This window comes from Liolophura sinensis, chromosome 9 (genome assembly GCF_032854445.1).
Source record: "Liolophura sinensis isolate JHLJ2023 chromosome 9, CUHK_Ljap_v2, whole genome shotgun sequence".
NCBI classification, from domain to species: domain Eukaryota; kingdom Metazoa; phylum Mollusca; class Polyplacophora; order Chitonida; family Chitonidae; genus Liolophura; species Liolophura sinensis.
In genome coordinates, this window is record NC_088303.1 from 17,189,494 (window position 1) to 17,333,672 (window position 144,179).

A 144,179-nucleotide genomic window follows, 5' to 3' on the forward strand; every position below is an offset into this window, starting at 1 on the left:
AGTCTTCAACAGCACAGTATACGGGCATATCTTTAGTATTTGCATGTGTTTGTTTATTCATTTGACTGGTGCTAGAACGCTGCATTCAAGAAATTTTCACGTCAATTTTCAGTGTCATTTTAAGGGAGAAGGAAATCGCATTCAGCCACCGTCGTTTAGCGGGTTAGCTTATACCTGATAAACCTCCAGACTTAAAGCTACAGTCGCAAAAGCGACAGCTCGATTGGAGAATGCATGTGGCCTCATTATTGGGGCCGATCAACTGCCACGAGTATAACGCTTTGAACGAATTAGCCAGCGAAGGTCCCAAGGGCCTAATAAACAGATGTTTCAAGGTTTAAGTTATTTTCTTGTTGACGCTCCACGCCATACTTAAGACCCGTTCATTTATGCGATTGCAGTGAGTATTATGGATGGGTAAAACCGGAAAGCTCACGGGTTAAACCAGATCTCTGGGAAATTATTGACAAACATTCCCAGGTGTGACATACACAGATATCATACGCACACTTTATTGGCGGAAGACAAGTGGTCATTAACAAACTCACTGCCACACGAGCTTCGTTCGCCGATTTTTGTCAGCAAGGTTACAGCGAGAGCGGGCGTGTCCAAAGCCGGGGTTGAACCCACGCCTTTCAGTATGTTCCAGTGTTTGTTCCGTGACAGTCCGCCATCTTCTTTTGCCTACACAATCATACATCTCTAGCACTGGAGTTTGATGCGTGTGATCAACTCATTTCAACGTCATTAAAACGAGGCGCGCATTTGCTCTATGTTAGAAATCTTCTCACGATTCCAAACTTAAGAAGAAAACACTAAAATGTAATATACATGACATGAAAGACTATGGAACATAGGTCGATTTATTTTTTAGAATTTTTTCCAACCGAGTAGAATTGTTTTAACATTCGAATTTGCTGTGATCTGTAGTTACCAAGAGCATATCAACGATGTCCCATCCATAGTTTTTGCTTGAAACAGTTCGCTTCAAGGTCCATTCGGCGATTGCATTCATAGATTCATATGCATTTTAAAAGGTAAACTTTAGCATTTAACTCTGTGTTAAGTGGCATAAACCTGATGGGATGTCACTGGTCCTAATATGGTCAGAAAAGGCTGTTTTATTAGTCCCTGGAAAAGGCTACCGTAAAATCCAACTGAAGTTTCAAATACAGATTATTAGGCTCAAAAAATCCAAATAAATAGATGTATTTATGTGGATAGTGTTTAATGGTCTTTTATCTGAAATATATTCCACGCTAGTGTTTTATTTGCCTTGAAGAAGAAGTAAGGATGATTTTGGAGTTAGAAAGGTAGACGCAAACAGCACTGCATTGTCAAAGATGACTACAGGTTTATGCACGAAGGATCCCTAATGTGGGCATAACAGAGTTGTCCACCTACCTCGTGTCGGACCTTTTCAGTGCAAGTCAGTCCTTGTAGAGGACTCATGGGGTTTGTCAAGAAAATCATGAAGCGCCAATCTGCATTATTCAGTACAGCGAAAACATTAAGTAAATAAAACAAACCAAGAAATGAAAGGCATCTTTTTGCTTGTTTGGTTTGTGAACTTATGGCGAACCTTCTCCGCCTAAGGTTTACTCTAGCTTTCTGACGTCAAAGGTATTTTCCCGATAATAGTCTAAACAGTAGTCAATGACAAATGAAAGTTGTGAACTTCGTCGCCCAACAGCTCGGTCTAAGAGTGGCTTATATATACTGATACGCGGGGAAGGCTAGCCACCTTATGACCTACGGTTAAGCGCACATTAAAAGATCGCAGCCGAGATCCTTTGCTATGGACTTAGGCGATGAAGGCCCAAGTGAGAAATACAGTTTCCTCGGAAACTGGACACACTGTAAGAATATTTTTTCCACTGCTTGAGCTGTTCATACAGCAGGCCTACAATAATATTTACTAGGAACTCCTGGAACCCTGTTTAAATAGCCTAGCTGCAGATGCACGGCTGGGTATTCCTGGTTCAGGTCGTAACCTACAGGAGTTGTGCTGGTGATTTATGATCCCCATTAAATGTTTACAAAATTACAATAGGATTGTTGTACAACTTGATTCATGTTCAATTCTGAAACAAATGGAAATAAATTTAAGTACCATCTTGGCATTCCACTGCAACTGGATTTTACGCTTCAGTTTTGTAGTGGTGGCTTCTAAGATGAAAGCAGTGGTGACCAAGTTATCGCGGACGTCAGAGAAAGCATCTCGGTTTTAATATTATATCATAAGATTTTTAATCAGTTTTAAGCATTATCCGTCTTCTCATTCCCATAAACTTTCGGATTTTTGCAATGACTTGGATATTTGTTATTAAGAAGCTGCTGACTTAACGTTAGAATGAACAACCAAAATGTATTTGGGGAGATGAATGCGGTTTGGGCCTTGACGGTATGCTTCTGTATGACATAATTTGCGATACCATCGTTAAAAATTACACGGTTTGTAAATCGCCTGATTTTATGTCTGTGTCGGTCCATAAATTATACAGGGCCGAAGTGTTGGCCCTTCGGTAACACGTAACTAAACCGCTGTAAACAATCTCAAACTGATGTCTTATGCAGTAGTTTTGTGTTATCATGTCACTTCATAGAATGGAAGGGTAAAGGCTACGCCACAGCTTAGGCCGCGCAATTTGATAGCAACGTGTTTGATTGGATAAAATTCTCAAAATGGCTCCCTCGACTCACACCAGCCATTTGAGCGGTATTGTCGTTTTGTTTTACGTGTTATTCGGTGAAATCTCATTAAAATAGTAAAGTATGATACTTATTAGAAAGCTTGAGTATCCTGCTTTCCACTGAAATATGTTTATTCCAGGTGCTGTCTTGGCCTTTACACCTATGTAAACATAACAAAACACATACAATCTTTTCTGCATGCTCTACATCAATCATTTATTTGCTCAATGAATGAAAAATAAATACAGTTAAATAAGTTTATGTCATAATTGTAAAATTTTAATGAAGCATATACAGCTCTTCTGTCCAATTTCTAACAAGATTATTTCACTAAGATTGCATATTGCATATCTTAGCCATCATTTCCAGAATATTACCCCTGAAGGCGGCATTTCTTTCAATTCACAAAGCATTGAAGGAGGGTTGTTAAACCCACACCAGTATAAATAAAGTTATATCTTTTGATGTCTATTCTCTGTGATTGAGTAGAACTGTACAAGTATTAAATGGACAATGAATCACTTTGATATTATTATTTATAATAATAGTGGACAATATTTCAAATTAAGACAGGAGAAAAAACATGTATTTATCAGTAACAGATTACCCATTGCTTTAACTTTAAACAAATTTTTCAATAGCACATTCAGCTGAGGGTAAGGGCATTAATCTGACAAAGTGCCAAAGAATCGAACAGAAATCACTGATGTGGATTTTTTTAGTGTGTTTTGCTAGGGGTAGTAACAGGATTTTCCCAAGGCGTGTGTCTGATTTCAATGACACAATATTTCAACTTGCCAAAGAAACCACAAGAAAATACAGAATGAACCATGCAATGTATATGTAGTCCAAAAGTTTCCTGTTAGGCTTTTGAAAATTTGCATAGTATGCTGCATGTAATGCAATACTAACAGATCAGAGATAGTTTCTTTGACAATGATTTAATTATATGCCACCAAAATATACGTCGTAAACAGCAAAGTGTCAGCAATAGCCTCACCACCTTTATATGAATTTGTTTTGACCCAGTATAATAATATTAGACAATAGTGTCATCAGTGTATGATTTTAGTGGATGCTGTTGCTTGTCTAGTGACACAGATCTACCAAACTCTTGTCCAAATGTAGAAGTCTCAAAGCCACAAAGGCTCTGTTGTCAGGATGTTGTGAACTAGGGCACTGCATACTGGAGAACTGCAGTTCAGTTTTAAATATCAACATCAGATATATTTACCATATATCATGGTTCATTCACTGCCTTGACTACACATTCCCGCACAGATGAGATAAACTTTTGGAAGTTTATTAATATTTAACTGCGTTTGCCCTAGTAAATCTGTCAAAAAGTTTAACTGTGATGAGGGGTCGTCTTGACCGTGACAGAGAACAGTTACTGTCATGAGAATCAAGAAACCACAAGCTTCCCACATCAAAGACATGCGAAGATGGTAAACTTAGAAACAGTCGCTCATGTCTAGCAGAAAGCACAGCTAGTTCATGTGAGTTTGAGGTATGGAAAGTAAATGATGATAAAGGGATCTTCAGGTGAACAGAACACAAGCACATGCATACAGGCCAAAAGTTAACAATTATAGTGGTCAGCACAAAAAACTCATTACCAAGCTAACAACAGAATAAGCATAGAAAACAATTTCCCTATCCCTTGTTTTTACACTTAAATGTAAACATTTCTAACATAAATAACAATCATGAAATTTTCCAGCTGACAACAGTGTCTCCTTTTTTTCATACAATATAAAATAAGATCAATTCATTCAAGCCTACTGGTAACAAAGCATAAAATTTTCTAATTCATAAAGCTTGAAGCACCACTGCCCCAAATATAGTGACTAAATATGGAAAGAAAAAGTTGAATCTCTTTATATGTAAAACAATTCAAATGATGATGACATTTGATTCATTCATGCCGAGTTGGTCGTGAAGAGCAACTACTTCACAATATAGGTCTGAGAATTCCGTACTTCTCCTCCTGTACATTTCCCTTTCTGTTCAATGACTTTAAATAATGTTTAAACAAAAAAACAAAAGAAAAAAAAATGCACTCGTTGCTCAACACATCCTTAAGGCATTAAGTCCATAATATTTCCATGCGGAGTTGTCTGCTCTTGGTACTCCCTTTGTACAAAAATAAAGCTCTGTCACGGAATAGTTCAGTAAAATGTTTTATGAACAACTGTGAGGGTCTGGTATAACTGTCCAATAAAGTCATACGCCACAACTGACAGTTGCATTTTTACATCAATTCAAAACATCGTGTTTGGAAACAATCAACACTGACTGCCAGGCACTTTTATCTGGTTTTGATTTGGGAAGTCGTAGGAATGTCAACAGCATTCTGTCATCTTGTCCTGTCAGGCATCCGGGACAAGGCACCAGTTTCCTTGTACAGACACGGCCCAAGTCAGTCATCACTTCACCGGTGCGTACGTCCCTTGTCTATTGGAGGCCACCCAGGCAGTGAAGACATCCCTGCAGAACAAAGAAAATAAATCAAATTTATTAGTCAAGACAATATCTATATATTTAATTACAATTTTATTTTATATCATAGTGGTCAATTTTATGGGTGAAGGAAACCGGAGTACCTAGAGTATTCCACATCTGCCAGTTATTGATGAACTCTCCCATACATTGGACACTGGAAGACGAGTGGTTTCAGCTGATGCTAAACTGCACAAATGCCCAACCGTGAAATCTTTATGTCACCAAGACTCCATAAATGTAGTTAACCATTTGATGCCACAAGGCCCCACGAACATTGAGAACAGGGGAATCTAGAAATTCTCTGTCTAAGGCCAGGAATGAACCAGCAACTCTTGTATCCTAGCAACTGAGCTGAGTATCTTCATTACTAGCCCATGACACACACCTCAGTAAATACAATATCACTCTTACTGAAATTGTCATCTATATATTATGTACTAACAAGGTTTTAACACTAAAAATTGAAACAAAAAAAGTCTAATTCAGAACACCTTCTACATGTGTTATGCTCTCATAAGCAAAACTGTTTAATCCTTCACAACAAACTGTGCAATTAATGAACATATCTTCTACCAAGGCCCATAACTCACCTGCAATGGCTGACCACACAGTCATTACTGCAGTATTCGTTGTCCCATCCCGGGTTTTCTATCACATGATTGGTACAGCCATCCCGCACACATCTCCCTGGGCTTGTGATCCGTCCATCTAGTCGGACTCCAGGGTGCTGAAGGTCAAAAGGTCACAGAGATTAGTCAATGGACTGAATTAAAGATGATTCAAGTGGCACAAAATTCAAGTAGTATTCCGCTGAATAGTTCTCCCTCCATTTGTAGTTTAACAGATAAAAAATGTGATTGTTGTTCTTGTAGGCCCCTTGTCCTGTTCTATGGATGTATGTGACAAAAAAATTAAAGGGAAAATCCCTGTACAGGATCTTGTTTTAGGCCATGGATACATGGGCATTTGCAATCTTGATCTTTTGAATGATCTACCTTAATTTATTTTTCTTATTTGATTGGTTTTCTATGTAGTGTTCCGTTTACATTAACAGCTGGAGGAAACCACCACCCTCTGCCACGCATGTGACAAACCTCTTGTCACCTACATGCACAACGAGAGGAAAATCTAGGCAAACTCAGCCAAACATGGCTGTTACTTTGATCCAAGCCCTTACCTGGTTCATATAACCCTGTGACATCATCATGGGCTCTGACGTAGGTACCATCGGCTCTAGTGTTGGGGGAGGTCTCGGCGCTATCGTTTGCAGCATTGGACTGGAGTTACCATGGTAACCCATCATGTCCTGCTGCATTTGTTGTGGAGGGGGCATAACCATGGGTGACATCATCCCTTGAGCCATGGAGTTATTCCCCCCTGGCATGGTGGTCATGGGATTAGGCAGGATCTGTTTGTTGCCCATCTGTGATGGATGAAGATTGTCAGTTGGTGTGGGATCCACATGCTCCACTGCTTGCTGAAATCACACACAAAGCAAAAAGATGGATTAAATCATCATTATCATTAAGAGTTCAAAAACAATTAGAACCTTTTTAATCTGTATTCTAACTGCCCAGTTCCTTGTTTTTAATTCAGTCCAGTTAATGTCCTCAATGAAAACTATTAACTAACACTGTGATGCTAGAAATATACTTCAGTTCAACAGACAGTATTAAACATTGTACCACAGTGTCTTGCAAGAGGTTCAAATACAGTGCATGTCCCATACAAAAAGATTGTAAAAGAATAAGACTCACCTTGGAAACTAAACTTGCTCTGTAAGCAGCCAGCTGTTTAAGATAATCCTTCTTTGCATTTTCTGTCTTTTTCTTGTATACCTGCAAACATATATTGAAACCACATTTTATAGAAAATGAAAAATACAAATTTACAGGGTGACTTAAACTGTAGTTGTGTAGCAGCTGATTAATCACCACAGCAACAGTAAAAACCAGCGTGAATTCCCACTTCTGTCCAGCCAGAATGTTGGGTACGACAGTAAAAACCAGCGTGAATTCCCACTTCTGTCCAGCCAGAATGTTGGGTACGACAGTAAAAACCAGCATGAATTCCCACTTCTGTCAGGCCAGAATGTTGGGTACGACAGTAAAAACCAGCGTGAATTCCCACTTCTGTCAGGCCAGAATGTTGGGTACGACAGTAAAAACCAGTCTGGATTCCCACTTCTGTCAAGCCAGAATGGTGGGTACAACAGTAAAAACCAGCATGAATTCCCACTTCTGTCAAGCCAGAATGGTGGGTATGACAGTAAAAACCAGCGTGAATTCCCACTTCTGTCAAGCCAGAATGGTGGGTACAACAGTAAAAACCAGCGTGAATTCCCACTTCTGTCAAGCCAGAATGTTGGGTACGACAGTAACAACCAGCATGAATTCCCACTTCTGTCAAGCCAGAATGGTGGGTATGACAGTAAAAACCAGCGTGAATTCCCACTTCTGTCAAGCCAGAATGGTGGGTACAACAGTAAAAACCAGCGTGAATTCCCACTTCTGTCAAGCCAGAATGTTGGGTACGACAGTAACAACCAGCATGAATTCCCACTTCTGTCAAGCCAGAATGGTGGGTATGACAGTAAAAACCAGCATGAATTCCCACTTCTGTCAAGCCAGAATGGTGGGTATGACAGTAAAACCCAGCGTGAATTCCCACTTCTGTCAAGCCAGAATGGTGGGTATGACAGTAAAAACCAGCGTGAATTCCCACTTCTGTCAAGCCAGAATGGTGGGTATGACAGTAAAAACCAGCGTGAATTCCCACTTCTGTCAAGCCAGAATGGTGGGTATGACAGTAAAAACCAGCGTGAATTCCCACTTCTGTCAAGCCAGAATGGTGGGTATGACAGTAAAAACCAGCGTGAATTCCCACTTCTGTCAAGCCAGAATGGTGGGTATGACAGTAAAAACCAGCGTGAATTCCCACTTCTGTCAGGCCAGAATGGTGGGTACGACAGTAAAAACCAGCGTGAATTCCCACTTCTGTCAGGCCAGAATGGTGGGTACAACAGTAAAAACCAGTCTGGATTCCCACTTCTGTCAAGCCAGAATGGTGGGTACAACAGTAAAAACCAGCGTGAATTCCCACTTCTGTCCAGCCAGAATGGTGGGTACAACAGTAAAAACCAGCGTGAATTCCCACTTCTGTCCAGCCAGAATGGTGGGTACAACAGTAAAAAACCAGCGTGAATTCCCACTTCTGTCCAGCCAGAATGGTGGGTACGACAGGAAAAACCAGTCTGGATTCCCACTTCTGTCAGGCCAGAATGGTGGGTACGACAGTAAAAACCAGTCTGGATTCCCACTTCTGTCCAGCCAGAATGGTGGGTACGACAGTAAAAACCAGCGTGAATTCCCACTTCTGTCCGGCCAGAATGGCGGGTACAACAGTAAAAACCAGCGTGAATTCCCACTTCTGTCAAGCCAGAATGGTGGGTACGACAGTAAAAACCAGTGTGAATTCCCACTTCTGTCAAGCCAGAATGGTGGGTACGACAGTAAAAACCAGTCTGGATTCCCACTTCTGTCAAGCCAGAATGTTGGGTACGACAGGAAAAACCAGCGTGAATTCCCACTTCTGTCCGGCCAGAATGGTGGGTACGACAGTAACAACCAGCGTGAATTCCCACTTCTGTCCAGCCAGAATGGTGGGTACGACGGTAAAAACCAGCGTGAATTCCCACTTCTGTCAAGCCAGAATGGTGGGTACGACGGTAAAAACCAGCGTGAATTCCCACTTCTGTCAAGCCAGAATGGTGGGTACGACAGTAAAAACCAGTCTGGATTCCCACTTCTGTCAAGCCAGAATGTTGGGTACGACAGGAAAAACCAGCGTGAATTCCCACTTCTGTCCGGCCAGAATGGTGGGTACGACAATAAAAACCAGCGTGAATTCCCACTTCTGTCAAGCCAGAATGGTGGGTACGACAGTAAAAACCAGCGTGAATTCCCACTTCTGTCAAGCCAGAATGGTGGGTACGACAGTAAAAACCAGCGTGAATTCCCACTTCTGTCCGGCCAGAATGGTGGGTACAACAGTAAAAACCAGTCTGGATTCCCACTTCTGTCAAGCCAGAATGTTGGGTATGACAGGAAAAACCAGCGTGAATTCCCACTTCTGTCCGGCCAGAATGGTGGGTACGACAGTAAAAACCAGCGTGAATTCCCACTTCTGTCCAGCCAGAATGGTGGGTACGACAGTAAAAACCAGCGTGAATTCCCACTTCTGTCAAGCCAGAATGGTGGGTACGACAGTAAAAACCAGCGTGAATTCCCACTTCTGTCAAGCCAGAATGGTGGGTACGACAGTAAAACCCAGCGTGAATTCCCACTTCTGTCCAGCCAGAATGGTGGGTACAACAGTAAAAACCAGTCTGGATTCCCACTTCTGTCAAGCCAGAATGGTGGGTACGACAGTAAAAACCAGCGTGAATTCCCACTTCTGTCAAGCCAGAATGGTGGGTACGACAGTAAAAACCAGCGTGAATTCCCAGTTCTGTCAGGCCAGAATGGCGGGTACGACAGGAAAAACCAGCGTGAATTCCCACTTCTGTCAGGCCAGAATGGCGGGTACGACAGGAAAAACCAGCGTGAATTCCCAGTTCTGTCAGGCCAGAATAGTGGGTACGACAGGAAAAACCAGTGTGAATTCCCACTTCTGTCAAGCCAGAATGGTGGGTACGACAGGAAAAACCAGTGTGAATTCCCAGTTCTGTCAGGCCAGAATGGCGGGTACGACAGGAAAAACCAGCGTGAATTCCCACTTCTGTCAGGCCAGAATAGCGGGTACGACAGGAAAAACCAGTGTGAATTCCCACTTCTGTCAAGCCAGAATAGCGGGTACGACAGGAAAAACCAGCGTGAATTCCCACTTCTGTCAGGCCAGAATAGCGGGTACGACAGGAAAAACCAGTGTGAATTCCCACTTCTGTCAAGCCAGAATAGTGGGTACGACAGGAAAAACCAGTGTGAATTCCCAGTTCTGTCAGGCCAGAATGGCGGGTACGACAGGAAAAACCAGCGTGAATTCCCACTTCTGTCAGGCCAGAATAGCGGGTACGACAGGAAAAACCAGCGTGAATTCCCAGTTCTGTCAGGCCAGAATAGCGGGTACGACAGGAAAAACCAGCGTGAATTCCCAGTTCTGTCAGGCCAGAATAGCGGGTACGACAGGAAAAACCAGCATGAATTCCCAGTTCAGTCAGGCCAGAATGGCGGGTACGACAGGAAAAACCAGCGTGAATTCCCAGTTCTGTCAGGCCAGAATAGCGGGTACGACAGGAAAAACCAGCGTGAATTCCCAGTTCTGTCAGGCCAGAATAGCGGGTACGACAGGAAAAACCAGCATGAATTCCCAGTTCAGTCAGGCCAGAATGGCGGGTACGACAGGAAAAACCAGCGTGAATTCCCAGTTCTGTCAGGCCAGAATAGCGGGTACGACAGGAAAAACCAGCATGAATTCCCACTTCTGTCAAGCCAGAATGGCGGGTACGACAGTAAAAACCAGCGTGAATTCTCAATTCTTTCAGGTCAGAATGACGGGTCTCTTGGTCCCATTTATATCATGTGTTATTCGGCCAGCTTGATAGGCACAAGATAACAAAAGTAATGAAGTATAAATGATCGATCATTGATCAGTTATTTTCAATATGAAGCTGTGAGAGCAAGGAAATTCCAAAATTCACCATCTATAATCAGGTTTGAACACGCACCTTGTGTGTCCTGGTAACTGATAGGCAAGCAGCTTGCATACCTACATGCATCTGTTGAAAGACTAGACGTTAGCCTAGAGGATCATCTGCACCTACATTCCTAATTCAACAATGCAAACAAGCCTTGGCGTGACACAATAGGACCTTATTGCAAAATAACACTGAGTAAACAAACAAATAATTTCAAACTGTTTTAATGCTATGGAATCTATGACTTATAACTTCATAGTCTGCAACTTGTATCCCCACATCCCTTCCAGATAATGTACCAAAATTTGTCCACGGATGGTATATGTCGTTTTCTTTTGATTCTAATGCCACTAATGTACACTTTAGAAAACCATATAAAAAGTTCTGTGATTGCCATCAATTTACCTACTCGTAGCTTTGCATAGATTCTAACAAAAAATCTTGACACTGGTGCTATAGACTAGAAATACCAGCATTATATAGAACAAAGGGTTGTGACAGTCAGACACAAGCATATTAATTTCCAGAAATTAACTGCTCGACAATTTTTTTCCTGGACTCTCAGGAATCAGAGCAAAGTCATCTGCCTAATAACAAGCCATGAACTTGTCTTTATAGCTTTCACCAGTTCTGTGTTTCATCTTGTTAGTACAGTGCACTGACAATTGTATTCTCTATAATAGTCATATCAAGAATATCACCTACATGTAATAATACCATGGTGGACTGCACACATACAATACCTAATCAAAAGTGTCCAGTCCTACCTTGTGATCAAATCTCCCAGCGATCACAATAATAGTATGTAGTTTGCATGGGTGTGCCTAGATCAAAAGTAGCCATAGTCATTTTACACAAGTGGATCATTAAAAAACCAGGCTAATTTGTACATCTCTCCCCAGCTGCTGGTCAGCGAAACTGTAATGTTGCAAAATCTGGTAATTAGTAATTAGCCGGGAGATGTAATTAGATTGCTTGCCTGGCAAACCCAGTAGAATAATCAAAAGCTCTTCTCCGTGCAGAGGCCTGAGTAATCCGCATCCAGGTAGACTTATACAGCTGATTGGAGAGTAACAAAGTGCTCAGCACAGCAGAAAGATATCCCATTACCAACCCCCTCCCTGCGGCAAGGATGATTCAACGATAACAAAGGAGGCTCGGTTTTATTTTTACCGACAGCGTCCTGTAAACCTCTAATCGATACGGTGGAAACAGTGTGGAGCGTATTAAAACATGGCCAACAAAGGGCAATTTGAGCAGAGAGGCAATCCTTAAATGGCAGTGACAATCAAAGTCATATCTCTGATTTAATAATTAACAACAGCTTCACCTCAGCTGGAGCTATCAATGATTCATCTCATTATCTTCTAAAACAGGCAGATAACCATTTCATATCTCTGATTTCTGTGGCTGATTAGCCCAGATCACGTCGCCATACCATTAGCACCTGTTTATCTTGTTAATATTTAACAAAAGACCAGGATTTAAATCTAAACTCCACTCACATTTTTATGATCTGGATCCAGCCCATCCCACATGGAAGCCACAATTTTTGAAACTTCGCCAAAACTTGCATTGGGGTTCTGTCCCTTGATGGCTGCTTGTGTGTCACGGAAAAACAAAGCATAGGCTGACACAGGCCTGAAATTAAGAAAAAAATCCATCACATACCAGAATTTTCCCATCAGATTACATTATGCCAAAACACACCTCTTCATGCAATTTGCTAGTCACATTTATAAAGAAATCTCAATTTAACACATTAGCAAAATCCAACAAAACTTTGTGTATACATTTACAAGTACACATGCAAGTTTGTAAGACTCCTTTTTGCCACACTAAAGAATTACTCACTGAACACACATTTAATTCTCTATTTAATATATGCATGTTCTTTCTGAGGTCATAACAGCTGAAAATGACCAACATGTCCCAAAAACTATCATATCATCATGTATCATTTTCTCTTTTCCCCTTATCACTTTATACACACTGTAATCCAAATCCTAAAAGCCCCAGTTTGAACTCCATATTAAAATACGATTTTGAAGACAACAAAACTGAATCTAAGCACACACCTGAATATCCTGATAAGGCCTCCAACTCCCCGCTCCCCTCCCCCCCCCCCCCATAACACATAGCCCTCCTCCTATCTCAAAATCCCCCACCCTTTCCAATTTAGAACACAGGCAGGTGCAAACCCTGTTCTGCTCCTGGGGCAGATAGAGAGAGCAGGTGCACTGGACTGAGCACAATAAGCAAGGCCTGGGAGATAGGAGTTAAGCACTCAATGTTAACCACTGAGAATAGCTGTATGTGGCTCTCACTGAGCTGTTACATCATGTCAGATGAATAACAGTCGTTAGGGCAGGAACTTTTTACTCTATATTATGAATAGTGGAAATGTCATTACAAATGATAGCACATATGAGACAAAAAAATTTATAGATGTAACCTGTATATTTTTCAAACTGAAATTAACTTCTTCTGACTCACTTTTGTGGCTCATTTGGGTCTTTCTTTTTCTTCTTTTTAGGAACTTTCTGTTTTTTCGTGGTGGTTTCTGCTGGCTTAATAGGAGTTGGAGCGGCTGTTCTTTTCAAGCCTCCAGCCAACTGAAAACACAAAGAGATCAGAACAATGTCAACGCAATTGATACCATAGCCTAGCTGTTATCTGGAATTTCTATAGCACATCAACATGACGATTTTTAAAAATTTCATCTGACATTTGATACAAGATTTGTTTTTTTTAACAGTTATGCATTTAATAGATTAGAGAAGAATACAGTGGCCCCATGCATTATAAACAGATCAACCTTATGTAATGTAATATCCCCTCAAGACTGAACAGGAGAAATCTGCACATGAAATGTTACAAAGCTCAGGTAACTGTGGTAGATTCAGGTAACTATACAAATGAGCAGATAAGGCAGATAAATATATAAGTGTATCAAATCTCCATTCAGATGCAAAACTCAATCAAACACAAATTATCAGAGTTAACAGGAAGTAAGTTAAACCTGTATGTTCTTTTGTTGTTCCTTCAGCCATCCATGAATTCCACAAATCATGATATGAAAATAAATTCAAGGCTAACCTGTTCTGTTCATGAGTTTATCTTTTCATAATCATTTCAAGTCAATGATCTGCATTTTAATTGTATGCATGCTTTGAATATCCCTGATATACCCCCAAAAAAACAACAAAAAAACAGTGATCTTTGCAATTTACCTCTCACTGAAATTTTTTAAAGGAAGTTTTGATGAATTTAACATGAGTCATAAGCCTACAAGTATCAATGAATAAAATGAATTTTCAAAAACTCTTTTTCAAAATCTTTTAAAGGATTCTAATATTTTTGAGACTATTAAAATTAACACGCACAGAATCAATGAAAACATAGAACAATTATTTTATTACATAGGATATCACACAAAAGGATGCATCATGGACTTTACACCAAAATTTTATTTCAGATTTTTCTATTTCAGGATGTAATCTTTAACGTATACTGTCATGCATAAAGTGTATTTTAGCATTTAACTACTTTATGAAATGCTGATAAAAGCTCAGCTGAGGTTTAAGTGCTGGCAGTCTTAAGAGTTAAAATACATTGAGTTAAAATGATCGCATAAACAAGAAAAATTCCATTCATTCTGAAGGACAAATGAAGGTCACTAATGATTTGCTTCAGATTTTGCTAATCCCCTTGTCTCTGCCCAAGCCTCTGGAGTCTACATCCCAATAGGTCATACTATAGCCTCCCTTATTTTCACAATCATAAAAAAATAATGCACACAAATGGTGACCAGTTGCAAAAACCCAAAGAAATATTGACAATTGCAGGGCAGAAAGCTTTCAAAGTATGCCTTAAGCGTGGAATGCTTATTTGTTCAGGGTTCAAACCAAATAACTGACCTCAAAGTCAAACAGCCCCTCTACTGATCCTACACAAGAAAGAAGCCTGGGCCTAATTTTAGCACTTTTACATCCTTGTGCTTCTTGTCTGGAAAGTATTGAATGCTAATAAGAGAGATTGTTGGACAACCTATTAGTATGTTACATCTTGTCCCAGGTAATAGTTGAAACTGTGTGTACCACAGTTTCAAATATTACCTGGGACAAGATGTTTAACATGTTTTGTCACACTGAGTCACATAACCTTTGTTCAATTTGTCACATTTTGCCGCTGCAACATGAACAAAACTATTTATGCCTGAGGTGGGTTTCAAAGGCACTTTGTATGAACTTTATTTAGTAATCTACTTAAAACTTGTCACAACAGAAATAGGAAATATGAATAATCTGTAGACTCCCTACATATAAATGCAAGAGAGGGGTATATTATAAAACCATATACATGTACAAATTCAAATGAAAGGTAAAAAGTTTGTTTTCATACAGATTTGCTTGATGGCATTCTTTTCAATGTGAAAATAGTGATACAACTGCATGGATTTCTCCTGTAACAGCATAGTACCTGTGTATGACCAGAGTGTTTTAGGAGAACCTATACTTAGAAAAATGTGATGTACAAAAGAACAAAAGACTGCACAGCTTCAGACCTACTTGTTGAACATGGGAATAATTATGAAGATTTACGGGTTTTCCATTCAGAGGCTGTACACAAAAAGTCAACAAAGAGTTCAGAGACTCATGGGTAGGTCAGCTATTTGATTAATGTAAGAGCTAGACAAATCAAGCAAGTGGAGAAAGTTATAGGTGATTTAAGGACAAAACCCATGAACTGCTTAACTATGCAATGAAATAGAAGAGGCCAAACACAAGCACAAAAGTGTTAATGGCCGCAAATAGCTTAAATTTACATATAAAGTGAAAAAGTCAAGCTAACATGTTTGTATGACTGTGCTGGAAGTTAACAACTCGGTTCATGTTTAAACAGGAAAATAAACAGCGAATGATTTGCTTCAAACACAAGAAGTGTGGCAGAACGGAAATCAACCATTCTGTACATATATATATATTCATACATAATTAAGAAATCAGCAAGATTCCTTATTCCTTATTTTTTTAGGCATGCCGGAAAATGGTCAGACTTTGATATCAATATGACACTTTGTGAATAAACCTTTAAGATTATTCCAGTTGAGGAATTATTTAAACATTCCAATAAAATACACGTACACTTTTTGTAGTAAATATACAAACAAAGTTTGACGATTATATTTCAGGAGCATTATGTACATTGGCCATGAACCAAGAAAATGTAGAGATCACTTTAATGCCAAAAATCTTCACATTTTCCATGTACATTTTTCTGTCAGACCAACAGGTGCCAGTATGTGCCAACTACAACACTAAAGCAGCTCATCTGTGCTAGTGGGGACAGGGTCCATTCTCTTGTCCAGGTATGTGAAAATGAGAGTAGTATAAGGAGGTCTTACCTGTGCTAGTGGTAGACTATCGTCACTGTCTTCACTGCTCTGACTGGGGCTGGATGTGTGGGTGGAGTGGGAACCCGCTGGGGAGCCCTGTTTGACAACTGACTGAAACCCTAACTGTGAACTGATCTGTGATTGGCTGATGGTCATCAATGGCTGCTGTCCCATCATGCCCATTGTCGACAGTGTCGTTGGTGCTCCTCCTAGTGAATAACTATTAGACGTTGCCATGGAAACTGACGAAAGCATGGTACTGTTGCTGGCGGTCGACATGACACTATTGGACAGACTGATATCCGGTACCTCAAAGTTCGGAGGAGGGAATTTTGGAACCATGATGGCGTCTGTCATGTGACGTGCAGGCGGAATGTTCTGAGTGGTCGGGGAGCAGTTTTGCCGTGCCATGTTAGGGGGGTGGGACAATGGTTGGGTAAGGTTCATAGTGTCCAAGTCCATCAAGTTCCCACCCGTACGGGATAAAGCCTGACCCGAGGGAAAGGTGTTCTCCTGCATTGATTGGGCAACATTCTCAGACACCTGTTGTATGCCCATTCCCATGGGAGCTAGGTCAAAGTCCTCATCTCCAAAACTGGGGGTGTGGAATGTCTGCAAAGAGAAGTATCGAGGTAAAGTTACAATGGGAAGAAAGTCTGTTATATGATGCAAAAATCAACATAACTACATTCCAACATGAGCTTATTCCACCATAATATCAGGCAGCAGTCAACTTCAAGGGAGGCAAAAACCAAAAATCAGTAAATGACATTTGTAGGAGCAAATAAACATAATATAATACTTCCTTTTTTGTTGAAACTTTCACTTTCCAGCAGGATATCATTCTGCCTTTTACCACAGCCTCATTCAACATAATAACATCCTTCTAAGATCAACTGATCTCTCACAATCAGACAAACTTGGCCACTGATGATGTTTTGGGCCATTTAATAACTGTAGTTTACAAACTTGTAGTTTGACACAGCATCATGAATTTTTTAATACTGTATTGCAGAAAAACTACTCCATAACATGGTGATGCAAACCCTTGATTATTCCTTTATTTATTTCATTGTTGCTAAACCTCATGTTCAAGAATTTCTAATTTATATGATGTCGGTCAGTTTTATCGGTCAGTTTAATCCTTTAATGGATATCTTATGCTTACTTTAACAGCAGAAATAACGGCAGACACATGAGATGTTTTGCTGGCATAGCTTGTGTACGTAGGTTTATCAGTTTTGTTTCCTTCAAATGGATTGCATGCAGCACATAGTGTATTAAAAAGCAATTTTCAAGGCTACCATAAGGTGATTAAAATACTAGCTGTTGTAAATGTAAAGAACTTTGTTAAATATAAACTGAACATTAGCATTCCTTGACCCTGCAACCAGATTTCAGATCCTGCGTGCGTCGGTCTGTAAAATGAGCAGTAACCTGTGCTGATGAATCACCTATACCTCAAGGGAATCAACCGTCAAGGTTAACAACTGGCCATCACAACCAGATGCTCGCAATGATAATCATACACAGAACACATACAATACAGACATACATCAAGTGGGCAAATATAGATCACAACCTTGTTCATTACAATATCAGATTTCTTTCTCGAATATATGAGTCAGTTAAATAGGTGATATTTTATGTAAATGTGTTTCTTTTATGGGGGGGGTAGGGTTTATGACTGATTGCCTGCATGACATTGAGTTGAAATGACAATTCTGTTGCAATATTTAGCTGTATCTAACCTTGATGAAACATCTTCATATAGATCAAACTCTTGTATGATATAAATTCCATCTGCAAATAACACTTTTAAACAGCAAAAGTATAACTCCAGCCATGTTATACCACCTTGCAGGTAAATGAAAGGTGAACGAAAGACGTTTTGGAAAGGTTTCAGACTGGGATGCTAATCCACTGATACTGACTGATATCTGTTATAGGTAATCATCGTTACAGGTAATCATCATGGCGTAGCTAACAGTGACAATCAATTCAAGCTCAGCATGATAACAGATCTAATTCGAGTACCTGTGCCTGACAATGGCCTGACAACCAAGCTTTGTGGGGTTTACTTTCCACAAGGATCTCATCAACAATGATACATTACACAATGACATGTCAAACCATCCGGGGTGTAATCAAGCTTGTCCGCCTGTTGTCATGTCATACTTGTACATGCAGATGCCATACTGGAGATACTGGTGAGCTGTGTATTAGCAGGGTGTATTTCATTCACATATATCAACTGATCTTTCTGTGAATTGTGCCTAATTATTTCATCAATGTTGTTTGAACAACAAACTAATGCACTCCTGAATAAATGGAACATTCCAATAAACACCAAACATTATGCAATGTAAAAAATTTCATCCACCAGACTGCGATGAATACTGAACTAATGAAACAGCAAATAATTAAACTATGTGAATGAATCGTGACCAAGTGGCTAAGGTTGGCTAAGGTGCTTGTTTTTTAACCACCAAGACCTGCCAGGACCTGCTAGGACCCAACTTGACTCATCTGGCTGCTTGTGCTGTCCATTTGTCTTCTACCATTATGGTGTGCATATCTGTTTGTCACATTTGGCAAAGTGGCCACCAGTAACTTGCTCATGGTCAGTGGTTTATCCCAGGTACTAGGTCCTTTATCAGTAACTAAAACTGATATAAATTAAACATTCTCGAGCATGATAAATAAATACATGTACATGTATAATACTTGACAGAAAAATAGTGATTTTGTCAAATATTCTGTCACTTTTATACATTGTCTATTAACACTACACATTTTCCCCCTTCTCTTCCTCCTTTGAGTAAAACAAAATTTGTAACAAGAACTATGTATGATAAGTTACTGACTAACTGACTCTTTTACACTTTGTTACTGACTTATTTCTTGTTCATGTTCACGCATGTACTGTAATTACAATGGCTGCTAGCTTTTGTTTGGTCCCTAGTGCTCCAGTCCAAATGTACCAACGCACACATTAAGATCATCATCAGTGGTATGAGTGAAATGGGGGGGGGGGGGGGGGGGGGGAGGAGGATGACAGGCACTGAAGGCGGCCATTTAGGCATGACTTTGTGGTCTTGTTGTCAAGATAACCATTTACTACACAAGTCTAACATGGAGACCAATAATACACAAAGGTTGCCTACTGATCCATTCACATTACTGCCTAAGCTGAATACGTTTTTACTTCATACATCAGTCAACTTTCAGCAACGCTAATAGCCTGAGGCATTTCTGCGCAATCACAATCCTGGGCCTGAATTTCCCTTCCATCAACCTATAATCACATTTACCGCACAACATAACATAAATTCACCCTACTAACTATCACACTCTCTAATCATTTTCATAGCATCTATAATTTACGTGTATTTATCACGAATATGCGCAGAAGCCTAGAGAATATGCACAGAAGCCTAGAATTTTTAGCCAGAAAGATTTAAAGCCCAAATGAACATTAGGTTTGTATTCAAACTCATTCCACTAAAATAATAACAACACAGTAAATAATAACCTTCACCTAGTACTAGGCCAACAGTACTTGTTTCACATCACCAACCTCATGAACAACTGGGAATGTGGCCCTTTTTACACTTTTTGTTTTCCTTTCTTTAAACTTCTGTTAGAAATTTCGCCTTTGAAAATGCCTTTACTCTCAACTATATACATTTACCTGCCACCGCTAAAAGATAAAAAGTATCTTAAAAAATTGGGTGAGCAGATAAAGTTGGGACAGGCAGCGACGGGAAACAAGCAACCATCTTTTCAGAAATCTTAGGATTAATATTAACAAAACTTTAACTTACTACAGTTTCTCTTGTCCATGTAATCATGCATGTAAAAGTTTCAAGGGTGACCTTTTAAGAGTATTTTGTTTACCAGATGTATTCACCTGAGTGGCACCTGTACAGTGTACCTACATAATTAACCTTGTTCAAACAGACAGGTGGGCTGTTCACCTGTGGTGCCGTCAGATCAATACATGCCTACCACAGCCTTAGACAGCAGCCTTTAACAAGCTCTGAGCAGCTGGTGAACATATGTAAGATGTCTTCATACAATTCCTACATTGCTTTATTTCACCACAAAAAACCTCCACATTTTCAAGATTCTTTACACCTTTTCTTGAGGGAGTCACTGAAATATTTACATAATCAAAACATGTTCCATGCAAAAAAAAAACACCTGTCATTTTTTATATAAAGGAAATAGTTATAACATGCATGACAGCAGGAATGTACTGATGAGGTGGTAAAAAAATTTTTTTTTTTGCTTAAAAACAAGTGGGCTTCATTAAAACCAAAATGTCAGATTAATACCTTTCCTGTGGTGAAAATGCAATTAAATCTAACGCTTGGTAAACATACATAGCCGAAAGGGCCAATATCATGTTTGTAGATATACTTGTCATCAGTGGCTCTAATTCTTATATCATCCCCGTGTTGGGTAACCTGTTTAAAACACTGTGGCTATAAAATTTATACTAAGTTTCTGTGTAAGGACTTTGACATGAGTTCATCAGGAATGGTCTACTACTGATTAAAAGTGCTTACATCTATCTTTAATAACTGAGGACTGATTCAACAGTAACAGTCAATGGAAATATGGCTAAATTTAGGCTAACATAACGATACAGTTCAATTAATGTTGACAAAAAAAGTGTTTACTGATTTATTTATTTATTTATTACGATGGTTTTTGATGCCATACTGAAGTATTATTCACTAATGCAAAGGAAATCAGTTTAACGAGTAAAATTTAATGGGTTTGATTACAATACACAGTACTCAGTTAATTGAAACTCTGTTAAAACAATTAAGAATAATCCTATTCATCATCATAAAATGTTTATAAACATGACACATGCTCTGTTCGTTAATATATGTCCATTAATATGACCATGGAGCTTTTCCAATTTCCTCTAACAGACAATGTGCATTATAGATTAATTACAATACATGCATTAATTCATGACACTTGATTAGATCTACCGAACAGGTGGAAGTCCAGATGCCATACATCTACTTTCCATTAATCTTGCAAATGCCTGTCTGCCACAAAATCAACTGTTACAGAGAACACATGGCACAAAACCATGTAAGTGTAGTTTGCATATTAACAGCACTAAGAGCATGTATAACCACGTGTTCAGTAATGCACATACATCACAACAGTGTTAATGCAGCGTACATATAATCAGGTTTTAAATTCGTGAGATGTTACAATACATTCAGAATGCTTAGATTGATTTACAATGCTGCTGATGTGTGGGCATTTAAAATCTGCAAGTTCCTTCCTCAATTAGCTTTCATTACTCCCCATATTGCGCAGATCGACTGAAATGATGCATGTACTGCATAAGTTTTGCATGTTTTTACACTGCAATTAACATTCGCAAATTGAACCAGAGATCACAGATTAAGATTATAAGATATGCGTGTAGGATAAACAGTATCAATATTTTAGCATGAATACACCCTGAGTTATTCGAATGCCTATATTCCCATACAGTATCTGTATGCACATTGCACATGGACATGTATAATTCAAAGTCATCTGATCTACCAGCTGCTTCTGAAGCGAGGAACTCAGAAACAAATGTCGCCATGATCCCTCTACCATAACATACAGCGAAATCTAAAAATGATTCATAATGATAAAAAAAGAACACATATTGCTTGCCTGTTTTTGCTTAAATGTTGTGTTAACATTATTTCAGGGATAGCGTGATGGGTGTCTCTTTTTGACTTGCAGCTTCCCTTGTGGATATATTTACATGTACAGCCCTGCCCCAATGAAACACCAGGCCAAAATCATCAAATACTACAAGCTAAAGAAGTGTACCAGTTAGCTGACAGCAGACCAATTTACATGGCCACTCCTTACACTGGACATCAACTAAGCTAGCACATGTAGAAAGATCATCAACTCTGAATTCGTCCGCATGTGGTGCGTATGTCCTCAACGCCAAACTAATCACTGATCTGTGTGTGATGAGGCAGATGTTCTACACCATTAACGGTCATCGCAATGGAGATGATACAAGCCATGTGGTGAACATTCATGAACAACAGGCACACTAGGTTAAATATGTAAATAACGATAACGACGGCAAACTTTATATACAGAGCATTATATATATGCACACTAAAATCAACATTATTTAAGCATTATTTGAAATGTGTTCACATCATAATGTCAACATGTGTTCACAAAGCAATGTCAACATGGCGTTTGAATGCAACATGCCAAAATTCTTTACCCCCCCCCCCCCCATAAGATAGAAATGAGTGATAAATTTTAAATAAATGAGACCTAGCTGTATCTGCCTGTCAGAGGTGCTCAACGCATGTAAAGTTAATTGACAGAAACAGAAAATTCACCTCTGGTCTTGATTACATTGATAGGATAAAGCAATTCTGCTATCACACTTGAGTGTGAATAGGCCCCAGCCTTAATTTATTAACAGTTTGATCTACATCCCAGATATAACTCTTCATCACAAACAGATAAAGTGTTTCACTCGAAACACAGAGATCAATCAAGATTTCCTGGTAGATATGATACAAGTCACACCTGAGTTTGATATCTGTTGATCAGTGCATGGCCACCTGAAAGTCAGGCTATTCCAGGTAACGCCAAGCAAACACAGCTAAGTCAGAGTAAAAACCACAAAAAAAACATACAGCCGACCAGGGTAAAACAAGTACATGATAAGAAAAGTAATTAACCGTTTTAATTATCTCCTTTACCAGATCTGAAATGAGCCTTGAAGGATAATGCTATTTTTTAGTTTTTTCTTCAACAAGATTATGAAACCTCATCTGCACTGCATAATACCATGGGACTAACACTGACTAGCTTTTCAATACTTACATCATGTGAAAGTGAACAATGCCTATACATATATACAGATCAATATGTTATTGACAGTTTTATAAGGATTACCTGACAGACAAATTAAATGTTGAGGTAAACAAAGATTCCATGTAAATAAATCTGTTACAGTATTTTCGCTTAGTAAAATGTACACAACCCAAACTTGACATTTTTCAGGTTCATACATGTACAATACATATACATGTATATGTGAAAAAGAGCAACCTACATGTAATCTGTCATGTTAACTTCCAGAAGTACACATAAATGTTATAAAACTGTAAATGAAATATTTAGTACGAGAACAACCGTCATAAAAAGGTATTTCACAATATATATTGTTACAGGAGACAAAGTTATAATATGCTCCTCTCATGTACCTAAGGGTTATTTTAAGCTTACAGATAGCAAAGCCTGGACAAAACAGCAATACCTCCATCAATATGATGCGGAGTAATTTAGAATATGCATGGCCCAAGTACTACAACTCTCAAAGAGATTGAAGCTGGTATAACATCGAGACACATTAATCTATTAGCTCCGTGTAGATGGCATGTCACTGGATTTAGGAGAACAGACAGAGTATTTATGTGAACTGTTATCGGCGGAGACTTCAGAGATGGATTCAGAATGGCATTGTCCACACGATTTGGTTAAAGGGCTAAATATTCCAGGAGAGAAAAAACATTGGGGTTTTTATTCATAAGGGTTGAGCTAGGCTGTGGGAGATGCTGTCAGAACTCTGCCTAAATGATGACAACACTTTGACGCAGGTTACAATAGTTTCCATCTATCACTCTTAACTGTATAATGTATAAAGCCCACTATGTTTACAAGGGGAGGCCGGCATTGGCTAGGGTCAGGGTCGATATCGCCTCTAGCTACTTCAGCTCCTGCTAATGATGTTTTTGTAGACTGTTTCCATTACTTTGATCAAATTTTCCTTTTCTAAATTAACTTGTCAATACCACTTTTGATTAATGACAGCAGATAAGCGGCCTAATAAATGGCTCTGAGTCAGACCTTACACTCATGTCCAGCACTAAAATCTGCCTCTATCCCAGACCTCTATCGATCACAGAACAGCGGTCATTAAGGGGAGACAACTGACCAGCATAATAGTCCATCAACATTCTGGATACAGCTACATGGCTCAAGTGTTAAGAAAGAGCCTCTGGGAAATACAGAACAATGACATCGATAGTACATACGGGAGGTTATGAGAAAACAAACCTGAGATTAGAAAACAGACAACGGTGTCACAACAGCAAAAGACAATGTCACAGGTACATCAGAGAGCCTCTAAAAAAAGGCAACAGTGTTGCATATGCCAGTGAGCTTCTAGAAAAACATGTCACAAGTACCAGTTTCCAGAAAAGTCTTATTTAGTGCCATAGGTACATCAGACAGCCTCATGAAAGGACAACCATGTTATGGGTACACCTGGGAACCTCTTTTGGAAACAGAAAATGTCATTAGTACACAAGAAAACCAATAAGAAACAGCAATGTCAAAGGTACATTATGCAGAACATATTGTGGGTTCATCAAACACACAATGTCTCAGGCTCATGTGAGAACGTTTACTGGACAACAGACAACACTGCCCTAGCAGAGGAACTTTGGGAAACAAACAACAGCAAGTGTCCTGTAAGTACTGGTAAATATACTTGATTATGACAGAAAAAGTGAATAAATCAATATAAATTTATACTCATAATGGCATAAAAAAGCTTATCAAACTGATAAATACTGCATTAGCAAACTGATCAATACTTCATCAGCAAACTGATCAAAACTTCATCATAAACATGTACAATAAATGAACAAAATAAGACTGTAGTCTGATGTTGTATTGGATAAGTGTACACTAGCATTTATCAGATTCCTGGCAAATAAAATATTAGACAAAACATACACATGACCTGTAGTTCATAGCGCAGTTTATATTGGAAGTCAAAAAGATAAAATTGTCTCACAAATACTATTTTCAATTTGCGTATATCATAAAGAAACCTTAATTAAACCAGTAATTAAATCAAGTCCTTACACTACCCAATTCTTCAACCTTTTTGTCATAGGAAAAAGCGACTTTCAGTGCAATTTATGCATATTTTTAATTTGAGACAAAACTACATTGGTTGGATTTGCCAATTTCAGGGCTTCACAAAAAGTATATTTTTATCAGTCTACACAGAATAATGCCTTCAGAAGTTGCTTGAATAAACACCTTATAAACATGCGAAAAGATTGAAGAATTACAGTACTACACTAAAGTTCAATATGTAAATGTGCACTTGAAAGACAGACAATAATCTGGGACTAGGTATCTGCTCTGTGTCAGAGTGACCCTTGCCTGTTTAACCATCAAACTACTGGTATCTGCGATTCACAGGACACATCATTACAAATCCAGGGTGCAGCTAATTAGCCAAACTCCGGTGTCTATTATGATCACAGTCAGACCTGGTGCTATAATGAACAGGTAAAGAGGGACAACCAGAAGAGGCCAAGAGTAGATGGTACGTACGTGGTGCTTACTAACAAGCCCACGGCCACAATTATTGATCAGGATCAGAGCGTTTGCACACAGGAAACAGGCATTGACAGAACAAGGCATACGGAAATCAAATACACGTATTGTTCACTCAGATCTGACATCATGAAAGAGGTAGTGCCAAAACAGTACAACTCAGCATTGAAATCAATGAAGACAATACATTTGTGCATATGAGAATCAAAGGAGTACAAAAGATATACGTTAGATAAGCTGAAATCATGAGCCCATATGGCTTAAAGTGAAACAAACAATCTCACTAGACACTGTGCCTACCTGGTCCAGGTAGTTTTCCAGTTCCAAATCAACTGTGCTATAACATGTGAATGGTTGAACATGCAATTCTGAACTAGTCCTACGTCATGTGAAGATGTATAATGTCAGCCATTATTCTCTTTCTGTAACCCATTAGCCAGAGCGACTGCTAATTACTGCTAAAATGAGTTTATCAGAGGAGTCCTTTGTCAAACGCATCGTCTGTCAACCAGATTATGTAATCGCATCAAACTGTTGTCATGACTACCAATCGGTTATGTAACAAAAAGTTTATGTCATTATGTTCTTGACTTGCTGACAGTAACAGCTGTATATAGACAAAAGTTGCTATGGAGTTGTTAGTATTGCAGTTTTACACAGTTTGAGAGCTATACACAGCTTATTCTTTTATACATTCTCTTATAAATTCCATTAAATTATATACATGCATGTGAAAACATAACAATGATATTCTGTGGAATAAATCGAACAAATAAGAAACCGTACATTCGACACAAAATCTGTTAAACAACAATCAATATGCAGGATAACAGGCAACAGCAGACAGCAAGACAGTAATTATCAGTGATTTTACTACCTCACTAATTAACTAAATGGTTTATATCTTTCACAAGTCAATAAAATTTTACAGAGACAGAAAAGAGATTACTAGCAATCTATTGTCATGACAAAATATCAGGCATTTAAATAAAAAAAATAATGAAAATTAACAATAAAATATTCTGAAATTATTACGAGTCACTTAAGCTAAATGACTGATTTCCTTAATCAAGAAAATGTTGATATATTAATAGATTAACCAGAATTTCCTGTTTAAGAGTATACAGAGTATAGGCTCAATGAATAATGGAATGGGATGTTATACACTGTTATGCCCAATGTTCAACTTTCACATACATGTACACAATACATGTATGAAGAAATGAGCTACATGGGATTCAGTGTTATCTCTAAATACCCATGACAAGACACTGCCTCCTCTACACAGCTCTATGCAAAGTTTTTCACTACCCTGACAACATTCTCCCCAGTCTACAAGACAAGTTCAGCCGCATTTCTTTCGTTTTTTATAGCCCTTTTTTTCTGGTTAACGTGAACTGTATGGGCAATAATGTGCCAGTGTTTTTGACACAGGTCAACAAGCCTGACATACAAAACATGTTTTTTTCTGTTCTTCAAGTTAACAATCCATCTTTACGTTCACCTCTAGATATCATAGACAACTGATGTAAACTGAATATAAAAAACCAACAGGACAATTATCACGCACATAATACAACATAAAAAAATGTTTGTTTAATGTCAGCTAACAGCGTCCAAGATTTGGTTTACCATTGAATAACATTCTTAGCTTCTTTTTTTCCTCTCTCTCTCTCTGCTATTATCTCTGGTTAACATGTCAGCCAATTGATCATCTGAGCCTATACAGAAGCAGTTGTTCAGTCATCTACAAGCTAGGACACACCATAAAACCAGCATTAACATTTACTCCCTGCTCAACTTTTTATCCACGGAAGAAGGATTACAAGCTTTTCAACATCTCATTCATAGGAGTCTCTGAAAACTTACATTTACTACAAATTTTTTTTAATCCTTTCTTATGCATCTGACATTTTTTCTAAAATGCTTTATTTCCTGGACATGTGACGTTTACAATTACATGCAAAATGTGCTTGTAAGAAATAGTGTAATATGTAATACACTTATAATACAAGTTTACAAGGTACACATGATTTAAGTCAACATGGTACCATGCAAACAGACCCAATAATCAGTACAGGCAGGTCATAATATTCATTGCTTAGCGAACACATGTTTAAACTTTAATATTACATGACATGGCTTCAGCTTTCTCCCACACCTGAGTACACTGACTAAGTATATTTCTGGGCATATATACATGTACTATTACTCCAGACGTCAATTGATCTCGTGAATAGGAGCAACTGGGCTTTGGGATTCCAAGCAACTCAGAGGAAATGGAAGCAAATGAGACCATCTGATCAGGCAATGATTTTAGTCGATCTACACAGGCTTATGATCACTGACAACTGCTTGCCTAATATGTTTTAGGAATCTTATTTACTTACTTGAACTTCAAAATTTGCTCTTCCCTGAGACCCTCCATGATCATCAAGAAATAAATAATAGCAATTCATATACACTTGCATTTTTTAAACCATGAAGATTAAAGCGAACAGCAAAGATATGCCATAAAATCCAACATACGGAGAAGTTAATATGTTATTTCAATTGACGATAGCAACAAAGTAACATAGTGTTTTAAAATAAAACCATACAAACGAATTGCCTTTTTTTTTTTTTTTTTTTCAATTTCTGAGACAAAACTATGCCAAGATATTTACCTCAGCCATGCTGGCAGGTTTGTAGGCCTGGTAAGGGAAATCAGCTTTCATAAGGGAGCCTGTGTTGATCCAACAGGACTAACTCCAGGAAATGATTTCGCACATGGGTAAGAACACGTACTCGAGTGAGCGCTCGGCTCTTTGCACTGGTTAGTCTGATCATCCAAGGGAAATCAGCCAGAAGTTAGCAGGTGGTGAAAATAGTAGCTGTGTTGGACATTGTTGTCAAAGCTGTGGAAGGATCGACTGTTGATAATCTCAGAATGAAGCGTTTGACTGCTGGTTTCTGTTAAATGTATAACAGGATCGACGCTGAATTCCACCCTTAGCTTACGCAAGAATGGGCCTGTAATCCACATACAGGCAAACTGTTACCTGGAAAATCTGTTATAGGAGCACAAAACAAACAGCGTAATCAGGCAAGAGGTTGCAGGCTATTGTTTAGTAGGGCTGCTGTTGATCACATCTGTTACACACACTCAATAAAAGTCTCCTACTCAACACCACTTTATGACATTAGCACCTGACAGTGCAATCAAAGGTAGTGTGTAAACAGGTTTGTGAGTGGCTCTTGCTAATTGAGGCTAAGATGTATCTTACAGCCTACAGAGGAGAGGTATACCTATGCTAGCAGTCCCGACAGGTGGCATTAACAGTTTGTCCTCTCGAGCCGCTGGTCAGTGCATCTTTATGCAGTGCTGACAAACTGACTTCTGTGCTGTATGAAACAAGCCAAGTGTTAGGTTTACAGGTATGGTAATACAACCAGCCCACCTGTACTGGTATGCCTTCTGTGGGATGAGCTGGGCTAGCTAACCTAATTCACCCTGGAGCTATTGCCGCTGACTGAGGATGGCACCCTCTCACAACTATTTACAGTCACCCTTGGGCAGCCAAATCATAAAGAATAACAAAAAAAATCCTTACCTATACTAAGAATAGAAATTGCTGTTCCATTATTAACTCCAGATCTTTAATCAACTTAGAACAAGGCAGGTCAAGGTAATTAAGCCTTTTTTTTTTTTTTTCTTCAAATGGGTCAGCTAAATTTCAGTTGCCTTAAGGAAACCTGGACAAACTCAGCACCTGTATTTAATCACAGTGTATTCAGTAGTCCTGAAAGAAGAGGTTAAGATTCCTGTGTAGGTCAGCTATAAGTGACAACTGTGCTAAACAGGGATAATCTGGTAATCTGTCCTCAAGGAATCCTTAATATCTACACATGCCTTCTGTGAGTATCCACACCTAGCATATCCGCCTGGAGAATGGAAGTCTGGTGTTCCAGGTTACAGCCAATTAGCCTTCCCTTGATGGGGTATCCACTGGGTATCTAGGCTGTGATGTCGGCCTCCTCTGCTATTACAGGGAGTTCTTCTCTTTTGTCTGCTGTGGAAGCGATCGCGCTGCGGTAGCCCCAGTGGTTGTTGAGGCTGTTCCACTTCAGTCAGCAAACATCCCCTGTACCCTGGGTCCTCTCAGCTGGCAGTCCAACAGGCACTATACACCCACTGTATTGACCAATAGGAAGCTACTTGACTGCACACTGACTTCTGACCATGGCTGTCTGTGTTAAGTCCACCAGATCTGGCTCCTTTGCTGTACTAACTCTGGATACCCCTCTCAGCACTGCCTAAGCATGTAACACTGGACATAACCCCAAATGTGACAGGTATTTACCCCACAGGCCATATACCTGAACTAGCCTGATCTGTGAGCTGGCTGTTAAAACCTATAGGTATGACTTGTAGTGTTAAGCCTATTCACAGTTTAGACTGATGTACTACAGTAGCATAAGGGTGTCAATCAGTTATTGAGTGGGTAACAACACCATGTGGCCAGCCATTCACTGCAGGACGTAGATCTGACTGGATGCTCACTTAACTGATCACTGTCTGACAGCAGTATCAAACAGTTTACCTGCAGGTACAACTGTTCAGCTCATCTCCCTTTAGGAATCTAACCCCTGAAACACAGCAAAGCATTACTCCAGTCAGAATACCTTGAGGGTTACCCTAATTGCCCCAGGCATAATTAATACCAGTTAATCCCTACTGTTTGCTCTACATCTGTTGGAACCCCTCAGGAGGGGGAGGTCCTAAAAGAACAGATGGCCAATGTACTGCCTCAAAGGGCAGGTCTATATTACACTGATTGACAGATGTGCAGGTTCATGGGTTAATGGCTGTTGAGAAAGAGGTGTGCCATGTTCCAAATAAGGACATGCTGAGGCGTCAGTCAATGTCAGTGACACATCACAAGCGTATCAGTGGAGCCTAGTGGTAGTTTGTATTCCATGCAAGGCTTCACCCTCTTAGCTCCCTGTTGATAGGTTTAATAGACTTAAAGGAGCACCCTGAAGACAATCCATTAAAGAGCACAACCCTGTACACATTAAATGTGCCAGAGTCAAAACCTGGAGTATGACCAAAATGAGACAAAATCGCTCGTTAATGAAGTGCATTCATCAAACGGGAAAAACAGCAAATATTGAAAAAACCACGGAAACTATTGAATCAAGTAATGACTTAGTCCTGTCTGCAGGGAAACCGGCTCCTTCCTCATATTTAATGTTCACAGAGGAAAACGGAACACAGGCTGCGGTTTGAATTAGGAACAACTTCTGCCCTGTACGTATGCACAGTGGTTCTACAGTCAGATTAGAGTGAAAGATAAACAGCTTGTTTAACAACACGGCAAAGCAATTTGGCTTCATTTGTTCACCATTTACCCTGGTATAACTGTCCCACAATGATTTCCTTCAGTATGAACAAAAACCCAAAATGATGTTTAGAAATTTGCTTAATGCTGCCATTTCCTAATTGTTACACTCTGTACATGGAAGGCGTGTAGAGCGGCTATCAGGAAACTTCACAATTAAGAGCTAGGTCTTGTCGCCTTACAAAAAAAAATCCCCAGGAGTGTTCATCACAAACAAATCATTTCCCTGACAACTGGGCTAAGCTGTGCTTGTAAATCAGACACTATAAGGTTAATCTTAACCTCTGTAATCCCTAGAAAACGGCTGATGCACATGTGTTCAACACAAACATTCTGTTAGCATCAATCGCTAGCATTTATATGAGCTAATTGCTTTACTATGTTCACTTAAAATGCACATGTGCTTATATTGTACATTGCTAAGAAATTCTACACAAAATAAAATTCACCACTGCATATGCTTACATTCAACCCCATTACCTCAATAATTCACAAACATTTACATATAGTACATGTCATTAGATTGCACATATGTGCATATGATGGCATACATGTACACTGCACTGATAATATATACAGGTAAATGCATGTTTAACCTTTCAAAGTGCTCATGACTCTTCCATGATGCATGGCTAAATTATGCCATACACAATCCTATGTTTATACAGGGTCAAATGAATGCTGTTATAAGCACTCAATGTGTACATATTTCCATGAAGTTCATCGCAGTGCAGAGAATAGATGTTTATTTATTTATTTATTTGATTGGTGTTTTACGCCATACTCAAGAATATTTCACTTACACGACCGGCAGCCAGTATTATGGTGAGAGGAAACCGGGCAAAGCCCGGGGGAAACTCACGACCATCTGCAGGTTGCTGGCAGACCTTCCCACATACAGCCAGAGAGGAAGCCATGCAAAGACTGCATTGGTGAAAGGCTCCTGGGTCATTACCCTGTGCTAGTGAGCTAACCAAGTGAGCTAACCAACTGAGCCAAATACATGTTTAGGACTATAGGTGAATAATATATCTTCTGCAGAAATTTTCTGCCTCATGCCAAGTTATGCTTTTGCTAAGCAGAGTATATACCAGTACTGCAAGGTAGGTACAATGCACATGTACTACTGGTTCACAGTCACAAGAACAGGTAATACAGATCCACAGTCACAAGTAAATGTAATACAGATCTAGACACAAGTACATGTAATACAGATCTAGATCAAGACACAAGTACATGTAATACAGATCCACAGCTACATGTAATAAACATTCAGGCACAAGTACATGTAATACAGATCTCCAGTCACAAGCACATGCAATACAGATCCACAGCTACATGTAATAAACATTCAGGCACAAGTACATGTAATGCAGATCTCCAGTCACAAGCACATGCAATACAGATCCACAGCTACATGTAATAGACATTCAGGCACAAGTACATGTAATACAGATCTCCAGTCACAAGCACATGCAATACAGATCCACAGCTACATGTAATAAACATTCAGGCACAAGTACATGTAATACAGATCCACAGCTACATGTAATAAACATTCAGGCACAAGTACATGTAATACAGATCCACAGCTACATGTAATAAACATTCAGGCACAAGCACATGTAATACAGATCCACAGCTACATGTAATAAACATTCAGGCACAAGCACATGTAATACAGATTCACAGCTACATGTAATAAACATTTAGGCACAAGCACATGTAATTCATCCAGTCATAAGTACATGTACAGAGAGAAAACAAAAAACCTTATTTCAGATGTATATAAAGTTTTTCTTTTTCCATTCATATGGCTTCCATTCAAAGATCAGTTTAATGAACAAAAACCCATCAGTGTGATACCCTCGAGTCAGTAAAGCGTGACAGGATAAATTCAATGCTACCTTCTATCAGCGTTATCTCCAGATAACGAATATTTATTATTTTCAATTCATAATTCACTTCATACCATATACATCTAAGAGCTCCTAGTGAAGAAATGTCTTTTAAGCATTATTTAAAGACAAATGTCCAGAGATACAATGAATGCATATGTATGTGAACATTTCAACTTAATCTGTTTGCTGGATGTAGACACGTCCAAGGACAATACATAAAGGTTGACAATGGCCGTGTACAATACAGGCCCCTAATGGCTGCGTTTTATAGCCAGCTTAATGACTGTTCTCTGTTAGATTAATAGTAAACACTGTAAGAGTGGTGTTGTTTATCTGGGTCATCTATACAATACCCCCGCCACTACAGTTCATCCTCTAACGAAACATTATGATCACCCAATGTACAGTGTAATTCAGTTTATGGGCTTTTGTGGGCACAAATGGTAATCAGTCTTTCTGGAAGTGGGAATAAACAATGGGATATGATACAAGTACTATGAAGGTTTCGACCACTCATTAGCCGCAGGATCTTTTATCCTGTAGGACTGGTCTTGGCCCTAGAGCTGAACATAAGGTAATTAAGGTCTCTACGTGATGTTATTGATTGATACAAGACTCAATGGATAGCTTTATGTCAGTTTATTAGTACAAGTGAGAGTGGCAGCTTTCAGGGGTTGTTCCTGGATATCACAGTCAATAGAAACTGGACAGGAATCTATTCACCGACTTACAGAAGTCTGCAGATTTCTTTACACATCAGGGCCTCGATTTCATAAATATGAAATACTATCATTGAAGTCTACGTCAAAAGAGAGACTGACACATCAACAGACGGTGACTTTAGGAGCAGGCCAGTGCCCGTTAAATAATCTGATACAAAAAAGTGAATTAATTCCACAGCAAAGGCTTTTACAATTCCAACATTTTTTTTTTTATTCATGAAGGGGAAAATAAATGAAGAAAAAGTACATCAAAAAGCTTTATCAAATTACATTATGAATATCTGTAAATTGGAATCAGATTTCCATGGTGACACATTCTTAGTTCACAAGACAAAGCTTGACAATCTGGATAACTTTCACTTCTTAGTCTACCACAAACCACTTTTTCATCTCTTTGTGTGTGCATATATACCAGTAATGGTTTCCATGATCAGTGCACTAGATTTGCCAGCGCCCTTCTGAATGATACAAACTAAAACACAACAAATGTATGCATGTAAACTGGCCTTTTCATGAAGCTTTAATCTATGGAAAAACTGATTTGAAAATACATCACCCCCCTGCAGCTACCCCAGAACAGAAAATGATTAATTCCTCTACCGATAATAAGAAAAAAAAGCAGCCAACAGAAGACTATATTGAGAAATGAAAGCTAGCTCTGATGATCTGCTTTAAAAGGGATCACAATGCCGGAGCCAGATGTGTTTGTTTCTTATTCAGAATATCCCATTTCATCAACATACAGGTGAAAAAAAAATTCATGTCGTAATAAAATGCAATGTTATCTAAGAGTTAATCATGAAATAATACAAAAATCTCATCCAAAAACAAATTTCTCTGTTATGCAATTACTGAATATAAGTTACATACTGGTCGCAGTCGAATCTGTTGACAATCATAACAAAAGCAACAATCATGTTACAAAAAAAAGAATCCGGAGGAATACGCTAATGTGGCTATATGAGAATTCGATGTTTCTATTTCACGCCAGCCCTCCTTTACGTCTGTGCTCGTTCATTGTGAGTATGCAGTCTGCTGATGGGAGCAATGACCCTGTCAGTACGATTCACCAACGACCATCACAGCCACTCTGATCACCCAGGACTGGCCATGCAGCCACCAATATGTTTTGGCAATATTAATGAATGCATTCAATGAGGTTGTCAGAAGCATTCATGACTCATCCAAAGAATCGTGCTGGGAAGATCGCAGATTGACAGTGACAGAGACCTGGCTTGGCAAACTCCCACACAATGCCAAAGCCCGGTATCATAAAACCATCATTAAATGAAGACTTCTGGCAGGGATGGTTGTGTGCAGTGTTTTATCTTAGTCAGCACCCACCAGCACTGTCTTTATGACCAAGACACTCAAGTTTATGACACTTTATCCTGGCAGGCCAATGGACCAAAAACTCAACTTGAGATCTTGGTCTTTATTACTGTTGGCCTTAGGCCCTAGGCCGCTCTCTTCAGTACCTGTATATCTCCTTCTAACATCAAAGGCCTGAGCCACACTCCATGATGGATGGACTGATTGATGGACAGTTGTGTATATTTCATTCATGCACTTTGGTAGAGACTATATCGCAGTGGTCCTTGGGGGAATTTAAGGCACCATTTAGAATTCATTGGCATACACTTTCTACTCAGAACTGTATTTCAGAACAAGATAAATGCAGCTGGTGATACTACCGCCTCGTATAAGCTGGTAATCAAAAATTCATCTGTGTGACTTTGGAATATTTATAAAAAAACTACGCTGAGTAAAATTTGACCTGCGTTCATGTTAAATACATACACACAAAACACATAATTTTGCCTAAGCTTCCTTCAAAATAAAAGATAAATGAATTAATTTTGGTCTTTGCAGAAATGTGACACATGATCCATCTGTTTGACGAGGAGGAATGTCCAGAAACACTCTCTCATATCCTGGTTAGTACAGAGAAGCATGCAATACATCTAGGCCATTTCATGTTGCCATGGCAAATATGTCACAAATGACCTAACATTCTGTCTATGATTTTTACTCATTTCGCTAGATTCTGAGAGGACTGTTGATGTAAGGAAGCTGTTTGAAGTTTGTTTTGACGGTAGGAACTATATCTTAGTGCAAAAATATAATTTTCTGCACCAAAATTAACATTTTTATGACATATTTGCATGTAAAATTCACTTCCTCATGCAACTTTTTTAGGCCAAATACTGTATTTAACTTAGATAACTTTGAAGCATCTGTAAAATAAAAGTGATGCAAAACTTCTTGAAGAAGGCCTACTCAGAAATCCAATGCCAAGTAAACGACCCTGGTGTCGTAAAAAACACTAGAAAGTTTTATCAGAGGCCATTAGGTAATCACATGGATCAGTAAATATAAGTGACTGTATCGGATTGAAGGTATAGAATGCTGACCTGACAAAACTATCAGCAGGGAAGAATAGCACAGGAACAAGGAACAGGTTACCTAGATGTAAATGAAAACCTGACAGGTCATATCAGTTACTGAGCCTTCACTCCTGTCACCTATATAATGGGGGTAATGATACCGTAGTGAGATGGGTACAAGTTATGACACCGTGGAGACAAGCTATAAGCATGATCATACAACCCACACATATTCCCACTCCACGGTGGTGCTTTCAATGGAGTCAGCATGACATATGGCAAGCGGCGGGCTACAGTCAACAACAACTGCAACGATCAAAGTCCATGTGCCACAGCTGCCGTAAACAAAGAAGTCCAAAAAAAAAAGTCACTGTCAAAATCACATGATTTCTTTGATTTTGACCTGCAATAGTAATACAGATAACCTCCTAAAGCTCTTTTAATAAATGCCACACAATTTTGTCCATTACTAACTGGCTCAATTCTGCTCATTGGAGAGATCAAGTTCTGTCCATCTCAGAAAGGTGTTTTACAGTGTGCTTGGAAGGAAAGATGATAACATACTGGAAAAATATAAGTCTGAAGAAAATTATGTATGTTTGAAAGCTTGAGGTTTAACATTTAACTTAACGAAGGGAATTAACATACCGGGAAAAGATTGACTGAAAAATCACAGCTGAGTACACAAGTGCCTGTTTGATAAAAAATAAATCCATTCCCAAGAAACATCATAATTTGAGAGTATGTCTTCTAGGTTACCTTTACAAAACCTTACAGTGTAAACAATCATGTATTTTTCAGATAAAATCAATATGCACTTTTGCACAGATCCTGTGAGCTCATTTTGCTCTTGGCTATGAAATAGTATCCATCAACATCTAACTATATTATTGTATTGTAATTACATCCACAAAAGCACATGGTGACAGATGTAGATAATATTATTATAATTTAATATCACAGACATAGGAACATCATGTAATATACACGTAAAAAAATCCAATCCATGATTCCTCTTACAAATGGAAAAACATTTCCTAGGACATGCACACTCATCTGAATTTACGTATCCAAATGATATACATGAATGTTTAAGCAAGAAAGAAATCTTTGCTTCATAAAGAAAACCCCGCAAATTGCACTTGGAATAGCTGCGCATCACACCAAAAATGAAGTGGTCTCATGCACTCAGCCCTTTCACTGCCATCTCAGTGTTCCATGTTTTAAGGTTGGTGGTATAATTTGACCGAGAGACAGAATGGTTGTTAAACCTATACCGATGAAATAACAGTCAGACATGGCAACAATGAGCTCGTGCTTGTCAAAGCTACAAAGTACAAATACAAGTCAGTGTTTAGAGCAAAATACCTGTACATGTCAGTGTCTAGAGCAAAATATATCAAACCAAATACATGTACATGTCAGTGTCTAAAACCAAATACATGTACATGTCAGTGTCTAAAACCAAATACATGTACATGTCAGTGTCTAAAACCAAATACATGTGCATGTCAGTGTATCAAACCAAATACATGTACATGTCAGTGTCTAAAACCAAATACATGTGCATGTCAGTGCATCAAACCAAATACATGTACATGTCAGTGCATCAAACCAAATACATGTACATGTCAGTGTCTAAAACCAAATACATGTACATGTCAGTGTCTAAAACCAAATACATGTGCATGTCAGTGTATCAAACCAAATACATGTGCATGTCAGTGCATCAAACCAAATACATGTACATGTCAGTGTCTAAAACCAAATACATGTGCATGTCAGTGTCTAAAACCAAATACATGTGCATGTCAGTGTATCAAACCAAATACATGTACATGTCAGTGTCTAAAACCAAATACATGTACATGTCAGTGTCTAAAACCAAATACATGTGCATGTCAGTGTATCAAACCAAATACATGTACATGTCAGTGTCTAAAACCAAATACATGTGCATGTCAGTGCATCAAACCAAATACATGTACATGTCAGTGCATCAAACCAAATACATGTACATGTCAGTGTCTAAAACCAAATACATGTGCATGTCAGTGCATCAAACCAAATACATGTACATGTCAGTGCATCAAACCAAATACATGTACATGTCAGTGTCTAAAACCAAATACATGTGCATGTCAGTGTATCAAACAAAATACATGTACATGTCAGTGTCTAAAACCAAATACATGTGCAAGTCAGTGTCTAAAACCAAATACATGTGCAAGTCAGTGTCTAAAACCAAATACATGTACATGTCAGTGTCTAAAACCAAATACATGTACATGTCAGTGTCTAAAACCAAATACATGTACATGTCAGTGTATCAAACTGAATACATGTACATGTCAGTGTCTAAAACAAAATACATGTGCAAGTCAGGGTCTAAAACAAAATACATGTGTACGCATGTTCTGCACAAGACTGCATCTATGCACAACAATTTTTTGGTAATTTAAGATTAAACTTTTTGTATCTCTTCAATGTTGTTAAATTTAAATACTTTATTATCAAGGTATAACGTTAAATAAAAATTTTATGATCAGGCATGTTGATATAATTCAACATGGGCTCTGGTGACTCCCATAGTCCTGGCCCCGGATGACAAAGAGATACTTTAGTCAAAATTTCAAATCACTTTAAAACTGTGATTCCTCATGAAATAAAGTCAAAATACTGCTTGACAATGTAAATTCTGGGTATGTTATTACCCAACAAATTTCAGCTGAAATAACAGAAAGGAACATGTCATCCCAGGGCCAGATTCTCCCACCTAACTCCTCATATTCACACCTGTCCCTTGTTTACAGACTGTGACTGATGTCCACACTGATACATTTATACTTCCAACATGGCCTCTAGGGCCCTTTAATTCAAGTCCATGCCAACAATGTGTTCACAGCAGGACATATGTTCAACCCAATTTGATGGCCTTCTCAACCATTGTTTGAGCTGTTTCTTTGGCACAGGTTTCTCACTGACCCATCCAACAGCTGTGATACACATAGTGATAAACAATCTGAAAGCTATGATCAAAAAAAAAAAAGGCTATGTGTTGACAATTATATCACAGAACAGACAGACATGGGGGGTCACCCTCAACAGGACTAATGATCAAATTACCTATTCAACAAATGTAGTTTGATGTACCTGCATTAAAGCATTAAAGTAGGTAATGAGAATGTAGGTATTGTAACTGTCTGTGAATAGTATTCAAACATGGGAGAAAACAACAGCCACTGATCTAATGAGCTGAGAGAAAAGCTAATGGTTATAGCACAAAAAGACATTAAGAAGTACTTGGCAGATTATAAATGTTTGTCAAGGACATTTTATTGTTTATACAACATTGAAATCCTGTGATAGTCTTCACTCATGAATACATTTAATAGTGACAGATTCATTACAAATCAATGACAAATTTTCACCACCTCAGAAATGTTCCTGCTTCTCGTCCAGACCCCAAAAAATTAATTCCCCTCCAAAAATAAAATAAAATGTCTAATAGTGAGCTATCAGTAAATCTGCATCATACGTTAATGTTTTATAACATTAACTGCATGCAGCTTCAAGTGTGCTTCCTGCATAAAATTAATCTCTTCACGAAATTCGACAAACTTTCAAGACACATATATGTTACCATAAAACAGGCTTAATGTAAACAGACAGAAAATCAATGCACCTCAGAGATGTTTTCAAATTTATTATCCTACTGTGCTTACATATTTGTTTAAAACATCAATTGCTACACTGTATCTGCTCAACAAAGGAAAAACCACATGTATGATAAAAAGCACAGCTTCCTTCAGGAAGAAGCCACGGCTGATTGCCAACCAATCATGGTGCACAAAAGATCCTTTTCCTTTCGGAAACGAAAAAGTCGAATAAAAACCCATAAGTTAATTGCCACGTGCAGGCAATGACTGCACAACCCATGAATGGCTGGCAAAGATCTGACTGGTTCAATGCCTGTTTGAAGCGCAGGCAAAGAGTGGCAAGAGAGAGAGTTTTTACAAACTAGACAGAGTTTTTGAAGTAATTAAGAGATTTCTCTGATGAAAGTACTCGTCAGTAGAAGACCATTCAATTAGTGTAGTCAGATTTGTCTCTCTATCAGATGTTAGAGTCTAGGGATAGGGAACCACAATGGCAATACCAGAGACAAAGTCGCATCAAAGAGGAATCAAAGAGCAGGATAGAATTTAAGAGCAGGGGAGAATCAAAGGAAACTGACAGCTTCTCAATAATGACCAAAATAATTGATCGTGGGCATTTACATGCCCTAATGTTAGATACGAGAGTTATGGCAGTATAGCTGACATAACTTCCCTCTCATCTCTGTGCCATATGCTGAATTAGGACATCTATCTCGGAATACCATGAGGAATGAGTAATGTCGAATACCCCACCTGAAGTCATTTAGGCCTAAACCTTGTAGTCCGTTATTCACTCATCCTTATTCACTCCTTTTCATCTAGTGGGTAAAATGCTAACATATATTACTGTCACATTACAAGAACAAAACAAAGTTTTGATTTGGCTCACCAGTGGGTGCTAAAAAGTAACCCAGTAGTCCCCAGGCTAAAACTCTCAACTGCAACATCTACACACATGGCTCTTTATTTCAGTTACATCTAAAACTTGGGAATAACACGACAAAATTTATAAATGATGTTTTGATGTAGAAACTTGCATAGTATTCAAGTAAATGGAATAAAGATTTATAACTCGTTATATACACCTTCTGACTCAGTCATGATGTTAGTTTCTAAATTAAAACATCTTTAAACAAATAGGTCAAAGTCATAAGAAACAAAATCTGTTAATTTCTGTTATACGTGTGTGTGTGTGTGGTGGGGGGGGGGGGGTCTGAAAGCCCTCATATGAATCATGATGTAGTGTATACCCACTGTACATAGTTTTCTCACAAAATGTACACAAAAATATGACACGATTAAAGCATTGTGGTGTAATTAGAGCAATGTGCTTGTAAGTCTTACTTTCAAATGGTATATACACGAATATGTGTATTTTAGTACATTTGACAATTATTTACTTCATTTACGATGTCAATACTCAGTATTCCATACTGACAAATCAAAAAAACGTTACTCTGTCGCTGGTTTGTGCCAGTCCTCCAATTCTTAATTGTAGTTAGCAGTTTCACACTAATGGCAATACTATGCCAGTTTACCCCAACCGGCTAACTATGGTTCATTGTACGTGAAGTGCTTAAGCAGGAAAAAAAACAAGAGAGAAACTTTTAAGGTTCATCCCAATATCAAGATGATTCCATAATTCTCTTGTTTCCAGAGTTTAAAACTATTAATGTACTGCATTAAAACGATCTGTGGAACTACCAGTTGCAATGGTCATACAAAGCTAGATTCACTTCAGCCTGGAATTGCTGGAAAATTACAGTGTGTGTCCAGGGTTCATTCCTATTAAGCATTAGCAAATAACAAGTGTTAAACTGTGTAAAAAGGATGTAAATGAAGTTAAAGCTCACTCAATTAAACAGAGCACACAAAGCTTACCATGCCTATACGCACAATAAAAACATATATAGAAGCCAGCCAATGCTCAGTCACTTGACAAGGTGAATGTATCAACATGGTGGCAGGACTTAACAAAGCACTGGATGTTTACTTTTCTTCATTTGGGTCGATGAAGTTTATTCTGGATCAGGATTATTCTCATAGCTTGTGCTGGAGTAAAAATTTTGTCCAGGTATGGTTGAAGAGTGTGTCGATCCAACTCCGTAAATCACCTGCTAACCCAGGACACACGTTAGCCTTGGTATTCGTTTCATCACCTCTGCAACTTTTCATCATACCCTGTACCTACACCAGACAAAACCTTGGCTTTAGAGAGTACTTTGATATGAGACAGAGGCAGCTGAAATGATATAGCCAGCAGCAAACAAACAGGTCTAACAAAAGCATCTGTCACATCCATGCAACATAAGCTGCTCTTTCACAATGACTTATGGCACAAATCCACAGGTAATTATAGGTGTAAGCCTTGTCAGTTTTTACCTGTAAATCAGACATGTACCACACCTATATAATGAGATCAGTTGACAGTAGCTGCGTACATACAAAACTGAACAGTTTATACAGCTGTCCCAGAACCTCTCTTCATACACTAGTATGTACCGACAGAAAGCCTAAGCAGTAGAGAATACATACTTCCAGAGACACCATTTCCTTGTCAGATTACTATAAAAGTAAGTGTAACATCACATTTCTCATTGCACTTCTGTTGTTACTTAGCTATGCACATACACACTTGGGGCCTCTGTGGCTGAGGTGGTTAGTGTGCTGGTGTGCTAGTGTAGCACAATGAAACAGGAGCCTGTCACCAATGCACTCTCTGTGAGTTCAAGTCCAGCTCGTGCTGGCTTCCTCTCTGGATGTACATGGAGGTTTGTCAGCAACCTGCAGATGGTTGTGGGTTTCCCTCAAGCTCTGCCCATTTTGCTCTCACCATGCCGGCCGCAGTCATTTACGTGAAATATTCTTGAGTACAACGTAAATCTCCAATCAAATAAATGAATAAATATACAAACTGCTCTGATTCACACCTTGTTTTGTATTATTCTGATAAAAACTTCTGAGATGATTAAATTACAATACCAGAAATAATGTTTTCATGAAAGATGAATAAAAGGATCTGTATCTTATCTGACAGTTTTAATGGTGTGGTTGAACATTCACCACTCACTACAGCAATATTTATGACTTTGAGGGTCTTCTGCTAGAGAGACCCAAACCACTTGCCCATAGCAGTGTTGTTTTTTTTCACCTGCAACAGTCAGCTCAGCAATAACACTCTCAATGTCTGCCTGTGAATCAGTTGAATTTTTGACCTCCCCACACACAGCTTCGACATATCACAACTATGGCAAATTTTTATTTCCTTTTTTCATGTGAGAGAACACATAAATAATTTTGGGGCAGCAAATATCACATATCCCCATATATATGTTTTCAAAAAAAGCAAATTCATCCTTAATACATTCTCATGACAACAGCTACAGCTGACAACTTGTGAACGTCCTAACAGTGGAAATAGTTGTAATTAAGTTTGCCTTTTATCTCTGCTTACATAGAGACTTGTGATTCAGATCCAGGGCCTTATTACCCTAAGTGCTGCTCAGCATTCAGAGTGACTCGGGGAAAGTTTGCAGTATCAATTATTAAGGCTGTCCTGTCTGTCACCTGACTTTGTTCTACACCTTCATTCCAGCACCCTGTTACATATAACAAAGGTTAGGCTACATGAGCAATATGGTAATGGGCCTTTTGGGGCATTCAGTGCCCATATACACGTAATCAGGTCCTCTTACATTTCCAGCCTTATGATCTAAACTGTATGTTGCCCACAATCTAAACTCTTTCTCGAAATCATTTTCTTCTAAACTTCAGAGCGATTAACAATATCTACGTTTATTTTGTGTGTGCCTACAAATACATTTTCATAACTAGCAGTACTTGGAAATTAAAGTAAAGAAATTTTACAAACGATTCCCCCAGATGAAAAATGTAAAGCCAAAACACTATATAGACGCATATACATGTATGATCTAGCCTTATTGAAGAATTTTTTAACCTACAATGTATATGACAGCTGTAAAGTTCACAAGTGGATCAGGAAACCAGCCTTAATGACTCGTGCCAGATCTCCTCACAAGCCTGCAATAGTTAAAACTGTGTAAAAATAAAAACGCACTAATGAGTGAATGTCAACAGAAGCCAAAAAGTAATTATGCTCCCTATCTGATTTACCCATTCTAACAGTAAATTATTTCAGCTTGTCAGCTACATTTACAACATAAAAGGAATGTTCTTTGGCAAGTTGATACAGAACCGTTAAGCGCCTTTGTCCATAGATAAGGCTTCTTTGGCTGGATACATAAAAACAAGGCACAGACGGTTTGTGTCAACAGAAAAACATTAAATCTCCACGGTCTGACACAAATTACCTGTGTTAGTCTCAATTGTCTGCTTCACTTAAATGTTATTGATCGAGAATTCCAAACCTGTACATATTAAACCAGAGCGCACAGTGAATATAACATGATCAGTGTTGGGCATCATGCCGACGTTTGCATGCCGGATCAGTCTATCTGATGGGAGGGACCCAGCCCTGCCCAGACATGGACATCTTATTGTGAGCAAAGCTAATGTTTAACCAAACTGTTAAGTTAGCCATTTCAGCTTATCAGGCCAAGCAGCAGACATTTGGAGGCATGATTTGACTATCGGCTGGTATTGGTATTGTCCAACTGCAGACCTGTGTTAATTCAGTGGGCTGAGTTCTGCCTCGGCCTGCAGGTGAGGTGGCTGTTACCCTTGTCCTCTGCTCTATTTTCCCGTAGAGGCCTTTGTGAGGGCGCCATTGTCTGCAGGGCTGAGGAGAGTGTATTAAAGCAATGAGGGACAATGGTGCTCCTGGCTGGATTTGTTCTCTCTTCTCTTTCCCCTCTTTTATCTCCGCCTGCATCCCCATCTACCAGCTGGTGTGATGGAACAATCACTTTACAATAGCCACCAGCTCACAAACACTGCTAAAAGCTACCCACCCACCCTCTCCCCACTCACAGCCCAATTAAGGAGTGAGGGAGGGGGCCTACAGCACAGGTGAATCTGGGGCTCTTATCCTGAATGTCCATTATTAAAGCTCTAGTCTTTAGGGACATAATCAACATGTGGCATTGAGCAACAGTCTAGATATCCCCAATGTGTTCACAGGTATATTTCATTTGACCTACAGTTTTTCCAAAACAAGTGCATTTTCAGAGGATAATATATTTAACTCTTGTGCTGAAACTTACATTGTTCCAGGTAATCATCTTACCTACCAAACAAACCTCAAAACACAAAGTAAGGTCAATATACAGTATTAAAGCCTAATTTACAACAACCATGTCCTTTTTTATCCACAAAATTAGAGCCCTTACATTGATAAAATTCAAATGCCCGAAAGATAAATATTAAGACTCAAATCACAAATTCTACAAAACACCTTCACAACAGACATTGCAAAGTGATCAGTTGTGCAGACAATACCATGTAGCAGCAAAAATTATTTTTGGCTTAATGTATATACCTCAAGTTATATTATTACAGAAATTACCTTTAATTTCATGACACATTTGACAAGTGATTAATAGAGGTCTCAAAAGGATACCTGTATTACTGTACCTTGTCCATCTATGCTACACAAATAGTTTAGATTCTTTCTGATATACTGATCTTTTAAGCGTTTTGTACATCAGTTGTTTTTCTTTTTTTTTTCTTTTTTTTTTTTCTTCTTGTTGTCTTATTGGTATATTGTGTAAATATGCATGTTTGTTCATGGGCAGGAGAGTTCAGGGAAGAGATAAAAAGACATCTTTATTTCTCACACACAAAAGTAGTTTTGATTTACAAAAACAATGCAACATTTTTTTGTTTCATTGTACAGCAATTACACATAATCACAGCACAAAAAAGAATTTCAAACGTCCACATGTTGCATCAAAGTAATACATGCAACTTCTGGATCAGACTGCATTTACAGCAAGCTTCCATAATTCGGGCTAATATCATGTTAACATGGATCTAAATTAATCCACATTATCATATTCAGGAATATACATCACACAGTTTCAACAAAAGTTTGGTACACACATAAAATTACTTCACTTTCATCTTGAATTAATACAGTCTTATGTTGGCTTTTTGGCTGGGGGGCTGAAGATGGGCACACATCATGATGGTTATAAAATGATGACACAATTGTGATGCACTACAAGAGCCTTCTGACTCTAAAACACAGTTCATTCCATTCCTCCACACTCCCCATGCTCTGAACAGCAATGTGACTGCTTTGATCAATGGGTCTCAGGAGGGAATACAAACTACTTCACATGATTACTAAATGGCCCCCAGCACACTTGTTATGAGGGTGCCCCAGCTTGAACTAGGTGGGGTCAGACACTATCTCAGACATATTACTGCACTGGACAGTCCACTGACAATTACGCAGAAATCACTCATTATGGTTTGCAGCTACTCTGATAACACAGTATGTAGTTTTGTCTATGAATTGATAGTCACTTGATAGTATGATAGTATACATATATTAACAATACAGTATATAGATGTGTGTGTATTCATAAGGTACACTAACAATACAGTATACAGATGTGTACATATCGATTACTCGTTCCAGTTTTATGGTCACTCATAGAAGTATATCCACTTTTTAAAAAATTATTTAGCTTCGGTTTTAAGCTATATGTTCACACTATGCCTGAAAATTAGTCTGGAAATTCTGTACAAATTACGTGGGAAATGGATAAAGTGCTAAAACATATAGCCATCCACATGCTCCGTGATTTTGTGCCCGATAATGAATTGGGACATATACATGTACATGCAGCTCACAGACGCATTTTATCTGGTCCGGGAAAGAAAATAGTGACAGATTTTAATTTTTGTCTTAAACAGTGGGCTAGCTTTAGCTTAAAAGTAAAACAGTTTTACAGTTTTAGCTTACTTTTAGGATATTTTATAAATAAAACCATGTGGTACATTTCACACTAAAAAACAAAAAAACAAAACAGAACTAAATATAATGCCGAGTTATAAATTTCATGATCGCATGTGCTGCTCACTAGTTGTATTTATTTGAACTGTTACACTACTGATCAGCATTTCCTACAACGTAGGCCTAACATATTTTGATTTTCGTCTTTCAAGTCCGACTGCCATGAATGAGGTCTGACAACAACGTTCAGTTCCGACTCTTCACAAAAATATGTACACATACTATCAATACATTTATTTCATTTGAATAAACTTGAACAAAACTGACAAACTGACGGTTGGTTAGGAGCCTCATACCAGTGCAGTTGCTGTGAGTTCAAGTCCAGCTCAGGCTGGCCTCCTCTCCCGCCATACATGAGAATGTCTGTCATTAACTTGTGCAGGATTGTGAGTTTTCCTTGGACTCTGCTCAGTTTCCTTCCACCATAATGCTGGCTGCTATTGTAAACGTGAAATACTCTTGAGTATGGCGTAAAACACTAGTTAAATAAACAAATATTGGAATATGTGGAGAGGGTTTAAGGTACTTACCTCTGAGGACAGGAAATCCCCTCCAGAACCCTCACTGTTCCCTAAAGACATCTTTAGGTCAAATACACTTGGACAAATACCCTGAAAATAAAACAAGAAAACACGAGTTATCATTTGAACAAATACATGACTCATATCATGTAGATTTAATATGCATATAATGCTAAGACCTACATAGCTGGATACCGGTGACAAACTTCACTTGAATAAAACACTGGAGTTCAACCCATATATGTTTTCCAATATAGCTTCAGTTGGATTTGAACTCATGGTCTTGTTTATGATACATTCATAGAAAGGAAAAAATGAAAGTTATCAATTCTCGTACATATTCAATAACCGATTTACAAAGTAAAATAATTTTGGTTTAGGACACTATCTTATTAACAAAATAATATAACATAGAGAATATCTGTGTTCATTGTGTCAGTCACGGCATTTTTATTTTTTCCAAATTTAGTAGACACATCCTTATGCCTGATTTTAGTTTAATTTTCCATAAATAACACATCCCCTTAAAGCCTCAATAAATCCTTTTAATTATGGGTACAACAGATAAAGATAGATGCAATTTACCTGTACTGGTTTGTCTAACTTTTAATGAAAAGTTTGCTAAAACTTTGCAACCCATTCACGAGCATATACAAAAAAAGCTGAAAAGTGATATTATACTAAGTGACAGACTTAAGCCAGATAGCCAATATTCAAATTGACAAGAAGTAAATGTTCACATTTTGTGACAAGTGTGTACAGCTTTTTGCTGAAGCGTTTTGCAAATGAAGTCAATGATTCCAAGAGAAGGCTACAAAACTGTATCCATGCCACCAGCCGAGCTGTACATAGCCTGAGCCTCATCTACAGATCCATCCTGATGTAGACTGGCAAACTTCCTCATGCACAATCCTCAGACTAACAAAGGCTGGCCAGAGAAACACCTATTATGTAACTAGCCAGTGATCTAGGACAAAGACAATGTAAGTCTTCCAAGCCTTCTCAGGCATCTCACAGACAGAACAGATTAAGTCCTGTGTTTACAAACAGGTAAAAAACACAAAAGCTATAGCTGGCTTGATTGGCCATGCTTTTAGATACACATATGCAGACAAGAAAAATACATTTCCTTTTCGTATACTGATCAATGAATCACCTTCTTGTGATTACAATACTGTAAAACATGTAAACTAAACAAAGCTGTAATTCTGTATGTAAATGTATAACTTCAACTGTCTTGATAAATCTAAAAGCAAGGATACTTTGAATTTGGCATTTAAAGGTAGGTTACACTTAAGTAAAACCACTTTCAGGGTATAATCTAGTCATATATTCAAATATTTCAGTTAATGTGCACAGTATTATACTATGATGCAAAATAAATTGAATTTAGTTACCTGCTCTTGAGCATGGTGAATTTAACAGAAACAGTTGTAATACTATAGATTCTATTATAGCGATCACGTCAACAAGGGGCATACTTGAATACTAGTATACCCTGACTTAAAAATACCTGCGGGGCAAAACACTTTTATTTGAGGTGTAGATTTATGAGTTCCCCATGACACAAACATGTGATTGGCCAGGTGCTCCCGTCTCACCTGAATACTGATTACAGGAAATCACCAGGTGTTAAATCATTTATGTTACAGCATTAGTCACCAGTGAAGAACTCGAGCACATGGTAGAAGCAGATAATGAAATTCTGAAGTGCAAGAGTAAAGAATCAATGCTAAAGACAACCAGGTAACTTAATACATGTGTAAGCTAAATAATCCATGATACAACCGATACAAACTGTGCACATAAAAGACAGCGAGTAAGACTATTTCACCCAAAAGTTGGGCAGGTAAAAACAACGCGTAAAGGCTTCAAAATGACATTTTTGATACATATACTTACATTTTGTCATAAGAGATTAAACAAACTTCACAAAAAACTTTTAACTGGCCTGATAAGGAGAATGAATCAATCAGAATCAAGCAAAATCTGGATCTTCAAAAATGTGAAACTTCATACGTGAAATACACTACTTAATCCAACTAACCTAAGTGTAATACCCCGGTTACTTCCACAATCACAGGTAGGCCGTTTAACCCCAAAAAGACAAAATTTTGTTACGGCAATTTTGTTTTATAATGAGCTTGATTTTCAGCTAGAACTACAAGTAGAATCCTGATCAAGAAAAATCCAGTGAATAAATCAGAGTTAAACCTACCTCGAGTCGGCAGAAATCAATTTTCCCCCCCAAACTGCTCTGTCGTAAAGTCCGACTGATAATAGGTATAACAATTACGCTCCTCCAACACATTGCTGTTACTTCCTGTTTGCGGTGCTCATTTCCTAGTCAAGGCCAGGGATATGGGTGATCAACGGAGGATACTTCATGTGTGTGTGCATTAGCTAACCCCCTCATCCCCCTCGTCATCCACCTGTTGTAGGACGACTCCCAGGCAAGGTGCAGGTAAGGTCAGCTGTGGCCACTGATCTATCCACTGCCTCGAGAGGTGCCCTAACCCCAGTTTCTTTACAAAGAGATCCCTCAACAAATCCCTGCATATTAAGGCAACTTAAGTCAGCAAATTAAGGAAAATTCCCAGTAGATAAGACACAAATTGACAGAAGCAGTTAGAGAGCCACTGGCAGACCCCACCCCAGAGCCACTTCCAAGGTTTCCAGCACCTTTACATCCCGAACCTACATTTGCTGACACATCTTTGAGGAGAGTAGGAGTGACATCTGTGGCCACAAACTGTGGCATGGAGAGACCGGCCATGCAACCACAACCCTCTGTCAAAGACAGCCCAAAGCTCAGGACAAATTCCTCCACAGTTAGGCCCTGGAGAAGTGCCAACAGGTCTTTAGGAAGTTTGTCCAGGCTGCATTTCTCCAAACATCGGACTGGGCCTGCTATGAGTCTGTGTAACATCATTAGTTCAGACTCCATGCCACTCATTAGCTCACGCCATACTCTGCCATCTGTTGCAACCTTGATGGGGACGCTAGTGGACAACACAGACGAACACTCGCCATTTTTTCTAGAATATGGACTCAAAGTGCAACTGTTATATACAAACTGTACTGCAGTTTCTTTTGGGTTAAAATGCTGACCTGATATATATATATATAATTCATATTGCGCCTTGATCAAACATAAGTCGTAGCAGCTGTATTTCCTTGAGGATCTTCATTTCCTAACAATACATCAAATGCATAAAAATGAGATTTCCTCTTCATGTACTTTCCTTTCATTAGCTGTCACTTCAAGCTGACATTTAGGCAATATTTTTCATCTTCATTTCCAGAATATGTCACACATGTTCAGATGAAATCGATGTCATTTTTATCTGAAGTTCTCCATAATATGGTGATAGTATATTTCTAAACATTCAACGATGTCTAATTAAAATGGTTAAATAATAGCAGCAGAGATGATGTCAAACAAAAAGTACTAAATTATACAATATGTTCCATCTGACATATACATCTTATATCTTTATATACAGCTAGCTAACACAATTTATTTATTCATTTGATTGTTGTTTAATGCCTTACTCAATAATTTTTCACTTTCACAATGGCACCCAGTTTTATGGATGGAGGAATGTGGTCCTCAACAAGCTTAACCCTGTCAAACGACCATACAAGCATCGTTAACCACAAGCCACAAGCAGTGAGGGCAGGGAATTAATCCACAAAATTCCTGTCCAAGGCTGGTTTTGACCCACGCCCAGTACAGCACAGCTCCTACACACTCAGGTCTTATCATTTGTTGCGTTTGTATAAAAGTTACTTCTAGATAACATTAAGTATTTATATTAGTGTAAGGATCATGTAAACCTCACATCGAAAGAACTTAAAAAAAAAAAAAAAAACATGTATGTTCAGGACAGAAACAGGCATCACCAATTTGCAGACTTTCAATGAAGCTACTTCCAGTTAACAGACATGTAGGCCTGGCCACATCTATCCGTGTTTTCAACCAGTAACCCGAAATGGCTGATGTATATGTATGTGTTTTTATCTAACTGGTGTGTTAGCAAAGTTTTCAAGATCAGTCTACATTATTGATTGTCTGCAGGCGTAATTGCTGACCAAAATGCCACTCGGGAAATAACAGGTCCTAGAGAAGAGGGATTTAGTAGTGAATCCAGCCCCAGCAGTTTTGAGAGATTAATTCATTTCTATTGTTTAAGATTTTCAAAACCATACAGTGTGTATCAGTTAATAAAGTTTGACACCTTACCAAAATAATATTTACTTACTCCAATACATCATGCCTATTGTTCTTCAATGTTGGCAAAGTGTCACAGCTGGACACTGAGACTACACGAGTTCTTCTTCCAGTGAAACTTCTGAGTATTTTAATAAAAGCCTACAATAATCTTTTTTGCTGTTGCTCCTAACACCCATGGCATTGGACAAAATCTAACTTATCCTTCATCGTGTTTTCATTTTTTACCACTTTTGTACATGAAATTTGTATTGTAATACGGCACTGTTACTGTTGCACGGCATGTCAGTGACAAAGTGTAAACTTTGTCTGCTAAATTGCTGAGTGGCACATGACTCCCACAACAAGGAAAACCTTCTACGGAAGAAATGAAAGATATTTATCCATCCTATAACTTGTTATGAGAGATGAAGAATGAGCTAGCTTTAGCAGTCGTTGTGATCCATTACGAATCTCGCATGAGCTCATTCGTAAATTACTGCTTGCAATCAAAAAGACACACATCAGATATTTTACTTCAGTTCCATGAATGCCGTTAGCCTTTCAAAAATTCTTTTACATCATTCTAACGAAGAACTAAATTTTCTTTGGTCAACTTTCCACAGCCAGCATGTAGGCATTACAATGCTCAGTCACGTGTGTGTGATCAGTCATAGTGGAGGGATCGCTCATTGCAGGTGACTGTCTGTCCCGCAGCTCTCTACAGGCACTCTACAAACTCTCTAAAAGACTTCTAGGATCACGCTATTCTCCTGCCTGGTTTGACTTTTAGTCTGAGCTGACTGTATGTTCTATAGTGATTAAAAGGCCAGAACCTTTAACCACTAGATCACACCCTGAAACAATCCTGTAATTGTCACCTAATACAAGACCAGACAGAACTACATGTGCATGTATATTTAGGGTCGATGCTGTACATACAAGTTAAAACAGAATCAATACTTTCAACACATCACACAAAAACAGAGCTAGATGTATACAAAGAGCTGAACACCACTGCAAAATTACATGAGAACCGATCATTTTATTGCATGTAGTACAAGAACAATAATATACTAACAGCTGTTATTTGAAGTTATACCAGAACCTTTTTTTATCAAACGGTACAAGACCAGAGCAGATAAGGAGAGATGATGAGCTGTCACTGCTGAAGCATAAACTTCTTATGGAGACTTGACACTGTACAAGGCCTGAACGCTGGAACTAAATTAATCCAGGGCTGTTAATGGTTGATTAAGGAACATCTAGGAAGCTAAAGCACTGTGACTGGGATATTGGAACATCTCTAAATTGAGCCTTTCCCAAGGACCAAAGCATTTAGGGAGATAAATGTTTGTTACTGGGACTAGGTTTGTTACTAATTCCTTCGAACACTACCTCTCTAAAGACCAGAACATTTACTGCAGAATATAAAAGAATTTGAAGACAATAAATATGGGATGGTCGTGGGTTTCCCTAAGGCTCTGCCCGGTTTCCTCCCACCATAATGCTGGCTGTATAAGTGAAATATTCTTGAGTGCGGCGTAAAACACCAATCAAATAGATAAATAAATAAACAATAAATATGTAGCTCCACATCTCAGTATTGTATATATAATCTATCCCAAGACCAAAACACTTAGGAAGCTAAAATCCTCTTAAAGGCTATAAAGAGCCATTGGAATTCAGGAACTACATAACCACCGAAAACTAGAGCATCTAAGAAGCCAAGAGACTAAGCTATGCAACAAATTAAATACAGGAACATTGGAACGTGTGAGTGAGTGAGTGCATGCTTGGGGTTTAACATTGTATGTAACAATTTTTCAGTCAAATCCCGACGAAGGAGTCCTTAGAATGCATGTAATGTGCCTCCTTGTCGCAGGACGGATTTCCACTGCTCTTTTATCTAGTGCTGCTTCAGACGACTTACTGAGGGCAAGTAAGCCGCTTCGCCCGAGCCATTATACTGAAATGGGTCAACCAGTTGTCGCACTTCCCCTTAATGCTGAACACCAAGCGAGGGAGGTACAACTTTCTCTTTTAAGGTCTTAGGTGTGACCCGACCAAGGATTGACCCTGGATCTAACGACCCTGTAGCGGACCCTCTATCAACAGAGGCATCGGGGCCCGTACTTCGGAGTGAAACTAGAAAATGACCTAAAATTGCACGTGTAGAAGTACATTCTTTGGGGGAAAATAAATATTATAAACTATTTCTTACAGTGAACATAAAGTCAGCCATTAAAGCTGAATTAAAGTAGAATTCCAGAAATGTTCTAAAAATATTTTTAAAATTCTACAGTGCTTATCAACAAAATATATAGCAAACAATCGTCAGCACCTAACCACTCATTTGGTGATGCCATTTTGCCATGTTATACCTATCTGGAGTGACGTCACAAAACCTGGGAGCTGTCCCGCACCATCGATATCAAACAATGTGACAATTAGAAAATACAAAAAGAAACACCTAATACCCAACAAAAGAGTATCAGCTCTGTTTCGTGTTCAAAGGGCCGATGTTTCTTTCAGTTTGGCGCTCGGTCAGGGTGATGTTTGTGGACACAAGTGTCATGTTTTTAGCGCCCCTTCTCATCTTCGTCCTGCATGGGTGGAGGCCTTTGACCTAGCTGGCTGTACCCACTTCAGGGAATTTACTGAACATAGCAGAACCTTCTGAGTGAAAACAGACCCTTTCATTCTGATTTTGGGAAGGTATTTTCGTAATAAATCTGACTTTGCTAAGGAAAAATAATGCAAAGTCACAAAATTTATCTTCAAGCAATGACTCTCCCGAGGCCAATTTCTTGCCAGCTCATCCTTACAGGTTACTGCAGTTTCCTGCCTAACGTGCGCACTGTGACACGGGCAGCCGTTCTCAGTCATCTGTTCATACATGTGTGGTTCAAAATGCATCAGTTTAACGCTTAAATTACCCACAAAATCCAATTTATTGCATCAATGTCTGTCTATCCTCTATAAGAAACCACACCGACAATCGAGAGCTAATAGGTTTTTGATGTGACAGCCAATATCAAGTGACGCTTTCAGCGCTAGTGATTGGCCAAGTTCATATTAAAGGGCTTCTACAGCATGACTACTCAGAGTGAACTGTCGGTCAGTGCCACATCCCCAATGCTGAACTTCATCTCCTCGGCTTTCAAAAATTTATAGAATTTTTTACATTTCACAGAAATTTTCTGTGACAACTGTTTCGTATATCATTTTTTTATGTATATCAGGTGGGCAAAAAAATGGGCTGTACTTTGATGCTGCATTGCTCCATTATCCTTTTTTTAAACTCTTTCAAACTTTAGACATTCAAATGGCATGATTTTTTAAATTCAAAATCTGATCAATTTTCAAGGTCATAGCTTCAGTAGTCTGTACACGGGTTAAAATGAAAACACAGCCTCAAAAACGCATGTTCCAGTGACCCACATTGCATCACCTGTCAGGTGTCATGAGTAGAGCGCACGCTGCACCTGTGTGACATGCCTCAATCATGTGTCATCTGGAAAAACTGTCTGGCTCTAGTGTCAGAGCAACCCTTCTGCCAGATTGGCACAAGTTTTGGTGAATCAAGATGGCTTTCTCTGCGGCAGACAAGGAATTGATCACCTTTTCAAGTAAAACAAGGTAGAACATCATTTTGAAAAGTCCGGAACATGCGTTTTTGACTCTATTTTGATTTTGGTAGCTTGAACAGAAATCTTAAAGGATGAAATTGAAAGCTGGTCTGTATACTTAGGACATAATGGCTTTTGAGTGTGTAAATTTTCAGAAGCTGACGTAAGAGGGTTTCGGACATATTGAGTGTCGAAGTACGGCCCATTTTTTTTATGCCCACCCAATATATGGTGGCAGACTTTATGTTCATTTTAAGACTCTGAAACTTTACACTTTTCAACTAGGATATCTTCATACCTTCCAAAGAGACCTATCGGCCCGGACAGCACAGTAGGTGAAGCGTGCGCTTCGGGACCGGTAGATCCAGGATCAATCCTTGATCGAGTCACACCTAAGACTTTAAAAGAGGAAGTTGTAACTTCCTCGCTTGGCGTTCAGCATGAAGGGGATAGTGCAATGACTGGTTGACCCGTATCAGTATAATGGGTCGGGCGGGGCGGCCTGCAACAAGGAGGCACATTACACGTACATGCACCCTAAGGATTCCCGCGTCGTCATATGACTGAAAAATTGTTGAGTACGACGTTAAACCCCAAGCACTCACTCACTCACTCCAAAGAGACCTCAAAACACCTTTCTAAAGTTAACAGAACTCTCAGAATTAGTCAATGTGCAGCTTATAGTTATGGGTGCATATCAGGTCATTTGCTGTTATATTTAATAGGTGCATATTAGGTCATTTGCTATTATAGTTATGGGTGCATATTAGGTCATTTGCTATTATAGTTATGGGTGCATATTAGGTCATTAGGTCATTTGCTATTATAGTTATGGGTGCATATTAGGTCATTTGCTATTATAGTTCTGGGTGAATATTAGGTCATTTGCTGTGCAACTATAGCTTCTCCCAACACCAGACCATTTAACAGGCTGCAAGACTAGACCAATGGGACAATAAAAGTATAGGAACCCATCTGACCATAACCTCTCAAACCCAGAAGACTAGACCATTGCAACACTGAAAATATAGGAATTCCTCTGACCAAAACCACTGATGGGAGACTGGGAATATAGTAACTCCTCTGACCATCAAAACCAGTGATGGGACAATGAAAGTATAGGAACCCATCTGACCATAACCTCTCAAACCCAGAAGACTAAACCATTGCAACACTGAAAATATAGGAATTCCTCTGACCATCAAAACCACTGATGGGAGACTGGGAATATAGTAACTCCTCTGATCATCAAAACCACTGATGGGGCAATGAAAGTATAGGAACCCATCTGACCATAACCTCTCAAACCCAGAAGACTAGACCATTGCAACACTGAAAATATAGGAATTCCTCTGACCATCAAAACCACTAATGGGAGACTGGGAATATAGTAACTCCTCTGACCATCAAAACCACTGATGGGACACTGAAAGTATAGGAACCCATCTGACCATAACCTCTCAAACCCAGAAGACTAGACCATTGCAACACTGAAAATATAGGAATTCCTCTGACCATCAAAACCACTGATGGGAGACTGGGAATATAGTAACTCCTCTGACCATCAAAACCACTGATGGGACAATGAAAGTATAGGAACCCATCTGACCATAACCTCTCAAACCCAGAAGACTAGTCCATTGCAACACTGAAAATATAGGAATTCCGCTGACCACAACCTCTCAAAAGCGAAACATTTGGTAAGCCTAAACACAAGGCTATCGAGACATTAAAATATTTTAAGAGACATTGAAATATAGGAACGCCTCCAACTACATGTAAAACTTCTTCCAAAACCAGAACATTTAGGAAGATGAAAGACTGTTCATTTATTGGGATACAGGAACAGCTGTAAACTTTACACCCATCCCACCACACTACCACAACCCAGAGGAGTGAAAAGATCAGAGGAGTGAATCAAACTAAATAAGGCATTAAAACAAAGCTCCTGGCCCCCATCAAAACCGAGCGAGCTGATCTCCTGCAGGCCCCTGGTGACATTATTGATGATTTACAATGCTGGAGTATGCTGGGTGGAAGCAGTCAGTTCTGGAGGGTCATGATTAATCGCTAGGTTTATGTGGTCATTTAGATCTGCCTGACCATCATCATGATTCCTGGCTAGATTGATATGCCATTATTGTCCGGACATTCCTAACTACCCACCATTCACTGCTGACCATTGAGCGTCAGGAAATCATCATTTATCATACCGTTATTCAGATCAAGATTAAGCAAAGCCACTGCTCTGCTGCTAACCAATTGCGGGGCAAATTGTGTAGCTGCTTACACTACATTAAGCTTACCTATTACGATTGAGCTTTATAAACACATACTAAATCTTCCACAATACAGGTAGAGTGCAGAATATATTCTGTCCATGGGATGTTTATTTGATTTGTTTGATTTGTTTAACTGGTGTTTAGCGCAATGCTAAGGAATTCATTTACATGCCATGGGTCAGATCTGAGGATAGGGGAAACAGGAGGACCTGGGGTAAACCTGCTGCCTCTATGATCATCTGTAAAGGTGAGCTACAAATATATAAAAACAATATCTTTATTTATCGAAGGTAGCTCGGTTAATTTACAATGAAACTGTTCTTCCCCAAGGCCCTCACAGAGAAAACAAATATACAGGAAATATGTACTTCAGAGTCCAATCAAAAAATACATCAATATATATTTATATAAAACAAGATAAAGCACCATGTAGTTTGAAAAGTGAAGCTACATGTATATACATTCATACATACAAAAAGCAACAACACAACCACCCGTGCTGTCCCAACCACCCCCCTTATAGTACACCCCCCCCCCTACCCCCACACTGGTTGCAACCCTCTACATCACCCGCTCACAAGTGAGTGGGTGATGGCCAAAATGCGCTTTTTGGGGTTAAATTTTAGATCAGTTTCCATATGTATCCAAAACAATACTAATGTTTGCAAGAATTACCACATAACAGAAGTTCCTGTCAAAAACAACAGGACGCAGATTAGAACTTATGACCCCCGAGGTTAACTCATGACCATATTCAGAGTAGTCAAATATCAAGTACAGCATTAATAACCATACAACCATCATGTATAGATCACAGCACAGCAAAAACGGCTACCTACTTAGATATTCTATGCAGTTTTAACTCAGAGTACTCAAACAACAGCATGACCACCTTAAATTAATTGCTGCTTTTCTATTCATCTGGATTTCCATTCTGGCTAACATTTACAATGTTTTGAGAGGTGATGACTAAGATACGTGCCTGTGATCAATGATGGTGTTTGTTCAGCGGCCCGATGGATTGGGAGTCAGGACTGGTCTGGTCAGTGCTATGCTGGTCATTATGTAGATTTATGGCCCGCTTTGACAAGCAGACAGAATCACAGATGATTAATGTTTGATAATTACAGTCCATGTTCAGAAATACTACATCACTTCACCCTCAGTCAGCTAGATTAGAACACAAATCTTAATGACTATTCACATGGAGGACGTATACATTAATACAATGACAATAGAGTAAGAGTTGCAGCTATACACAAGGAGGTAACTGGATGGTAACTAGATGGTAACTGGATGGTAATTGTATGGTAACTGGATGGTAACTGTTTTACACTGTTCACACTGTATTACACGTAACACCAAATAAAAAAATGCATCCCATACTGAATTGTACCTCCATCAAACGGCAATTGCAGGCATCAGTTAATCAAATCTAAGCGTATAATCCAATATTCACAAGCCAACTTTAAGTGAAAAAGAAAAAAATCATGAAAGAGGTCATTCGAAAATCAACAAAAATAAAATCCATTTCTGACAGAACTATAAAATACTATAAACTATAAATTCCCCCACAAAAACCAAATAAGTTTGACAAATAAGATAGGTTACACTCTATAGGGATACCGTCAAAGCTTCCAATTCTACCAGGTGCTGTCAGAGGTTTATGGGCAGCTGAAAATGGCCAACTACTTACACCAAATAATTAAGATTAAATGGAAACCATGCAATATTTCAAAGAATATAATTGCAGGAGTTAAAAATCAAAAGCTACCGAGTGGACATTTCATGTGGACAAATATTTACACATACATACATACATACATACATATATATATATATATATATATATATATATATATATATGTGTGTGTGTGTGTGTGTGTGAGCGTGTGTGTATTGATTCTGTGCTATGGTCAGTCTGCAAAGGTACAGGTATTGTACTAGTTCAGGCTGAGTAATGTTACATAATACTGAACATCATCTGGTCAATGATTCTTCAACTTTTGGGGTTTTGAAGGATTTTTTTGCCATAAATACGTAAATGATGGAATATTTAACAGGAATAAAACTAGAAACCGAAAAAAAAAGAAGAAAAAAAAACAAAAACAAAGAATGTTAAAAAACAAAAAACAAGAGGTGGGAATGGTGGGGGGAGGGGGGATGGCTGCAGTGTGCAGTGCACATGAAATATTTAAAGTTTTCTCTGGATTGTGGAAATGTCAAGCCAGGTGGGGGGGGTCCATCAGTCCTCCAACAAAGTCGTCAAAAACATCTTGACGAATTGTACACACCAGCACCATCATTCAGGATGCTGAACACACAAATCATGAAAATTTCTTTGAATGCAGATCCACGTTGTCACTCTACCATAACCTTTGTAGTATCAGACCCAATTCTGCCATCTTCAACTCAATGTTCATCCACATAGCTTGTGGCCATCAGTTCACTTGAACACCGACATGTTCTTTTCCCAAAACACCCCAGAGATGTTAAGTGCTTCAAAATGAGGGAAGAGGAATCAATAGCTTGAAGCATTTATCTGTACGTGGACAAACAGAAGCTCTCAGAGTTCACTGTAGCTGTCTACCCATTAGCTGGCGAATGACGGGACCACCGGGCACTTACCATATCATGTCTAACAGACAATATCATGTTTGAATAGTTGATTAATCCATCCATAATGGCCTTATATGTGAAAGGACACTTTTTGTCATTCCAAACACCACTTACACCTACATCATGCTCAGACTATTTTTATGAGTGGGGTCACTGAGTACACAGTTCACTGTGTGGGTGTTTCAAGAAGTGTTTTGATGAACACAGCCCTATAACCCTTCTGTTATATTGAACAGAAGTCAATACTGTACTCAGTTATCTTAGTGAGCAAAATATTTCCTCTGTATATCCAATGTAGATTTCACAACTGGGTTATTAAGTACAATGTACTTTAATCAGCTTGCATGGATCTATATTATACACTGAATAGCAAGGACATGTGCCCTTACATCATTTTTTAATAATGAAAGTGTATAGAAAATTGTATCTAACTGTATAAAAACTGACAAAAATAATGTAAATTTTTGATACATTACAAAATGCAAACATTATCTCTTTCTCAAGAACTATATGTTTTACATGTATATCACTACAGGTGTATCACAGAAATTGGAGAGAAAACACATCTAGAACCAGAAAAAAATTGTCATCTGTGAATTTAAGTTATACATGTATGCGTCACCTAGATATCGAATCCACTGACGTGATTTAATAATTCAACATGTAAAACACATTTGAAAATTCAGCCTGATACCAATTTTCAACAAATGTCAGGATAAGTAACCTTAGTTTACAGGTACGAGCAGTTATATGTGGAAACATCTGCCACTGACATATAGCAGGCCCATAATGTATGCCAACCCACTAGATGACTTACATGACAGCCTGAAAGCCACTACAGGTACATTTACCTCCTAATGATTACGAACAAAGTATACATATACACAATACTCTACATTTCAGAGCAATTCATCAACATTTTCACAGATAAATAAAGGAGACCTACATATACAGTGAATTCAACAGCAAAAACTTTTATATTCAATGACTTGAGAAGACTTCACGGTGGAGTTGCTCAACACAAACGCATTGACAAAAATGAAAATGAAAAGCTGCTGCGAAAAACAGTATGATAACGACTTCAAAACATTAAAAGTATGGTATTGCCCACAGATAAAATACAGTGATAACTACACGAGTGATTTATGGATAAAAGTGTATTCATGGGTTTGGCCATCGCCAAAATAATAACCACACAGTACTGGAATGGTCAGTTGCAGATGGGATCGAGGTATTGGTGTTGGGTTCATGATCATGGTGATGACATGGGCCAGTACACATGCACTCAATCACATAGCTGTCAACCTGCATAAGTGTAAATCATGATCCAATCCAGTTCCGCATGGTCGGTCAGGTATGACTTCATCAAACTGGATAATAGCCACATCCCAGCAGATATCTATTGATTACTTCATCCCACAGCTGCCACAGCTGGGGCAAAATCTAGTTATTATCTTGCTAATCCACAAGCATGTTAACAATAACGCAAAATCAAAGACGTTAGGAATAATCTGAGGATTTAATAGTCGGGTAAAGCCAATATGTGAACGTTTATAGCAAGTATACACCTATACATGCATACAAATTTCCAGTAATAAAACAATGAAAGTCAAACAAGATGAACGAGAACAAAAAAAAATTGCAAGTATGCCATTTATACATGTGCCTCCCTTACCCAACCCAGCTTTTGATAATCATATCATATTTGATAAAAGTTTTTAAGATTTTGTTTGTACCTACAGAAGTATGCAATTGCTTGTTCATGTTTGGCACAAACTGTAACACTATATCCTGTAACACTAAATCCTATAACACTAAATCCTCTAACGCTTTCAGTTGGCAAAACATTTGAACATTTTTCATAAAGCCTATGCTCTTATTAATCCATGTGTTTATTTTTTTTTTTGATTGTTGTTTAACTTAATCTCTGTTTGAACATCACTGATCAGCAGTCTAATGGGATAGGTGAAAAGATCTTTGCCACAACAAATAATGTTCAGTTACATTATCCAAACAAACATCCTTGTGTAATTATGCTTGAGCAAAAACATAGTACGTTTGACACAGGGCACATGATTTATCCTTGCACGGTCTTAGCAGACTTAAGAATGCTAAGCCCTTTCCTACATTTCAAAAGCTGCAGGTTAATGAAATTGGTGGAAATGAACAATGATCTGACACAGTGAGAAAAAAATAAAACATGAATAACCCATGTAACTAAATTGCACCATATTAATGCACGAGGAAAAAAACCGACAGCTTCACTTTTTTATTTTTATGTATTCTATTATTGATTCATTTCGTCAAGACGATTTTCTAAAGCAGGTTTATTAATGTATACCCCAAGGAGAAAAACCTCTTATCAAGGCATATCATAAAAAGTTCCATTTATAAAATGTGAAAGCCTGAAAACTGGCAATGACATAAGTCAGTATTGATTATACATGTTACTTCCACTTAACCAAATCAAACCAAACTGCTGCAATAATGTTTATACAGTGCACATGTAGCAGAACTGATGCAGTCTGAATTTACAGCAGTAGTAATCTTAGATTGAAATTTATAAGCCATTAACATGATTAATAAACATTTCGGACATCTTGTCTGCACAAGATAATTACACACCTTTGTGAGAGAATTTTACAGTTTTTTGACCTTTATGGAACAATAAAAAGAACCATGAGTATACAAATGTTAAACTCTGTATATAAAATTGAAAAACCTTGTAAAACTAGTAAATGTTTAAGAAATAAGTTCAAAAACAAAGAAACTTGAAATTTATATCATGGAAAAAGGAGGTTCAGCTAGAAAGAGTTAATGAGCAATTATGTTATCACAAAACAGTCAATGCATGGCTTTGAATATTTGCAACACTCAATACCCCACATACTCGATTGCAAATACATGTACAAACTTGTTCAATCAGCTAGAGGACATAATTATTACAATAATGACTAAATCTAATTAATGAAAATGCATCTGCAATTAATTACTCTTGGTATAATATGCAAATTCTAAAATCAATAACTGAGTAACAGAGTAATGTTTTCTAACTTGTGCACAAGGATTAAATCATCTTGTCACCATGCAGGTGATTAAGTCCGTTTCAAATAAAGGTATTTAAATTTGTAATACACTGGGAGATTAAATTTGCACATCTTCATGAATTACTGCATCATTTAGTCATCACCGTGTCATATATTTGCTCAACTTTCACACCCATTCTTGTCAAGGATTCAGATCAGCCTTAAAATGTAATAAAGCAAAATCATACTGGGGATATTAGCCAGATGTTTTTAATTATTTCCAGATCATTTCTCTTTCCAGTTAATTTGCCCTTTTAAGCCCAGGGAAAGGCAAATCTAATTTACGCTGACGTTTTGGCTGTGCGATCTAATGAAGCATGACAGTAATTGTTTTACAGTAGGTCAAGCAAACCGTGGCCATTATGTAGCTGTCTTCTCTCAATAGGCTTAATCTGTGTCATATAAGAAGCCATCTTCTTTTGTGCCTTTCTTTTTCTCAGAGAGACATTTTCTCTCTTTGATCTGTTACAAGAAGCCATGTTAACAGCGAAAGCAGAAATCTCCTCCTGGGGCAGCAGAATTGTTGAAAGCAGACAGCAGGGTGATTTTGAGGGTGGCTCACACTGTGTGAAGTGACAGACAGGGGAAGATCTTTGGCAAAGAATCGGCACTTATCAAGAACTTGTCTCTGTCTCGGTAAGAAGAACCACAGTGGCACAGAGATGTCAAGATTGTCAGAGACAAGTTGGAAGTGCAGGTTTGTCTCTAATCAGGTTTTCATGTCAAGTCGGACTGTTAGATAAAGCCATCAGTGTCAAAACACCATGCTGATTAGGGCAAGGAATCTGATGGCTAAGTATTTCACAGAAGAACAATAAATCAAACGTGTGACTGATATTACTCAGCAAAAAAGCTAAATTGGAATCTCTTTTATCTGTTTTATGCAGTGAGTTTAAGCTGTCCTATTTCCTTTATCAATCAAAGTGAATCCTGACAGTTTACAATGTAAATGTCTTTGACACCTAAACACAAGAAGACTTGCAGAGTACACCTCAACAAATCCAAACGGGATTCTGAGCATGATAGAAAAGTCAATCAAGTTAATCTTTACATGTACGCATAAGTAATGATCAACAAATTTATTATAGAAAAATTAATAAAGTACTTAAGTAAACATGAATGTACATAACTTATTTTGTGCGTGACCGCATGCAGTGCCAATGTGTAACCCATTGTGCCAAGTTGATAGAGGTATTATCATAGCATGATCAAACTAGCTACGATCCACCTGTATAGTACCAATTTGTTTTGGTGATCATCTTGATGTTTTTTGGTGTTGGAAACTTTTAAAAACAGTGCCAATTGGCTACTTTTGATTCATAAGATCACACAAATTGATACACCAAAAAGAATTTAACTCTAAAGCTAGAGAAGTATAGTGTATTCATTAGATAACCCATCTCCCAGGATGGGATGCCTTCACATCTGAATCAACTGACTAATCAAACATTGGTCTACTTCACCCTTCAAGGGCACTAATTCCAGATACATGTATATTCAGGTAAAATATGGTCACCAACATGTCATATACAAAGCTTGCTATATTTTCACACCCATGATTCTTGGATCAAGCATCAGCCTGGGTCAAGTACAGTTCTACAAGCGTTTACCTCACTGAACATAACTGGCTCTAATAACAAGGCAAGCAAAGATAAGGTAAAATAAAAAAAAATCAACAGTAAACACATAAGCAAAATATATGGAGCTTCGCACTAAACTGGCATAAAGTGGCATCTATATCAACACTTACTTCACCAAATTGTGGGGGAAATTAAATGTGTTTCTCAACTGTCAATGGAGTTTTAAATGGATGAGTGCACCAAAAGCACTTGCATGTTGTCAGGGTGGTATATTGTACATGTACATGTATGAGACATGCTGCCAAGGGCAAAAAAATTGTGCTATTATTTTAGACATCACCTATACTTCCTGACTGAGACTTCCTGATGTCTATTGACATGTATCTAACTTTAGTGAACAATCAAATGTTCAGTTTCATCTCTGGTTTCCTTTTGACAATCAACCCGCTCAAGTCGCTATATTTAGAAACATGGCCAAAAACTGGATTTTTTTTTACTCGGTTACCTCCCCTTGTTGTCTAGATGACATGAAATCTTCAGCGAACTTCAAATGTTAGACTAGCCCAGACACAGTATTCTGCTGTAATTATGGGGCCTACCATGTAACTCTAGTTCTGCCATACAGATCGCTGGAAATTACAAATAGTATATAACACATTATCGAAAGGAAGATCAGAATTTGGTTTACTACATTTATAATTCGCTTTAATTTATCATACATGCTGGCTTCCTTTCCATATGTGAAAAGGTCTATCATCAACCTGCAGATGGTTGTGAGTTTTCCTCAGGCTCTGCCCGGTTTCCTCCCACAATAATGCTGGCCACTGTCCTGTATGTGAAATATTCTTGAGTACCGCATAAAACACCAATCAAATAAACAAATAAATAACTAAATAATCTATCAAATTGTTTAAATGTGTGATCTGCACCTATACATTGCATTGTGGGAATCTTTGCACTGCCTCATTTGCATGTTATCTTGTCGGGCGGGCAGATTTGACCAGTGATGGATTTCCCCTTATGACATTATGACATCTTAAATGACATTTTTTGGAAAATATAGGAGGTTTAGTTAGGGGTCAAAATGCAACTCATTTATGTATTTAGCACAACCAACTCAAAATTCAGACTTTCTTTTGACCGTGTGTCCCTTTAAGATCTGCAAAACCTCCCATATCTGTATATATATTTATACCAGAATTGCCCCATGAAGAACATATTTTGATGAAACCAATATGGGCATTATGTGAGCTGTTGCCTCTACATGCTAATGACATTTCCACACAAACTACTATAAATCACCTTGACTTTCGGCTAAAGAAGTGTATTTTAAGACGTAAATTATGTACTGTGGTTAAATCATTGTTCCTACGCACTGTTAATGCAGACTGCGTCCTGTCTGCTCGAGTATGTTATGATCACTACCCATTACACAATGACAAGAGGACAACACAAATAAAGCTGTTACAGCATTAGCCTGGCCATAAAGCCATGTAATTGGCCATTTGGTAATGTAACAGTATGAATCTAGGCAGAAATTTATTAAAGCAGTTAAAGGAGAAGAAGTCGTAAAATTGTCAGGCAGAGAGAGCAGATGCTGCCAATGGCCTCTGATAACCATTATAATGCTGCCTGTGAGACAAACATGGTAACAAACCCTCTCTCATCATTTCAACATTCATACCTGTACATATGAATATCCTGGATTGTACATGTATGTATATGGGCATACACCTCCATGACTGTACATGCATGTATATTGGCATGCATGTCCAGGATTGTACATGTGTGTATATATGCATGTCCAAGATTGTACATGTACATGTTATAGGTGTATGTCCATGATTGTACATGTATGTATATGGGCATGCATATCCATGATTGTACATGTATGTATATGGGAATGTGTGTCCATGATTGTACATGTATGTATATGGGCATGATGCATGTCCATGATTGTACATGTATGTATATGGACATGCGATTCCATGATTGTGCACGTATGTATATGGGCATGATGCGTGTTTCTGATTGTACATGTATGTATAAGGGCATGCGTGTCCATGATTGTACATGCATGTATATGGACATACATGTCCATGACTGTACATGTATGTATATGGGCATGCATGTCCATGATTGTAAATGTATCTATGTGGGCATGGTGCATGTCCATGATTGCACATGTATGTATATGGCCATGCATGTCCATGAATGTCCGTGTATGTATGTGGGTCTGATGCATGTCCATGATTGTACATGTATGGATGTGGGCAATTGTGTCCATGGTTGTCCATGTTTGTATGTGGGCATGATGCGTGTCCATGACTGTACATGATTGTACATGTATATGGGTAATTGTGTCCATGATTGTACATGTATGTATGTGGGCATGGTGCATGTCCATGATTGTACATGTATGTATATGGGCATGCATGTCCAGGACTGTACATGTATGTATATGAGCATGCATGTCCATGATTGTCCGTGTATGTATGTGGGCCTGGTGCATGTCCATGATTGTACCTATATGTATGTGGGTAATTGTGTCCATGGTTGTCCATGTATGTATGTAGGCAAGATGGATGTCCATGATTGTACATGTATGTATGTATGTGGGCATGATGCATGTCCATGATTGTACATGTATGTGGGCAATTGTGTCCCTGGTTGTCCATGTATGTCCAGGATTGTTCATGGCTTCAGTGTTAAAATGGCATAATGATTGTGCATGTATGTATGTTGGCAACTGTGTCCATGATTTTACATGTATGTATGTGGGCATGATGCATGTCCATGTTTGTATGTGGGCATGATGCATGTCCATGATTGTACATGTATGTACATGTATGTGGGCAACTGTGTCCATGATTTTACATGTATGTATGTGGGCATGATGCATGTCCATGTTTGTATGTGGGCATGATGCATGTCCATGATTGTACATGTATGTACATGTATGTGGGCAACTGTGTCCATGATTTTACATGTATGTATGTGGGCATGATGCATGTCCATGTTTGTATGTGGGCATGATGCATGTCCATGATTGTACATGTATGTACATGTATGTGGGCAACTGTGTCCATGATTTTACATGTATGTATGTGGGCATGATGCATGTCCATGTTTGTATGTGGGCATGATGCATGTCCATGATTTGTACATGTATGCACATGTATGTGGGCAACTGTGTCCATGATTTTACATGTATGTATGTGGGCATGATGCATGTCCATGTTTGTATGTGGGCATGATGCATGTGCATGATTGTACATGTATGTATGTGGGCATGATGCATGTCCATGATTGTACATGTATGTACATAATATGCCATAACCCTGAAGAAATGATGCAGCAGGAAACTAGTCATAAAGGCATACAGTGTAATGATATGCAAATTGTTCACACATTATATCCTAATTTACAGGAGTATTAGAACGGCCCACAATTAACTATATGTATAAATCAAATCATACCATTTGTTGTAAGTAGATCCCAGCCATGAGTCTGCTGAACATATAGTTTTATGTCCCAAATATTGATTCCGATCATTTAAAATGTAGACAACAGAATTGAAATGGTAGAATGTCTGGTGATCAAACATCTGAAAAGCTACTTTATGTGATACAGTGACCTTGACCTTGCCACGTCACAGTGATAGATTCACGGAGACATATGCTTTGGGCACCTAGTTTTAACGTCCTGCCACACTGGTGTGTTTGCTTCAAACCCAGAAAAACAACACAGGGTGGTGTACAGCTACACACATAACCCCCAAAAAAGCCACAAATTTAGAAAATGTGAATTTCTTTGAAACACACTTCGGCTGAGGGACTTACACAGGATATCAGACTTGATCGATTAAACCATAGAGAGCACCGACTTCCACCCTAAACAACAAATGGTTCAACATACCTAGAGCCTGCTGAATCCTGCATTATGATAATGAACACTTTAACAAAATCAAAATTTCAAAAACGCGCTTCAAAGTAAACAACAGCATACACAAAGAGAACTTCTAAATTGTCACTGTATAATCAATTTTATCCAATTCGACCCATGTTATTTCTACAACCAGAAAGCGCAGCTGTTTCCACTGATGTCACGTGAACTGAGTCAAAATGACGCAACATTGTGCAAATATAGGTCATCTTTCGAAATCACTAAGGTTATATCATTTTTTTTTTTGTTTTTTTTAATTCCAAAATTAAAAGCCAGGCCACTTCAACACGAATCAATGTTAGAACTAGTCAAAGTTTCAACCAAAAAATTTGGTACAATCCCTTCCGTCATATTATCTGAAATTTGTTGTACAATAACTTACATTGCCAAGCAATATTTTAACCTTGATGCATAAGAAGTAACAATTTTAAAGGGGTTTGAAACTATGACTTAAGGCTAAGATCATTTTGTGATCCCCGGGGCAGGGGTATATACCGGAGATCTATATTGAGACTTTAAAGACAGCTTTAATGTAAAAACTCACATCCAATCAAACATCTTTTCTTATTTGATTCCATGGTGTTTTTAACACAATACATAGAATTGACTGGTGGTTAAATTTGTGGGTGGAAGGAAGCAGAGTGACTGGAAAAAATCACTGCTCTTTACCATCTTTAAAGCTGCTGTCCAGTACAGGGTATAGTAGTTACAATGCAACGAACATTCTGGTGTGCAGTTGCAATAAACTTCAACATAGATAATAACAAAAGACATTTTTTTATTTATTTGATTGGTGTTAACACCGTACTCAAGAATATTTCACTTATACGACGGTGGCCAGGATTATGGTGAGAGGGAAACTGGGCAGTGCCCGGGCGAAAAGAAGACATTTAAACTTGTACTTGTACACCTCATAATAAGTGTAATAAATATGCTGATGGTTATAGTTCATAATTACAAATATAAATGAATATTCATGAGACAAACCTCATAAATATGCATACGGCTTAGAAAATAATTGAATATGCATGAAGTATTGATAAATCACGGCGTCAAAAGAGTTTTAGATGAAAGCTGCAGCAATAAATCAACAAATGCACAGTGAAGACCTACAGCATGTGAATTTGAATTCAAGGCACTCCATTATTCTTACCTATATGAACTATGTTTTTCAATATCACATCCTCCCAAGCAGTAGCATGTGATGTAATTAAAACTTGATATCTCTATCAGACAACTTGCAAGTTAAACTCATAAATTAAACGTTTAATAAAATTTGTTCATGTGTATTTTAAAATAAAAAAAAATTAATTTCACATATTATACCATGTGAATGCAAAATGACCATTTCAATTCTACAGCAAGGGACAACAAAATGATTTTATACACAAGACAAAATGAAATATGTTTGACATCTTTATTATAGTTGAAAAATTATATGAGCCAATATGTAAAATTGAAAAGCTCAGAAACTTTCACTCGGGTCATAACTGTCCCGTTTTGGACCAGCAGCCATAAAGAATAATTGGGTTTTAACACAAATAGGCACAACACTGGAAAGGAGGGAGCTGGCAGTGGCTGAGTGGGTATAAGGTACATGCCTTTCAATCACAAGGGCATGAGATGTGAGTTCAAATTGTGGTCATCTTAGATATCCCCATGGTGTTATTGTGCTTTACATGCATGCAAAACCTAAGCTCAATAATTGCAAATTTCCTATTCACCAAAAATAATATGTAATTTTTGGTAATGGGGCTTTGACAATTTACTTGAATTTGTTTGTTACAGAAGGCCCTAATAAATTTTTAAGAAATTTAAGGATGCCAACCAGAGAATGTCCAATATCAGTTGATGCAGTCAGAGAGGCAGTTCGTTTACACAGCAGCTGAACAGTTTATCTAGGTGACTTCAAATAACTTACACCCATAGCAATCCTAAATATGGAAATCTCATGAGCCTGTATTGCCTTCAAAACCATACCCTAAAAGATCTAAAATTTTGTCCACTAAGCTGCTCAACTTTCCAGATTCTGAGAGTTCTATTGATTTTAGAAAGGTGTTCTCAAGTTTGTTTGGAACGAACAAATCAGTCTCATACAAAGAAAATGTAAATTTCAGTACCAAAAGTTATATTTGAAGACATTTATTTGTCTCCAAAGAAGCACTTTGTTGGTCGAAATTTTAGGTCATATAGGGTAAGTCCTGCTAAATCAGACAGATACCCCTTTCCTAACATGAACCATGAAGAAGTTTACAATCATAATACAACAGATATGTAATTAAGTGAAAATTTTGGGAGAGCTTTTCACTTTCTTTGAAAGATCGTCTCTATCTTCAAGAACGCACCTCTTCAATCTTGACTACCATTTAAGCTGTCAGACTAAAATGGGCTCGATGAAGCGGTGTCATATTGTGCAAGACAAGCAGCACCAGGAACCATTCCTGTGGCTGATACTAACTCGCTGATCCATGACGCTAACTCGTTGATCCATGACCCTGGTGAGCAGCTGGTAAGTGAGGTCCTCTCTATCACTATGATATAGCTGAGCTACAGGAAAGACAGGGCTGGTCAGGAGCACCTGTTCTCCCAACCCCCACCCTGTCTGAATTAAGGAATCTCTCTATGGACAACCCTACTTCAGCAGCTTACATGTACAACCTTTCTGCTCACAACAACGCTTTGTACAATGTACAAGTCTCTAATCACACCTTTCTGTCTATCTATCAGGCTTCAACAAGGAATTCTACAACACTGCAGTAAAGCTTTATCTTTATCGGCATATAGACGTCAGGTGTGTATTTATATACATCCAGCCCTGAAGTAGAAGCACAGCATTTACACATCACACGTCCCCTCACAGCGTTACCACACTACAACAAAGACACTGAGAGCCCAAATCAGGACTAAATAAATACACTTCAGTAAATCAATAAACAAATGTACACTCAAATGATCAAAATGCATAAAATCTTGTAAGCAAAACGCATTCTTAGGTAAAATTTACATCAAACTGATAAATAAAAACTCAAAACAGGTGTACTGGTTTCACTTTTCATGAACCCGCATGATCCCTCTATATTGTTTAGGCTGTGACACATACATCCAGTTATTCAATACTTTATATTTGTAATTTTACATAAAATCATCTTTTATTAAATATTAAACTTTAAAACAATATACATACATACATGTAAACATAGTATTTTATAATAAATGTAAAGGTTAATTTGTTACCGCGAACCAAAAAATTTAATTACTATTCAAAACCCAAACACGAAAAAACAAATATCTTTAAATAAATGTTTACAACCCAAGCATGTCCTAATTCAATCAATATGTGCATAACTCCATCAATAAATATCCATGTACATGTACTGCATTTTCAATCACATCCTAACAGCTTCTGTGCAAGCTGCATGTAGAGTGCTATAGCTTTCAGACTTCAGATATCGTATGAGCTACAGATGAAAAAGGCCAATGAAACTGGGTAAAATTAAAGGCCAGGGTACAATGTCAAACATTTGTTTACACTCACTGGACAACTAATTAGTACATTTAATTGCATCTGGAGTCTCCACTTAATTAGTCCAATTAACAGTTATAAAATATCTAGTGCAACAGCTGTTCTTTACAACAGTAAATAATTAATTAGATGAAGGGACAAATTACAAATCACTGTCAGCAGGAAATGAGCTGCACTTTGCTACAATAGCTATATTTAATTGGACATTTCAAACAAATTAGAAAGTTAATCAATCAGTGCAGAGAGCAAAAAATAAAAAACAAAAACAAAAAAATTCAAGAAACAAAAACAATTTGAACTAAGAACACTTCCTGAATCTGCAAACTAGAGAAAGACAGCAGACAAAAAATTAACTAAACAGATTAATTCTCACACATCTACACATACTGAAAAAGTAAAATTGAAAGTCTTCAATGTATCTGATTTTAAAAAAAACGTAACTTTCAAAGAGCCAGGTTAAAATAAGAAACAAACTATGTTTTATTCAGAAAAAAAATATAGAGGTTGTGAAAAGAAAAACAAATACCTTGAATGCAGTCAGCTCCCCGACTGGGAACGTGTCCAAGCTGGTTAGCAGGCGAAAACTTTCCATTTCAGTGTCACTTATGGTCTTTTCAAATTATGGTTAAGATGAAACTGACAGACTTACATCAGCATGCGTGCTCACAAAGTGCAACGAATGTAACACTGATCTTGATTTGGTTTCACTGATCCCAACGTTGTTAAAATGCTACAGACGCCAGGATTTCCTAGAAAAGCTCTTTATATAGCTATATCATTTACCCATTGTACACTGGGAACTTCTTTTTGCTTCTTACGTAATGCTGCAACACATTTGTGACTGAACTATTGTCGACCTTCCACAGTTAGTTCTGATCTGGATAGCACAAAAACACAAAAAACATTCTTCAATCTCATTTAATTTAAACTGTATTTAATGAAACATGGATCTTATTTGATTCACGCCTTCATTACACAGGCAGTTGTCATTGTGTTCTAATACAGTGCTTCTGCATTCTGCATTTGTGCAGCCCATAAACTGTTCAAAGAGCTCAACAGGTATATATACATAACAGACAACAGGTAACATACATGAACACCTGTCTCAATTCCCTTTGATCTTTTGGCTTCCATACAGTTTCAGATACACTGGACCTTTAGAAGAATTTCTGAATGCCAAAGGTGTTACGTACAACCGTATTCCCTTTGTATTTTCCACTTTACATCCGAGGTTTTTTTTCTCTTTCCAACAAGTGAATACTGCAGAACTGCTCCTGGAAACAAACTTCAACCTTTGTACACCTGTGCATAGTTCAACAGCCTATAGCCACAAGCTATAGAACATCACCATCAATTCAAAAGGATGAAGTACAAGCAAATTGCACTAGTCTCATAACAAACCCTTCATCCCATCACAGGTGTAACTAGCATACATCCCAGAAACTGGGCGATTCATTGAACTGGACAGGGTAAATTTATACACACATACACACATGCGTGAGTGAATGATAAATCTGTTAAGCACAGGTAAAATGCAAGGTTCCAGGCGTGAACAGCCTGAATACCTTAACTTTTCCACCCCTGGTAAAGGTGCTAAGAAATCCGGAAAATTCAGAATTAGCAGCAACCCACTTCCTTCCTGTGTAACACTTGGAAAGCTTGTGGACTTCAGCCAAGCTCTTTATTGCACAAATAGGAGGTCTGGTTGAATGGGGGTAATAGCACAGCCTCCCCAGCCTCAGCAACCAGAAGAAACCCAAAGCTAATGGGACTGGGAGTGGGAGCTCTTTTGAAAGACAGTATTACAAGGACCAGGGGAAAGAAAGCTTCAGTTATTGGGGTGTGCACGTGCCTTTCAATGGGCACCTCAACTCCATTTTCTGATCGTATTGTCATGGGTTTACACTGGAAATGGGTCTTAGCAGTAACAACCTGTGGGAACATGTAAGGTATGCATCACTACCCAAGAGAGAGCTTTTATGATGCACCATCACCAGAATATACCAATATACAAGTGCTTAACATTAAGCACATGGAGATTCATTTTGTTTCACACTATTGCTTAAGACACCATGCAACACATAGATATGTTCACTTTATTACACGTGCTAAACAAAACATTATGCATGTGTATGGCTATTTATTTTACATCACTGCTTAAGACACCAAACAAAGGAAGTGGAAATTCATTTTATTACACACTTTTTTTTATACCAATACCCTGGGGCTTCCTTGGCCTGAGGGTTAGCACACCAGTGCAGCACAACAACACAGGAGCTTCTCACCAATGTGGTCAATGTGAGTTAACTGTGACATTACTGGTTTCTAATGATCTGAATGCCAGTGCTGATTGAAGTAGAATATCTTAGACAGCCTGTTACTGTATTTTGTTTTTCTTATACACTAGTGCATGTATATCCACTTTACAGCACGAATAAAGAAGGACCTGCTAATCTGTCCACTTGGGTTAAAATGGTTAAAATGTACTGTACCAGTATTTTGTTGTGCTTGCAAGCAAGTTAATGGACAAATGGTGCCAAAAAAAAGAAAAAAAAAGAAACAATTCTAGTAATTACAAAAAGTAACCTGTAGTTTTCTATGTCAAATTTTAAAATCATCACCGCACATGCCGCTGAGTTTTCGCCATTACCAGTTGAGCATGTTGAGAGTTGCATAGGTCTGGTATAGATCCTATAGACTTCTGTTATCTGCACTAAGACAGAGAAAGCCTGGAGACCTGGCCAGTCTCATCCAAAGCTCTGTGCTCACAGTCTAACAGAAACAAAACTGGGCTCTGAACAATGCATAAATGTTTACTGCCACAAACTGAGGGAGATCATAAAAATAGGCAGCTCGCTTAAAAAGCCTGCAGGACTGTAAAGAAACAAAGACTTAAAAACCTCACAGACCATTCCCTGATTAACACTTATGTCAATTAGATCATTGGTTTGAGGCTGAGGAAATTAGCCTATACAAGTGCGAGTACGCATCACCAGTTGTTATTGGTCACGGAGAAGCTTGCCAACTCATGCACTATTCATGCGGATAACATTTCACGTTTAACGACTAGTTATGAATCATTTAGATATAGCGAGGATAAAAACACATTAGAGCCAACTAACGGCCAGTAATTGTTCCCTTGTGGAACAGAAACTCATTCCACTAAAACACTCCAGTGTTTTATTTGGCTGCGTGGCTTCTTTTTAACTACAACTGCATTGTTGATGGGTCCATTCAAGGTAGTTGAGGGAAAGCTTTGTGAACAAAAGATAATGTGTTGTGATACACTTCCACAAAACATTTCCTGTTGACACGGACTCTCTCCCTACATTTATTAGTAATTAAGTCCAGGTGAGAGAATCAATCACCCAGGTGTGACTAAACTAAAGCGATGATTAGAAAGAATTTATCACCGTGCGGAACAGTGAAAAGTTTCAGTTTGCAACACTTCACCAATTGACTGCACCGGATTTTATGGTTTGATGGCTTTTCATAACTTTATCTACATGTGTACTCTATGAGTTATCAGTACCAATTACATTGCACGTGAGAGCATTAACAATCTCATGTGAGTAAACAAAGAGTGATTTGTGTGATATAGAGTTATTACAACTGTACCTAACTACCACTGCATGTAAAATGGATGATATTTAAACTGGTCTCCTCATTCTTCTAATTTTTGGGACAGATATTAGTAGTGTTGAAAGCAAAATATTACATTTCTTTACCAGCCTTTTGGAAAGTAAAGATATGAGTATGTTGTTCATTAGATGCTTAAACCATGTGAGAAAAGAGTGGATAGTTAATTTTATCTTACTAATTACAGTAAGCTTCTCAACATTATCACAATGAAATGCAATGAAATGTTACATTCATTAAGTGTGAAACATCTTTCAACAGCTTTTTTCTCCTTTGTTCAAGCCATTTTTGCTGTAACTCGTCTAACTTGTTTGTCATTTACTTTCACTTTTATCTCCCTTAGCCCAGCCTTATAAATTTGCAAGTGACCATGAGGACTTTTTTCCATTTTACATCTGTCAATGTCATCTGCTGAGTCTTGTAATTTGGGTTAGGTGTTCTGGAACGCCTTACGCAGGAATATTTCACTTGTATGTGACAGCTTTCAAGAATATGGAATGAAAAAAAGGAATAGTTTCGTACACACAGAGTTTCGCGTCTTTATCCGATAAATCTGTGGACCATACACACACAAAGGCTGGATTTGAACCTGTGATCTCATTGGTCAAGCAGCGTACATGTACGGCAACAGGCTTCCATGTTGATTCCAAGGAGTACATCTATCTGTTTATTTATTTAATTGGTGTTTTACGCAGCAATATGGTGGGAGGAAACCTGGAAAGTCCTGGGGTAAAATGAATGAGTATAAGCTTGTTTCATGCAGAGCTTAACTATAAACTAACCAACGAAATGCTTAGCCACTTCACAACAATATGTACAAGGATACGGTCCCCTATTTAGATGAAAAATCCCAGCCACTGCATCCATGTAAAGTGATTATGCACTGTCACTTCATATTGTATTTTAAATACTGTTTTCAATAAAATATTTGGCGGTTTATCTTGCTGATGGGGGCCTCCGTGGCTCAGTTCGTTAGCATGCTAGTGCAGCATAATGACCCAGAAGCCTCTCAACAATGTGGTTGCTATGAGTTCAAGTCCAGCTCATGCCGGCTCATGCTGTACCTGTCAGCAACCTGTGGATGGTCGTTAGTTTCCCTCGGGGCTCTGCCCGGTTTCCACCCATCATAATGCTGGTCACCGTCGTATATATGAAATATTCTTGAGTACGGCGTAATAGCTATCCTGAACTCCTTCACATAGGCTAAAGGGGCATCACTTCCACCCTCCAGCTCTTATATTCACATGGCAGCCTTTGCACTTTGACAAAAACCTTGCGTCACTTTTCATTACCAAAATTATTGATGTCCCGTTTGAAATTCAAAGAAAAGCCAATGTCTGCGAGATAACATCACACTTTTTTAAGCAGTTGTTGCCATTAAAGGAGAACTCAATAATGGCTTTCTGTCAGGCCTAATGACATTTTCACAGATCAAATGATACCTTAAAACAGATGCAGATACTGCTGCTCCATCATACAAATGGAACATTTTCATTGAATAACACGTCTGTTTTTGATATTGACATAATAACAGACTACCTGTCAATGTCATTCCAACTGATGAACAGAAATCCTGTTATGTGCATATATCTACATGCAATGTTTTTTGCGAGTTTTAGTGGGGCTAGTGGGGGGGGGGGGGGGGGGGGGAGAGGGAGAGGTGAAACATCTGTCTTGTTGATCAAAGTGAGAGATTCCATTCTGTGGCAGAGTCTGCAGCTAAATGCAAGACACACCTACCTGACTCCAACCATTAGCCAGACTCACATAAACCTGTCAGTTCACATCTGACTGACAAATAAAAGAGAATATCAAATATGACTCTCTCTTTTATAATCTCATTTCCCTCCAGGCTTTTCACTTTGGTTTGAGCACATCACAAGGATTTCAATACTACTTAAAAGGATTCAGATTTTTTTTGATCGCATGTACAACCACTAGAAAAAAAAACGCATAACTGTCAAGGTTATATAGTGAAATGCTAAAAAAACACAGCCGTTCAGCAAGATACAACCATCTTATGATGGATTTACATGTTTATTTTACTCGATCTGGAAATACATTAATGAACAATATAGTCTACCATTAACCATATTCTCCTGGCAACAAAAATGATGAGCCAGCATATAAATACTGTACATTTATCTAAATTCCTCATGTCTTGTAAATGTAACAAAGGCATCTATAGTAAACAATACAAACTCCTTTCCACTGGTGCATGTGTGACTCAACAGACACTTTTTGTAGAGATCGACACAGATATCAACAAATTGAGGATAGTCATCTATCTCATTCAATCCTTGCAACACATATTAAATGAAGCTGCAATGCATGTAAATTAGACATAAATATACAGACACATAGTTTTTTGCTTGTTAAGGTCATTAATTAACATATGCAATATACATATAATCTGCTGAACTTATAATACATGTATACTCTCTTTGCAATTTTATCAACTTTGAGAAACAATGCACCAGATTAAAAGAACATTAACACCACTGGACTGGATAAGCTTGTTAGTGAGTGAGTGCTTAGGGTTTCATTGTACTATCCCCCTAATGCCGAACGCCAAGCAAGGAAGCTACAGCTTCCTCTTTTAAGGTCTTTGATGTGACCCTACCCTGGGTTGGCCCTGGATCTACCAACCCCGAAGCAGACGCTCGACCAACTGAACCATCTGGGCCGGTAATTAGCTTGGTATCTGTAATTACTATCTATGTAGGAGTCAAATCTGATTCATATTCCCCTGCTTAATAATTGTTTGGTGATGTATGTTTGTAGAAAGTCTGATATTAATTCAACTACAGGTAGAATACCAGAATGAATTGTTTTAACACAAGGTCTGACAGAGAAACAAAAAAAACCTAAAAACTTTAAAATACTAGAAAATTTCAAGAGTTTGGTTGTTTCGAAAACTTACATGTACTCTGACTATGCATTAAGTTTTGACACGGAATCATGACTGGAGCAGGGTACAGACCATATCCTTACCATGCCATTATTTAATGATGAAATTTGTTGTACACACACTGTGCTATTTTTACTTAAAGAACATCCAACAACCATTACTACATACCACTGATAATCGTGAAGTAATTAGTTTAATCATTAGCTAGATGCTGGTGTCATTCCCTCAAAATTAACACTAATTCCGTATGCAGCCCAGAAGGTGAAGCCAATGCAGCATTACTAAATGCGCACAACATTCTGATTACATCTGCAATGGAAATATTGACAGCATTACAATTTACACAGCCAGCATGAGTTAGTTCCAGGTCAAACTGACCACGGTACATGTATACAGCATCTGCAGGATGGGGCACAAAACACAGTGTCAGGATTCAACAAACAGCCATGCCATGCCATGAAGTAACCAATTACCACGAACACCCCTTTTTTTTTTTTTCAAATTTTCACTTAATCATATCTTATGGGATGGCTTCAGTTTATGCCATATGTACATGCCATAGTTGAATCAAGTAAAGACAAGCAGGTACATGTAATGGATAGGTTATATCGCCCACCTCCCCACATAAGGCATGCACTTTTCAAAATTCTTTCTACAAAATTCTTTGACCTTGTTAAGTCTGACTAAGAAAGTTGTTGATTGACTGATGAAGCTATCCATATATTTCAGGTTTACAGAACTTCATATGTATGTAGATGTAGATCTCTGACCACTTCGCTCTTCCCAGTTTAACTTTCAGAAATATACCACTCTTAGTACTCTATATCTGTATTTTCCATGTAGTATCCTGGCACTTAGACCAAGATGCCAAAGCTGCATGAACATGTAGGCTACAAAAACATATATCCTTTAATCCTGAAGTACATGTAATTCTCACTTCATGTAGGTCATCATCTATCAATTAGTTATTAGTGTATAATCTATATATATATATATATATATATATATATATACATATATATACACCACATTGTCACAATGAATGCAGATGCAACTAATGCATCAACTACAGCCAAACTTTACTACAGTAACTAAACATCGTTTTAGAATCAAAAGATTAAAGGTTGAAGGAAGACAACCACCTATTTGCAACCAAAGTTCTGAGAGCAGTAAAGAAGATGTCAGGAACTTCCTGTCCAAAGTTGTCCAATGTGTAGATGTGAGTATCACCTGAGTACAAACTTTGCCAATCCAGTTTTTCACACAGTCAGTAACCCAATTATCTTATTACGAGGATTACAGAATGCTAATGACTACATGTAAATGAGGTTGAGGCTATACGTAACCACTATGTCATACATCTAATACACAGTACATTTATGCAGATCATCCTCCCCTCTCACTTAATACATCCACATGCACTTCTCTATTAGGCCAATCACAATTACACGTATCGACATGTTTACAACCCACATCATACACTACAGCTAAATCATGTCAGGATCCATATTCATATCACTCTCTCATCCATGAACTGCCCACAGGTTTCTATTTAATTATGTTCAGCAACTCTTAATTTAGCTTGTTACCATTTCAATTAAGATGCAACAATAGAATAATGATTGATACATCTAGTACACACACTTTTATATCTTACTGTATTTTTATTCACTTATCTATTTCAATTTGGATTCAGTTATATCATGACAATAGTAAAAATTAAATAAAAATAGCCAAAATGATGTCAGTATTTTTTTTTCAGCCAAATTTGAAATGCAAATACTTAAATCAAAAATTTACCAAAATTTATTCTGCCCTGACAAACATCAGGTGTTACTTTTGAAGATACTTAGAACACATATGGTATACATGTCAGTGCTGAAGCATCAAGACTGGGATAAACATGGCTATGTGGTGATATAATGAAGGCTATCTTACCTGTTCGCCTCATGGGTAAATTGAGATGTCTGTTTGACAAACTGAGGATAACCGCTTCCAGAAATCCTGTCACAAACTATTCATTGAACAAGTGTCATCCTGAAACAGAGAAAGCGAAAACAATACTTACTTACTACTGGTCTGCTGTTCAACACTATAACACACTCAAGAATTGTTCGCTAATATGACAGTCAGGTTTTAAGACAGAGAAAATCAGACAGAGCCCAAGCAAAAAATCTGTGTACCTCAGAAGAAAACAGCAAGTTTGTACCCACTTTGTTGTTTCCAAACCTCACATAGGAAATTTTTATAACATTTCTCCTTGATCACCTGATACTATCATATACCTAGATAATGTCTCTTGCAAAAAATGTTTCACAAATGGATTTGCATACATATAGCTTTTTGACAATAATGTCTGTAATATTAATCAGAATAACAAATTCCAACCAACCACTCTGGAATCTTTCAACCATAACATGTTTTGCTCAATATTAATTCCACAACTTGTCAAAACTGGACAAACAAGTGCACATCATTATGCAAAAATATCCACAATTATACTGCAGGGCAAAACTCTGTGCACAAACTGGACACAGAGGTATCATTATCCCTGTACTGAAACATCCTATACTGTAACATCTTACTGAAACATCCTATAATGTAACATCCTATACTGTAACATCCTATACTGAAACATCCTATACTGTAACATCCTGTACTGAAACATCCTGTATTGAAACATCCTACACTGAAACATCCTATACATGGAGATACACCTTAATTGTGAGTCAATTTTAACACAAAAAGTATGGTGGGCAGAGACACACAGTTAGTGATGCCAATCAAGTGGGGATTCATTGTAACACAAACACTGACAAATAATAGGAGAAATATAAATTCTAGTTGGATATAGAAGCTCTCACAACATCTGAGGTCATGTTACATGTGCAACTGAAGCTCTCACAACATCTGTGGTCATAGTTACATTCGTGCTGAAGCTCTCACAACATCTGAGGTCATAGTTACATGTGTGCTGAAGCTATCACAACATCTGAGGTCATAGTTACATGTGTGCTAAAGCTCTCACAACATCTGAGGTCATAGTTACATGTGTGCTGAAGCTCTCACAACATCTGTCATAGTTACATGTGTGCTAAGCTCTCACAACATCTGAGGTCATAGTTACATGTGTGCTGAAGCTCTATGTGTGCTGAAGCTCTCACAACATCTGAGGTCATTTTTACGTGTGCTGAAGCTCTCACAACTTCTGAGGTCATAGTTACGTGTGTGCTTCCCAGCAACTCAACAAGATGCTCGAGTTTTTCAAATATACATGTCCATGTACACCTTCAGATTGTGAGCATTATTTCCATGTTGCTTTAAAGTATTTTAAGTTTGCACCTCTAGTACAAAAAAAAGCAAAGAAAAGAAGTCTTGCTCAGTACGTGTGTGTGTGTTTTTACCTGATCAACATTAACAAGATGGAGGTTCACCTACCTGTCTAAACTTGAGTTCTACGCTCTGCACAAACTTACACCCACTCCTATGACATAATACCCCACCAACACACAACCCTTTTTCCTTCGCTCAATCTATTCCGTCCACAAACCAATGTTTGATTTGAAGACACTTTTCTTAGCAGAGACAAACAGGAGTTGACTCCTCATGCCGGTAGGTAAACACGCATCTTGACTTCCATTTCTCTACATCCAGCTGGCAATTTATGCTAAGTCGTCAAAATCCACACACCTTATCATACTTTTGAACAGAGCCAGCACAATTTTTATGCCTGTAAATTTCATATTTGAAACACCTTTGTTATATATAACACAAAGACAACTCAATAGATCAGCACTGCTTTACATCTTCATGTTAGGCAAACATTGACAAGGATTTTGACCTCAGTGCTGTGGGCATTTAAATCACCATCTGAGGAAAGACAAATAGCTGAAGCAAAAGAAGAAAAATGAAACTTACTGTGTAGAGATAAAATGCAAATTATGCATGTGCACAGCCATGTTTTGGTAGAAAGTTCCTTATGTTTATAAATAAGGTTACATGAAATATGTACCTGCCAGAAAACAAAGGCAAATGTACGCAGACAAGTATTACAGAACTTAAGATTGAAGCACAAGCTGTACTCTGTCTGTATGTGTATTCACACATGAATATTACCCACATGTAAGGCCAAGTCCCAATTTCAATCCATATTATTTACAAGGTAAATGTACCCATTAAACTCATTTTAAAATGCATGGTTTATTATTAGCTTCTTGTAGATGCATAAACATAGCTGTTACAATCAACATACATGCAGATATATGTATGTCCAGCATGTTTATTAATTGTTTCTAGCGGAACAAACACTTCCCAATTTACAAGCCATTTTAGAAAGTTACACGTAATAAATATTCTAAATAAAAATTAGACAAATTTCCATAATCTGTTATTTAAAACTCAGACATGAATGCAGATGAAATCGTAACAAGTCAAATAGAGCACGGCAAGCTAGTACTATGGTTAAATACTAGCAATGAATGCATTACACTCATACATGTATGCATGGATAGTAAATTTACAAGCAAGTTCAGCAAGTTTATCTCATTCTAAACATGTAAAACTTGTGCATGGATCAAGCTTGAGGGGGCACAAAATAAAACTGCACACAGAATTTTACGAAACTCCCAAAAAATATTTGGTGCTTTATTGCGCTGAAACCAAAGCATAACAGAGGGTCAGATAAAAAAACGAAAGGACAGAAAAAAAAATATTATCCATATATCTATTTCATCTATCACGTTAATGTTGTTTAAATCTGGGTTACACATTAAGTGTTTTTATCTACATGTACATGTATTAAGCTTGTAAAGTTCTGAAAAAATATCAGTGAACTTCATTAGTGTACACTGAACAAAATGGCTTTATATTATGCTAGGAATCAAAAAAATTCCAGAAATACCTATATTTTTACCTTTGTCAAGGAGGTTAAGTTTTTGATGGCTTAAGTATCTCTCCATCCGTCAGTCTGTCCATCTGTCCATCAGTAAATTCACATAAAATTATGCAGGGCATGTCATGGAATTTTGAACTCAACCAAGCATCAACTAAATTCACTAAATTAATATTTGTTGATTCAGGAATTTTTTGAGTGTCTTCTCAATTAAGAAACAGGGCCCGGTTGTTTGAAAGTGTATTAGGTAATCCTGGTATTAAGTCATATTTACAGTTTTAGCCAAACTCAGCAGCCAGTGCCGTTCTCCAAAGTCAAAGTATAACAGCAGCAGTTTTAGTTCATATTTAATATAATGTTTCACAACTGTTTTCAGGATATGTGCAAAATTGAAGACTAAGCTTAAACTTAAATCTGGTATTAAATCTTAAACCAGTTTTAAGCAACCGGGCCCACAGCAGATTTGACGGGTATTTTCCCTTTGCGAATTTGGTAATGAGCATATTCAGCTGTGGCAATGTTTGCGCTCTCTTAATAGTGCCTCCCAGTTATGCAGTTTGTTACTCTGCAATACTCAATAATTAACGTCCTTTTGTCATGTTGATTAATCACCACAGTTAATGGCTTATGAACTAATGTACAGGCATGGGTGATGTAATTTTGAGGGCTCCTATCCCAATATTCATCACTTCATCACACATTATGACATGTAGATACATGAACACATGCACTGTACATACATGAACACATGCACTGTACATACATGAACACATGCACAGGGCATTGAGCATGCATGTAGAATCCATGCCTTTTAAATGAACGGTTAGAATGGCTACAATCATTATTGATTTGTCCTCCTTGCTTTAAGCCAGTTAGTCACAAATTTTTCACTTATACCATGGCATGGCTGAAAGAAACCCAAGTGCCAAGGGGAATTAAACCACTGACCTTTGGCAAGATTCTGACAAAATTTTCTCCAGGTGAGGTACTACAGATATGCACACCATATTGGTTTGAGATAAGTGGTCTTCAATGACCATTATACTGTGCAAGGGTTTAAAGTCATATTTAGCAATTTTTCCGTCATATGAGGAGGAGGAGTCATTAGACGTGTGTACATAGACTGCGTCTTCTTGTAGCAGGGGGAACTAGTCCATGCTGGAACTGAGGCCTCATGCCACAACTGAGGCACCATGCCACAACTGAGGCCTCATGCCACAACTGAGGCACCATGCCACAACTGAGGCCTCATGCCACAACTGAGGCATCATGCCAAAACTGAGGCCTCATGCCACAACTGAGGCCTCATGCCACAACTGAGGCCTCATGCCACAACTGAGGCCTCATGCCACAACTGAGGCATCATACCACAACTGAGGCATCATACCACAACTGAGGCCTCATGCCAAAACTGAGGCCTCATGCCAATGCCGCCTGATTTAACATCCCACCCAGTTACATTATACGGACACCTGGCCAACCAAACCTATTCAGGGCCAAATAAGGCAGCAATAAGTACGACTTTTGCAGTGTTTGGCATGATCCAGCTCGAGTTTGATCCCACATCTCCAAACTTCATCAACAGCTAGAAAGTTCTTATTTGCCACATTGTACATGTAAGCCTCCAATAACAGGAAAACTGAATCTAAAAATACATGCACTAGTTTTTTAAATCTTTCTTCAAAAATCCTTAACTACTTCTCAAACATGTAAATTTATTAGAGTTTTACACTCTACTGAAGAATATCAAATGTGCACAGCTCAATATCAACCTCAACTGCATGGATACTGAAAGTGATGCCCACAGCAAATCTGGTATGTCAGACACAACCTTACTTCCTAATACACTAGGTACACACACCCCTACAGACTGTAACAGCGTACATTCAAACTGTAGGCCTACTCTGGCCTCACTCTTAAAACAGACTAAGGTGCATGTACTTTGTATAATTCTACCTCTACAACACCTACTGCCAATAACAATTACATATACTAGTACTGCACTCTTGTTAATGCACACCATTATTAAAATGGCCACCTGGGAAATACCACAACTGGCAGATGATTGTAATTTACAAACATTCTGATGATGTTGACCAGGATAAAGTCTCCAGGTTCACATGGGGAATGTCACAGCCATTGATTTACAGATGTCATGTTTATGTAGAGCCCTGAGAGCTTGTCTAACATTTTAACTCTACATTCATACCCCAGATAATATAAATAAATTTGACAGCATCTATTCTAATTAGTAATCTGCCTCTGGGCAACTGAATGACAAAGATGAATTAAAATGTCAAACAGTAACAACACCAGTCATAAACTTACACTGGGTGCCCACAGCACCGCTTGAACTTTTGTAAGATTATATATAGTCTGACAGTTATGCAAATGAAATATAGTTCCTGACAGCCAGCTGCCCCCAAGAAGGATACAAACATGTATATGTTATAGTATGCCGGTGACACTGGTGTGTCTGTAAGAGTGTCCAACTGACTATTCTCAACATTCACAGGTTAACTAAATACATCGTACTTATGAATTAAGGCCTCATAAAACAGCCCTCTAAACATGTGCTTGGTTTTATGTATTTTTAGAAAATGTATAAATGTTGCATAATTTCACGTTATATTATCACATTCACGTTATATTATCACATTCACGCAGACAGATGTAGTCATTTGTTTCATTCATGTCTAACATACATGAATGGTCAAATTCAATTTCTGTACTTTTTACTTACTCACCCTTTTGAGTGCCATAACTGGGGCCAAAATCAAGAAATTGTTCATGTATATCGAATGTTAGGCTAAATATGAAACTTAATAAGTTATACTGATTGACAAAATAAACAAAATTAAATCACAATTAATGTTTAACATCTAATTAATCAGAACAAACAATTTTTTTATTTTTTCATCTTGTCTTTAACAGTGTGAGCCATTTTTGACTTTTGGCCTAATTTTGACCCTGACGCCATAATCACATGAGAATATTGGCCAAGTTTGCTGTCAATATCTTAAATTTTATTTGATTTCTGTTTGATGCCATACTAAAGAATTATCCACTTATAAACTGACAGTCAGTTTTATGGGTAAAGGAAACTGGAATGTTTGTGCTAAACCACCTACCTTTGGCAAGTTACTAACAATCTTTCACACAGGCAACATACAAATTACATGTTAAGTGTTGGACTGCGCATATGATCATACGAACGTTATCGACTACTTACTGTTACCAAAGCCACACACCCCACCCCCCACCCCCATGAACAGAGAGAGCCTTTCCCCCAAAAAGCTGCTCATCTCAAATAAACACATTAGGCACATTAGATTTTCCTTTGTAAACCATGTCATTGTATAACACTTAGATACAACAGACACCAGGTATGTTTATGTGAGTACTTTTGCTTCATGAAAACTGCCTGATGGTAGATTGTACACACATGGCAGTAGCTCTCAGATTTGGTGTAGGATAATTTTCTTCAGTGCCAGGACATTATCTTGTACATGTATACCAGTACCATGAAAGTTTTTACTGAAAAACTTAATAAAACTTCAACCATGCTCTTCACCTGAGCATCCATATTATAAATGAAAATTATTATTGGGAGCAGGTGGGATATGACAAATTCTAGTTTGACTGACATTATAAACAAAACTCTACATGAAAGGTCAGAATTAATTCTGATCAGTTGAAAAGGCCTTCAAATGCTTCTGGCAGTGGATTTGTGCGCACTATACTTTTGGTGAAATATAAAATAGGTTTGTGTTAAAGTTTCAACTGCAAGCATTTTTGAAGTTAACAATAAACATGGTACATAAATTAAACATTGTAATTTCTTATTACAGAAAACAGATAGAGGATATGTAATGAGTGACCCTCGATATCAAATTTATGAAATGAAAGGAGTAGTTTTCATTTGTTCTGGGCCTCTGGCGAGGATATCAAATTTTTTAAACGAGAGTAGTATAAAACTACTAGTCTCATTTAATAAATTTGATATCAAGGGTCACAAATTTCATATCCTATTTATCCCATAATTGCCTTATTGTAAATTAATAGCGGAAAAAATTATTACAATTCAAATTTTTTCGAAACTGCGCCAATGTCTAACCGCATAGTGATATCAAATATATAGTGAAGCTTCATCAGTAAGTAACAAGTACATGCCAGAGTATAATATAGTACAGACAAAATTTATTTACATAACAGCTATTTTATACCATAACCATGTCAAAAGTTGTATACCAAAAACAATATGTCATGCCTTTATTACCCGGAAAAATGAACATTTATGGGATAAAAAGAGTTATTCATTTATTTACTTGATTGGCATTTTACGATGTTCTCTAGAATATTTCACTTATAAGACGCCAACCAGCATTATGGTCAGAGGAAACCAGACAGAGCCCAGGGGAAACCCTCGACCATCCACAAGTTCCTGCAGACCTTTCCATTTAAGTCTGTAGAGGAAGCCAGCATGAGTTGGACCTCAACTCACAGCTCATTGGTGAGAGGCTCCTGCATCATTGCACCATAAAATAAACAGAGATCAACATAAATATCAAATTGGTGAAAAGCTAAATGTGGTGATCTCCAGGCACCAGTTGTTCAGAATATTTATTTATTTATTTGACTGGTGTTTTATGCCGTACTCAAGAATATTTCACTTATACGACTGCAGCCACCATTATGGTCGGAGGAAACCCAGCAGAGCCTCAGGAAAAACCCACGACAATCCATGGCTTGCTGGCAGACCTTCCCACGTACGGCTGGATGACACACAGCGTGCTAACCATCTCGGCGATTGTTCAGAATAAGTGTATTAAATGTTAAGCCAGGCTAAAATCTTAATACCAGTCTCGGCTAATACAATACTAATGCCACTTGTGTCCAGACAAAAGTTAATACCGAGCTTAACAGCTAAAATATTTGGAACAACTGGGTCCAGCAGACTTATAGTGTCAGCAACCCTCATGTTGGGCGAGGTATGACCCCTCGGCCAATATTACAGTTACTGAAATCGTGTATATCTGTATCCTATCACTGAGTAACTATGTAACCAATTTAGCCTGCAAACAGTAATTAATCATCATCATCAATAATTCAGTGCAAAAGACCGCTGTATAGACGAATCGCTTGAGTGATGTGGCCGTCGTTTTAACAAGCCAACAAAGGGAGATACATTGGATACTGGCTGCAGTGTACAGGAATATACACATCTCCCAAGTGACTGATGCTGTCCAATGAAAAGTGAAGCATTTTGTCTAATGTGGGATAAATAGTGTATATGTGTATGTTATATTCTGTTTATTTATTTATTCATGTAACATGCTACAATGTCACTGGACATATCGTTCTGTGGTGTTTGAAATTAGTCAAACACTGCAGACCATGCAATCTAGTACTGCATGATGCGGATCAAAGATAATAAAAGTACACTTGGCCTGTATATACATGTGGCCTGCTGAACATGCATAAAAACAATAAGAGTACATTCTAAAATGTCAATGAATTCAGGAATAACGGGCAGCTGAGTAATTCTCATACTCATATGCTAAGCAGAGTGTTGCTGCAGACTGTTAACCCTAAAAAATGCTGTAGAGATGAAGAGTGCGTCCACATATGCAAGAAAAAAAAATGAAAAGTTGTTTATAAATTGACATATTATGCATGTACACGGTGCAGATTGCAGGAAATTAAATATACTGATCAAATACTTGCTGCAGGCAAATTGATCAAGCATTGCAAGCAGGATAATTTGTCCAGGCACTAAATATGATACAAACAGGTGCCAACACCTTTTTTTTTTTTTTTTGTGCGTACTAAATTCACACAAATCCTTCACGATATAATAAACAGCACTGCATTATCCTGTGTAATGTTAAGGAAATATAACAAATAATATAAATATGGATTACAGTTATGTCACCTCAGTCCTGCTTGTGTAAAATGTCATACGTGTAAACAGCTTAGATGCTAACTAGAAAATCCAGCTCAAGTCCCTGTAATGACATCATGTTCCGAACCTTAAGGGTATACCACCACAAGCAATTAATACTTCTGACAGCTCACAAAACCATTGTGGGGGAAAAACACAACCCAAACTGAATTATACTTCACATATATAATGTTTGTGTGATAAAAAAAAAAAATGTGAGTAATAGTGTGGAGGAAAATGATACCCGCATGTCAAACTTGATAACCAAGTGTAAGTTTACGTTTAGCCAGGCACAAGAGTAATACGGTGAAAATGATCACCGCTCGAGGCCTTTAATTACTCTTGGCTTTGTGTTGCAGGGCCGCATATTAACGGGAAATCTTTCATTTGGGTAATAACCAAAGGCAGAGTGAGAGATGACAGTTGAATGGATGAGTTGGTCAACCTGAGGACAATGGAGGAGTGCCTGTAGCTATTGTTGAAGACACACAAAGCCCTCTCCCTGCAGATGTGTTCACAATTGCCTCCCTGACAAATCCTCTCTCCTCCCAGAGACGATCTACGTTAAAACTCTCGCGAGACAATTGATTCCCCGTCCCCTGATACTTTAATAGCCTTTTATCAACATTTTCAAATGTCAAATTCAAACAAAAGAGAGGATATTTTGTCATAATTTTGGGCAGCTGCTTTGACACGGCTATACAACATAAAACAGAACGTTTTAACACCAACCTATTTCCAGGATCATTAAAATCGTTTGTTCTGTCGTTATTTGCACAACACCAGCTCTTTTGTCATTGGCTAATCTAACTTGAAGCTCTCTTCTGTAAATTTGTCCTATAATTCAATTATTACGTTTCAATTTTTCGAATCCTCTCCATTGTTGTCTCTGACTCCTGAGAAGACTATTTGGAATTCATTATCACTTCTGGAGAAGCTGAGACTGAATGAAAGCACACAGAGCAGATTGTCAGCGCTCCCTGTAATGTCAACACAAACTGGGGAAGTTAATCACAAATTTAACACCTGTGTAAACAGTTAGCTGGTGTCAGTAGTGGGTTGGAGGACACAGGAATGGAGGTGTAAGGCGGTATCACAGAAATTACCCATCTGGGTGGGATGTACAAAAAAGGTTGGCAACTGGGTTGGTAGGGTGGGGGCAAGAGGTGGGTTGAAATGAGGACAGAGGGTTGGCAACCATGGGCATTAGAAGTGGGATTGAAATGAGGACATAGGGTTGAGACTTTGGGGTCAGAGGTGAGGCACAAATGAGGACATAGGGTTGAGACTTTGGGGTCAGAGGTGAGGCACAAATGAGGACATAGGGTTGAGACTTTGGGGTCAGAGGTGAGGCACAAATGAGGACATAGGGTTGAGATTTTGGGGTCACAGGTGAGGCACAAATGAGGACATAGGGTTGAGACTTTGGGTCAGAGGTGAGGCACAAATGAGGACATAGGGTTGAGACTTTGGGGTCAGAGGTGAGGCACAAATGAGGACAGAGGGTTTGGAGACTCAGAGCATCAGACGTGGGACTGAAATGAGGACAGAGCGCTTATAGACTTTGGTGTGTGAGAAGGGACTGAAATGAGAAGAGCAAGTTTGGAGACTTTGGTGTCACACGTAGGACAGTAAGGAGGACAGAGGGATTAGAATGAAAGAATGAATGCTTGGGATTTGACGTGCTTAACAATTTTTCAGTCATATGACCACAAGGAGTAATTACATACGTGTACATGTATTGTGTCTTCTTGTGGCAGGGCATGTCACCAAAGTGCTTCCACCAGTCAAGAACCAAAGACAGTAAACATGACAGAGGTGGGGATCTAAATGAGAACAGAGGGCTACAGACTTGGTGTGTGAGAAGTGACTGAAATGAGAACACACGGTTGGTGAATTTGTGTGTGAGAGGTGACTGGAATGAGAACACAGGGTTGGTGAATTTGTGTGTGAAAGGTGACTGGAATGAGAACACAGGGTTGGTGAATTTGTGTGTGAGAGGTGACTGGAATGAGAACACAGGGTTGGTGAATTTGTGTGTGAGAGGTGACTGGAATGAGAACACAGGGTTGGTGAATTTGTGTGTGAGAGGTGACTGGAATGAGAACACAGGGTTGGTGAATTTGTGTGTGAGAGGTGACTGGAATGAGAACAAAGGGTTGGTGATTCTGTGTGTGAGAAGTGACTGAAATGAGAACAGAGGGTTGGTGACTTTGTGTGTGAGGAGTGACTAATATGAGAACAGAGGGTTGGAGACTTGGTGTGTTAGAAGCGACTGCATTGAGAAAACAGGGTTGGAGACTTGGTGTGTGAGAAGTGACTGGAATCAGAACACAGGGTTGGTGATTTTGTGTGTGAGAAGTGACTGGGATGAGAACACAGGCTTGGTGATTTTGTGTGTTAGAAGTGACTGCAATGAGAACAGAGGGTTGGAGACTTGGTGTGTGAGAAGTGATTGAAATGAGAACAGAGGGTTGGAGACTGTGTGTGTGAGAAGTGACTGAAATGAAAACACAGGGTTGGTGATTTTGTGTGTTAGAAGTGACTGCAATGAGAACAGAGGGTTGGAGACTTGGTGTGTGAGAAGCGACTGAAATGAGAACAGAGGGTTGGAGACTGTGTGTGTGAGAAGTGACTGAAATGAAAACACAGGGTTGGTGATTTTGTGTGTCAGAAGTGAATGAAATGAGAACAGGGAGTTTGGAGACTTTCGTGCGTGAGAAGCGACTGAAATAAGGACAAAAAATTTGGAGACTTTGTTGTTAGAGATGGGAGTCTTAATAAAGGCAGTGAGTTGGAGACTTGGTATATGAGAAGTGACTGAAAAGGGAAAAGCGGGTCGGAGACTTGGTGTGTTAGAAGTGACTGAAATGAGGACAGAGAGTTTGGAGGCCTGGGTGTCACAGGTGGTGTAGAAATGAGGACAGAGGGTTTAGAGACTCTGGTGTCAGAGGTGGGGGTCCAAATGAGGGCAGAGGGCTGGAGATTTGGTACGTGACAAGTGAATGAAATGAGAACAGAGCGTTGGAGACTTGGTGTGTGAGAAGTGACTGAAATGAGAACAGAGGGTTTGAGACTGGCGTCAGAGGTGAGGCAGAATTTAAGACATGGGGTTTGGAGTTTTGGTGTGTCAGAGGTCAGACTGAAATGAGGACAGAGGGTTTGGGGATTTGGGTGTCAGAGGTGGGACATAAATGAGGACAGAGAGCTTGGAAACTTGAAGCATCAAATGTGTAACAGAATCAAGGACAGAGGGTTTGGAGGCTGGGCTGTGAAAGGTGGGATTGAAATTATGATTTCATTGGTGTTTTAGATTGGGTGTCAGATTGGTGTTAGATGGAAATGTGGGTACAAATGCCAACAGACAACTGGTTAAGGAGGCTGTAGCATCAGAGAAGAGATGGATATGCCGATAATGGATGGAAAATGATTGTGTCACATGAGTGACCTATGGACAGACAGTGGACTGGCTACTGGAGACAGACTAATGACAAGTAGAATAGAAGCCAGAATATCATAAAAGACTCACAGCATTAGAGGGTAAAACCAGAGCAGTGATGACAGTGTGATAATTGGCAAATGGTGACATGTGAAACCGCTGAAATACAGCCTCTTGTCAATTTACCCCAGGTACATGCAGAGCTTCATTCAATTGGCCGTAGCACTATGGCAATTTTAATTGCAATGTTATATCAGAATTCACTGGTGTTGAATTACTCAAAATGTCATAGAAGCTTTTTGGGATAGTTATGTACATGCAACTGAGAGGAGAACGAAAAGTTTGAAACACAAAAGGTATCAGGTGTGTTGGAAAAGAGCACAGGAATTGAGGCCCATTAATACCAGGTGGGGCTAAGATAAGGATACAATCACACTCGATTAAATACAATACTCTGATGATAAAACAAACTTCAAATGTTAAATCTGTGTTTTGTTTGTGTATCTTCAAATGCCTACTTTTACAGTTGATATCTTTCTTACTGAATAACAAGTTAAAGCCCTTCTTTATGAGCGTGGAAATTATGGAACTTGACACAGAACACTGGTTGAAATCTGTTGACAAGATGCCTCAGCTCTGATGGACACTATTCCTTTGAGTGCTAAGAGCAAAAGGACAGCCGAGGACAATCCAAGGACACAGTTCTGCCTGCTCGAAGCAGGCAATAAAATGTCTCTCCTTTGGCAATTACATCCAGCTTTCTCAGATTTCCCAGGAGACAGGTTTTTCTGGCCTGATGTCAGTTTACTGTCTCTTTACAGGCTAACCCAAGCCTGCCAGACAGCCAATTGTTATATCAGGTTTTTGTCCGTCCGCTAATGTCACATGACATGCTAGAAAGAGATTTGTGTGGCTTGGAATAATCAATCACTTTTAGGGTCAGGTGAATGACATTCAACTTGACAGTAAATGTAATTAATAACATGAAGGAAAAGTAAGTTTCCATGTCTGTGAACAGTTAAGGTTTTCACAGTGCCCTCTCACCAAACTAATGCCTCCCTAGCGTAAGCATGGTTTTTCTTATCATTGAATGCTACAAAAGGCTCTTCTCATTCCCCGCTGAGCAGAGAGAAAAGTTTCAATCCAAAAGTATAATGATAAATACACTTTAAGTTACCAAAAACAACAGTTCCTTGAAACACAGATCCAGACGGTAAAAGTACTCAAAGACTAGATTAGCATTTATGACTCTACATGTACATCTCAATGTTATTCTACACCACGGCAGTAGGTGTTGGCACCTGTAACAATCAAAATCAAACAATGTGAAGGAGTTTGCAAAATCACAGCACGAGTAATAGACGCTTGACCAAAATATGAAAATAATGGTATATAACTTCATTGCCTTACTTTAAGTTTTGATACTGATTAGCTTTTTTGGAGAATTTTTGGAGAATCTTTATTTGAATTTTTGGAAAAAATTTTGCTCTGCACAGTGTAGTTAAACGGGCCAAAATAAGGGGTAAGGAGGAGGGGGGCATAGGAGGAGATTTTGTGCATGCTGGGAAATGCATTCTCAGCCAGTTTAACCTATTTCTATACATATTATAAAATTTATGTCACTAACATACATCAGAGGGAGAAAAAAATCCTTTGATTTTGTCAAATTTTTGTCCATTTGATTCTTTAGTCCTGACGGACACCGAGACCCTGAGAGATCGTTAATAAGGTTATAAAAAAAACATTTATTTCCAGAAGAAACTAAAACAATGATGGGGATCAAAATATTCTTACACAAGTAAAACAAAAAGTGTTCATAATACTATTTTGACAGTGTCATTGGTTCACATTATTCAAACGTGAAAGATGAAACAAGATAATTAATTCCAGTCTTGAAAAAGAAAAGGACATTCTCAGATCAGTTACCTGGTATATTGGAAATGGATTCTCAGATCAGTTACCTGGTATATTGGGAATGGATTCTCAGATCAGTTACCTGGTATATTGGGAATGTAAGGGGAATTCTCAGATCAGTTACCTGGTATATTGGAAATGTAAGGGAAATTCTCACATCAGTTACTTGGTATATTGGAAATGGATTCTCAGATCAGTTACCTGGTATATCGGAAATGTAAGGGAAATTCTCACATCAGTTACTTGGTATATTGGAAATGGATTCTCAGATCAGTTACCTGGTATATCGGAAATGTAAGGGAAATTCTCACATCAGTTACGTGGTATATTGGAAATGGATTCTCAGATCAGTTACCAAGTATATTGGAAATGAAAGTCCAATCAGATTACCTGTAGTCAAATACAGCAAGAAGTTGTAAGTTTCTGCAATTATTGGGGAAGAAAATACAAGGTCAGAGAGACAGGAAAAAGGTGAAAGCTCTTAATGTCAGCATACTGGTACCATATGTCTGGCTGTGTAGTCTGCTGGCCAATGAGACAGCTGACTTCCAGCTATTATTTATTTCGCTGGATTCACTGGTTTAGTCATGCACACCAATTTACACAGTGCCCCCTGTTAGAGGATGTGTGACACAACAATGGATACTGCAGCAATTCATACAAGTCATATTTATGAACCCAAATTTGGCTTAGTCAAATTGAGTTTAAAACTCAATTTTGTTTTCAGAAACTGAATATATTTTCAGTAAAAAACTCAATTTCAGCAACAGAAATATAACTACATATACTGCATTTGGGTACCAAAAATGGAATGTTCACACCCTTTTCTCTCTTTCCCTCTGACAAAGTCAATTTATTTCAGAGAATCCATTTCCAATATACCAAGTAACTGATCTGAGAATTTCCCTTACATTTCCGATATACCAGGTAACTGATCTGAGAATCCATTTCCAATATACCAAGTAACTGATCTGAGAATTTCCCTTACATTTCCGATATACCAGGTAACTGATCTGAGAATCCATTTCCAATATACCAAGTAACTGATGTGAGAATTTCCCTTACATTTCCGATATACCAGGTAACTGATCTGAGAATCCATTTCCAATATACCAAGTAACTGATGTGAGAATTTCCCTTACATTTCCGATATACCAGGTAACTGATCTGAGAATCCATTTCCAATATACCAAGTAACTGATGTGAGAATTTCCCTTACATTTCCAATATACCAGGTAACTGATCTGAGAATCATAGCTGTTACTCTTCACGTTGTTGTTGTATGGTATGGAAAATAGGAAGTTATACATTCGTCTCGCTCTAAGAACACACGAAAAATTGTCTGTGACTAAGGTAAAGGAGACACAGAAGCAGACTAGCCAAAGTATTTGAGAGGTCACCTTAACAACTCTGTAGATAAAAGGTAGTTCCACATATGGATGATTCTACAGGAGAGCTAACCATTTTACTCAAAGTTAATGTAGAGCATTTTCAAATAGAGAAATAACAACAGGATAGGTTTATAAGTAATTCTTTCACTGAAAGCCACCAGTAAATATAATGTTTATAGGTTTACTTTTAAGTGCTGTTTTATTCTTGCCCAACCTGTAAGCAAAATTTGCCACATGCCACTGCATGATGAATTTTTATTGTAAAAAGTGTCCTTCTGCTTTTATTTCTTCTCTTCTCATAATAAGTTAACAGGTAAAACTGTGAAGCAAATATTTACAGAAACATACAGATTAAACGATACAACATAAAATCAGCCTTGGTTTATGAAAAAAGTTTAACTCAATTCAGATTCCAATATTAGTCAGCAAAAATGTTGTCAACTCAATTTAACCCCTGCCAAAAACTTTTCGAATATCGATTTTGTAAAATTTTGACTTTTACGAACTTTTATTGAATATGAAGACCAATGTATACCAAAGTTGATGTTTGGCGAAGATCGCATTATGTAATAACAAGGCAGAGCAGAGTTTACTAATGCACGTATGTATAAATCTATCATCATATAATCTATCATTCCTTGAAGGCCACTTAGGTATGCATCCCACGTCAGTTTATCAGTAATTTGCCAAGTTTAGTGGAGCATTTCAGTCTTCTCCACCCATAAAACTTACCACCATCACATAAGTGAAAAATTCCACAGAATACCATTGAACAACAATCAAATAAATAAATAAAATGTATGAGCTAGTCTACACTTCTATGTATGCCCCAGAGGTCTCCTCTCAACAGTTGGTGATTGAATCACATTTAGAAAGGTTGCTTTTTAAAAATTTTATCAATAAGGGCACCTAATATTGTAACTCAAAAAAAAAGCCTATTACTTCTCTGTTGGGCCAATGAAAACGAAACCCCAGGGCAGTTTACTCAATTCACTGCCTGCCACACGTCCAGGTTAAAGAAAATGAAGTTAACCACATGCTAAAGAACCAGAAAAGCTAGACACAGAACATGCAGTTTCCATGGAAACAAGGCACAGCACAAACAGTGCAGTTGTGGATGTGTATGCAGATGACTATAATTACTGCAGCAGTGCGTGTCTGCAATAATATGCAGCTCCCTGCAGCCCTGCGCCCGGATGATCAGAGGTTGATTTATTCCGCTGGTTTCAACAATACCAGCTGCAAACATGTAATAAAATCAGGCAGATCAATAGACAAGTTGCTTTTCTGATCAGAAGGCAACTCAAAGCTGTTACAGTGTGGCAGTGTCTTTTATGATAGTATTAGGCATCTTTATGTAATGTGTCAGACGTCTCCATATAATTTACAAGCCATCCAGGGATTCATTTAAATATATCAAAGCTGGAATCTCCACATGCTGTTCACAGACATCATAATTACACGTATAATGTTCAACCGTACATATTCAAGGTTTGTAGAAAAGTACATATCTAAATATACTGTGTTGCTAATTCAACAGAGAATGCTTATTTTGAAATGTACATTTTTTTGCCACACATTGAAACCAAAATTCTGTATTTAAAAACAATGATTTCACTAATCATTGTTGCTGTGGAGTTACTATCAAAGACAATGTTGTCCTTTTACAAAACTCTCTGTTGTCGTAATTTCTTTGTAAGTCTATTTCAACACAACAGCGTTTGGAACATTTGTTCCCACCATGCATCAGCCATTTTTCAAACGTCTGGTGCGTAAAAGAGAGAAAAAACAATACATGGCTGTGCAAACATGTCACATCATGTGTTAAAGATCGACAAAAAGTGTAAGGTGGCATGGAAACTAGCTTTAGGGAAGTTGCATGCTTCTGGATAATGGACTTCTGATTTCACTCAATGTCTGCCTAACCTGTAGCCAGTGGCCAAACAATCCCAAATTCAGAGGTAGAAATATTTTAGAAATGTGTGTATTTTGGTTAATTTGATGTTTAAAATATGTGATTAATTTTACTTCAATATGTATCCTTGTTATTAAATATAATAAGTATATATGTAGTTCGACAATTTCTCGTCTTAAATGTCCGACTTATGGGATTTAAAAGGGTGCACAAATTTAAAAGCTGTTTTTGCCCCTATTATATATTTTTAAGCAGTTTTAAATGTGCCTTTTTGCTGTTCCTCTAAAGTGTACAAAAACTTATACAAGCTAAACGTAATATTCAACACTGATTTACAAACATAAATATTTTGACTGAATATAAAAAAAATATTTTCAAAGTTGCTTATATCTTATCTTCTTTATAACAAGTTTTCAGCCAACTAGAGTGGAACAGTATATGTGGCTTTTTCAGCATTTCTTTCCCCACTACACAATTACACTTGTAGCTTAAGGATAATACTATATGACTGGTCAACCAGCTTTTTCTCTCTCTGTCTTTCACCATAAATGTCTCAATTCACCAGAAACTAAAAACCCTTGCCCACAGCCTTTAACATAGGTATCCACATTAACAGCCACAATCAAAGGGAGACTACTCTCCATTCACACTGCTAGCCACTGGCATTATGTGCATACACATATATAATATCTGCAATGATATACAAATTCAGAACTAAAATATTTACATTAAAAAATCCCACTCTGTGCAACATGGAAGACAGTGCATGTAGTATGAGTAGGCACACAGTCTTTAATAATGTAAGACTTAACACAATGCGATTTTGGGCCCTCCAATCAGAGATTTAATGAATTTATTTGAGGTGTGCACAAGTTGACATGTAAGACAGTGGTTATGTCCACATCTAGGAATTAATTGAAATAGTGAAATCACCAACCATAGGCCACTGTCCTTGCAGGTCCTCGCAGTAGAAAAGGAATAACATAAGTCCAGTATACACAATAACCATGTACTCTATCATATATATGATTACAGGTATGTGAGTTTCGTTTTTACCCTAAACGACCTAAAATTTTGTCCACAAAAGTGCATTTTTAGAGGCAAACAAATGGCACAATATATTAGTTTTTCTGCTGAAATACCATTTTACAGTAGAACATCATCCCATGTTCCAAGCAAACCTCAAAGCCCCTTCTAAAACCAAAAGAACTCTCAGATTCAGGAAAAATGAGCAAGTTAGTCATAGACGAAGTTTATGGTCATTTAGGGTATATAAGTGAGTCACTTATATTAATTATAGTTAGTATGTTTGACAACAGAGCAATCTACAAAGATAAGGTAAATTGTATATATTAAACAAAGCATAGTTTTAAATTTATGTTACTGTCAAGCACAGTTTTGTATTAGGTGAATGACACTTCATTCCTTGTTTCTCATCACTACCCACAAATTACTTTAGTCCTGCATCAAACACATTTTGCTGTTTTCTTTTTTGGCCAGAAAAACTTTCACAAAAGGTAAGGTTACCATAAAATATAACCACAACAATAATGATGAAAAAAATAAATTTACTCTGCTACAAGGACCATTTGTCAAAAATATAAGCTGGTAACACAATAAGGTAGTTCTCGGAAACTACACTTCGGAAAGCTGCTGAGGATTTTACTGAGCCGACAGACCCCGACCATGCAAGATGTATATTCAATCTAACAACCATTGTAAAATCATACCCTTTCGCTGCATTAGTTAGCGAGTGCCCCCACCTTGTCTTATCCACACTATGTGATCTCATGCAACTGGTGAGACTCTGAAATGCTGATTCAGCTTATTGTGATGTGAAACAGTGAGACCGGCAATTAGCCTTCGGGTTACCTAGACTACATCTTCACCTCCATGTCTCTGCAAGTATTAAGCCTGTAAGGGCGAGTGAACAGTTAGAGTCCTTGACCAAATCTAAAGTGGTGGGAACACAGTAGTTGCTGACAGGTACTAAAACAAGGTGCTTTTTTTTTTTTTTTACTTCCAGAACATTAGACAGTGTAACTGTTATTCAACAGCTGTCAGTTCTAAGCGCTCGGTTCACCGCAACAAAACAAAACAATCGATTTGGTTTGAACACAAAGGAAAAGGCCATAGCACATTACTGTACTGATTCCTGCTGACGTACATGCACCGTTAGTCTTACATTGTGTTGTTGTTGCAGTTCATCGAGTCATCCTACATATTTGTGACTGTCGATGCCTGGAAGAAAACCCGGGTCACACAGAATTTTCCCAAACTTCAGTTGTACTTACGGTTGCTGTAAAGTTATTTTTTATGCAAATCTGATGCATTAAAACTTACCTTTTCTTTTATTAGCGCCACAAGGGCCTATCTTGACTGGCCCACACACCGGGCAGTTTGACATTCTCCTCCATTCGGATGTTCTCACCCATCAGACAGCGTGGTCTTGTTTCACAAGCATGTACGAGCCGGCTCAAGCATGTATATGTACTGTTTAACTCACATTCTACGCACACATGCATACATAAATAGAATACCACGTTTAAAATATAATAACTCAATTCGTCAACTTAAAGTTCAATTTCATACTGGCGGATTAAGGCCATTTCAGATTTAATTGTGATTGGTAATAGTCTAAGACATTTCATGATTATACATTTCAAGGGACTAAACTCAGCCATTGTCACATGTTGAAGATGGTGAAGTACGATGGCTTCCCTTGAATTGAAGTTACACGTTATATTTCTGGTACACAAGCACATCGCCATGGTCAAAACTGAGTGGACATTACGTTCATTTGCTTCTTCTTTTTTTCCCCAGCCACAGACATATGATAAGTAAGGTAACAGGTAAAGGCGGTAAGGTAACAGGTCTAGGCGTCAAAACAGGCTCTCGTGAGTATGTAGGCCATAGCCAAGATACACAGCCTGGGGGAATCCCACAGCTATCCGCAGATAGCTGGAAGACCTTCCCACTTACCGCCGGAGTGGAAGCCAGCGTGAGCTGGACTTGAACTCACAGCGACCGCAATGCTGAGAGGCTTCTGCGTCATTACGCCACGGAACGTTTTGGGGCAATTGGCCGCAAGCGGTTAGCCTAAGTCACCAATGGAAGTATGAAAATGCATTAAGAAAGAAAACTTAGCATGAAAAAGTGCAGTTGTAAAGACCAGTTTGATACATTTGTTAGTGGCTGGTCAATTCTCAGATGTTCATTGTGAAAAGTTGATTAATCAATGAATTAACGTCACTCTATAGGCCTAATGGTACAGCAACCTTAGTTTAACAAATCCCACCGAGTTTTCCAAAAGCCAAGGTAGGCCTAAATATTAATCTAAAATTAACCAATATGAAAATGGTAATTTAGACATCAAAACATATCTTCGTATACCAGCCGTCAACCAAGTCGCAAGACACATTTCCAAAACGAACGTTCAACACAACTCACCATGCAAAAGAACTAAGAAAGTATGTAAAGGTGAGAAATTAGGGCTGAGTCATGCAAAAGTTAAGCAGTCCACAGTTCTTAATCCTGACGGAAAGACTCAAGAAATGTTCTAGGAGAATTGATTAAATCAGTATCCCATTCGTGTTTCATGCCGCTGCATAGTGTCGATAATCAAAATGTGTATCTCATTTGCGCATGTATTACAACTAGCTGTTCAAACATCCTACGTAGCGCTCTAATTCAACACCACAAATACACGGCCCCTAACCCCGGGTTAAGGCACAATCATGATGCAGAATGCCAAAGATCCAGGCCAATTCGTCCGTATCTGCTCGCAAGAGAACTGCAGTCATAGTATCATTTAACGAACTTAAAAGTGTTAAGGTGTTTGCTGCATGGAATATCCTTGGCACAGTAGTTTTTGCAATAATAATGTGTGAAGTTGATGGCATCTAAGAAATGGGATAGGGTGGAATATGCACAGGGACACCAATATGCACTAGCCGGATATTGTTATCCAAGTAAGGATAATTCACAATGTCAGAATCGAAACACCCCCTCTTTTCGCACAGTGGACAGGAATCGTTGTGGTCAGATTACCGTCGGGTTAGTCTGTTTCCTTTAAATCCAGTGAAGGTATATAGGTTCCCAAGTTATATATCTTTGAAAGTTATTCTTGAGTAGAGTGTAAAACACCAATCAAAAAAGTAATAAATACACCTTTCAAAGCTTGCTATACATAGATTATTCAAAGCTAGCAGATCATCTTTATTTACTCACCTTTATTACAGTCACATAAATTCTTTTATCATCTAGAATGCATCCCACCGAGTTACTTATTTTATTTGACCAAAATGGACCACACCCATCAATACAATACCAGACCTCTAGATTTTTATAGGCCTATATATCGATGCAACTTGTCTTATTTTTCCCTATATATAAAATGTCCACTGGAATGGAATAAATTACCAACAAACCTACGAATAATTCGTTCAACCTCTATTTAAAATCTAAGGTCAAAAATATTTATAGGAAATTTAGTTTCCACTTGGTTGGTAGGTTGCACATACGCTATTACAATACCATGACGCATTATTTAATTTTAAGAAAAACTGAATGCCCTACATGTCTACTAATATATATTGTTATGTATGACTATTTAACGTTTTCATGTACTGTTAGTCTGCGGACCTTTGTGAAAGCATAACAGGCCCTGTTATATGTGTACAGCGCGGACCGGATCGAAAGCACCTTGTTCAATGCTTCGCTTATTTCATTGGCTGTTAATTCTGTGTTTAAGAATAGTTGAATCCACCTGGAACGTATATAAGCCGTGTTTTCTGTGCAGAGTGGGGGGGGGGGATATTTTTGCTGCATCCACTGGGAGCCAGGAGAGTCCATTATATTGATATGAGCTGGTGATGCCAGTTTCGTTTGGGAGGACAGATTTTTATGCCGGCACCGTTTATGTACCACAGTTGTACTGATGTCTGGTTTAAGTGAATTTCTGCGGAAGTCACGTTTATTGGTGTTCGGATCTTTATTATGATTATAGAGTGTTGACTGTGTAATTTGTTTAACACGCTGATCTCACCTGACCGACAAGGTCGTCACGGACTCTAAACTGAAGTTTTCAGTTTTGCAAAGGACGTTCGTTCTGCCACAAGGTGACATTACTCTACGTCTCTGAACGGCTCGTTTGTGAGTTTCTGCGGGAGCTGTGACTGTTCTAAAGTGGATTATACCTCCATGCCTGGATTTACCCTGTGTTGTGCTCTGCGGGTGTGACGTCATTCAAAGGCTTGACTGATCCAGTTCTGTGTAACCTGTGTACTGTGTTCGCGTTCGCTAACCTCGCGAAGTAGGCCTACCTGACTGGGACAATTTGGGACTTGTGTGAATTGTGTGTTTATCCCATGGTCTTTACGTTGGATCTCCTGGAATACGTTCCTTGGGATGCAAAGGTGAACTGGAAACTTTTAAAGACCGGTAATACTGATGTGTATGTTTTTTTTATGTTGTTGTTGTTGTTGAACTGTCTGTAAAACTGTACGTCTTATTTTATATATAAAGCATTGCTTACATTGTAATATTGAGTCACTGAGTCTGTTTTCTGTTGCTGTTTCAATACCGTAACAATATCACGTCTGTATGTTTGCTATTTAAGTAGGTACGTCTGTTTCCATTGTTACGGGATAGACCAAGCTCACTAAGAGCTTTATTCCCGCCATTTGTTTATTTAATAATGATTGTACGCGCTTTAAAAAAGGGGTGTTTCAAATGTTCTTTGTGGTAGGTATGGTTCTTCAAAGAACCTTTTTTATGAAAATAACGCAGTTGGCCAGTGCAAAGGTTCTTTGTCTTAGCTAAAGGTTCTTCAGAATGAATGAAAACGAGTCTCATTTGGTCAAGTGATTGTGGCTGTGCATGATCGTCTACAACGAAGGCTACCATTTCTGCTGAAGACAGTCATTATCGAACGAAATATTTGAAACGCCGCGCAGCTTTTGCTTGACTCATCTTTATTAGAAGACATCGGTGGCGATTGTTGCTTTCTTGTCGGTAAGTGTAATATAATTGTGTTACATCTTCACACATTTCATGCTGATCTTAAGACTTTGTTTTAACTGCTCCAGTAACGTTCATAAGAAAATTTTAATGCTGAATATTCATCTCCGGTTGTCTGTAGTGTATTGTAACAGTTTGCGAATCAAACACTATGTGATTCTGCTTAAATTTGATGCGACTACATCGTGGTTCGGATAAAGAGACACATTTTGTACTGATTGTGTAATTACATGTACCCCTGTGTATTTTGAGGTTATATATATACATGTAGATGTATTGTTGAAGTTGGTATTTTTGAGGTATTTAATTTTTGTGTTTTTTTTTTTATTTCGGTATCTGTTATGTCTGATTTGTCCTGGCCTGTGCCTGTGACAGAATATGCTGTTATTGGCTACAAGAGCGAACCTTGATTACAGCGGTGAAATTTGCTTTCATGAAGACATCCTGGACAATGTTTGATCTACCAGGAGCATGGTGGCTGGATTATGTGTAACTGTAGGGATCATCCTACAGTTTGCTGAGTTTGGCACCTGGTCTGGTGTTTCGCGTTAAAGGCCAGCCTCCATTTTGGATCTCAAGACCTTGTCCAAATTAATCACAGTGATATTAAAATATTAAAGATTAAACTGTAAGGTCGCATTGATTTCTTTTGGTCTTCTCAAGCCTCATCGTCAAGCAAAACGTGTGAAGGATATTTATGAGTAATCCTTTATGGGGCTCACCTTACGAGAGACCGATGCGACGAACTGTTCGATGATTGGCTAAATTGAGTTGGTTACAGTTACGTATACATGGGTGTGTGGGCATGTACTGCTTTTAATGCTTTCTGCATGCAATTAAGTACCGTACATAATAAAAAAACAAAAATTCTGCAAGAAAAATTTGTGTTTGTAAAATATTACTTCATGTTGGTTTTACCATTTAAATAGTTTCAGAGCTTTAAATAATATTAGAACAGTTTGTCTTCCTAAGATATTGTCACCGCTTCATCTTGCTGAGCAGATTAAAGGAGAAGAAATCTTAAATATCAAACAAATATTACTGAAAAGAGTATGCATTTCCTCGCAGGTGCATGCCATAAAAGAAATTTATCAACTTGTACCTCAAGTTGATGAATTATTATTATAGTCAGCACCGAAATCCGCTGTGGGCGACTCCATTTTGCCTAAGAACTAGTCCTGAAGTCTTCTGTGTTAGGAGGAAAATTGCTGTCGGAAACCGCCGAAGTGCAATTCGTACATTTCCGGTAGAACGCTTCTTCCCATAAAGTAGCGAAGAATACAGTTAGTTTTCCGCTTGACGATCCGGAAACGGGAATGTTGGAAGTAGGTTTTGAGTTTACACGAACAAACCGGCAGTTTTAACTACTCTCATTGGCTGAGAGGCAACACACCCACAGCATAAATTACGGGGTGTTAAAGATGGAGGACGCGATGGACTCAGCGATTTATGCCAGCTTTGCCGTTTTCATGCTTTACGTGTATGGCGAGGGAAAATCGTAAAACTATGCAGCAGGCACCACCACATAGAAAAATATGTTCTTTTCGGCCTATAGTGTCATGTTTTTGAAATTTTCTTCTCCTTCAAAATCGTGTGTCACATGGAGAACGTTTTAGACGGAAAATCTGTTGTTTATCCGGAACCTCCGGTTTCTTCTACGCACAAAAGTGACTGTAACAAATAATTCCCGTTATTCAAACAGACTTGCACTTCCCTAAAAGGGAACAAATATTGTATCTATGGAACAGCATATATTTTTTATATTAATAATAGACCGAAGACAGAGGTCTCCAATTCAGGAGGTACATTAAAACCGTTAAAGACAGAGGAGTTCGCTTAATTGCTAACTTTTTTTTACATTTAAAAGTGATCATTTAAAGTGCTACAAATAGCCATGAATGTTACCATTAGCGAAGATGGTTCTCTGAAGAACCATTACCAATTTGTGGAAGGAAGAACTTTTAAAGGATCTTTGAAGAACCATTCCTATAAACTTCTTTGCAACAGGTTCATCAGGAAACCTTTATTGTTATCTTGATGAACCTTATGGTGAGGATTTCTTCAAGGAACCTTTTAGAAAAGGTTCTTCAAAGCACCAAAAGGGTTCCGTATGTGATCAACTCTGAAGGACCTTTAAAGGTGCTAAATAGCACCATTTTTTTCTCAGTGTAATCTATATTTCATCGGGATGAATTAAATCAATCAGTCATCAATATACCGTTGAGCGGATGAGAAAGATCGAGCCCTTCTTACGAAACCAAATAAATACATTAATTTTGATGAATTACAGCTAAGATTAATGTTAGGCTGAACATAATCTGAATTCGGGCCTACCAATCAGAGATTAAATGAATTTATTTCAGGCACATGTGCAAGGGTTGACATGTAAGACAGTTCTTATGTCCACATTTAAAAGTTAATGGTAAGATGACCAACCTTACTGACCCTGGTATGCCTTGCAGTAAATATGTAATAACCAAAGTTCTAGTATGTGCAATAGCCATGTACTCTATCATAATTTCATTTATTTAATTATTCGATTGGGGGTTTTTTTTCACGCCGTACTCAAAAATATTTCACTTACACGACGGTGGCCAGCATTATGGTCGGTGGAACCCGGACTGACGGCTCCATTATTATATCAGAACTCCAAGGTTGAAATACATCACGATTAGCCGCTTTGGAATCGAGACATGCCAATTATCGACATGACTTATATTGGCCCTACAGGTCATATTCCGTGAATAAGTCTAATGTCTTTGTCCTTGTAAACAGACAGGTGTAAAGGTGACGCCAACACAGGACAGCCACCTTCTTACCAAGGTGTCACTGAGTCCTGTTTTTAAAGAGCGTCATGTGTGATTCTAATTTTTCTCCTTTTGTCAAAACCTATTTGAGCCGTGATCTAGGGCTGATTTGATATGATTGACAACACATACACAGGCCGATTTTTAGCTATAGTTATACGGATACTGGCTTCCAATCTTGAGACGTTGTCTGCTGTACTGAGTTTAGTTAAATACACAAGCCCGTCCTGTGTAACAAACGACAATTGGTAGGGTTCGCGGTAGGACCCACGCAAACTATTTTCACAAATCGCTTGCACATATTTGCGGCCACGAAGTATCTGTAATTTCAGGGAATCACGTTACTACATTATATTGAATATTTAAAGAGAGAGAAAGTTGAGAGCAATCACGACAGTGTGATAGCTGCTAAATGGTCACATGTATCCGGTAATGTTCGACCTGTTGTCAAGGTCGTTCCTTTTGGGTAATAGTTCGAGTCCCGCACGAGTGGTTGGGTCAGTTTAGATGTGACTTATAAAACTGTCCTGGGTTTCAATAAGGGTAAACCGCGATAAAGGACTGTGACGAATCGCAGGGGTGGTAGGTTGTCGTATCTCTTGTAAGACGTATACGCAATGAGAAAACGGTGGGTTATAGGGCAACGATGGGTTGTAGGGCATCGACGAGTTATATCTGTGCTCAAAAATCACATTTCAGACTTAAACTTAAAATCGAAATGGTTCTATGAAATTGGCAACAACTGATGGAGCATTGGACCAACCTTTTGCAATATAAATTTATATCCAGTTACGTCAAAGAAACCACAGAATAATACGTATACGGTTTACGTAAATCTTAAATGCGTGATCTTGAGAAATCAGGAAGAATCGATTTCATCGATATATCATGTTCAAGGCATCAGAGGCGTTTATTAAACGTTTGTTAAAATCGATGACGAGAGTACTGTGAAGAAATAAAACCGAGAATGTGATGACCATGTGGAGACGATTGCGGCAGACTCGGGCTTACAGCTTCTTCAACTTGGGTTACACTTTCCGGCGGCCGGTCTTGATCCAGTGTGTTCCAAATCCAGCGTGGCTCAGAATAGTGGCTACACTGGCGAGGAAACAGCGGTTTATGCATCGACGACTGAACCTGTCTCACGGGAGATATCTACCATCATCGAGCACAAGCTGTTCACTCCCATCACTCTGCAGCTTTTAGAGGGGTTACTAGTAAGAGAACGTTGAAAAAAGGCATCGTTGCCCATGTTGCGCTTACCCAGATATAGTACCTAGATGCTTGTTGGTACCTAGATGGTACCTAGATAGTACCTAGATGCTACCTCTTTATATCCTCTGCATGGGATAAGTGCCTACCAGCCTCATGATGTCGGTAATGGTAACTACTTCATCTTTAAACTTAACTGCCTGACCAATTATAGGTAAATTCATTTTGCATTTGTCCTCGGAAGATGTCAGCTGTCAAATTTTGAAGAAAACAGATGTTCTGGCAGCCCCCCCCCCCCTCCCCAATTTTATTACCGAAACGGAACTGTCCCGGCATCCATGAGGGTGGCAACTGTGTATAGATTATCAATCTCAGCACACTTCTCTCACTATTGCTTTTAGTGTTAAAGTTTTTGGAGGTATCTTAGAATATTGATTCCACAAAGCCATTTCAGACTTAAGTCAAAATTTGAAAAATCACTTTAAAGCTAATTCTTGGGTCCAATGAATTAAAATTTAAACCAGCTCAAAATATTATATTTAGATCATTATATCAATATTTCAACTTGCAATAGCAAAAACTAAGATTTGTGATTTTTTTTGTTTTTTGTTTTCCTTTTACGTAAACTGCTTAAGCCGTGGTGATATTGGGGGGGGGGGGGCTATAAGTTGCTGTTATTTACGCATTTACACGAAAAGTTAGAATAAAACCCTGAGGTATAATTTGACAAGAAGCTGGTTTTCTCACATCATGTGTCACCATTTGCCAACTATGACATTGTCAGTCGCCACTGCTCTGTGTTTTGTTTTGTTTTTTTTTTTGTTGTTGCTGTTTTTTGGTTTGTTTTTTGTTTGTTTTTTGGGGGGAGGGGGGTTAATTATTATTTTTTTTTATTTTTTCACAATGCAGTAGTCATTCATATTATGTCTCCCGTTTCTGTTATACCTGAAATGAAGGTCCGAAATTGACCTCTGGTGGACTGGTGGGTACAGGGCCACCCTGTATTCCATGGCAAGACATGTGAGTAGCATTTTGAGTAATTCTAGACAATTGACGTCCAATGAATTGAAATAAAGCCATGGTGGTAGGGGACGTGTACGTTGCTACTTTTTAAGCGTATACGAACAGTTGAAATAAAACCGCGACTGAGGTAAATTGACTAGAGGCGGTATTTCACCGGTAATACGTATGACCATTTTCCAGCTTTAAAATGTGGCCAATGATTTTGGTTTTACTCTCTGTACTGTAGTCTGGTTATGAGGTCCTGTTGCTGATGACCTTTTCGAAACGTTTCGTTATATACCTGACTTCTTCCACGGATAACGACAAATATATAATCACTGAGTCTAGGCGTCGAAATGGACATCCGTATACTACCCATCAACCAAAATAGACTTTCCGGTCTAGCACTTGCAGGACCATTTTCCATAACTACAAAACTTATCGGGGGGTTTGCGGAATTAAGACACAATATACGGGTCTCGAGTTCGAAATCTTTTATCGCCAGAAGTAAAAAAAAAAAAAGTTCTACTGTACCAAGTGACATAATTTTGATCAAATTTACTATAACATGGGCGTAAGTTTCACAAATAGCTGTTCAGAGTAAATGTACGATGGAGAAAACTGAGAACCTGACGAACAGTGAGCTTAGGAAATTTCTTGGAGGAAACATTGTCATGTGTCATTTGTACCTCCCGAACACTGCGAGACAGGTGATTACAGCAGGACTTTTTTCACGTCTAGGGACAAAAGAGTTCGAACTAAAAACTTCCTCATTGCGAGGTAGAGTGGCACGTGTTGGCAGAAAAGACGTATGCTGTTATAAGGTTTCTCTCGATTCGAAGTTAAAATGTTATTATAGCATCTTGCATATCATAGGTAACGCAGCTTACATAATTAACAAAATCGCCTTTTTTTGCGCTAGGAGACTATGTGAAAATTTTTCAAAACGAGAGAATGTAGATTCTTTAGTGCTCTACATTCGGCTTGAGTGAGTAAAGATTTATTTGTTTATTTGATTGGTGTTTTACGCCGAATGGTGTTTTACGCCAAACTCCAGAATATTTCACTTATACGACGGCGCCCAGCATTGTGGTGAGGGGGGAAACCGGACAGACCCTGGGAGAAATCCACGACCATCTGCAAGTCGCTGGCAGATGTGAGTGCAGAAAGTATTTGTTTGTGCAGTCCACCATAATAATATCGTCATAATAATAATGCTCCCCCAACATCCAAACAAGTTCAAATCGACCCGATACCTTGTTCAAACAATATTATATTTGCATGCAAGAATTATTACTGTGAAATTCTTAAAGACGAGCTAAACACCGCTGCAACAGCTGCCGCAACGTCAGATTGTTCTATCACGACATACGTTATGAAGGTAATATTTAAAAAAGAAAATCAATTCTTTCTTAAAGGAAAGAGTTTATTGAGTGAGTGAGTGCTTGGGGTTTAACGTCGTACTCAACAATTTTTCAGTCATATGACGACGAAGGAATCATTAGGGTGCATGCACGTGTAATGTGCCTCCTTGTTGCAGGGCGGATTTCCACCGCTCTTTTATTTAGTGCTGCATCACTGAGACGACTTACCGAAGGCAAGTAAGCCGCCCCGCCCGAGCCATTATACTGATACGGGTCAACCAGTCGTTGCACTATCCCCTTCATGCTGAACGCCAAGCGAGGAAGTTACAACTTCCTCTTTTAAAGTCTTAGGTGTGACTCGACCAAGGATTGATCCTGGATCTACCGGTCCCGAAGCGGACGCTCTACCAACTGTGCTATCCGGGCCGGTAAGAGTTTATTGAAGCCGTCCTGTCACATCGATGTACCACAACTTTACTGGATTCCAAAAATGCTTAAAAATCTATAGAAATCTCGTATTATTGCGAATCAATGTTCGCAATGTTCAAGGGGGATATTCCATCGTTGATCTGGGGGATATTCCATCGTTGATTTGGGGGATATTCCATCGTTGATTTGGGGGATATTCCATCGTACATATTAAGTATCCTAAATTACTTAATTCCTCTCTAGTATATAGTGCATATATTAAAAGCAAAGTGTTAAACAAAATGTTAGGAGTGGAATCTAAACAAAAGTACAGCATGTGTTGACCTGAAGTTTTACGTGCATATAAAGCACAATGATACAAGAGGGGTGCTCCATCGCTGGCCAAATTCACGATATCAGTACTTTATGAATTGAGCTGAAGTTTTTCATTCATGTGTCTCCAATGTAGTCTTCAGAGGTTATGCTTCATGGTTTCAGTTCTAATGATTTGCCCTCAGATGCTGGGGGATAAGGCTGCATGGTCGAAAAAATTTTGCGTACATTCCTACGCGAATAAAGTTCTGCGTTTTGTGCAACTTGAACCTTGGCCTATCGGGAGGGTAAATTATTTATTGTTGTGGATGGCCTTTGAGAACCGTTGATTGGTCACACGATCGCAGTTCAGTTGGGTGTTCGAAAATTCAGATCTGACTTAAATGTGGCACGGGTTGACATTTACGATTTGAATGAACTTAGGTTATGTTTCGAAATAGTAGGGACATTTAAAGGCTATAAAGCGAAAATTCACATCAGCACGCGAATTTCGACCAGCCGACACACCGAATCCCGTTTTCACTTGCGAGACAAGCTCAAAGAACGTGGGCATTGTCGAACGAGTCGACGGCCAAGGTCTCTGGGTAAGCCCTATCGTGGTCGTGTCGAAACTTTCAGGCAAAATCCAGTTATGCGCAGAACGAGGTTTTTACTGGTGCGCGACACCCTATACCAACTGTAGAAGCTGCTCTCCACAACACGAGCAACAACATCATCTCGGATTGTACTGTTACAAAAAGCTGATGTTTGGGATTAGCTCAGCCAGTGAATTGTATCAGGACATTATACAGCAGTAACTCCAAGTGTGTGAAGGTGCTCAAAATCTGTCTGATGACATCGTGATTGACGCACCAGATGCTCGCGAACACGACAGGCGCCTACGTAAAGTGCTCGACCTTTTGTCCGGAAAAGACATTACGCCAACGCATTTGATGCGTTGAAGCCAAGACTGTCTGAAGCGAAGACGCTTGCGTATTACGACCGTAACGCGAAAACGTGTGTTATCGCAGACGCGAGCCCTGTTGGACTCGGCGCGGTTGTGCACAATGTGACTAAAAGTAGTTAACGCCAAGTCGTGAGTTATGCGAGACGTAGTTTGAGTGACGTGGAGAAACGCTACTCACAGACAGAAAAGGGTATTCTTGCTTTCCATTGGGCATGCGAGAGATTCAACCTTTACAATTATGGGAAAGACTTTGACTTGCCCACAGACCATGAACCATTGGAGCTGATTTACCCCAAACACTCTAAGCCGTAAGCGAAAACTGAGCTTTGGGTACTGAGGTTACAACCATATTCGTTCACTATACGCCCGGGAAAATTAATATCGCTGACGCGTTGTCAGGATTGACACAGACAACGGAAAGATTTGTTCCGGTCCGCAGATACGTCGTTGAGGAATACATCCGATTTGCAGCAGAAAATGCGGTTCTAGCGTCCATATGAGCAAGGACGTAGAGCGCTAACCTGCAGTGGGCGTCGAATTCTTAGATATTCGAGAGAGCATGAAGTCAAGGGAATGGAACTCTAAGAGAGTTCATCGTTACAGTTCTATTCGGAATGAACCGAGCGTATCAGATCAATTAGTTTTGTCAGGCAAGCATTGAAGCTTGCACACGAGGGCTACCAGGGTATCGTTAAAACGAAAATGAGATTGCGTACAAAGGTGTGGTGGCCAGGTAGGCCCTGTATATCGAGAGGCCAAAAATTTGTGCAAGAGCTGTCACCCTTGTCAACTGGTGAGCCAACCACTCACATCAACATTCCCAACTAACCAGCAGGAAGAATTATCGCTTGACCTAATGGGGTCACTACCGTCTGAATGTCATATTCCAATATAACAGACAAGGGTGCAAACGTTGTGTCTAAGGAACTCGAGGATTACCTGGTAGAAAACAGAATTCTACACCGTGAAGTCACCTCCTTTGGTTACAGGCAAACAGTGAAGTAAAGAGACAAAATAAAAAAAATCCTAAAAACCTTACGAATTGCTCAGGCAGAGCAGACTGATCGGAAGAGAGAACTCAACAAATTCCTCCTTGCGTACAAAAGGACACCCCATGTCACAACCGGTGTTAGTCGTGCTGAACTGTTATTTGGCCGACAAAGTCAACACGTTTTCCACAGCCGCAGATACCATTCAGAAGTCCACGATTCTGATGCGAAGAGAAAGGTAGTCGGAAAAGATTATGCCGACCAAAGACACCGCTGTTGGAGACATCGAAAGTACTCGCGTGTACGCGTATCTTAGAGTTATGGTTGTTTGAGCAGCATGGTGTGTTGAATATACTCATTTGGTTTGAATGGAGTCTCCGTGTTATATCTGTCAACATCCAGTAAGGAAACTCAACAGTAGAATTGTATGACCAAAGAACAAGTACATACTGCATAAATATAGTTCAAGTCACATTGATCAGAAAAGTAGGTCATCTTCACAACAAATTTGAATTTTCTTCATTTTTTTATTTTACGAACAAAAATGTTGCCGTCAAATGTCCACACATTGTGGATTTTCCTTAACTTTTTCTGGGCTTGTCCTGCCTGGAATGGAGTGTGGCGAGCCTTTGTGAGACCTTCATTGACATATATTCCGGACAGAGAAGGCAATTTGCGTATTTTGAGCAATTTGATATGTTGTCTGTCTCTGCCAACAAAGTGAAAACGTGCAATGTCATTTTTTATTGTCGAAACTTTTACTTCCTTTCCCAGTGTATACTTACAGCGTTGTCCGTTGTTTCATTTTCCAGGTTATTTTCAGGTTATAGGGCGGTAATTCTTTCGATTTGACGTCGGCTGTACTGTTCGGCATGGACACACTCTTTTTTCAAGTTTACTGTCTCTACCTGTGATTCAGAGAGGATACTCCATCGATAAGATTGTTATCTTTTTGAGTACAGGCATCTAGAAGTTCGTCATTCTCATTAAGCCTCTATTCAGCGGCTTTCAAATCTGTTGAAAGACACGTTATTTTAGAGTCACTCCCCGTCATAAGTCCTGTTGCTTGTTTCACAGTCTATAATCCAGTCTTTGTTGATTGCGATGATCAATCAATGCTTCTAAATTTGCAATCATTTCGGATGGGACTGAGATTGAGCCATGGTTGGAATATCTGGCTCTGAGAGAATTTACACGTTATAGTTTGGGTTCTGCAAAGCTTTTGTCGACTTATGCTTCGTATGTGATCGACTTGTAGATCTCGTGCCCTCACTCGTTGTTTGAGTTCAGCTCTCCGATCATTAGCACGGGACCCATTGAGGTAATTGGCTGTTCTTCGCGGCCATTTTGTCACTGTCTTTCACTTAGCAGTCGAATGCTCAGATGAATTTTTCTTCTACGCTTTTAAAAAGCTTGCGTGTTCAAGCCAGATTTTCTAGCAAGTCCCTCTATAGTAGTTAAAAGAATCATCTCCCGTTTTATGTGGAACAAACACTCTGCATTAGGAACACATTAGGCACCTCAAAAGTTACGGAGCTCACAACCACTTGTTTGCCGTATCCGCAATCTTAATGTGCCAGGTGGTTTCTGTTGAACATAGTTTTGGAATTTGGTCTTGCGATTATTGACCCGGAACTTTCATTTTAGTTGACTGGTATGTGAATGTCTGTTCCAATGCCTAGACTTCATCTTTGGTATTGTATAGTAACATAGGTAATACCCCACAATTAAAGTGAACATAAAGTATTATATATACATATAATATATATATGTATATAGTCACTATATACATATAGAAAAAATGATACAGGACACAGCTATCAAAGAAAAATATGTAAAAACTTGTATAATGCCGAGAAGATGAAGTTCAGCATTGGGGATATGGCATTGATAAACAATTAACTCCGAGTACCCATGTTGTAGAAGCCCTTATGAACTGGGCCAATCACTAGCGCTGATAGCGTCACGTGATAATTGGCTTTCACGTCAAAAAACCTGTTAGTTCTCGATTGTCAGTGTGGTTTGTTATAGTGGATAGACAGATATCGGTGAAATAAATTGGATTTTGCGGTTAGTTTAAGAGTTAAACTGATGCACTTTAAACCACACCTTTATGAGTAGGGAACTGAGAACGGTTGCCCGTGTCACAATGCGAACATGTTGGGCAGGATACTACAGTAACTTGTCAGGGTGAGTTGGCAAGAAACGGCCTCGGAAGAGTCATGGCTTGAAGAAAAATTAGTAACTTTGCATTCTTTTTCCTTAGCAAAGTCAGATTTATTACTAAACTATCTTTCCAAAATCAGAATGAAATGGTCCATTATCAATGTGAAGGTCCTGCCATGTTCGGTAAATTCCCTGAAGTCGGTACAGCAACTAGACCAAATGCTTACATCCATGCAGGATGAGGACGAGCAGAACCGCTAACACACGACGCTTGTGTCCACGAACGTCGCTCTGATTGGAGCACCAAACTAAAAGAAACATCGGCCCTTTGAACACGGAACAGAGCTGATACTCAACGGTTGGGTATCGGGCGTTTTTCTTTGTATTTTCTCAGTGTCAGATTGTTTAATACTGACGTTACGGGAGAGCTCCCAGGTTTTGTGACGTCACTCTAGATAGCTAAGACATGGCAAAATGGCGTCACCAAATGAGTGGTTAGGTACTGATTATTGTCTGCTCTTTTTTTTGTTGATAAGGGGTGTAGAATTTTTTAAATATTTTTAGAACATTTCTTGAATATTACTTTATTAATTAATTCAGCTCTAGTTGCTGATTTATGTTCACTTTAAGTCTGCATGATCCTGAGCGGTAGTTGTCGTAGTCTTCTGAATCAAATTTTATTGATTTGAAGCCTTTATTGCCCGCTCCACAATTTCATGTAAGATATGTTTTCAGCAGTCTGCGAGGGATTATACTAATGTTAATCCGTTTACTTAACTGTCAAAACCATAAAAATACAAATAAGATAACAGCATACAGAAAGCAAAACCAGAGCACAGAGGACAGTGTGAAACTTGATAAATGATCATATTTAAACGGGGAAATGCGGTCTTTTGTCAGTTTACCTCTGAATTTTATCCACACTTTACCTGTAAATGGTAAATAGTAGCAACATACCCGCTACCTAGCAATATGGCTTAAACAGAAATAGGTAACAAGAAATGTAATGATGTCAAGTGCAATTGATTAGACGTTGTTGATCTAGCAATGTCCAAAATTCTGTGTTGTCATCACATTAAATGGTAATAATTATGTGTTTATTGCAGACAGGATGTCCATATACAGAGATGAATAACAGTGATTAAACATTCAGGTCAAACGCTTTTGCCTTTGCTGTGTATATTATTTCAGAAGTTAGGTCAACAGGTAATTTTACTTGACTGGAGAGCGTTCACATTACATTATGTATAGATTGCCGCGTTTCTAGACACGTAATTTATCAAACGTCAGCCGAAAATAATGCAAAGAATCTAACGTAACAAAGAAAATACAGCCCCTTCTCATGACTTGATATTGCGTTCTTGTCAGGCATTGAGAAATCTTATAGCCAACCTCTAAGTTCAAGGTAGGATCCTGTTGCTCATGTTTAGAAGTTTTGTTTCTGAAGACGTCTAATCAGTGGGTTCCAAACTCTTCCAGTCCTGCTTGACGACGACTGTAGGACGGCCGTGTGGAATGGCACCAAATGAATGGATGAGTTATTGCTGTTACAATTCACAGTTGTTGACATCTGAATTTTAAAATGTCTTTCCATATAGTAGTTCAAACATCAGCAAGCAAAAATGTCACTAAGGAAATCAATCAAATATTTTCTATTTAGTACTATTCCATACCGTTTTTGATTTATTTCGGTCCGAAGCGTCCATATAGAGCATGTTTAAACAGTGAAAGACTACCGGTATTTAGTAAACAAAATACACAGTACCTATATGGTTATATAAATATAAAAGTACATGAGAAGTGGCAGGCATTCACCAATATTGTAGCCATTGTTCACTCCCCAGTTTGTACTATATGTATAGCTGTATTAATGTGAGTGCAAATGTTGTTCCCTGACCACACCATTGTTGTATACTGAAGTGAAATCAAAAGTTGTTCGTGTGAAAAATGTTCTGGCCACGCTATAGTTGCATACTGAACTGAAGCCAAAGATTGTTCCTCTGAAACTTGTCCGACCACACTATAGTGGCACACTGAAGTGAAGCCAAAAGTTGTTCCTGTGAAAACTGTTCTGGCTACACCATAGTTTCATACTGAAGTGAAGCCAAACGTTGTTCCTGTGAAAACTGTTCTGGCCACACTATTGCTGCATACTTAAGTGAAGCCAAACGTTGTTCCTGTGAAAACTGTTCTGACCTGATGTAGTGAAGCCAAAAGTTGTTCCTGTGAAAACTGTTCTGTCCAGACTATAGTGGAATACTGAAGTGAAGCCAAAAGTTGTTCGTGTGAAAGCTGTTCTGACCACACTATAGTTTGCACACTGAAGTGAAGCCAAAAGTTGTTCCTGTGAAAACTGTTCTGACCACACTATAGTTGCATACTGAAGTGAAGCCAAAAGTTGTTCCTGTGAAAACTGTTCTAGCCACACTATAGTGGCACACTGAAGTGAAGCCAAAAAGTTACTCCTGTGAAAACTGTTAGTGCCACACCATAGTTGTATACTGAAGTGAAGCCAAACGTTGTTCATGTGAAAACTTTTCTGACCTGATGTAGTGAAGCCAAAAGTTGTTCCTGTGAAAACTTTTCTGACCACACTCTTGTTGCATACTGAAGTGAAGCCAAAAGTTGTTCGTGTGAAAACTGTTTTGACCACACTATACTTGCATACTGAAGTGAAGCCAAAAGTTGTTCCTGTGAAAACTGCTCTGACCACATATAGTTGCATACTGAAGTGAAGCCAAAAGTTGTTCCTGTGAAAACTGTTCTGACCACACTATAGTTGCATACTGAAGTGAAGCCAAAACGTTGTATAGGGTTGGTTTCATCCACTAATGATGCACTTTCAGGCATTCTGGAGGTTATTCCCGATATACATTCCATAGAGAAATGTATTGCGTGTAACCATTGTGGCCTTCACTTCGGTCAAGACTAGATTGTATAATTGGGTGACATCAAAGTAAATTGTATTTACCTTGAAATGTAGGATAGAAAATACTTGATGAATACCAGCCAAGTCCTTACTGAGTATGTCAACCCCCCACCCCACCCCCACCCCCCACCCACAACCATTCACAGATTATTGAGATATATCGGAGATTCCAGTTTTGTACTTGTCTATTCTAACAATGATTTCCCATGGGACAAAATTATACTCGCTGGGCCTGAGGGTTTTTTGGGTGTTATGAGCATAATGCTACAAGAAGCTCAGTGGGCAAAGGATAAATGCTTACACCTTATAGCATCAAAAATACCTCTGGTACAAGAATAACTTCGTATCATTCAGTATACATGTACATACGTGTTGATTAAGCGATATGCTATCCGATTGATTCACAAACCATGAAAGACTCAGTGTAGATTGGATAAATTAGGCCAGAACTGTGACAGCATCAAATATGTACCGGTAGCTGGCTTTTGGGCACCCTCTCTTGTAGAAATACTTAACAGATTGCACCGTAAAGCCTGAATACCATCAGTGTTATTAGAATAAAAGCGGTCTTTGATGAGAACAGCATTTACGTTATAATTCAAACTTCACTGCCCAACAGTTTATTTGTTACTTCCAAAGCATTAATAATGAACGGGAATAATGCCATGAAGCCCGGATAATTATTGAGCGAATTTTCTTCACAATAATTCACGTAAGAGTATTAGTATAAATCATCCCAAAAATTTTTTTTATTACATTACTGTGCTAATATTAATTAGCAGGGAAATATATATATATATATATATATATATATATATATATATATAATATATATATATATATATTATATATATATATATCTGTAGGAAGACGTAATATGCTCTGGCAAATGGAGTACGAGCAAAAACCCTTCAGCCTCCGTTTAATACCGTCCAGGAACATTGTATCTTATGTACGGCAGATGTATTCGCTGTGACATTGTGGCATTGGCGCAAAAGTACACGTATACATGACTACCCAAAGCACAACTGCGTTATTTTGTTAGGCTCTGCACACCAGCATTGCTACATTCCAGTTAACGTGACGCAGAGATTGTTTTTAAATGATATATAACATATCTGTGCGCGGCGCCTGAGCGTCCTTCAACGCCTACTGTTCAGAGCCTCGCATGTTAGTTCCCGAGAAATAATGTCAGACTATTTATGACGAAGCCCAGGGCAGTGTCCGCCAGGTCAGTGACATGAACAGACACAGATATGTACTCCGCGCCCTACATAGCTCTTCGCCTGTAGGTCAGAATGCCAGCTCCTGTATAATAGTGCGCTATCGACACTCTACTGCCTCTCTGCATATGTAGGCCTATATAGATATGCATGTATACACAGGTATACACACATGGCTCCGGACAAGACATCTGCTTTATAGGTCAATATACTGAGTTAGCATTATCTGAATGTTTTTTTGTTTATCAACCCAATTTTTGCTGCCCGTGTAATTTAGGCCTATTTAAAGCTATTTAATCCGCGCAGGCGCAGAAGTGTAATATTTCATAAAGAATGTATTCATGCTTACAGAGACTTATGCGCCTACATATATGTGTGATTTACGGCTGTGTCTCATGGCAATTCTTCTCCCTCACAGTGCTTCACCTGGCGGATGTGATGTGACCTAAAAGCCGACAACCTGACATATCGGTTGTTCACCTTTGGCCTGCGTTTTGTTGACTGACCCTCATTACTGGTATAGTGTCCCAAAGACAGGTCAGGCTCTGCAAAGCTATATACCTGATCAAACTATCACCAGAACGGCATAATGACTGTTGATCCAGAGATAGCTGCAGTACTGGGAGGACCGCACCTCACTGCGATCATTTTGAGCATATAGCTGAACATTACAGTATGTCAGGACTGTCTGGATAACTTCACTCTGTGTATATGCCTATATATATGCGCGGTATATTAATTTCCACATATAGGATTTGCAAATTCTGATGGAGTAAACAAAACCATGAACACCGTGTACCTTGACGCAAAGACATCACTATTATCAACTCACCAGAAATATGTAGTCAACAGGCTTTGATTACAACTTCTAAGTCACATTTCGTTGTTTAAATTAGCAGGTGGATTTTTCATGCATATTTCCAGCATGCAATACTCGTTGGTATAATAAGATTCCTACGTCCAAGGGTAGCCAGTATATGTCCAAACTTTCAGCTAAATCCATGCATACGTGTACTTCTTTGCCGTAAAGTTACTGTCAAAAAGACAGATATGCAGCTAGACAAGAAAACGCCCGTAAAAATACAACCTCCATTGGAAAAGATAATGACTCATCATAAGGATTTCCTCCAGCTCTTAATTTTCTTCAAAACGGTAAAGCTTAATTCCCACAAATGTCAAAAGGAACGCTCGGAAATTGCACGAGTTTTAACAGTTTATGTATTTATGACGGATTATAATGTACAGGTTATAAACCGTCCTCCAGATTCCACTGCAAGACTGATGACCCCCTGTAGCCACATGCGCATGACTGATGACCTGTAGCCACATGTGCATATACATGTACACACTTGTACAATTTCAACTTGAAGTTGTGACCGACTTCGCGTGTGCAGCCCCCATTATCCGCACAGGCCGTCAACTGCTGACTCAGATCGGGCGATCGTCTGAATTTACTGGGCGAAAAAACTGTATTTATTTTCAGCATTTTTTGGTTAGGGTGAAATTCCTTTATCACAAGTCTTTTTGCCCCTCAAAATTGCGGGTCTGTCGGGTGCATTACATGGCACATTGCTTGTCATATAGAGTTATAAGCTTATATTTAGTCCTACACAATTAAGTTATTTATAAAGCTCACATAATTGTTTATACAATTTAATAATGTATTAACAGTAATTAGATATTAACAATGGGGTTGCAACGACTCAAAGCACCCAGATTCTGTATTAAATCGGCCCAAATTTATAATATAGACTAGCTCGCTCCTTCAGCTTTTTTATCGTTTGAATTTCGAGATAGCAGAGATTTACTACACGGATTGATATCAGGAGTGCCCAGAAAATCTCTTGATTTAAGCTGCAGGCGAAGTGCGAGAGCTGAACACCTGACCTCGTAATGATTAACGTTAGTGTGGAGAATGAACGTTAGGAAGCCTAATTCTTTAGCATAAACCACACTCAGCTCATCTCGCTAGCTCATGCACTGATACCGCAGGCAGGCTTGTACTGCATGGTGATCGTGCTCAAGACATTCACGAATAACGCCGATGGCGTGTTCGAATCCAGTCCTTGTTTGTTCGCAAGGGCAGGTGATTTTTTGCCAGCGATCAGGGATAAAGGCCTAATTTAATACTCGCCATATCTAATTAGCAAATACATTAATATTTTATTGTAAATATTTACCTCGCCTTAGAATCGCAAGGACGAATCCATGCACCCTACTGGTGTATACCCGAGTATCAAGGAACTTGTAACTTGACACGTATAAATGAATCAATATATAAATGACTTGGTTTTGGGAACGCTATTACACTGGTGATAAAAACAAAGTTACTGGAGCGAATAGATTCTCAACCCACACTGCTTTGGCGTCATTCATTCTTGCATTGAGAGTTTTATTCTCTGTCTTCATGCATGCACTCACTGTATATTATACAATTACGGAAAAAGAGGCATATAGGTACCCGAGAATTAAGAACGCCGTGAATGTACCTCTGGAGATATAATCCTAGTGATACCTTACCATATAAAAGAAAATACAAGACTACACCAAATGTGTATATGCATTGACAAAGTATCCCAGGTAAAGTTTGAAAAAAATGTCTTTCTACTTTTGTGATGTTGCACATCAGAGATATCGCAGTTCAGTGTCAGCAAACTCCTGCACAATGACGTTGACTTTTAGCCACATTAGCTTGGGTTACGTGACGCGACATCGTGTTTCCGGTTTCTCTAACCTGACGTATCCTATGGCCTCGTAAGAATTCCATATTAAAAGTTGACTTCAAAAGTTACCGTTTAGGTTTATTTCCACACCTATTCCGAAATAACCAAGGTTAACTTAATTGTTGTCAATTCTTTTAAGGAACGGAGATAAAAGCGGGCCGAGGGCTTAAGCAGGGAATTTGTGGATTCCCCCACTCTCAGTGCTAGTGGCGCATGATGTCATTTGCGACAATAAGCGGTCGACGATGGTCTTGTGGTCTTTTGCGCGGTTCGCTGAAGATCACGTCTTCCACCAATATATAGTGTGCATATCGGTATATCATATGCGAGAAAGTTCGTCAGTAACTTACCACAGGTCAATGGTTTAGCCCGCAAACTGCGGTTTCCACCATCGCCATAGTAGAAGTGAAATATTCGGCGTTAAACAAGCAATAAGGTAAATAAATAAATAAATGCTGAGGGCCTTTTTTGTCAGCGGTACCCCCCTCGGGGTCCTCTTCGTTCATGTGAAAGGGATGGACGTGATGCATTTGTCCTACAAGTGGTTCACATGGTGGCGCGCATCGACCTTGGCGGAGATCTGGGTCAGTGCGGAGTAACGGCTTCACGTAACAGCCCCAGCTGCAAAATGTCTATACTGAACTGTTAATTACATGACCACTGCACAAATCAGGCAGGCGATTAGCCGCAAGAAAGTCATTTTATGTCCTGGCGTTATACAGTTGCTGAAAGGGCTGGATCGTTACATACCGACCTGTTCTGGAGACTTATGCGTGTGAATGTGTATTTGTGCTTATCATCAATTGGAATTGGCGCCCCTACTTTGATACATATATATCTGAATCCGGTGTGAATAACAGCACGGTACAAAAAAGCTCACAGTACAAACCGTAATGGCCAGGGAAAGAATGGTATGTACTTTTTTTGGAAAGAAGCTATATAAATTTATGTGTTGATAATCATATGAATACGTCCGTTTTTAACCAAGCAGCAGCTGTATTTTCATGCCGCGGCCTAGTTATCCGCAATGTATTGTTGTTTATCACAAAAATATTAGGTACCGTAGAGAGATATCCCTTTACTGAAGAGCGCGAATTTCTTCACTAAGTGGCAGAATGAAATAATTACGTACGATTCGATCCAAGGGAACACCATAAATAGCATGGTAACTATTAATATTTCTTGACACTTTCCGTCAATCCCCGAGGATTGTGGCGCCCAGCGTATACATCTAGTCTTATGTGTACCGGTACAGTATATAGTAATTTGGCTTTGTCAGGGATGGATCTGAACAATGTAAAGCTGATCGATTCAGATTGAAAGGAATTTCTAATGATCGTACCTCTGTTGTTTGCTCACTTGCAATAACTATGTTCAATGTCGTGCACAAACCACTGGTCCCTGCAAATACCTACATATACATTAGAGTTCTCATAATGATAAACCTTTCCCCAGGGCTCTGTCCAATTTCCTCCCACCGATATAAGTACCGTCATATAAGTCAAATATTCTTCACTACGGCTTAAAACACATATCAAATAAATAAATAAACAAATAATGATAACCTTCTCCCATTAAGTTTTTTTCTTTCATATGATGTTTATGTCTACCCATCTCATACATATCTTTCTTACCTTCACTTTTTTATATCATTTTTACCTTCTCTGATCTGATTTATATCTTTCTCCCTATAAAAACAGTTTCATTTACTTCATGCTTATACCTCCTCTCATTTTAGAACATCAAGAATGCTTTTTCATCGGTTGTTTGCCTTATTCTATCTTATACCTATCTTGCTTAGATCACTATTTTTCTGCTGCTTTGTCTCATCTTGTGAGTGAGTGAGGGCTTGGGGTTTAACGTGGAACTTAACAATTTTTCTGTCATATGACGACGAAAGAGTCCTTAGAGTGCATGTAATGTGCCTCCTTGTTGCAGGACGGATTTTCACCGCTCTTTTATCTAGTGCTGCTTCACTGAGACGCCATACCGAAGGCAAGTAAGCCCGAGTCATTGTACTGATACGGGTCAACCAGTCGCTGCACTTTCACCTTCATGTTAAACGCCAAGCGAGGAAGTTACAACTTCCTCTTTTAAGTTCTTAGGTGTGACTCGACCCAGAATTGATCCTGGATCTACCGCTCTACCAACTGTGCTAACCGACCCGGTTCCCATCTTGTGCATATCTTTCTCACCTCATAAGCTAAACTCTTCTTATATGACACCTATAAATTTATTGCCTGAAGGTGATTTTTTTTACTTTTTCCCCTCACCTAGTAACTTTCTGACGTATATCTATTTGTATCTCGTTTGATCTGTGACATATCTCACTTGGTAAATAACATACATGTATCTCACTTTACGGCTGCCAAGTGTCATGTAACTCCTATATCACCTGATGCCCATTTAATCTCACATGATACCTGCCTCAAGTCACCTAATGCCTATTTTATCTCACCATATGCCTGCCTCAAGCCACTTGATGTCTACTTATTTCTCCTGATTCCTGTCTTTATGTGACATCATGCCTTCCTCATGTCACCTCATGTCTGCCTCTTGTCTCCTCATGCCGTCATGCCTTATCTCACCTGAAGCCTACTTTATCTCAACTGATTCCTGTCTCATGTCACCTGACGCCTGCCATGTCACCTCATGCAGGCATCATGTCGCCGCCTGACGCTTGTCATGTCACCTCATGTCTGCTTCATGTCCGCCTCGTGTCACCTGATACCTAGTTTCTCTCACCCAATGCCTACTTTGCCACCTGATGCCTCGGTCATGTCGCCTCATGCCACCTCATGCGTACTTTCTCCCACCTCATGCCTGGCTCATGTCACCTGATGCCTACTTTATCTCTCCTGATGCTTCTTTGCCACTTGATGCCTCACTCATGTCGCCTCACGTCACCTGATGCCCACCTTATCTCGTGTGATGCCTGCCTCAAGCCACCTGATGCCTACATTCTCTAAACTTTTCTTCCCTTTTCACCTGTTATGCATCTCCTGTCTCCTCTCCCTTTACCTTTAGCAATGCCTTAAGCTGGCCGTGGACTGGGAAGTACAAGTTACCGTGGTTTCTTTTCACCGAAAGCGATCGGGTCATTTACAACATCAAGTCATATATTTTTTGGCCAGTATATCTTTGTTGTTGTTTTTTTTTCAAAGTACTGCGAAGTACTGCGACTTTCTTTACTCGTACAAGTGTTATCTTAATTTTGTATAAATCGTAAAGAAAATGTTTAGTCGTTAAGTCTGAATGCCTTAAATATTGTTCTCATCATTTAAATTATCCTCCCCCTTTTACTGCATGCCATTCATACTTCACTAGTATCATATTGTCCCATTTATAGGACAGTAGGATACCATTTTATTCTGTTTTTTCATGTAGCATGACAGTTGGGATGCAGGACATAAAATCACCTGTATAAGTGCAGTCGAGGACGGGATACGTGCGGATAACTCTCTAGTTAATGGCGCATCTCGTCTTAATGAGATGTCATTCAGTTTATTAAAAATGGATTGGCTGTCCTCGCGCTGTTCTAGACTTGTGTACTGAAATCATTCAGCGTGACTGTCGCAGCCTAGCGCTGATTGGTTGATCCGAGTGACACACCAAGGCCAAGCAGAAGTGTCTTCTGTTCGTATAGAGAAAGCAGGTGTGTTGTTCGTTTGCGAGCGAGTTGTTTTTGGAAGCATGTATGTACGAAGATGAGAAGTACTATAGCGACTTAATCATGGGGTTTACACACCAAAACTAATTCACTGCGTGGTTTTAATGAAGGACCCGGTGTAAGTGAAAAATATCGGTATATACATGCAGTTACCAAGTATATTTACCTGCTACATTTAGGGGGGAAAAGCGGATATATGTGTATTGTTCAAACATTTCTCTTAAAGAGGACAGCCGAGAGTAAATACGGATCGAATAGCGGATCGATCGACTGGTTGACTGAATTACATTTCTCTTAAAGAGGACAGCTGAGAGTGAATACGCAGCGAATGGTGGATTGATCGACTCGTTGACTGAATTACCTTTCTCTTAAAGAGGACAGCTGCGAATGAATACGGATCGAATGGCGGATTGATCGACTCGTTGACTGAGTTGCGGATTGATCGACTGGTTGACTGAGTTACCTTTCTCTTAAAGGGGACAGTTCAAAATGAAAACGGATCAAATGACGGATTGATCGACTGGTTAACTGAGTTGCATTTCCCTTAAAGAGGACGGCTGAGAGTGAATATGGATCGAATTACGGATTGATCGACTGGTTGACTGAGTTACTCGACTGGTTGACTGAGTTACCATTCTCTTAAAGAGGACCGTTCAAAGTGAAAGCGGATCAAATGGCGGATTGATGGACTGGTTAACTGAGTTACCTTTCTCTTAAAGAGAACAGCTGAGAATGAATACGGAGCGAATGGCGGATTGATCGACTGGTTAACTGAGCTGCCTTTTTCTTAAAGAGGACAGCTCAAAGTGAAAACGGACCAAATGGCGGATTGATCGACTGGTTAACTGTATTACGTTCTCTTAAAGATGACAGCTGAGAGTAAATACGGATCGAATGACGGATTGATCGACTGGTTGACTGAATTATTGATTAGTGTTAGGCGTAGGTCTTGTTGCAGTAGTTAGATGTATTAATGACGTATTATGACTTAAAAAATCAACTTCAGGCCTGTGTACGAAGACAACTGGGGGAAACTTGTACCATTTCGTCCATTTTTGACATGTATTCTCTCATATTAATGTATTAATCTCATATAAAATCAATGGACGATGCCTAACCGCTTACCGTTATTGATAAACCCGTATTTTTGTAAATATTTGTATTCTATTAACTGTGTACTCTTCATTTGGGAGAATAACGCATGCAGACTTGTTGACATCAGTACTGTTGTGTATATTGTACGCTGTTTGGAGTTCCCAGTAACGGCCGGTTGATCCCCCGGTGTGACGGCCTGATGTTTTGTTCATCTCAACCGGCACACAAAAGGTGCGGCCGCCTGGTCGTTCACCTCGCCAGCCTGGCGTAGATCAGGGCCGGTCTGCATGTGCATGCCAGCTAAACTGCAGGCAGATCGCGTCGTACTAAGGACATGCCGTGAGAACGCGCTGTCCTACAGTTGAAACAGAAAGTATACGTGCATTTGTTGTTCGTTTCAGAAAGGAGTTCTCAGTAAGGGAATCATGGTGGACATGATAACTTGTGGGTCCTGCCGTGGAGAGTTTCTCTTGAGGGATATCACGGTCTTTATACAGCATAAGGCCTTCGACTGCCGCGGCCCACGGGACCATGGACTCCAGCAGCAAGGTACAGTGCTGTACTGAACACTTATATATGTCACAATCTGGCTTTAACATAGCAGCAGGCATGCATAAGAGGAAGTGTATAGGATGAATATATAACCACGAATTTAGGATACATGCAATATATAGTGGTAAAATCTATTCTATTTGAATGGGTTTTAAATTCAAAATTTTATGCATACTTCTTGAAAAATACTTAAAGTACATTAATATGATATCTATATTGTTTTTGTGGTGTATATAATTCGAATTCTGCCGAAACAGCGTATTAATTGGACTATTTATTTGCTTACCAGTCATTGCACCGATTATAAGAAATAGGAAATATTGTGAAGGCACATATCGCTGTGGTTTTAATTTTAAAACTATTTGGATTAAGGCAGCATAATTACACGGAAAAGACATGACAGAATGACAAGCAAATGTAGAACAATCATCTTATTTTGACAGTTATTTCGACAAAAAAAAAAACAGAACAAATTTTTTTTCAAATATTCACAACAGTTTCTTGACTTAAAATATTTATTCCATTATTGTAAATGAGGATCTATTTTTTCACTTTTACTTACCACGGCATGTAGTGCGGGTGTAGACGTGTAAAAAAGAAAACCATCGGCGAAGTGGCTGAGAAAAGGAGTAGTAAATACTTACGACTGTGGCTTAATTGTGGAGAAATGTTAATGCATGTTTTTTTGGTTATCATGCTTAAAGTTTTCAATCTGTTCTACTCTATTGAGTTTGTGCACAAAATTACATTTATTTAACCTTCTGCAAGGTTAAAATTGATGAAGGCGTATATTAAAATTGATAAAACAACAACAACATTAGCTGATACTGCATCCTGCTAAATTAAATGGATAGACCCAAAAATTTGTTTACCTATAATCGGTTAATTCACCGATTATAAGAATAGCAAAGACATATAATTTTCAGTCTGCAATTATTTTGTCTGCAAAACATCCACATGATCGTTCAGACATTGTTTATAGCGTAATGCACCTTACGTTTTATGTCCTATAGTCCCTTATATCACATGCACTCTTATCGTTTGTATATGCATTTGTAAGCCTATATTTTGTAAGACATCTGTATATGCGTTTTCTCAAACTAAGCTATGAATAATGTCTTAATACCCTGTTGGAATTTTCCCGCAAAAACTGGCTGAAACAAGTGCAGCTGGACTACATCCGATTCAGTAAAGTTTCACTTCACACAAAGTATCTATACCTTTAATGTAAAGGTTACCATTGCAAGGTAAACTTATACTGGTCATGCGTAGGCAGTTACTGAAACATTTACTCAAATAGATACAGCCTAGATTTGTAGTCCTCATTCATGCTTGCTGCAGTGGGTATGTATAAGCCTGTTTGCTTTTGAAAAGTAGCGATTTAACGTACATAATTTAAAAAACAGAACGGTGATAAAAACATACACAGTAATCGCTCAACCTTTTATATCTAACGGTGATGAAAGTATCAGTAAAGGCTAATTTGGATTAACAGGTCTACACTATGTAAATACAGTTATATCCGATTATTATGTTATATTATATTACTGTACTATGTATACCATTGTTGTGTAATTGCAATTAGTTATTATTGATTATATCTGGTCATTTTTATCAAACCAACAATTGCTGCCTGGTGAACATCCGGGTGCTTAAAAGAATTCTTTGAGTAAAATATGTTTTTTAAGTACTTATAGCACAAAGTAAATTAGCAAACCTTTCACGCGTGCATCGCGTTGTACATGTTAGAAACCGTGTCTTGGGTGGATTTGTCGAAATATTGCAAGCAATATATAACACTATACATATACGTGAAATGCACCTGTATTTTGTATTAAAGGAGAACAAAACTTAAATATCAAACAAATACCATTGAAAAGAGTATGCATTTTCTCGCAGGTGCATGCCATAAAAAAATTTATGAACTTGTACCTCAAGTTGATGAATTATAAATAAAGTCAGCTCCAAAATCCGCTGTGGGCGACTCAGTTTTGCCGAAGAACTAGTCCTGAAGTCTTCTGTGTTAGGAGAATTGCCGTCGGAAACCACCGAAGTGCAGTTCGCACATTTCCAGTAGAACTATTCTTCCCAGAAGGTAGCCAACAGTACAGTTCGTTTTCCGCTTGACAATCGGGACACCGGAATGTTGGGCGTAGGTTCCGAGTTTACACAACAAGCCGGCAGTTTTAACTACCCTCATTGGCTGAGAGACAACACACTCCCCAGCATATATTATAGGGTGTTAAAGATGGAGGACGCGATGGCCTCAGTGATTTGTGCCAGCTTTGCCGTTTTCATGCTTTACGTGTAGGACGAGGAAAAATCGCAATATTATGCAGTAGGCACCACCAGATAGAAAAAAATGTGCTCTTTTCAGCCTATAGTGTCATAATATTAAGTTTTCTTCTCCTTTAAAATAACATGCTAAAACAAACTGCAAATTTCATGAACTGTTTTGGGCGTGCAGTCATTTTCAAATAATCTGTTGCTGTGGTCATGCATCTGTTATAGAACTCAGATTTTTATTATGAACTTGTCTTACTTTTTCTTCATCTCGGGGGCACGTAAATCGTAAGTCTGTGGTTGTGTCATTTACCTGAATCATTCGCCCATCATTAAAGATGAATTGAAGGATCAATGCAGGATGTTAACATAACATTATAATGCAAATGAAGATTGAATTAAAAACATGAATTTAATATTCACGAGTTGTTTAATCCCTTGAAGGAACTCTCTCGTCATATTGTTCATTATACCCGTCGGTGTTCACTAAAAAACGCAATGAAGGTGCAGCTTCAGTACGGTTAGATCAAATTAAATGATATATTTTCGTTCCTTAAAATGTTCTAAAAATGAATGACCAGTGTCAAATATTTTTACTTGCTTTACATTTTGTTTTTCTTGTGGCGAAAATCCGTTCAAAAAATATTAGGACGATTACATCGACCATGCCATTGGTGCTGATACATATGTACACTCAAAGAAATCTTTTGGTTTTGACAGAAAGTCTAGAATGCATTCTGTTATTATAGCAAAATACTGTGTTAAACATATTATCCTATTATAATACAATCTTTATGATGAGTTATTGGAATGTGTGTGCTATGTTAATTAGAATAATCTGACACAATAACAGAATACATTCTAGAATCACTCAAACAACACTTTCTGTTAAATTTGACAGATTATTACTATTGAGATTATATTCTTATACATTTAAATCCATCCAAAAGACATAGCGGTAACCCCATCCTGTTGACATGTTTTCTCCTTCGAGTTTTTGGGTATCTAACCCTGCTGAAGATAGGTTATAAGCATGTGACGTCACATTACATGGATACGCCTACGAAAGGGCCACCTTAATGATCTTTCTTTTTACACACTTTTCTTCTTAAAAGTGTCTGACATGACCAAGTGCAAACGTTCAGCTATTTATGGTGGAGAATGGGATATACCCGTACCTGAACATACACATGTTTATTCACTGTTACTTACGCAATGTTGAAGATTATTATTTCAAGTAAAAATACCTTAGTTCATCATATAAATGTGGAATGTTTACATTTTACATTAAGGAACATTTACATTATTTGTGTAATATATATATATATATATATATATATATATATATATATATATATATATATATATATATATATATATTCGCTCGAATCATATGTTAAGTTTTCGTGCCGGTTCTGTATGGTATGGTGGTGTTTGGTGTGAAATTGTATGCTCCTTGCCTGAGAATATCAAAATCTAATACACCTGCATTGTGATTAAAACTAAGCAAGGTATCCAGATCACAGTTCAGGCCATTAACCCGTAAAATAGTACCCAAAGTCCAATTCCCAAAGATCAATTTCATTAATAAAATTAGCATCAAAGTTACCTATAAGATACTCATCAGAGTTTTCATCCAAACCTTTCCTCCGAAGGCGGGAATTCGGGCCTTAAACATGGCTTAATATTTTAATATTTCAAAGGCTAAATGTTTTAGAAGAAATTGCTGTGCAATTATACAACATAGATGTGAGTGACGTGCCTGTCTTTCTTCCCTTTCATTTGTTTACGTCTGGCGATTGTTTTAGTCTTTGATACTTGTGAATGGCAAGTATATGTGTGTGCATTTTGATGTTCCAGTGCTGAAATGTTCCTCTTGTGATCGCGAGTTCCGCACATCCTGGGGATTGCTACATCACATACAGGAGGCGCACAACATCCAGCTCTACTCCGAGAACCTCCTGTATCAGACAGAGGAGTATTGTGACGAGGACCGAGGTTTTCAGTCATACAGCCATAGCAGGATTCTGACCCCTGCCAGCTCCTGGGACCACGACGGTGACAGTGGGAACCACACGGTCTGTGTACGGCTGGATTCGCAGTACCCGGACACCCGCTACCCACCAGAACGTATAGGCAGCTCAAGGAGAACAGAGGGACACCAAGGGCTGGCAGGACAAGGTGTTGCCCCCAACTCTGTTGAGGACAGACCGCTAGACAGGGCAAAGGACTCACAGGTGTTGCCTCTTGACCTCAAAATCTCCTTTCGAGAGAACAGGTCTGTGTACCATGAGACGCCGTCAGACAGCGATAACTGCTCCATGAGCTCTGTGGATGTTACACCGTGCTCGCACTCCTCAATTATCCCTAAGAAAAGGAAATGGTCTGTCTACGAGCCGTCGTCGGATGATTGTGCTTCACCAGACACCATGACGTACTCACCATGTGAGTCTCACGATTCGCTACATGATGAAGTGTCCTCCACATGTACACCAAGGACACTAATCAAGAACCATCCCGCCACCAGGCACAGTTTGGTTATTTTGCCAAAATGGAAGTATTCCATGGACTTACAAAGTTCTCTACCAGTAGTTTCACCTGGCTCTGTCGACAGACCTCCCAACAGTCAGACCTCCGACACCTGCCTTACTGTGAACACTGTCAATGGTAGTAGCCCAGCAAACTGTACCATACAGCAGGATTCTGCGAGTGAACACTGGACAGCGACTGAGGCCGCATACGTGACGACATCTCCCGAGACACGGGAGGTCAATGGACAACTTAATGACGTAGTGACGGTGACGTCCCAAGAGCGACCCGCATCAAGTGAGGAATTCTACCCACAGAGAGTATCAGAGAACGGGAGTTCTGATACTCTTGTGGACCGTCGAGAGAGCCCTGTGTCTGATGGGCTGTACGGTGCTAGCAAGAAGCGTAGGTACCCGACTACGCGGCCCTTTAAATGTGACCACTGTGAACATTCCTTTAATCAACGCATTCATCTCAAGAAGCATCTGAGCAAACACACCGGTAAGACCTCATCATCCATCTTGTATCCAGTGAGTTGTGCCAGTATCAGCGCTATCAAGGCCTGTCTAATGAGTTTTAGCAAAACATCAGGCATATTAGAGTGATACCAACAGGGGTCTGTATAGAGATATTATTCCAGTTTCTGGATTCTGTGAATTGTATTCACTTACAGGTTGAAGGAAGTCTTGTTTCTTAATCAGATCTCTGTGCTACTTACAGATACATCAGAAGAATGTAAAGTTTTATCAAAATATCCCACATAATCCCACCAGTTATTATAGACACATCCCCACATGAGTCTTAAAAGGAATAATGCGTTGTAAGGCCTAGTAATGTGTTGCTTGGGCTGTCATGCAAGGCAAGAACATCACTGTTGTGATTGTGAGATCGAATCCAGCTCGTTTCGCTCACGCCTGTATAAATACCTACATTACGTTGGTAAGGTATTCATAGACATAGGTCAAGATCTAGTCCATGTAGTCTCGATATCAGTAGACCTATACTCTGATTGCACCTTCATAATGTCAACGGTTCTTTGTTGCTTCAGTACACCTTTTAAGTTTTGTAACTAGTTCGAATCAGTTGCACGTTAGTCTTAAGTAGGTCATCCAATGAAATCTCTCAGCCCTTATCTAAGTCAGAGGATCATGCTGGCCATGGTTTTAAGTTGACGTGCGATCGGGTGCCGTCACACTGTCTTGCACACTTTACTCCGTTGACTACTGACAGCATTGTTTTTCTTTCTGATGCTTCATTGGTTGAAACGTGCAAATTGTATTTGAAATGAACTCGAATTACCTAATAAAGATGCCCGAGTCAGGCCTAGAGGAATGAAGGGATGACCTCTGGTATAGTGAGATTCACTTTTAACCTGATAGGTATCATGTCTGGATTCAGCGACATGACGTTCTAGTGAAGCAGCACTAAATAACTGGGCATGTAGTAATATTACCACAATAATGAATGAAGGGTTTATTCTCGCCAAAGATTACAAAACTTTATATCGTCTATTCTTTACATCTTATCATTCTTAAAACATTCTGGTGTGTCCTTGTGGCGAAAAATGTACAACTGTAGATCGAGCGAAAGGTCGAAAAGAGCGGTTTGTACAACAGTATCTGACGTTCTGTTACAGGTATCAAGCCGTTTAAATGTGGACTGTGTGATTATTCCACGGTGGAGCGGAGTCACCTGAAGGTTCACATTCGTATTCACACAGGTGAGTAGCATCAGCATAATATGGAAGGTTCTGGGGACATACTTTTGATATTTATTACATGACGTCAGACATACTGTACCTGTTTCACATGATTATGTTGTAGTTGTTGGGGTTTTGGAGGCGTAGAATGTGTATAGCTTTAAATTAAATCGCAATTGTGACTATGTGTTTGTATATTTACAGGTGAAAAGCCGTACAAATGTACGTTTTGTGACTACGCCACGGCCCAGAACAGCACCCTCAAGATTCATTTGAAGAGACATCATGGCGGACGGATGTTCCGATGTAAAATATGTGCCAAGTGTTTCACCCAGCTCGACATGCTCGATAGTCATATGGCCAGTCACGGAGATTCGTCAAACAATCAAAAACAAGCGGATCAAAAGCATGACGCATCAGATCACTTTCCCCTGAAAGAGAACATGTCACTTCCTCATATTCTTGTGTGACCAAAGATTTCTCCTGTTCCGTTCTGATCACGTGGCTATATCAGCGATACCCTTGAGATGACGCGCTAATGAAGCTACCATTTATTTGTGAGGTTGGTTGGGGAAGAGGGTAGTATTTATTAACCAATTCAAATCAGTATACCAATGCAACTGTTGCCATTGAAGTTTGCTTGTTTCTCTAACGTTGAGCTTGGTATAGGATTTTCTTCTGTTTTGGTGCTTTTTTAATTCGATTGTATGCAGCAGTCAGAACATAAACCTTATAGGGTTACAACCATAGTGACACATAGTTACAGCCGATTGTACGAAGTCGCGAAGATCAGGTCTTCATTCGACATACAAGTAAATCATCATATGACTGTGTATTTACACGTAATTGTTGGTGTACTATTGAAAGTTCTTGTCGGCACATATGGGGAAAAATAGAAAGGAAGAGCTTGTGTATATAACAACTAAAGAGAGTCAACTTTTTACTTTTCATTTTGGTTATCAGCATTTTGGTATTAACTTTATGCCATTTTCAGGATATACAAAACAGCAAAACAGTATGTCTAGATTATATTCATTGCAAGTAAACAAACAATTTTAAAATTATTGTTCAAGTAAACTTTAGGCGTAATGCGCGATGACACCCCTCCACCCCCTCCACCCCTGAACCCTTTGAACAATGAGATTGAAAGCGAGTACAGATCTACGTCAAGTTAGGCTGTGATGGTTTGTTACCTTTTCTTCTCTGGGAACCACTTTCATTTTTAGTTGCCATGGTGTTTTATCGTGTGATTTGTTTACATATAACTTGTACAACGACTGAGTTTTCTGTTCAGTTATATGAAGTTGAATTACGCTTGGGCGAGGTTTTATTATTGTGGTGACAATCGTTTTAACGGCGTCTGAAGCCTGTCTGGAACGGGAATGGCGTGTGTTGTTTTATTATTATTATTATTTGATTTTTTATTTTGTTCGCGCAACCATACTTCTTCGGCTTGTACACTGTGTTTGACTGCCTCATGACGACGCCGTGACTTCAGACGTATATTACATGCATTCCAAGAGACGAGTCGGTGTTATGTTATGTTATGTTATGCTGTGTCTACAAGTGTTTCCATTAAAAAGACAAGTCACACAGGGTTCCAAAAAAATTATTCTACTAATTTTAACAAAAAGTGTGTCGTATGAGTGATGCTAGAATGCATTTGTTTTTATAACACAATAATCATAAATCATATTAACCACATTCAACATAATATTATGTTAGTGTGACAGAATCTTTATGTTGAATAATAGAATATGTGTCTTGTGTTTAACAGAATAATCTGCTACAAATAACAGAATACATTCTAGCGTCACTCAGACAACAGACTTTCTGTTAAACTTAAAACATTGTTTTTAGTTTAGTTTCCGCTGCATCCGCAAGCTGTATTTGTTGAGGAAAACCCTTATTTATACAAAATATAAATTCCATAGGACTTAACTATCCATGGCCTGAAAAAAAAAAATATCAAGTATATCTATATGAATAATCGCACCCTCAGCTGTATAAATCTTTAGATTTAACTTGGCTCAATTGTTTTTGGCTCAATACAATTTTATTATACTTGGTGGTTGACGTACTGTAATACGTATGTTGAAAAAATATGTACATATTTATTTATTTATTACCGTGAAAGCTATATTTACTTGGATGAAAATAACAAGATTATTCAAATTTTATAAAGAAGGGCTCAAACAAGGTTTAAAAGTTATCAAAATGTAAAGTATATTGATTGTATTATTATTTGAGATTAAGATCTGTTATTATTATTGTGGCGGGGAGGATATATAGTAGAAAATGTAGTTCAACATATAGTACATATACATGTATTTGTCCGTTAAGAGTGTAAAACCCGGAAATTGAAAAATCAAATTCTATGGTTTGTTTACCTGATAAAACGTTTTGCTCGAGGCCTGTACACGTAGCAACGTTTGACTTAGTCAACGATTGTAAAGTTTACAGCATTGAGGAAATATAACACAGACCGGAGGAAAAGGAGATTCACATACATGCATTCTATACACTCCAAAAATTAATCTGTTAATTTTAACAGCGTCATGCTAGAATGTATTCTGCTATTGCAGTACATTAATCTGCCAAATATAACACACATGTTCTATTAATTCAACATAAAGGCTCTATTAGACTAACGGGATGTTATGTTGAATATGACAGAATATTGCGTTATAATAATAGAATACTTTCTGGCATTACTCAGACAACAGACTTATTTTTAGAATTAACTTGTTAATTTTTTCAGTACCCCAGCGAATAAAACTTTGATCGTTATTAAATAACTAAGTATAAAAGAAAAAAAAGCGAAAATGAAGGTGAACAGGAAGACCATGCAATGAAAAATGTGGAAATTTGTACGTTTCTCGAAAATATTTTGTCGATTTTTGTTACTGGATTGCATGCAGCGTATGTTTTAATTTCGGTGGAATGGGAAAACATTATCTTGGGAAATGTACTCATTTAAAGCAAAGTCTTCTCATGCACATAAAGGAATCATTCCAACATTTAATGTGTGGATTATACATAAGATGAAAAATATGTGAAATCATTATTAAAACTGACGCCAAAAGTGATCCATAAACACACCATGAATAAAGGTATAAAAAGACAAAATAAGTAAATGTAGTTTTGGATATTGTTTTCATTGGTCTTCCCACTGAATCTTATGTTTTATAAGATGAGTCTTTGTTTTATTTTGCTCTAATCTGAATAGATGGGATTTAGATGTTACAGTAAGAGTATCCACAAATATTACTAAAACAAGATAGTAGATATGGACGATTTTTCAGGACTGAACAGTACCAAAATTGCACATGCATAGCGAGTATATAAAAACTTGAGTCAGATCTTTAAGACAAAATCATGTTGAGGGTATGTAGATTTGGTTATTGGTCCTATAGTATGTACGCACTGATAAGTCATGCATCTATGGGTTATAAGACTGATACAAAAACCGGTGTCCAAATGAATATCGATTGCCTTATATAGTGAATTGTTGGTGTTTAGTGACTGTTACTCCGTCCATTATGACGTAACATGTGACATGATCAACATGTTGAGATTTAATCATAATCATATGAGTTCGTGAAAATATATATATGTATTATAAAGGTGATAGTCAAGTACTGTGCATTTGCTCAAAAGCTCCGTTTTGTGTCTCTTAAGTCATACATTTACCATGTTATTTGTGAACGTTATATAGGTGTGTTGTACACTTGTTTTATATACCTACAGGATATATGTATTGTAATGAAAAATACTTTCTGTTGTATGATTAAAATAACATTGTTTATATATGAAACTTAATTTTTTGTGTTGTTTGTTTAATGAATTTTTTCTCTCTTTTGTATGGGAGAACAGATAGATTTACTGAATTAAGTAAATACTCAGCCCCTGGTATACTGGTCGATGGCATGCACTGGACAAGGCATTAATGCCTATACATGAGCGTATTCCTGCTGGTTCAGTTTAGACTTTTTATGTATTTCTGCATGCCATGCTTTGCTGCATTGTAGTGGTGAACTACCAGTATGTAATTTGAGTAAAAATAAACAAACAAATAATTAATACAATATCCACCATTTCTTCTTTCTATGTTTTAAATATTATTTGGACTTGGAAAAATCATTCAAATGTAGCATAATATTAAAATGGCCAGCCCTGCATGCTTATCGTCATTGGCATCGATAGCCGGCGTGTAATGTATCATTTAGTACGTTTCGGTTTAAAAAAAAAAATAGTAGTCCCTAGAAAATATATTTCCTCATTAAGTTATTGCACTGCACTTCCCGTGGCTTCTCATATTATTCTCTAAAACTTTGTATATGTAAAGATATATATACAAACCCCACCGAGTTTTAAAGATAGGAATAAATTTCTCCTAAGTTATAATTAAAGTAGAAATTAACAGAGATATAATCACTCTTTTTAACAGCTTTATGGGTTATTATGTTGATTATATAGGGCCCGTCAGTCTTATGGATCAGCTAAAATATATACTTTTGACAAATTATTAACGCAACAGAAATGAATATCTTTCGAGAAAAAATGCTTACTTATTGATACAGCGGAAATGAAAATATTTCGGGAAAAAATCATGATTTTAATTTTCAAAAATGGACTAAAACGACTACCGGTATCTAAAAAAGGGTCAGACCTTCTCGAGCCTAGACTGCCTCTGCTCCCTCCCCTATACATATAGGGACTTATATGACTGTAATAGTATATTGTTCCGCTACTTTTGTTCTCCAAAATTATTTACCAGGCTCCGCTCAAAACCGAGAAAGAGAACATTTTATTTCCGCTCTGTATATCATAAGATTAGTTAACAAACATCGTTTAAAACACGTCTCTGGCTCTCTTAGACAAAGGGGGCCTTTGCTTTCCCAGCCACCACACCCATGCGGGTTAGACTGATAGAGGTTGGCTTGGGGGGTGGGGATAGATAGGCACCATATGGAACATAGGCCTAGGTACCACGTATGAGTCCATATACCTACACAGTTTGTTTAAACAATAAGGATTGTATTACTGACGCACTATGAAGTTACACTTGCCAGTAAAAAAAATAATATTTAAAAAGTCGCCGTTTCCTCATGAAACATTTATAGTAGGCTGGATATGGTTTTGCGTGTTGTATCAGAGTCTCTCATTTTCAGCCAGATTCAGATTTATTGTCTTTGTTACCACCGTGATTTCCGATTTGGAAGCTTTTGACTACAGGCTGATATTGCAGAGTTGTCACTATGTGCTTCTCTACGCGTTAGAAGTAGGCCTACATTAAATTTATATCGGAACTTTCGGAGTTGTGAAGAGGAACCTTTTTTCAAGATAGCTGAACCCAACTGATCTTGTACAACAACAACGCCATGCTGTAAAAGGTAGGTTGCAGTTATTTTCAATGTCGGTGTTATTTTTAAACTTATAGTCGAACACTAAGAAGCTTAACACCAACAAAATCTACATGTACAATTGCTAAAAAGACTGATGATATTTTGTGTGGGCAGCTCTTTTTCAAGGTCACTGTACTAAACAACTTGCGAAAAGAACATATAGATGAATATGTTCAATTTACAAAATCTGATGAAGTCTCCGTGAGTGGGTGAAATGGAGAGAGTGCATATGGTCCTTCAGATTTGTGAAGCGTTCTAAAGTAAGTGTTATTAAAGCTTTTTTGTTGTGTTAATTGGCGGTATATATTAGGTTGTGACATCTGTCACCTACTAAACTTTATCAACTCTGTTAGTTTGTTTTATTTTAGAGTACAAATAACAAACTTATAAAATTATTATAAAACATTTGATTTTTGCAGTAAAGTTGTCTTTGCATATGCAACAAAAATTACTGCGTGTATTTTTAGGCTCTAATTTGGTTGAAAGATTATAGTTTTTTCTGTTATGTATTTTTGTTTCAACTGGAATTTCCTGTTATAGATAACACGGTTGTGGTATAGAAAATCATAACTGAGTTTCGAGAACATGACCAAAATATGTCACCTGCTAAACTTTATCAAGTCTGTTAGTTTGTTTTATTAATTTGTTTTTTTATTAAAAACTACCGCATGTCAATAGAATATTTTTGAACTTATTGTTTGCATTTTATTTTCAGGAGCTTTTGCAAGAGAAACAGAGACAGAATCAGAGTCAGATGGGCACATGGAAGCTGAACAGATGTATGTTATGGATGCCATGTAGTATGTTATCCTCGTCAGAAAAAAAATCAAATTTTTCAGCCATTTAGATCCATTTTGTAAATGAAAATAAAACTGAATTTTAGATGTATCCATAAGTTTTGAAATTTTTTTATTTTATTGCAAACTGATTTTCAATTAGAGCATATTGCATAGGGTAGTTGTTTTACTTTAAATGTAATATTTCAATATCATATAGTGGTCATGCAGCCTTATTCTTGTTTGGAAGTAGTTTCTAATGCTACTTTCCTGATTTCCGTGTCCGTTAACACTATACATTACAATGCTGCATACGTAAAAGTAGCTGATTTTGTTAATATTTTGATCGTGTTTTATGACAACATGATTCTTTTATCATGGTGTTGCATTGGTGTTGCATTGGAATGTACATCTTAGTCAGAATAGACAACTAGACAGCTTGGCGGAAATCAACTTCCTGATCTACAGGATAACAAAAGAGTGGCGGTGATACAGGCCTAAGTAGCAAGACGATAGCAATATACATGACCTTTGGTGCATCTTAAACAGATGAATGACCCAAAGTTCATTCCAAACGGGTTTTAATGTCTGTGTTGTGCTTGATTATACTGCGCTTACTTAATTATGATTCAAATTTTAATAATTTATCACATAATAATGAAAAGTTGTAGGTTATTTACACAAAAACGCAAGCATGCATTGATGTAAAGTTATAAGAAAGCAGTAGATTATTTAGAGCTGCTCTCATATCATCATTCCACCAAATGACCTCTTCAAACTAATGTATTTCACTCTTATTTTAGGATATTAAAATACATGCTCCCAGCCCCAACACACACACACACAAATTCACCCCTACTTTCTACGGGTGATTCAAATATAGCACGAGTTACAGTTATAGCATAATGAGCCATGCAGTCGACCGTCATATAGACCAGCTACCTGAAGGCCTTTCAAGTTTCAATTTTTTTTCTGTATACCCTATGTACATCGGAATTTACTTTTTACCTATATGGACATGTTGAAGGCCTACAAAGCGTAAAAGATATTCCAAGCGTCACAGCGACATCTATGTTGTCAACACACCTTCTGTTCCAACTTTGTATTATAGTTTTATGTGTTGAAATCTTCACACAAGTGAGTCACAATATTGCAAAAACCGTAGCGGGAATACATGGATGATTAAAAGCAAGCGACATTGAGTTTAAGCTATTTCACTAACTGCGGCGATATTTTCCTTGTCAACTTGCATCTCAATGGCTGTAAGTCCACCTTGAAGTCATACACGATGGCGGGGGAGGAGGGCAGGCCTGGAGGTCAAGCCTATGGCTCCTTTCGTGGCTTCAGTGTCATTTGTTTTAAGTGGTAGGCCTCCATAGACTACTGAGTTTCGAGGAGTCAAATCGACATTGTATAGTTAAAATGTATTTCATGCATAAACACACAGACGTGCGCTGACCCATTACCCTATCGCCCCTGTCAGTATATGCACTTGGAACAATCCCTTCTTGTACGCCTACACTTTGACGCTTTCAACATAAAATAAATCACGGATTACATGCAGATTGTTGTGAAGGTATTTTTTAAACATTTCACAAACTTAGTACATTATTACGCTGCTTTTTTTTATACTTTCAAACAAAATGACTAGCAATGCATAGAAATGAAGAAGTTTCATGGGGCACATATTTGTTAAATTAAGCTGTACAAAATGCCACATTCAAGATGATCGTCAAAGTGTCACAGGAAATAGCTTTCAGTTTATCTGACGGATACTCCTTACAGCGCATGCGTTGCTCTCTACGTTCGCTTTACACAACTGCCACCACTAGCAAATTTTGTACAGAAATCTTGAACAACGCCGAGGTCACTGGTGTCACAGTGATGAGGTGGGAAGTATATCCGAAAACACAAACCATCCGTTTCAGCCTTTGTTTCTAATAATACTTAATAGACATGCATTCTAAACTATGCAGAACATGATTCTAACCAACACGTGAGACAATATTATTGATGAATGCTGGATTAAATAGTTCCACCCGACGACACAAGTAACTAGCCTACGTGCGTCTCATTGGCTCCAAAGGTTGTAATATGTCATTGCATTGAACATGGAACAAATTAGACTACTCTAACTGTCACGACAGTTTACGACACTGTACCGCTTATTAGTAATAAATACTTCTATGTCACCCCACCGACGAATCCAGGTGATCATGACATGGTGGCAGCGGTGAAAACGCGAAATTCGTGTTAAATCTGACAGTAACGATCGCTCCGAGTGAAACAGACTTTGATTCTGAGTCAATGTGGATTGTTTTACTGTTGTTTCAGTGCGATGGATTCACTGAAACCGCCGGAACCGCTTCATTTGGCGAGCGGGAATGTGAGCAAAAACTGGCGCCGCTTTAAACAACGTTGGGAGTTGTACAGACTGGAATCGGGTGAGGACGGAAAATCCGATGAAGTGCAGTGCGCTATCTTTCTACATTTGAGTGGGGACGAAGCACTAGAAGTCTTTAACACCATGGATTTGTCTCATGATGACAGGAAATCACTTGAAGCCGAGTTCGACAGTTTTGAGAGACATTGCAATCTGTGCAAGAACATTTCCTTTGAGAGATCTAAATTCGGTACGAGATCTCAGCTGGATGGTGAGAGTATCGATCAGTTTGTCACTGATTTGAAGTCAGTTGATGCGAACTGTGAGTATGGAACTTTGGCCGAAAGTTTAATGCGTGGTCGCATTTTGTTTGGTATTATAGACTATGCCTTGAGAGTTAGGTTGTTGAGGATACCTGACTTGACATTGGATGGAACTGTTGAACTGTGTAGAGCTCAGGAGACATATAAAGCCCAGTTAATGACATTAAGTGACGGCGTAGCCGCAAGTACTGGAAGCCAACTGCGAGAAAAACCCAAACAGAGCACTAAATCTTCCCAAAAGTCACAGAAGAACATCTGGGGATATGATATGCATGACATATCTCATTGTCCTGCGGGAAATAAGTCCTGTAATAACTGTAGTTCTGTCGGACATTTTACGTCCAGATTTCTTCCCACCATAATGCTGGCCGCCGTCGTATAAGTGAAATATTCTTGAGTACGGCGTAAAACACCAATCAAATAAATAAATAAATTGTAGTGCAGAGTGATATTGACAATTTGGATAGTCGCTCTACAGCTGTCAGAATGAATTTGATCGCACGTCTTGACATTGTAACATACCCAGAGGAAAGATGTGTTTGGTGAACTAGGTCTAATGAAAGACATTATGGTTAAAATTAAGTTGCGAGATGACGCTATTCCGTATTTTTGCTACAACACCTATCCCACGACTTAAGCAAGTTGAGGAAGAGCTCAAGCGCAAGGAGCCTCTTGGAGTGATAACTTCTGTCACAGAACCGACTGATTGGTGTTCACACATGGTCGTTGTGCCTAAACGTGGTGGTAATGTACGCATTTGCATTGATCTAAAGCCACTTAATAAAGCCGTTACGTGTGAGTTGTATACTTTACCATCCGTCGATGACATACTTCATAAATTGTCAGGAGCTAAGGTATTTTCTAAGTTAGATGCATCGTCTGGTTATTGGCGGTGTGGGCTTCATGAAGAAAGTAATAAATTAACAACTTTCATAACGCCTATTGGCAGATTCAGATTCTTAACATTGTCGTTTTTGAATTTCAAGTGCCAGTGAAATTTTCTAACGTGCAATAACTCATTTGTTAGATAGTTTACCCGGGTCAGCGGTATTCCAGGATGACGTCATGGTATTTGGTCCAGATGTAAAAGGACATGATGACAATTTATCCAGTGTTCTTAAGAAAGTGAGTGAATCTGGCATGAAACTCAATAAGAAGAAATGTGAAATTAGA

The 144,179-nt window shown here is 38.5% G+C and overlaps 2 protein-coding genes across 5 annotated transcripts; one reads left to right on the forward strand and one right to left on the reverse strand.

Moving 5' to 3' along the window:
* Positions 1–2,881: 2,881 nt before the first annotated feature.
* LOC135474856 (TOX high mobility group box family member 4-B-like) lies at positions 2,882–80,684 on the reverse strand. Of its 3 annotated transcripts, none has more exons than XM_064754480.1 (9): positions 80,610–80,684; positions 47,251–47,331; positions 16,302–16,904; positions 13,391–13,509; positions 12,400–12,535; positions 6,957–7,037; positions 6,377–6,676; positions 5,790–5,926; positions 2,882–5,184 (listed from the first exon to the last, which is right to left on the reverse strand). In XM_064754480.1, exons 2-9 carry the CDS (start codon positions 47,299–47,301, stop codon positions 5,124–5,126), a joined length of 1,488 nt encoding a protein of 495 aa, XP_064610550.1. In that variant the 5' UTR covers positions 47,302–47,331; positions 80,610–80,684; the 3' UTR covers positions 2,882–5,123. The 3 variants fall into 3 exon arrangements, with proteins under 3 accessions (XP_064610550.1, XP_064610553.1, XP_064610551.1); XM_064754483.1 differs by lacking the exons at positions 47,251–47,331; positions 80,610–80,684 and adding exons at positions 28,391–28,774; positions 30,308–30,380; XM_064754481.1 differs by lacking the exons at positions 47,251–47,331; positions 80,610–80,684 and adding an exon at positions 28,391–29,954.
* A 42,242-nt stretch (positions 80,685–122,926) lies between these two features.
* Positions 122,927–138,204, forward strand: LOC135475367 (zinc finger protein with KRAB and SCAN domains 5-like). 2 transcript variants are annotated; one of them, XM_064755231.1, is made up of 5 exons: positions 122,927–123,199; positions 127,455–127,602; positions 131,749–132,918; positions 134,054–134,137; positions 134,321–138,204. In XM_064755231.1, the coding sequence occupies exons 1-5, from the start codon at positions 123,182–123,184 to the stop codon at positions 134,584–134,586; spliced, it is 1,686 nt and encodes a 561-aa protein (XP_064611301.1). In that variant the 5' UTR covers positions 122,927–123,181; the 3' UTR covers positions 134,587–138,204. The 2 variants fall into 2 exon arrangements, with proteins under 2 accessions (XP_064611301.1, XP_064611302.1); XM_064755232.1 differs by lacking the exon at positions 122,927–123,199 and adding an exon at positions 126,000–126,076.
* Positions 138,205–144,179: the final 5,975 nt, after the last annotated feature.

Excerpts from the sequence above, each read along its gene's own strand:
- LOC135475367 (XM_064755231.1), top strand. Across the intron at positions 127,603-131,748 it reads CCATGGACTCCAGCAGCAAG|TGCTGAAATGTTCCTCTTGT; the intron begins GTACAGTGCTGT and ends TTGATGTTCCAG. Across the intron at positions 132,919-134,053 it reads GCATCTGAGCAAACACACCG|GTATCAAGCCGTTTAAATGT; the intron begins GTAAGACCTCAT and ends GTTCTGTTACAG.
- LOC135474856 (XM_064754480.1), bottom strand. The coding sequence starts at position 47,301 with ATGTCTTTAGGGAACAGTGAGGGTTCTGGAGGGGATTTCCTGTCCTCA. Across the intron at positions 12,536-13,390 it reads GACCCAAATGAGCCACAAAA|GCCTGTGTCAGCCTATGCTT; the intron begins GTGAGTCAGAAG and ends TCTTAATTTCAG. Across the intron at positions 5,927-6,376 it reads CACAGGGTTATATGAACCAG|CACCCTGGAGTCCGACTAGA; the intron begins GTAAGGGCTTGG and ends TTTGACCTTCAG.